Source organism: Peromyscus eremicus, chromosome 8a, assembly GCF_949786415.1.
Source record: "Peromyscus eremicus chromosome 8a, PerEre_H2_v1, whole genome shotgun sequence".
NCBI lineage: Eukaryota > Metazoa > Chordata > Mammalia > Rodentia > Cricetidae > Peromyscus > Peromyscus eremicus.
This window is the reverse complement of record NC_081423.1, coordinates 96,853,166-96,995,867: the sequence shown is the minus strand read 5'-3', so window position 1 is coordinate 96,995,867 and position 142,702 is coordinate 96,853,166. Positions and strand designations below refer to the sequence as shown.

Here is a 142,702-nt window from a genome sequence, read left to right as displayed (position 1 = left end):
GTGCTGGGACTAAAGGCGTGCACCACCATGGCCGACTAAGCAACGGTAAACACAAGTTTTGACCGACACTATTCAGTCTGTAGCGAGGGCTTGAGTAGGGCCTGGGAAGCCTGATTCAAACCTCTGGTTGTACAGTTCTTGCTGGGCTTCTAGACACAGTCTTTGAAGGAACCCAGAGTGAGGGTGCCTGACTGGAATCCAGAGTTTTGCAGGCTATAATGTGCTGAGGCTGCCCCTGCCACCCTGTGGCTGGGAGGCACAGGCCTGGGTGCATGTCTCCTGCTGTTCCAGGCCCGGCGGTGACAGTGATGGTGGTGATGGAGGTGACGGTGGTGACAGAGGTGGTGGTTTTTTAGAGCTCAGTGTGCTCCTCCCGGTCATCTCCGCAGTACTGCTGCTTCTCCTGCTGGCGGCCTCACTCTTTGCTTGGAGGATGGTGAGGAGGCAGAAGAAAGGTGAGTGTGTCTGGCCCGAGGCTGGGGCTGGTTGATGGCTAGCACTGCCATGGAGAGCTGGCCTCAGGGACTATCCAAGCAGTCTGGGAGAGGCTGTGGCGGAAAGGCCACCAGCAGCTGCCAGTCTGAAAGGCTGGAGGTGGTCTGTTGTTTGAACTCCACTGGGAAGATTGGGAGTCAGCTACCTGCTCTGTACATCCCTGCTCCTCTGATCTGCCTCCTTCCCTAGTTTGGGTCACGGTGGCAGAAATAGCAGTGACTTTAGGAGGACAGCCCCCTGTAGGGAAATGTGCTTATGTGCTTGTGAATGAGGTGTGGAGCTCACACGGGAACAGGAAGACACACACACACACACACACACACACACACACACACACACACGGAGTATAGGTGCATGTGTGCTCTGCACATACATACAGGTGAGTATGTGTTTCCAGGTACCAGGAGCGTCAATGTGACTCTAGCTTCTGCTTCTCCCCTTCCCATCAGCCCCTTCTCAGGCTGACCTACTTGTTCTAGGTGGCCCTGCTTTCTCAGAGAAGAGCCCCTTTTCTCAGGATCACAAGGTCTCTCAGATCACAAGGTCTGGCCTCAATCAAGCCCTTTCCTGTCTGGCTTCACTTCCACATTTTCAAGTAGTCGTAGAACATTTCTCAGAATGCCCAGTGACCTGAGGTGTTCCCACCCCCCGCCCCCACTCCTGCCCCACCCCGCCCCCACCCCCACGCCGAGCCTAGGGGACTTACATCCTCAGAGGACAGACTAGGCTCTTCCGTTTGTTTGAAGACAGAATGAGTGCCAGGACAGGACTACCCCGTGAAACCCTGTCTCAAAACACAAAACAACAAAACAAAGGCAGGGGCTCACTGTGTAGCTCAGGCTGTCCTGGAACTCACTCTGTAGACCAGGCTGGCCTTAAACTCATAGATTTCCACCTGCCTCTGCCTCCTGAGTACTGGGATTAAAGGCCTGTGCCACCGTGTCTAGCTAGACTGGGTTCTTTTTAAAAACTTAATAATAATAATTTTCAAGTGTGCGTGTGCGTGTGTGTGTGTGCGCGCGCGCGCGTGCATTCGTGTACCCACATGTGCACATCACAGCACGTGCGTGGAGATCAGAGGACAACTTGTGGGAGTTGGTTTTCTCCTTCTACTATATGGGTTCGGAGAATTAAACTTAGGCTGTCAGGTTCGATGGCAAGTCCCTTTACTCACCTAGCCATCTTGCTGACCCCAAGACCCTGGTTCTTATTCATTCCTCTGCTCCCAAATTCACTGACTGAGACCCAAGTTTAAACATTTTCTCTATTCCTAGGCCTCAGGTCATTTGATATTAAAAACCAGGGGTAACCCTTTGTTTCTCTTTCTGTCTCCAGAGCAAGGGGTGGGAGTGTAGATAGGGAGGAAGGTCAAGTGTAGAAAAAAAATGACAAAATCCAGCAATCTCTCTTTTCCCCACTTCCGCCCTAAAGCCTTGTCCACTCCATGCTGACCCAGCTCAGGCATCCTAGCTGGGCGCAGATTGCTTAGTAGTCAGGCACAGCCAAGCATCTGCAAGAGGCAGGCCCAGCCACCCTGTGGCTCAGAGCCCGGCTGAAGATGAGCTGGAATTCTGTATTAGATGAAGGTGGGGAATGGACAAATGCCATGGAAGGAAGGACCAGTGTAACCAGAGGTGGAGTTTCTCTGTCCTGGTCCGTCCCACAGCTGCTTCAAATAATCACTTCGAGGCTTATATTATTATAAATGCTTGGCTGGTAGCTCAGGCTTATTACTAACTAGCTCTTACAGTTAAATTAACCCATATTTCTTATCTATGCTTTGCCACGTGGTTTGTGGCTTGTTATATTATTTTCCTTGGCGGCTGGCTGGTGTCTCCTGACTCTGTCCCCTTCCTCTGAGACCTCAGTTTGATTGTTCTGAGAAACCTTATCCTGCCTCACCATTGGCCAAACAGCTTTATTATCAACCAGTAAGAGCAACACACATTCACAGCCTAGAGAAGGATCCTCCCATGACAGACCAGATGGTCCAGTTACTAGTAAGGATAAGCATGACCTTGAAGTGGCTTTGAAGGATGTGTGGGGTGGAGGAATGATGGTAATAATAAGCAAAGTTACAAAGGAAACCCAGGATCCTGCAGGGAGAATGTCAACTCTAGGAGAGCCGAGAGCTGGCAAGGCACAGTTGTGTGAAGTCAGGAACAAATAGGTTAAGGTCTCTTTCTGGTGGAGAAATGGAAACTCTCATCTCAGAGATGACCAGTGTCACGGAGTGTACCTCCTAAAGGGTCAGAATTCGAAACCAGATCTCGTGTCTCTGAGCTAGAGCCTTGTTTGTGCCCCACCCCACCCCACCCCATGTCTCTTCCTTGCATGTAAGGACCTCAAAAGTCTCAAGGATAGGTTTTCTAATTTCAGATTTTTTTTCCTTTTAGCTGCTGGGCCACACTCAGAGCAGGTAAGTGTCCCAGAGGCCAGACAAGAGGGACCAGAAGGCTTCTTTTCCTCCTTCCTTATTTTCCACCTCCTGGGAGCCTCTATGTCCAAATGCATCAGAGAAGCCACATACCAAAGTATTGACAGACTCCTGGCCCCTGCAGGACTGGGGGGATGAGGGTCCTAGAAACAGCTAGAGGTGAGGAGGATGAGGGACCTAGAAACAGCCAGCGGGGGGTCGGGTGGTGGTGGTGCACGCCTTTAATCCCAGCACTCGGGAGGCAGAGGTAGGTGGCTCTTTGTGAGTTTGAGGCCAGCCTGGGCTACAGAGCGAGATCCAGGAAAGGCGCAAAGCTACACAGAGAAACCCTGTCTTGAAAAACAAAACAAAACAAAACAAAACAAAACCCAAAAAAACAAAAAAACAGCCACCGGGGAGGAGGCCTGGGGAGATAGATAATGGGGTTGGGGATGGGGAGCATAAAGAGCTGGGAGGGGGTCACAGAAAGCAGATAGACATGTATCCCTCTGTAAAAGTAGAATCTGTTTCCACAGGCTGATTCCTTGACTTGCATATCCTCGTGTGTCCCCAACCCCAGGTATTGCAGCAGTCTCTGGAGGGTGACCTCTGTTACGCAAACCTGTCCCTTCAGCAGCCCAGACCCTCCCACGGCTCCTCTCGGAACAAGGGCTCCTTCATGTCTGCCTCTGGCAAGGCCCACGAAGAGGAAGTGGAATATGTCACTATGGTACGTCTTTCATGGGGCTGCGGAGATGGGAGCCTGTCACTGCCCCACCCCCCCACCCCTTGGAAGGTGAACTTTGTGCTCATGCAGACACAGCTGGTAAAGGCGGGGGCTGAGTAGATCCAGCAGGTTTCAGAAGTGTTTCCACACCACATCTCAACCCTGCAGACTTGGGCCTGTCTAATGTAATCCTAACACTGGGCGGGGAAGAGCCCTGCTGCCCAAGTGGCTCAGGATTCTGTAAGAAGTGCTTCTCCTGGGGCAGAGGTGGGACTCTCTTGTGTTGTGGCTGAAGGTTATTTGGGGTTCTGACAGAATGGTGGGAAGCCGGAGCCCTGACCTACCTCCTCTGAGGACTTCCTTGTCTCATCGGGTGGCCACGGCTCCCCTCCAGCCTTTCTGACCTTGTGCCCTGTGTATCCCAGGCTCCTTTTCCCAGGGAGGAGATTTCATATGCAGCTCTGTCTTTGGTGGCCTTGGGCCAGGAGCCCATTTACAACAACACTGGCTGCCGCATTCCCAGCACAAGTCTTGAGGAGTCCACGCAATACAGCAGCATCAGGAGGCCCTAGCCTATGGCCCTGCTTTGATCTTGGTCCCTGAAGAAGGCCTGGGAGCGTGTACCTACACATCTGCCTCTGTGCCTGCTTCCTTACCAGGCTTAGAGGGTGACTTGAGCTCAGTTCATTCAGCCCTCATGGCCTTTAGCTCTACCATGAGCTTGGAGTCCAGCCTCAAGGGGCTCCATTAAGTTGAGTGTCTTCCCACATCCCCTCTTACAGCCAATATACCTCGGAAGGTGCAAGGGAGGCTGCTTCAGGGAGGTTGTGTAAGTCGTAACAGCAATAACAACAGTAGTAATAGCAATTAACCTCTATTTATGGTTTATCATATGGCCCCCAAAGACGTTTTCATCCTAATGTCCATAATCTGTGAATTATCTTATACATCGAAAGACAGGTGCATGTGTGTTTAAGTTAGGATTTCCAGATGATTCTGTACTATCCAAGTAGGCTCAGAATAAGGTCACAAGGGTCCCTCTAAGGGGAAATAGAGCAAGTTAAAAAAAAAAAAAGAGAAAATGCATGGTGGGGACAGAAGTGATGCAGCAGGAACTGGGATGCTGCAATCTCCAGGAGCCAAAGAAGGCAAGTACCAGACTGTCGCCTGGGTGGGGCCTCCAAGAGGAATCGGGCCTGAGCTGAGTACAATTGACTGTGTACTTCTGGCTTTCAGAATTGTAGAAGAATAAAGCTTCATTGTTTGTATTTATTTATTTACCTTTGTTTGTTTGTTGGTTTGTTTGTTTGAAATGGGGTCTCTCTACTTCACCCTGACTGTTCTGAAACTATGTACTGTAGCTTGAGTTTTCCTGCCTGGCCCACAGTCAGGACAAATCTCTCTCACCTGCCAGTCCCACAGCCACTCAGACCCGACCAAGTAAGCGCAGAGACTTATATTGGTTACAAACTGTATGGCCGTGGCAGACTTCTTGCTAACTGTTCTTACAGCTTAAATTAATCCATTTCCATTAATCTATACCTTGCCACATGGCTCGTGGCTTACTGGCATCTTCACATGCTGTTTCTCATTGTGGCGGCTGGCAGTGTCTCTCTGACTCAGCTTTTCACTTCCCAGTTTTATTCTCCTCCTTGTCCTGCCTACACTTCCTGCCAAGCCAATGGCCAATCAGTGTTTTATTTATTGACCAATCAGAGCAACACATTTGCCATACAGAACATCCCACAGCAATGTACACTGTTTTAGTCACTATGTAGACCAGGCTGGCCTCCAACTCAGAGATCACCTGCTTCTGCTTCACAAGTGCAAGGATTCAAGGTGTGTGCCACCACGTCCAGCTATGTTGCATTGTTTTAAATTAAGCCCCTGGATGACTGTTACAAGGGCTACAGGAAGTCACAAGGCAGGTCCCCTTCTCTAAATGCTTCACGGTACAGTATTGAACTTTCTTAAGGGTACTCTGTCATCATCCCATCCTGCAAGTGAGGAACCCATTCTTTAGTGAGGCTAAGAGACTTTGTGCCAAGTTTTATAGCCAGTAAGCACATGAGGTGGATTTCAACCCGGAACGGGCTTCAGGGTCTGGGATCTTTGCCAGCACCCTACCCTGTTTGTATTGGAGGAAAGGGTTTGTATGCATGTGTGGGCACGTGCATATACATGCGTGTGTACATACAGCCATTTATGACTGAATAGAGTATTTATAGACATTTGGCTTAGTGCCTTGATTCTGGGGTCCTAGCAATCCCCTCCTCAGAATAGAGCCTTGGTTTCATGGTGCTCTTTCCCTTCTCTGCCCAAGTTAATTCTCCTCCTAGCAGCCAGAGTAGTCCATTCAAAGTTCAGAGCTGGTGGCTTCCATCTTATGACCTTCCATCTTATGACTTCCTCTGCCTTTGACACCCCCCACCCCATCCCACCCCTGGAACCCATAGCTCCCTAATTGTCTTGTGAATCCCATCTCTGTCTACACCTTCATTCTGCTCTCTCCCCCCCATACCAATCTCTACTCTTTCCTTACCAGATGCTATAGTTTGGATCTGAAATGTCTCCCAAGGGCCAAGTGCTAAAGGCTTGATCCTCAACCTGTGGTACTACTGGGAGTCAGTGTAACCTTTAGAGGGCGGGGCTTAGTGGGAGGAAGTGACGCCACCGGGAGCCTACCCTTGAAGGGGATGTCGGAACCCAGGCCTCTCCTCTCTTCCTGTTTCCTGGCCCCCGTGAAGTGAGTCGCTTTTCTCTTCCACATGCACCCCGTCAGGATGGTCTGTCTGGCCACAGGTGCAAGGAGTCGGGCAGCTGTGGGTTAAAACTGCGGGCAACTCTTTCTTCCTTAAAGTTACCATCTCAGATATTTTGTCAGTGCAATGGAAAGCTGGCTAACAAGTAAGCAATACTGTTCCCTTCTCAGGGCTTGGCACTTGCTACCCTCTCTCTGGAATGTTCCTCCTGCAGATTTTTAAATAGCTCCCTCTCATCAACACGTCTTGATCCTCTATGGGCAGCAGTCCCTGCTCTTCTCCTTCAATTCCTCTCTGTCTCGTTGTCCTGTTTTATTTCTCAGTGCTAGGGCCAAATACCCTACAAAGAGAAACTTTAGGAAAGAATGATTTGTTTGGGCTTACAGCTTGAGAGGAGATAGCCCCTTAGGACTGGGAAGGCATGACGTCATGGGGCAGTTGCTTGTATTGTATCTATGGTCAGAAAGCAGAGAGAAGGCAGGGGATGAGGCCAGGCTAAGAAACATCAGCACTCACCCCAGTGATCCGTTTCCTTTAGGTAGGCCCTACCTCAGTAATCCCTCCCTCTAGTAACTTACTTCCTCCAGCTAGACCTTAATGGATAAGTATTTTGAAATCCTCAGTAGTAGGTTTCTCCACTGATGTGATAAGCCAAATCAAGCCAAATTAAAAGTCCAGGTTTAATGAGAAAAGCATTCCCAGGTGATCTCAAGGGAAGGCAAAATCACGTGGCAGGTCTATGGCCTGGAACTTAAATACCCTATAGGCAGGGTCCTGAGGAGCTCTAGGGGAGGAGCCGCTGCTTGGCAGACTTTCTGAGGGGCAGGGTTTGGAGAGGGAAGAGGGAGCTGAGACAGAACTTCCCAGTTACATTAACTACCTACTTCCTGCCTCAAGTCCCACCCCTAGCTGAGAGCCAAGTATTCAAAGACATGAGCCTAAAAGACATTTCACATTCAAGTTATGCAGGGCTACTTTGAGTTATTGATTATTTATTGATATGTGGGTTTGTTTTCCCCGTCTCCATATGCTCCCTTACATGGTACTGTCTAATTTGTTCATTACCTTTTCCTGTTTAGTGGCTGGTGCATGATGGGTTCTTTGAGGTTTTTTTGATTGACTTAGTGAATAAAAGATAAACCTAGGTGGTTAATACTTGAGACCCCAGGGTAAACTAGAAGCAAGAACATTGATGCCCATCATTTTAGGAAGGAAGCTGGCCAAACACTCCAGGATTTCAAGACTGACTTCCCAGAATTGCTATGGAAAGACATCCTTCTCTTTTGAAGACTTGGGGAGGGGTAAGGAGCTATGGAGCCCTGTGATGGAGAAAAGGGCATATTGTTGTACTTTGCTCAGTTTTGGTGAGGACTAAGGGTGAAGTGTCATGGAGAGGCCCAACAGTGCAGAGGCCTTAGAAGTATTCTGTGGTCGTTACTGGCATGTCTTGAGGTTATCTGATGACTGACAGCTGCAGACACCAGAAGTGGACCTGAGTAAGTGACCTTGGTGACCTTGGTACAGAGATCCTTTATTCTGCTCTAAAAAGGGTTTCCTTAACTCTAAAGAGCTATTCTGATCCATCCTGGGGAAATTGTCCAATCCGAAGTGCTTGAGTATTCTTTTTATTTTTGTTTTATCTTTTAAGATTTATTTATGTATATTAGTGCTCTATCAGCATGTATACCTGCATGCCAGAAGAGGGCATCAGATCTCATTACAGATGGTTGTGAGCCACCACGTGGTTGCTGGGAATTGAACTCAGAACCTCTGGAAGAGCAACCAGTGCTCTTAACCACTGAGCCATCTCCCCAGCCCTATTTTGTTCTATTTTTAAAATTACATTTATTTATTTATTTATTTATTTATTTATTTATTTATTTATTTATTTATTTATTTGTATGGGTGGGTACACAGGTAGGGTGGTCAGAGGACAACATGCAGGAATCAGTTTTTTCTTTCCACCGTGTGGGTTTTGGAGATTGAACTTACATCTTCAAGCTTGAATAACAAATACTTTACCTACTAAAGCATCAAGATAACCCCAAGCTTGACTATTCTATTTTTTTTTGAGATTTTATTTACTTTTACTTTATGTGTATGAGTGTTTGCCTGAACGTATGTCTTTGAAACTTGTGTGTACAGTGATTGATATCAAATCCCCGTGGTTCTGAGCCTCCACGTGGGTGCTGGGAAATGAACCCTGGTCCTCTGGAAGAGCAGCCAGTGCTCTTAACCACTGAGCCATCTCTCTAGCTCCAGACTTGACTATTCTTGAGTTGATCATTTGGACTGTTTTGATCCAGGTTGTTTTGAGATCTGTGGAGCAGGAAGAGCCTACATGCAGACCTTTAAATGAGACGGTTCAGAGCCGAGCAAAACGAGAGAGAGTTGAAATTCTCTCTCCAAGCCCCAAGTCAGGACATTGGGGTGCCTCCTTAGCCATTGTGCACACAGTGCTTTTGTTTTTGGGTTTATTCTAAGCAGCCTGCCCTAAACAGAGCACATAGACACATGTCCATGCTGCTTAGCAAGGATTTCATCGTTTTTGCTGTTACACGATCACAGATCCTCATGAGCGATATTGCTATGAGACTTCTGATGAGGAACAAGGCCAGATGTGGTGGCCTGCTCCTTTAACCCCAGCACTCGGGGGCCCAGGCGGCTCAGTCTCTATGAGTTATAGGACAGCCTGAGCGACACAGTGAGACCTTGTCTCAGGGAATAAAAACAGCAAGACTCAAACGAGGAAGGCAGGGAAGGCTAGGATTTTGCTCAGTTTGGCTTGAGTGGAAGAACCTAACTAACAGCATCCCCTTCTATCTGGACAAGGGCTGTGGGCTGAAAATGAGAGTTTCTCATTGCCTGGCTTTCTTTTTGACATGACAGCACATCGTTAACATCTGCAAAGTTCATGCCTGAGAACTATGTGATCAAGTTACCCTCTCCCCAAAACCACACACACACATACACACAGAGAAATCTATAGTGATTTTAGTAATTTTATAGTTTGTTAGGACTGCTTTTCTTCCTTTCTTTTTTAAAATATAGTAGGTTGCTGGGGGCTGTAGAGTTGGCTCCATGGTTAAGAGCATGTCCCATTCTCTTAGAGGTCTCAAGTTCGGTCCCCAGGACCCTTGTCAAGCTGCTCTCAATCACCTGCAACTCTAGCTACACTTTCTGGTTCCCTTGGACGCTATGCTCATGTGCACAGATTCTCTCTCACACACATATTCAAATAGTTAAAAATAGTACAGTCTTTAAAAATGTAGTAGTTGTCCCTATTCTTTTGTGCATTATCGTATGGAGGGATCATACATGTGTCATGGCACCAGTGTGAATTCAGGTCAGAAGACAGTTTTGTGGAGTTAGATGTCTTTTCCCACCTCTCCAAGGGTTCCAGGGTTGGTACTCAAGTTGTCAGGTTTGGCAGAAAGCGCCTTTACCCACTGAGCCATCTGGCCAGCCTACACTCTGCTAACTTCTAATTGCCTTAGATAGGCTTTGAAAAAGGCATCTGTAAGAAAGACATATTGCTGGTTGTGATGTTCTGATCCTAAATTCCAGCTATCTGAATTGATGACTTTTATTTTAAAGTCCCTAAAGGTAGTTGACACACGTACTGGTTCAGCCGATTCCACAGCTGACAGAGCAGATTCCTGACTGTGGTACTGATGGAAGCATCTAGATTCTTTGCCAGTTGGGTTGTGATGGCTGGAGTCAGTGTCTGCCCATTTGATTTGTTCGGACTGAAGCGAGGGTTTGGAGGAGGCTGGGGAAGTAGGAGACGGGGGTGGGGGGTGAGGGAAGCGAGCATGCGCACAAGAGGCTGGAAAGGGAAATGCTCTTATAGGCGGCTCAGATTTGTATCGAGCTATTGTCTTAGGCACATCCTGCTGCTCAAGAGCTTTGCTCAGGAATGGGTGGGTGGGTGGCCAGCACCTTCACTGCAAGACAGTGAATTTGGGTGTGTGCCTCCGGGGTCTGAGTGAGGTTGGCATTTACCATCTTTGTATGGGTTCCAGGAAAACACATTGTGTTAGAATCGGCTCCAGGATGCTCTGGTGCTCAGTTCTGGCAGAGTACCTGCTTATTTATAGCCTTGTCCAAAGTTGCTGGGGTTCCCCTCCTTTGGCTTTTGAATTATTAATATTTAAAGATTCCACTTGATGTAAATTGGGAGGAGATGAAGAGATGGCCAGTGGTTATTAACATTTGCTGCTCTTGCAGAGGACCTGGGGTCAGTTCCCAGCACCCACAGGAAGGCTCAAAACATCCTGTAACTCCAGTTCCCAGGGATTTGATGCCTTCTTTTGACCTCCGTAGGCTCCTGCATAAGTGTACATACATACACTCAGGCACACACACATACACATAAAATAAACAAGAATTTTGAAACTTAGGAAGGGTTCGATTGTTTCCATTGGGGACTTGTGTGCTTCATGTTGACTTCAGAACTCTTCTTTTTCAGTCATCTGAGGGGGTTAAAAATGTGAAGTTCAGATAAATGTTGGCTTGAAGCCAAGCGTAGTGGTGTACACCCTTAATCCCAGACCTTGGGAGGCTGAGGCAAGTGTGTCTCTGTGAGCTTGAGGAGAACCTGGTCTACATAGTGAGTTCCAGGCCAGCCTGGTCTATAGAGTGAGTTCCAGGCCGGCCAGGGCTGCAGAGAGAGACCTTGTCTCAAATGAACGAGCAAAAAGATAAAGCTTGGGTTGGAGCTATGCTGAAGTCCACTTTGGTTGGACACTTTGTTTTGGGATTTTATTTTTATTTCATGTATGTACGTATGTATGTATGTATGTATGTATGTATGTATGTATGTATGTATGTGCTGGGGATTGAACTTGGGGCCTTGCGTATGGTAGGCAAGCATTCTACCACTAGGCTTTATTTCCAGTCCTTAGTTTGATACCTTGAAAAATATCATTTATTTGACACATGAGGCTTAGAAAGACCAGATGGCTGGAATCCATTAATTTCATGTACTATTAAGGTTTTAGAGGGGCAGATGGAGTGGTCAGCCTTTCATTTTTCCAGTATGTATGTACATTTTTGTCCAGTGAAGCACTGAAAGTTAATTAAATCAGGGAGTCATAAAACAGATACATGCTTCTTCAAATGTTTTATTCTCACTCAAAACATTTGGCTTGTCCTAATGTTATAATGAATTTTTAAAGATTTATTTTTTATTTATTTATGTGTATGTATGTGTCTGTGTATGCACATATGTGTGCACATACCTGCAGAGATGAGAAGAGGGTGTTGGATGCCCTGCAGCTGGAGTTGTAAGCAGTTGTGAGCCACTATGTGGGTGCTGGGAACTGATCTTGGGTCCTCTGAAAGAGCAGCCAGTGCCCCTAACTGCTGAGCCATCATTCCAGCCTCTCCTGATTTTTTTTTTTTGGAGACAGGATTGGAGACACTGTGTAGCAGCTCTGGCTGTCCTAGAACTCACTCTGTAGACCAGGCTGGCCTCAAACTCACAGAGATCTGCCTGCCTCTCTCTGCCACCCAAGTGCTGGGATTAAAGGCGTGCGCTACCACCTCCTGGCTTCTCTCCTGATATTTTTAATGTAGAGTTAAGGCCTTTTCTTTTTTCCCTCACTCCTCCGAGAGGCAGGCCTGATGTTTTTCCTGTGTGAACTGTGTGCACATTGTGTTGTCTTGTGTTCTAGTCTCTTTAACATGAAGCAGAACTCTAGCTACTTAGGAAGCAACCTGACCGAAGTTCTCCTTTACCCTTCTGTTTTCCCTCTGGTTCATATCCAGTCCCCTCCCTCCTGCTGGCTTGTCTCATGACCAGGGCCTGAGCAGAGCAGCTTGAGGGAGAGGCTCTTGGTCTTGAAGCTCGTGAAGGAGAGCAGATGGCATCATGGTGGCCAAGAAGCAGAGGAGACTGGTATCCAGGAAATCCAGGAAGGGGCTGGGGTGAGTTACAGCTCTAAGGCCCCCGCCCCAGTGACTTCTTCCTCCAGCTGGTCCCTCATCCCCTTCTTATCACCTCCCAATGGTGCCATTATAGTAGGACTCCATTAAAGGATGACTGGTTCTATTGATGAGCTCAGAGGCCCCAGGATCCAATCACTTCCCAAAGCCTGTTAGCTGGCAGCCATGGCCCCAGTTCATAAACCTGTGGGTACATTTCATATTTAAACCCTAATGAATTCTTCATTTGGTAGCACTTTTAAAATTTATTTAATGTATGAGTCCTGCATGTATATGTGTGCACCGTGTGCATGTCTGGTGCCCCTGCATGTATGTGTGTGCACCGTGTGCATGTCTGGTGCCCCTGCATGTATGTGTGTGCACCGTGTGCATGTCTGGTGCCCCTGCATGTATATGTGTGCACTGTGTGCATGTCTGGTGCCCCTGCATGTATGTGTGTGCACCATGTGCATGTCTGGTGCCCCTGCATGTGTGTGTGTGTACCGTGTGCATGTCTGGTGCCCCTGCATGTATGTGTGTGCACCATGTGCATGTCTGGTGCCCCTGCATGTATGTGTGTGCACCGTGTGCATGTCTGGTGCCCCTGCATGTGTGTGTGTGCACTGTGTGCATGTCTGGTGCCCGAGAAGGACAGAAGAGAGCATCAAATCCTTCAGAACTGGTGGTTCAGATGTTGTGAGCCGCCATGTGTTGCTGGGAATTGAACCTGGGTCTTCTGGACAAGCAGCCAGTGCTCTTAACCACTGAGCCATCTCTCCAGCCCTGGGATATTTTTTTTAAATACAGATTTTATGTAGATTCTTTTCAAATCATTCATTCACTTTCACTTTTGTGGAAATAACAGTCCTGTTCCATTCACATTCTTTTCCAGTGGTTAATATCTTTTCAAATACTAATTGTGTGTGTGTGTGTGTGTGTGTGTGTGTGTGTGTGTGTGTGTCTGTGTGTCTGTGTGTGTAAGTCCAGGGACAGCCTGTGAGAGTCTGCTCTCTCCTTTTACCATGCGGGCTCTGGGGATCATTTGAACCCAAGTCCTCAGGCTTGGTGGCAAATGTCTTCACCCGCTGAGCCGTCCTCTCAGCCTCTGTATCTTCTCTGTTTATACTTCCCATTGATTAGTATATGGAGGAATTCATTCAATGATATCATTATCATTCACATGTATGACTGCTGTAGATAAATGTGGGCCCCTGAACAGCAGACTTTGGCTAACCAAGTGCCTCTGTGGGGACAGCAAAAGCAAGGGACCTCCCAGAGAAGACCCTCCCCATAGTGAGCACATAGCATGCCACATGGATTCAGTCTTTCACCAAGAAACTGAAGGGCATTGGTTGATCTAATAAGTTGGGTAAGAGGGTGTTGGTTAAGAAAGTTGTTATTAAACTGTTATTGCTATGTTTTCATAAAAGAAAGGAAGTTTTAGCACTCCAAGTCTCAAAATAAAGGGGGCTATGGATGCTGCATAGTTAGCTAGGCGCTTGCCTTGTAACTATGAGGACCTGAGTTTGAACCCCAGAACCCACTCAGAAAGCCAAGTTCAGTGGCATGTGCTTACTATGTTTCTGCTGGGGAGGCAGAGTCAGGCAGACTGATCTCTGAAGCTCCCTGGCCAGCCAGCCTTAGCCTACTTGGCAAGTTCCAGGCTAGTGAGAGACCTTGTCTCAAAAGAAAAAGGTAGATGGGCTGGGGAGAGGGCCCAGTAGTTAAAGAGCTTGTCTGTGCATATGTAATGAGGACTAGAGTTTGGATCCCCAGAAACACACATTAATACTAGGTGGATGTGGCAGCTGGCTTCTGATTTCCATTCAGAGGGTGGAGACAGGGGCTCCCCAGAACAAGCTGACTAATAGACAAACCATATTGGTGAGCTCTGGGTTTGACTGAGAGACCCTGCCTTAATGAACAAGGTGAATAATGGTTGAGAATGATTCCTAATGCCAGACTCGGGCTTCCACCTACACATTAACCCACACCCATACACGTACACCCACACACACATGCAAAAACATGCACACAGCACACACACATTAAAGTTGGGAAACAAGGTAGATGGAGCCTGGAGAAATGGCATCCAAGGTCAACCTGCCCACAGGTTCCCAAGAAACAAGAGTAGTACTTTTACGTCAACATCTGTTTTTGCTGTATTTGCATAATTTCCCACACATTCATTGCTACTCTGTGAAGGACTGGTCCTTACACATGATTGAGGGATTGGCAGCCATTAATCTGGTTCTCACCAGTCCCTGGATGTGGCTTCTCTTCTCTGTGTCCCAGCTTGTGGTGTGTGGACTAACTTCCCCCTGAGAGCCTGAAACAGAGAGTATCCTTTTTGTCTGAATGCTAAGGATGTCACTCATGTAGACCCCATGATCCATCGGTTGTTAAAAGGGCCTTTCAATCTGTCAATCTCCTCTTGGTTCATCAATGTCCCTTCTCCAACACACAAATTTCCTTGTGACCTCATCCTCACATGTCCCTTTCTGATGTGATGGTTTGCCATTCTTGCTTCATGGAAGGGTGACTTGCTAGGGCCTTGGAGCTAAGGTCGGGGAGAGCAGGCTCTGGGACATCAGACATGTGGAAGAGACAACGGGAACCCCGTGGGGCAGAAACTGCAGAGCGGAGCCAATTTTCTTCAGTATGACAAGTCTTAGCATCAACAATCTGGCCTGTAGGAGGTTTGGTGTCTCCTTCTTCCCCCCTCCCTCTTCACCCACCTATGTTCTGTACCCCAAACCCAGATACCTGTAATCCCTTCATCAACATCATCATCATCATCATCATCATCTGCTAGCAGTGTGTGTGTGTGTGTGTGTGTGTGTGTGTGTGTGTGTGTGTGTATGCAGTGTGTGGATGGGTTCTCGTGTGGGTGTATGTGGAGGCCAGAGGTCACCCTTAGCTGCTCTTCCTCAGGCATATTCCACATTGTTTTGGAGAAGCCTTTCACTGGTCTAGAACTTGCCAATCAGGTGAGATTGTTTGGCTAGTGAGCCCCAGGGATCTGCTTGTTTCTGCTTTCTCGGTGCTGGGATTATGAGCATATGCCACCACACAAGGGATTTAATTCAGGCTTTACGTAAATTACAGAGTAAGACACCCACATGCCTGCATCCTGCTGGAGAATGGGACATTATCAGTTCCAATGTTGACACCCACTCACATGCTTATCTTCCACGCAGGAATGTGCTTGTGTAAGGAAACCTGAGGATCCCTGCACCAGCCGCCTTGCCTCATGTAAATTAGCACAGTCACCAGAGGACTCTGCATTAGGTGACCTATTGCGATGAATTGGTGGGTCTCGGTAGCGCTTCTCATTCTCTTAGTATTTGTTGTCAATGAATCCCTGAGCCAACGACTAGTCGTGCTTGAGCGTTATTTCAGGAACTGGTTATTGGCTAGCCCCTTGGCAAACAGTCACATCTTCTTTCATTGCTGGTGTTTCCCAAAAGAATGTTACCTTCTCTTTAGGAAGCTGAGGGTCTGCCCCCTCCCCTTCCCCACCGTGTGTGTGTGTGTGTGTGTGTGTGTGTGTGTGTGTGTGTGTGTATGTGTGTGTGTGTGTGTGTGCGCGCGCGCGCACGCAAGAGTGCTCAAGCTCTTTTGTGTGGAAGACCGAGGTCAATGTCTTCCTCAGTTGCACTCCATCTTATTTTTTAAGGCAGAGTCTCTCACTGAACCTGGATCTCACTGTTTCAGCAAGACTACCTGGACATCAAGCCCCAGGGATCCTCCTGTCTCCACTTCCCCAGTGCTAGGGTTACGGGTGCATGTCACCATGCTTGGCTGGCATAGGTGCTGGGGATCTGAACTCGGGTCCTCATGACCTGCAAGCACTACACCAGCCGGGCCATCTCTCCAACCCCCTATTCCGAAGGGTTTCTGAGACAAAGAGGCAGTAGGTGGCAGTGCTGGTGTGAGCCGGTGCCGACTGCCTCGCTGCTCATTGGAGGGAGCTGCAAAGTTCATACGATGCACTCATTCTGAGAGGCCACACAGCTCGGCTTACTAATAAGAAGTCACAAAAGCAGAAGGAGGGAGCTCCCAGAGCCCTGGTGTCCGTTCATAGAAATGCCCCACTGTCTGGACCGGGTCGCGTGAACCAGTGTCAAGGCAGAGAAGTATTTAATCATCAGCTGCCGTAAGACGTGAGCACAGGGGAAGGAAAGTGGAGGAGACTCCACCACGCCACAGAGGTGGTGTCTATGAAATCTGATGTCTGGCTTGATTTTCTGTAAAAGGGTGGGTAAGGAGTTCCCTTTTTTTCCTGGGCAATATCTTCCAAGACCCCGTAGATGCATGTAATGGTGGATAGCACAGAACCACAGCAAAAGGCGACTCAAAGAAATTCTGTCTTAAAAAAACCAAGAAAATAAAAGGTTTCAATTTTTGGCTATTTAATATCTAAGTACAATATCAACTAGGGAGATAAATAGAAAAATTAAAGAAAGACCTCCCCCCAAAACAAATAACCAAACAAAACAAGAAAATGGGAAAAAATGATTCCCCCAGAATTCAGGAGGCAGTGATTACACAGGAATGTGGATATACTAGATTCTGAGGCAGGACTCCCTTCTTCCAGTTTTCCGTGCTTAGACAATTTGGAAAGCATGAAATGATACTTATGCAAATTTAAGCCACCTTACTCTGACCACCCCTTCCCTAAGCAGCAAATACAAATTATAAGCCACATTATTAGTTCACTCTTTGTTGTAAAGAGCACTCCGCTCCCAGCCTCGTCTGTTCCCATCTTAGGAGAAACAACTAAGAACGTGAAACCACCCTTTAAACTGTAACCCTCTTGCTGGGAACCTTGGTTTGGCCTCAATAGCACGATGGTTTTCAGTGCGGTCAGGGTGAAGCTTAATTCTGAAGAGCCCTTCAGAGTCACCCCTGTCCATTTCGCTTTCCGGCGGATGTCCCCAGCAAGCACAAATGCCGTAATGCCGAGAGCCATACCTAGTCAGGCATAACTGCAGCTCCAGCTTCCGCTGCTTCAAAAATAAAAGAAGTACTTTATTTTTAATCGTATTTGTGTGTATGTGTGAGTGGGTATGTGTGTGCCAGTGCAAATGCCCATGGAGGCCCGAAGAGAGTGTTCTAGCTTCCGGAGCTGGACTCAGACAGTAGTGACCCACCTGACATGGGTGTTGAAAATCAAACCTGGATTCTCTGGAAGATCTTGATGTGCTCTTAACAGCTGAGTCATTTCTCCAACCCCATAGATTTATTTCCTGGGGACATAGTCTCACTGTGTAGTCCTGACTAACTTGTAACTTTCTTTGCAGAGACCAGGTTGGCCCCGAACTAGCAGGAGTAATTCTCCTGCGTCTGCCTCCCGAGTGCTGGGATTATACACAGTGCACGACTGTGCCTGGCCCTAAAATACTTAGTTTGAATCAACAGTGCCATGGGTGACTCTTCCTTTTCGTTTTCCAAATGGCATAGATTATATTAATGATAACGGCTCCTTCTATTCCAACAGCCCCCTGTATCCTCTATGAGCCAGTAACAAAGCGTGTTGCTAGCCTGTTGCCATGCTTGAATCAGATAGAGGCCTCGACTTCTTCCTCGGTCCTGTCATAGCCATTTACTCCATTTAACCTGTCCCCTTTTGCCACCTGCCTTCAATGTCACACTTGCCTGTGACCCTATTCTGCAGCTAGCCTGTCCCCTCACCAGGAAACACTCCTGTTGACACAGCTATACCAGGGAGAAGGAGAGCTGGCCACTCCTGTGCCATTTGACCCAAAGCAGAAGAGGACCACTTCCCCAGTTACTCGAAGTATGTCTTGAGTGGTGTGAGGCCAACAGAGTGAAATACGCCCTCAGAAGCAGCCCGGACTCACTGAAAAGGGGCAGCTGCAGACCTGTCGGGATTTTTTTTTTAAAAAATGTGGCTGCAGGAACAGCTACAGCATTTTCAGGTTCAAGTAGGAACACTCAATGAGTTCCTTGCATAAAAATTACCGAGGCTTTCAAGAGGGTCACTGCTGAACCTTAAAATGAGCCCAGGCCCTGTAAAATAGAGGCAGGTTCCTGTATGCTTGCACAGATGACACACCCATGAAGCCAGCCTTGTGGAGCAGGCCTTCGGTCTTACCTCCCACACGGTGGTAGGCTGCTCAGGCCCTAAGTCCTCTTTGGTCCCTTCATTGCTGCCTTGGCTATACTTCCTGAGTCCTAATCCTCTGCCTCAAACCAACCTCTTCCCTGGCAGCTGGACCATCTGTTTCCATCAGGGAAACGTCTATTCCGAGCCAGAGGGTAAGGTCCACCTTCACAGCCCCGTTGAGCTGCTCCATTTATGGGGTCAGACCGGCGCATTCCTAAGACCGCTCATTAATGACCCAAGCCCTGTTATTCAGTCCTAACTGTTACCACATGTGGGACACCAACAGCCCAGGCTGGGCTGAATGGTAAAGAGTCCATTTATCTTTCGGTTTCTGCTCATTACAGATTTAAAAACACTGAGACTCAGCCTCACCCAGGATTACCACAGGGGCATCTGTTGCTTTGAAATGGCTCACCCTTGGCTCCTAGCACTTCCCCAAATCTCCACTTTCTCCCTTTTCTTCTTCCTCTATTTGAGACAAGGTCTCACTATGTAGCCCTGATTGCCCTGGAGCTTGCTGTATAGACTAGTCTGGTATGGAACTCAGAGATCTTCCTGCTCTATCTACCAAGTGCTGGCATTAAAGCTTTATGACACCACACTCAGAAGCCCCTCTACCATTCTTTTTTTTATTTTTATTTTTTATTTTTTTGAGATAGGGTTTCTCTGTAGTTTGGGTGCCTGTCCTGGATCTTGCTCTGTGGACCAGGCTGGCCTTGAACTCACAGAGATCCGCCTGCCTCTTTCTCCCAAGTGCTGGGACTAAAGGCGTGTGCCACCACCACCTGTCCCCTCTCTCATTCTTCTTCTTCTTTTTTTTTTTTTTAGGTTTTCTGAGACAGGGTTTCTCTGTGTAGCTTTGCGCCTTTCCTGGACCTCTCTCTGTAGGCCAGGCTGGCCTCGAACTCACAAAGATCCGCCTGGCTCTGTCTCCCGAGTGCTGGGATTAAAGGCGTGCACCACCACCCCTCTCCCATTCTTGATCATTGGGGCTGGGTGAAGTGTGAAGGAGGCACAAAACTCAGGCTTAAGCCATGCTATCTATTGGCCACAGTAATTGGTTCAGTGATGGGCATGTGACTGTTTCAGCTTCTACAGTGATTGGCTCATGGGTAAGCAAGCATGTGACCATTTCAGTCTCCAATGAGGCTCAGGTCGCAGTTGAATCTAGTTGCTGTGAAGTTAAGATATAGGAGCTTTTGATAATCATATGACTTTATGAGAAACCACCCACCTGTGAATCAAAGCAAACCATAGCACAGCATCAGGAGAGGGGGAAGGGTCAGGCAGTGGCGGTGCACGCCTTGAGTTCGAGGCCAGCCTGGTCTACAGACTGAGTTTCAGGACAGCCAGGGCTACACAGAGAAACCCTGTCTCGAAAAACAAAACAAAACAAAACAAAAAAGAAAAGAAAAGGAAGGAGGGGGAGGAGAGAGGGAAGTGGAAGTGGAAGGGGGAGGTGAGAGGGAGAGGAGAAGGGAGGAGAGGAGAGAGGGAGGGAGAGAGGGAGAGCGAGAGAGCGGCAAGCTAGCATGAAGCTGATGGATTATTTTCTTGCGTAAGTCAGTCTGAGCTGGTTCCTCATGGGCAAGCAGAAGGAGTCCTGCCCTCAAGAGTTCCTCCTGGATAGCCAGTAATAATGGCTGTGCTGCTCCCACTCAGGGAGATGATGGATGTGGGTGTGCTCTGCAGATCGTTGTAAGGCTGTCTGAGTGGCGTGACCAAGAGCGGACAGTCAGCTAAGCCGAGGCAGAACAAAAGCCTGGGCTTACTCTCATCTTACATGTATTCTTTCTTTTTGCCAGTGAGCTGCAGGGGAGGGCGTGGTGATGGAGGATGGTGCTCTGGCCAGTGGTGGACCTGATGGGGTGGCTGAGCCAGGGAGTGGTCAGAGCAGGTGATGAGGAAGACAGGCAGGCAGCGCTGGAGACCTGGTGGATAAGGTGTGGTGCTCAGGGATTCCACCCTGTGGTTTCTTGTGAGTTTGTGGTGCTGGACCATGCTGTTTGAAAGAGACCCAATGCAGGGCCTAGAGGATGGGATCCTGGGGTTCACATGGGCTCAGCCTCCATTGTTCCCCAGCTTCTCTTCATGGGCTGAACTGTCATCTTGAAGATCCAGGGCCCTGGCATCTTTTAGTTTGGTTGGAACTTTTCAGCTCAGATGTTTGGGGATTCAGGGAGAGGTGCCTACTTCATTTTAGCATGCTGAATTCTAGCTTAGCAAGCTTGGGCCATAGATCTTCATTCCAGGAACATCTTGGATGCCTGCTGAGAACTTTTTCTTTCTTGATATATGAGCTTGAAGGGATCTTTGATTTGGGGAACCCAGAGTCATTCTGACCTTCAGGGGTGAGAGCTTATCCTGGATCTGTGGGGTTTCCCGTCTGTGTGCTGTGTGTGTGTGTGTGTGTGTGTGTGTGTGTGTGTGTGTGTGTGTATGTGTGCGCGTGCACGCGCGTGCGCACACGCATGCATATCACAGCGCACCTGCGGATGTACAAGTACAATTTTCAGGAATCAGTTCTCTCTTTCTGTCATGCATGTCCTAGAGCTGAATGCTGATCATCACACTTGGAGGCAAGTTCCTTTACCCAGTGGGCCATCTTGCCAGCCCAGGCCTACGGTTTTATAGCCTCTGGAATCAGTCATTTGGTCGGGCCCTAGAGCTAGGCAGCTTCAGAGAGCAGCACGCATTTGACCTTCCCCAAGAACTAATGTATGAGACTCCAGGCCTTGACCTTTAAGGAGTCTTCACAGGAACCCGGGTCCATGTATCACATGGGCTGAAGCCATGTGGCCCGAGTCACCTCTCTGAGCCATTTTATGTCCTGCAAACCTGCTGGCCTCAGCTTCCTGGGGGTGGAAGGTGGCTCTTGACCCTGCACATTTGTTTGTTGAATCAATTTTCAAAACCCCCAACCAGAAAAGACAAATACTCGGGGGCATCTGGAGCAAGGGTCATGGTGGGTATGAGGAAAGGGCCTCACCAGCTCTTCTTTTTCTCTTTTATGGTTCCCGAGCCCTGGGTCCCAAGACCTTGACACTGGCACTGGCTGAAATGGAGGCAGAAAAGTGAGGTGACAGGTCTGGGTATGGCTGACCGAGGTTTCTGAAAGGAAGTGTTTCTTCTTCCCATTTTCCCCCTCTGGCCACCAGGCCGTATCCAGGGCATTCTCTGGCTCTAAGGTAAATGGTTCCTGAGAGGATGATGGGAAATGTAGATGTGGGAAGACTGGACTGACTGTTTGATTTAAGTCACTCTCAGACACAGCGGATGGAAGAGGTCAGGTAGGGAGGAGGCCAAAGGGGTCACAGGGGCCATAGATTGAGGCCAGCGTCATATAGGGGACACAGTGGCTACACCTTATCATCCTGGCAGCTTTACACTCTGAATCCTGCATGCTCCTTTCCCTTAGCAAACAATCTCTTGATTATAATATGGCTTGGCATTGCAGGAATATACAGCTTGGTATTACAGGGCAATTCAGGAATCATGGTCTGGGTAACACAAACCTGCCCAGAGAGACAGAGCAAAGCTAACTCTACAGAGGTCATGGAGATGGCGCAGTGGGCAGAGAGCTTGCCTAACAAGTATCAAAACCTGAGTTCGAATCCCGAGACCTACTCATGTGAATCTGGACACAGTAGCACACCGCTGAATCTCAGTGCTCCTACAGGGGGAGTGGAGCACCCCCACTCCTGCTGTATTTAGACTTAGACATCTTAGTGTCTGTAAAATGACATCAAGTAGGGTGACTAGATTTTATGAGTTCACAGATATAAATGCTTGGGGCAGTCCCCCAAGCTGCAGAAGGGCTTGCCATGTAAGTGTCCGCCATAATTATTAGAGTTTCTACAATACCAGCTGTGGCCTTCAGTGTGTTACTCGATTTTCCCATCTGGTCTCCATCTTCCTAGCTATAATACGGCATTAATAATGACAGCTACTCAAAAGGTTTGCAGTAAGAAAGGGTCATAGTGTATATTTAAAAAAAAAATGTGATGGGGCTGGAGAGATGGCTCAGTGGTTATGAACACTGGCTGCTCTTCCAGAGGACCCAGGTTCAATTCCCAGTACCCACGTGGCAGCTCACAACTGTCTGTAACTCCAGTTCCAGGGGACTCTGACACATTCCCACCAAATGCACATGAAGTAAATTTAAATAAATTATTAAAAAATGTGAACTGTAAATTGCTTCACAGATGAGCCATGTGTTTTAAAAATCACTTTTATTCATAATTATGAGTTCTGCTAGGTTCCCCTAGACTATCATGTAGAGATGATGTGAACACTTCTCGGTTCAAAATTGAACAAACTAGTAAAGGGGAACTCCACCCCACGAGAAGGAGGAGGAACACATGTCCCAAGATATGCCCCTGCCTCAGGAGGAGAGGAGTTCAGTGGCTTTGCATCACTCATACTGATACCGATTTGCAGCCCAGCTTCATTCCCTTGCAGAGGTTTTGTGACTTCTCAGAGTGAGTGTGGGGATCCCTGGGAGAGGCAGGGCTCACTAGTCCTCACTGTCCCCTGGGCACTTCTCTGATCCAATAGATCTGCTTATCTAAAACCCCCTGAGTTGCTAGGGTGTGGCATGGGTGCAAAATTTAAACAGAGGGACAAAGAAGAAGAGGAAGTGAAAGGGTTTGCTTTTAAAAGGCCCTCGACAGTTGGGTGTGGTGGCAGGCACACACCTGTCCTCCCAGTTCTTGAGAAGCTGAGGCAGGAGGGTAGTGAAGCCCACCTAGGACTACCTAGGGAGACCCTGTCTCTGAAACAACAAAAATCCCCAGTCCCAAAACAGAACCAGAAAACTCTGAGAACACGCTCATTATCACTAGTCTATCGTTTATGAGAGAGGTGTGTATACATGTATGTATGCTTGCATATTTGTGTGTGTGTGTGTGTGTGTGTGTGTGTGTGTGTATGCGTGCAAATGGTGACCTGGTTTCAGACACCTAAAAACATACCAGTGGCATTTGGTAAAGCCCAAATTGTTAAATAATACCCTTATGATCCTACGTAAATCCATGTACCAATAACTAGACAATCACGTAAGAGAGGAGTGCATGGGGTTGGTTTCAGGAAGTAGGAAGTATTGACTGGGAGATTTCCGGCTCAACAGCTGGCTGATTTGACTTTACCTTGTGAGGCCTCACTGCCTCCAGGAGCCTGCTGAGGTCTGGGCAGGTGCTGATGGGTGAGGTCACTTAGAGGTCAAGATTCCAGGTCTGTTGTTTGCTGCACTTGAGCTAGAAGATTTTTCTGGTTGGTGGATGGGAGGATGACCTAGCACTGGTCTCTGCTGGGGAACAGCGTCCCTCAGCACTCCACAAATTAACAAAGGCGCTGTGATCTCTACAGTCACCTGCATCCCCAGGGACTTGTGTCTCTTACTTGAGAGGGTGAGGAAGGAAGCAAGCAGCATGTTGGGATAAATTTAGTGCCTCTGCAAGTATCTGGCGCAACACTTGCCCGGCCTGGCACGCACCTCTGCCTGTTTACATTCAGCTCAACCGGAATCCAGCATGGCAGCGATTTTCCAAATCTCCCTGACTCTCCTTCTCTGAGGAGCTTACCTTTAATTTGGACTCCCCGGGGCCTTTTATGGAAAAGTCTGAGATCTCCCAGGTTCTCGGAGTGCAAATCACCATGCACGCACATACACATGCATATATACCATGTAGACACAGATGCATGCCTAGAGACATGCACAAACACACAGGTATACATACATAAGCACAGTCTTGAAAATGGAGGAAGTCACAGCCTTTTCCTCAGACCAGCTCACAAGAGAAAACTTGTCCCAAGCTAGTGAGTCTCAGATGCTTCCTCACAAATACCCAGGGGACTTCAAATTAAAGGGGGTGAATTCTCAAAGGATGAATGTTGGGCATTGGGAAAGCCACTAATGCTGGACCAAATCACCATCATTTCCTGTTAAAATTATCCCAAGGAACAAGCCAGCGCCTCTCCCCAAGCCAGCTGCCTGCCCTGGGAACTGGGCAGGGCCAGTTCCTCAGCCCAGGGAGTCCCAGATGGCTCCAAATTGCCAGTGATGTAACCTGTGCTTCCTTTATTTATCCAGCGCCTGCAGAGCGCATGAGAGAGGAAATCAAATGGAAACATTATACAGCCAGCAGCTAGCTTTCCCTGGCTTTCTAGCTTATTCTTGAGTTGAGGTAAAAAATCTGGGAAGAGCTGGAGCTGTTCCCTCCAGTTAAAAGTGGTTTCTCTTCACCCACAGAGCATACATTTTCCTGTGGATTTGGGTCCTTTGACCACAGCATCATGTTCCATTTACAGTGTTTAGTTGACAAAAATGCCTTTGAGGGATGAAGGATTTGTCGAGGAAAACAGAACACTGGGTACCATCTTCCACTGGTTTATTTGTCTTTGCCTAATAATTTGGGGTGGGGGTGGTTGCAGGAAAGAACACCCCTACTTTATGCAGCTTTCCCTGCGACCTGTGGGTGAAGGCTCCGTGCAGGGGAAGGCTGGCTGGGATTCTGTCTGTCTTAGGTGCTGACTAACTTAGAGAGTCTCCTGCCTTGGCCTTCCAGGTGTTAGGTTTACAGATGCTTTGTTGGTGGGGAACCTGGAGCTCTCTGATTTGGCTAGACTCTGTGGCCGGTAGGTCCTAAGCATTCTCCTGGGGCTGCATTCCCAGAGATGAGATTACAGGCACGCACTGCTGTGTCTGGATTGTACACAGATGCTGGGACTCAAAGTCAGGTCCTCACCTTCATGGCAGAAGTCTCCCAGCCCTGTGGTCACGTCTTACAGGTCACAAGCTTATTGATGGGAGTGGGAGGGATGGGGGGCGGGGCTATTTTCTATGTGTCCTCTGTAGTGCCCCAAAGTGTAGATCCTTATACCTTGGAATGCTCAATATATGTTTGATGAATGAATAGATGAGATATGTGGGTTACTATGGGATGTAACTATCACAAAGCGAGAGCAGTGACAGATGGAAGTGCAAGAGAGGACAGGGTGTGGCTGAGAGTCCCTGGTCCCCTTTCCCATCCACCTGAGGAGGTGCCACAGCAGACGCAGACATGACACCCTTTGCCCTTGTTTCTCTGCTCATTTCATTCAATAAAGACCAAGCCTGGGACAGATGAATGAACAGCCATGTCTTTCCGCCCTCCTTGTTTTTCTGAGATGCTGGGAGGAGTCTAGCTTCCGCTTAGTAATTAATTGCTTGACCCTCTTGGGACAAGCCTAGCCTGAGTAAGCACTTGAGCTGAAGTCCCTGTGCCCTGCCTCACTGACATCTGGGCCCAAAGCTCCACCCTTCCCATGCCTGGCACTCAAGGTCAGGCCTGGAACCAAGGCTCCATCAATTCCAGAGCTGCTTCTGAGGCCCTCCCTGCCATCATTGCCCTGGATGGCTCTCGGCATCGACCTGGTTGCAAAGCAGGACCCAAAGTTCTTCGAGAAAAGTCCAACACCATTGTCCACATGCTTTAAATAATTTAGCTGCATCAAATATTCAGATTTGTGAGAACAATAGCAACTCTATTTAAAAACCCCAAGCGTTTGATGGGTGAACTGAGTGCCTCCCAGCAGTTCCCAGCACCAGGCTCACACTTTACATGTCTCTTAAGAGTGGCAAGTGCTCCTCTGGGCCAGGCTGCCACTCACAGCGCTGACTGAAGATCAAGTGGAAACTCCAGTCCCAGAAGTGAAATTTCGTGGGGTGCAGTATGTCTCACGCCCCACCTCTCTGAGAAAAGAGACATTCCCATGAGGAAGCTGGGACTGGATGCTGGTACGGAGGTCATATTTTCTGCATCGGTGGTTCATGTGAGCTATTCCTACGGGATTGTACTGTGGAGTGGTGTGTGTGTGTGTGTGTGTGTGTGTGTGTGTGTGTGTGTGTGTGCGCGCGTGCATTATGGAGGGCTTTCTGGGGAGCTGGTGAGGTTCTATTTCTTCATCTTGGAGCTGGTGCTCCTTGATAATCCATCTAGGAGCATACCTGAGATTCAGGATCTTTGCCATTTTCCTGTAAAAAGTTCATTTTTTAAAATCCTGACTAGTGCCAGGTGGTGGTGGTGCAGTACTTGGGAGTACTTTAATTCCAGCACTCAGGAGGCAGAGACAGGAGGATCTCTGTGAGTTTGAGGCCAACCTGGTCTACAGAGTGAGATCCAGGACAGGCACCAAAGCTACACAGAGAAATCCTGTCTTGAAAAACAAAACAAAAACAAAAACAAAAGTATCCTGACTAGGGGGTTGGAGAAATGGCTCATGGTGAAAAGCAGTGTTTGCTCTTCCAGAGGACCTGGGTTTGATTCAAAACCAAACCAAACCAACCAATCAAACTAACAGACAAAATCCCCTAAATGGGCAAATGGGCATGGTGTCACATGCCTAGAAAACCAGCACATGGATCATGAGTTCAAGGTCAGCCTCTGCTACTGTGAGGTTAGTGATAGAAGACACCACCCGCTGGTCTCCACACACATATGCTTAGGTACTTGAACATAATAGGGGCACATCACATACACATACATCAAATCCTAGTCACCAGTGTTGTATAGGAAATATGCCTCTTACGGCTAATGCATTCTAATGAACCAACAGGGATTTCTTGAACTCTAGAATAATGCAAGATTTAAAAGAACTCCACTGTGTCCATGCTCTGACGTTTTTGCAAAGGGTTTTGCAGGTGAATCCCTCCCCAAAAAGTCATGTGAAACAATAAAGTAGCTCTAAGAGGAGGTTGTCAGCACCATACAAGGAGAGACTTCCTTACACACACACACACACACACACACACACACACACACACACACACACACACACGTCACTGCATTGAGTACCACGGAGAATTCAAGGTTAACTCCTGTTGATGCGTTAGTGACTGCATTGAGAAGACCAGGCATTCACGGCTGTAAGGGGACACTTGTTTTCAGACAGAGTGAAACCTGTTAGAACAAAATCGCTCTTTCTCTGGTGATCAATAAAGCCCAAAGGAAGTGAAGGTTTTCGTGTGTAGATGAGAGAAGTGGGGAAGACCGCATCTGATCAATAATTTGAAAACCCTGACTTCTCAATCTTTTAAAGCTTTCAAAAACGAATATTTATATCTTTGTATCATGGTTTAAAATTAGAGCGACTCTTGGGCTAGAGAGACTGCTCAAGGGTTAGGAGCACTGGGGGCTCTTCCAGAGGACCCTGGTCCTGCTTCCAGTGCCCACGTGGTGGTTTGCGACTGTAATTCCAGTTCTGTGGGATCTGACGCCCTCTTCTGGTCTCTGCCAGCACTGCATGCACATGGCACATGGATTTGCATGTAGGCAAAACACCCATACCGGTAAAATAAAGATGAATAAGTCTTTTTTAAATTTTAGAGAGACCTATATATTTATTATGTTTAGTCACCAAGCTATTTTGTCATTGGTCTGTTGGTAAGGTCCCTTGTTTCCACGTGCTTTACAGTGGACTACATTCACAGCATCTGAGAACACAGTCCTTATTCTGGTTTACATCAGACTGAGGGTTCTAAAACTCCCAGACTTTTCTCTGGACCCTAAATGTTCAGAGATCTGGAGGGAAAAGGTTTCTCAAACCTGTATACCTGCGCCACTCACTAGTGGGTTTTCTATTATTTGGATCAGCCAGCAGGGCACAAAGGCATGCGTCTGAAACTTAGATGCCCATGTTTACTCCCCTAGGATCTTGTTAAAATGCAGAATCACTAAGCAGGTCTGAGATGCTACTTCTTAACTGGCTCCCAGGTAACACTCACATTGCTGGCCCCTGGGACCACACTTGTTGAGAGGTTCTACAGGGGTACAGCGAACAGGAGACTCAACTTGGACTCACAATCCTTGGCTTTTAGCCACTTTGCTTCTCTGTACTTATTTTAAAACAGAGAAGGACAAATCGGGTTATTTCAAGGCTTGCATTTATAGACCTCTTGGGGGGGGGCATCTGTTTTGAGTACAGCAATTTGTCTGCAATTTGAACACCAATCTCTCTGTCTCTGTCTCTCTCTGTCTCTCTCTGTCTCTGTCTCTCTGTCTCTCTCTGTTTCTGTCTCTCTCTCTCTCTCTCTCTCTCTCTCTCTCTCTCTCTCTCTCTCTCACACACACACACACACACACACACACACACACACACACACACATACAGGCTCACTACATAACCAAGACTGACCTGGAACTCCCCTATGTGGCCCAAGTTGGCCTTGAACTCATGATTCCCGTGCATCATCTGCCTTCTGCAAGTACTGAGATCACAGGCATGCACTTCCACACCCAGCTACAGATCACTGCTATGGATGTTTCAGCCAGGTGGATCACTGCTCCCGGGTTATACCGAGCTGGAGCTTGACAGACACAGCTGGAGAAATGCAGCCTCCCACAAGACTCAGGGAAAGCTCCGACACTTGTGCATAGGATTTCAAATGGCAGAAGAAAGAGAAAAGGAGGTGGGTGTATGGGGAGGAGAGGGTTAACTGAATGAATGAATGCAATACCCCGTAATTTGGGCCTCGGGAGGCGGCCCCTCCCCCAGCGTGCACTCTCTTTTCAACATCAAACAAGATCACACAGAAAGACTTTGCCCAGGATCACAGATACTCGCTAGTGTCTCCTTTAAGTCCCAAAGCAAAAGTCAGGGGAACAGAGAGAACTTCCGGCGTTGATGTGGGCACCCCGGGGGAGAGTTTTACCTTATGTAGGACATGCTCGCTGAAGTGAGGGCCAGCTCCGCCCTGGTAGGAGTCGGGTCTCTGCAGATCCATGTCCATCTCAGAGCCAACTGCTCCCAGCTCTCCCAGGGCTCTGCGTCAGCGCTCCCAGCAGCTCGGCCCGGGGCTCTGCGGGGCGCGGCAGGCTCAGTCCCTCCAAGCACCACAGGGGCACCGCCGCAGCAGCACTGGACAGCTCCTAAGGCGGCCTAGGCGGTACCGACTAGATATCGATTTCCTCCCCTAGATCCCAAAGGTTCAGAGTTCAGCAGGAGAATTGCCGTTGTGCACCGGGGACCAGAGTTCTGAGATACTCGCAGCCCGGGATAATCTGTCTTGTGACTCCAAGATGCTGAGAGCGACGCAAGATTTTGAGGCTAGCTGAGGTATATGTGCGCATTGCATTCGGGAGGATCAGCTGCACCGCTGCGTCCTCCCGGTGCTGCGGTCCAGAGTTCCGGGTTCCCCATCCTCAGTGACCCAGCATCTCCCTTAATGGCTCAACTCAGCTCTCCTCTGCTTTGGTGCTGGCGCCGCTTTTCTTTTGGTCCCTAGACAGTTCCCTTCAGGAGATAAATAATTGGTCCAAGTCTGAGGCTGGTAGAGGCTGATAGAAAGTGGGGGCTGAGGTCTTTGAAGAAGCTCAGCTGAGGAGAGGACACAGACCTACCCTCTCAATACATATGACTCCAAAGTTAAGAACAATTGGCCCAGGAGAGGCAGGATGGTAAGAGCACAGGATCCAGAATTCTGACCTCAACTTTGAAAGTTGTAGCATTGGGCCAGATACTTAATCTTTCCTAAAGGCGTGGGGAGCTTGCCGGAGTTCTAGCTCAGTGGTAGAGTGCTTGCTTAATGTGTGCAAGGCCCAGAGTTCTGATCCCCAGTATAGCAAAATAAATATAGAGAATGATTGTAATACCTACCTTACAGTGTTGTTATGAATATTTTTTAAAAAAGACTTATTTTGCTGGGTGTGGTGGCACATGCCTTTAATCTCAGCACTCAGAAGTCAGGGGTAGAGGTGGGCAGAGCTCTGTGAGTTCAAGGCCAGCCTGGTCTACATAGTGAGTTCCAGGCCAGTCAGGGCTACATGATGAGGTCATGTCTCAAAAACAAAATCCCTCTAAAATATTTATTTTAGTTTTACTTATGTGTATGTGTGTGCATCTGTGTAAGTATATGCACACATGGTGGAGGTGCCCACAGAAGTCAGAAGAGGGTGTATGATCCCCCAGACTTACAGGCAGTTGTGAGATGCTGGATGTGGGAATTGAACTCCAGTCCTCTGCAAGAGCAGCAAGCACTCTTAACTACTGAGCTCTCTCTCTCCAGCCTGGAGAGAAAGATTTAGTGAGTTAATTCACATGCCTGGAACAGTGCCCGGAATATACTCAGAGCTCAGTAAGTGCAGGTAACATACTCTCTGGATGAGGAGACAGAGCTCTCGTGGTGACTGTCTCTAAACACCTAGCAGATGTCCCTGCTAGGACATCTGATGGTTAGTGTTTCATTCCGTCTGATGATAAACCCTCAGGTGTTTGTCTGAGAAAATCTGAATAGATTCTAGGTTGACAAGCACCTGCATAAGCACTTAAAATACAGTGTTCTTCTCTCCTGCTTGCACACTTTCTGACGAGATGGTTGCCAGAACCATTTGTTCTAGTCCCTGGGTGAAGGGACTTTTTCCTTCCCTCAGCCTTTCAAGACCTTTTTGTCCTCGGGTGCCTTTTGAAAATGATACGAGTTGATGTAGGGTTTAAAAAATTATTCTGGGAGCATGGAGAGATGGCTCCGTGATTGAGAGTGTAAACCGCTCTTTTAGAGGGCTGGAGCTTGATGCCCAGCACCCATGTGGGGCAGCTCACAACTGCCTGTGACTGCTCCAGAGGGAAACTGATGCCCTCTTCTGGCTACCGTGGGCACTGCACTCATGTCCATACATACACATAATTAGAAATAACAAAAATATACCTTCTTTATATTTAAGAAAGAACATTTAAAACATATCCTATTCGATGTTTAAGATCCGTGGTTTGGTTTCTGTAATTACTTTTGGAACATTCTCAGCAACCAGGACTGCACAGATTTCTTCTGCCTTGTTTTTCTGTATTCTCCTGGCAGTCTAGCTACTACACGTATGCTACAGCTTTTGAAATTATCCAACAGTTCTTGATCTTCTATTGGTTTTCTTTTCTTCTGTGTTTTCACTGGGGGTGGGCAATGCCTTGCCCATTAGGCAACTGGGGCATCTGTGTTTTCATGTGGGAATTTTCAACTGATCTGTCTCCAAGTTCATCATTTCTTTCTTCAGGCATATCTAATCTACTGCCTAGCCCATTAAGGTCATTGCTGTGATACTTTTAGAAAATATTTATTTTAAGAATTTATGTATAGCTGGGTGGTGGTGGCGGCGGCGGCAAACGCCTTTAATCCCAGCACTCTGGAGGCAGAAGCAGGCAGATCTCTGAGAGTTCGAGGCCAGCCTGGTCTATAGAGCTAGTTCCAGGCAGCAAAGGCTATACAGAGAAACCTTGTCTTGAAAAATTAAAAAAAAAAAAAAGGAAAATAAAAAAGAAAAAAAAAGGCCTATGTGTCTATGTGTGTGCCTGCATTAAGTTATGTGAATTACATGCGTACAGGAGCCCATGAAGGCCTGAATGTATCAGATCTCACCTGGAAGTAAATTTACAGGTGGTTGTAAAGCCACCATGTGGGTGCTGGGAACCGAGCCAGGTCCTCTGCAAGAGCAGTCGGTGCTCTTAACCACTAAACCATCTCTCCAGCCCCTCTGTCGTACTTAACATTATTTCAGCTTACATCATCCACACGTTGTTGCATGTTGCTTACTTTATTAACAGTGACCCTGCATTCATTATCAAGTTATCTTAAATAGTCCAGAAACATTAAAACCCTCCCAGCATTTTTCCCTCCCACTTGACGCTGGGCTTCCTTAAGTCATTCGTGGAGAATGAGCCCGTGTCTCGCAACCCTTCCAGCTGCATCCACCGTTGCTTATTAGAGCCTTGCTAGTTCAGCGATGGTGGGCGAGTCCTCTGGTGCAGTCAGTGAGTGTGCATTGCTGGCGTGTGGCGGTCACACTCACGCCGGCCCACGTCTAGTCTCTGGGGCTTCCTCGACATCAGCAGTGAAGCTTCCCCACCAGCCTGTGGCTCTTGCTCCACGGGGGCAGATCTCAGCTGTGGCTTTTTGAGTTCACTGTCCTCTGCAGATTCCAGGGCAACAGTTTGCCCTGCAAACCCAGCTCCCTGATGGGCCAAGAAATGTTATTGATTTTCAGTTTGCCCGGCTTTTTCTCGATGCTCATCTAGGATTGACAATTTCCGGCGTTTTACCTGTCGGCGCTAAAACCCAAATTTAGAATTGAAGTATTATCTTTCTTGGGGGAAAAAACACCCTCAAATATTTGCAATCTTCAGTCTCTGCTTTTGGGTCTTTTTTGAAAAGTTTTAAAATGGAAACGCTAATTTTCAAAGACAAGCTATTCTTTAAATGGTTCTTTGGGTTGGCCTCCTTTTGGGGTTGAGGCAGCTCCTCCAGCAGCAAGCGCTGTTACCCACCCGAGGATTCATCATGCTGGCCCTACTTTGGTTCATTTTATTTGTGTTTTTGTTGTTTGATTTGGGTCTTTATTTTCCTTTTTAGACAAGGGTTTTCCGTGTAGCCTAGGCTGACCTCCCATTCATGATCCTCCTGCCTCAGCCTTTTGAGTGCTGAGACTGAGTGTGGTCTCACTGTTTTTGTTCATTTCATGTCACAGATCCACCTCCATTCTCTTTGCCCCTTTCTTCCTTGCTCCAAAATGCCCCGACCTGGGGAGGAAAGGGTTTGCTTTATCTTGCACTTCCATCACCAGGAGAAGTCGAGGCAGGAACCCTGAGGCAGGAACCCAAGCGGGGACCATGGAAGAGCAGTGTTTATTAGCCTGCTTCCCTTGGCTTGTTCCGTTACCTTTCTTATATATCTCAGGACCACCTGCCCAGGAGTGACAACACCCACAGTGGGTGGGGCCCTCTGACATCACTCAACAGTAAAGAAAATGCCCCAAGAGACTTGTCCTAGAGGCCAATTTGATGGAGACAGTTCCTCAGCTGAGACACCCTCTTCCCAGGTGTGGCTATCCGTCAGGATTCTCTAAAAGAACAGACCTGATAGAGTGAATATCTATTGGAAGGAGGTTTATTAGACTGGCTCACAGGCTGTTGTCCGGGTAGCCCAATGTTGACTGTCTCTCATCTAAGAGTTGAGAATCTATTGATTGCTCAGTCCAGGAGGCTGGATGTTGTTCTTTTTTAAAATTGTTGCTGCTTTTTAAGCCAAGGCTGCGAATCAGCAACTGCAACTCTTGACCTGAGGGAATTCTGTTCCCTCAGGCTCCGACTCTTTCAAAGCTACAAAGGGAACTTAACTAAATCTCTGTCCCTCTAAAGAACTCAAGACTCAAAGGTTAAGGTGGAATTCTCCTCAGAGAGGCTGAATGACAAGTAGCTCACCTCCTCTCCTTGTTTGAGTCCTCCCAAAAAGCCCTCATGCTTCTTCTCAATGCTCCTTAAAAACCCTTCTCCACTTGGCTCCTTCCTACCACTTCCTGTTAGCTAGTTGCTGACTCAGCCTCCTGACTGCAGGTGAATTTTATTTAATCAAACATCTTTGCATTATTAAACAAATGTTCCAGAGCATAAACAAAAGTAACACACCTTAAAATAATATTCTGCAACAGCTGAATGTCTCAGCAGTCCCAAGCCGGTGCTGAGGGCTCAGAGGATTTCTGGACAGCTGCTGGTCTTCAGTCTGCATTTGAATGCTGTTGGTTCTAACAGGAAAGGAACAAGGCAGTAATAGGATAGACAGATTTGCCCCCAAGAGTGAGGGCAAGCAGGTAAAAAGTGAAGCTTCCTTCTTCCACGTCCTTTTATCTGGCAGAAGTTGGCACCCTCATTTCGGGTGGGTGTTACTGCTTCAAATAAGCTGTTAAGAAAATTCCTCACAGGAGTGTCTCCCAAAGCTTGTGTTTTAGTTGATTCCAGATGCAGTCAAGCTAACAGCCAAGATCAAACATCACATAGGTTTGTGTCAAGTTGATGTAAACTATGACACAGGTTCTTCTCAAAGTTCCTTCCTCCAGTCCTTGACTTGGAAGTGAGTGCTGAGTCCTCTGTACTCAGTCCTTCTGAGTGTGTGTGTGTGTGTGTGTGTGTGTGTGTGTGTGTGTGTGTTTTCTGTACCTGTATCTGTTGCTGTGTGGGTTCACTATGGTGCACATATGGAGGCCAGAGGACAGATTTTTAGGAGCTGGTTCTCTTTCCACCATGTGGGTTTTGGGATCAAACGCAAGTTGTCGGGCTTGATGACACGCACCTTTACCCCATGAGCCACCTCGCTGTCTCCCCATTGTTGTTTTGTTAGTGATAGTTCACATTTCTGGAGCTTCCGAGGTGTAAGGTGAAACATTAGCACTCTAGCCTTTCTTGCATCTCACCCCTCCCATTTGCCCCCAACTTCTATCGATAGGCCTAATTATGGAAAGTCATTGGTTTTAGAATTATTTTATATTTGCAGAAGAATTGCAAAGATGTTACAGAGAGGTTTTAATGCTCCAAACCCTGTGTCCCTTATTATTAACACCTTAGGAGTGTTAATAATATTGTCACATTGTTGCTCATGTCATGACCTGGCACCATTACTGTCACATTGTCATTTGAATGTATTTAACTTTTACCCAATATCCTCATGCTATTCCAGCAGTCCACATTTATCCTTAAATTTTTCTAATTTATCTATTTTATGTGTATGAATGTTTTACTTCCATTTATGCATGTGTACCACTTGTGTGCCCAGTGCTCTCAGAGGTCAGAAGAGGGAGTTGGATCCCCTGGAACTAGAGTTATGAGTGATTATGTCGGTGCTGGGAACTGAACCCAGGACTTCTACAGGAGCAACAAGTCCTCTTAACCGCTGATCTATCTCTTCAGTCTCCCATATGTATTTTTTTAAAGTGATACAGTTAGGGTGTTAAAGAAGAGTAGAAAACACTCCTGAGGGTAGAAGTAGGCTGCTGAGTTGGAAAAAGACAGATGTTCACAAAGCCCATTGCGTTATTTACTTCAGGGGGTGCTTTTAAAATAGTGATTCCCTAGTTTTCTGAAAGCTCATATTAATTTATTGAATTCTGTGCTGTTTTATTTATATTATGCTGGGTAAACAATAGACTTTTTCAATCTGAAGATAAAGTATCTCCCATAGGCTCATATGTTTGAATATTTGGTTCCTAGGTAGATTCTGGAACTTTTAAAAAGTGGACCCTTTCTGGGTGAAGTGGGTCACTGGGAATGAACCGTAAAGTTTTATGGCCCAGCCTTGCTTCCTATCTGCTCTCTGCTTCCTATTCTGCCAGATTACAGGGAGTCCTAGCTGCACACATAGCCGCATGCCACCATGCCTTCCCTCCATTATAGACTATATCCCCCTGTTGTAGAATATTATTTTAAGATGTGTTACATTTGTTTGTGCTGTGGAACACTTGTTTAATGATGCAGAGATGTGTTGCATTCTTTTATGTTGCATTTGTTTAACTCTGTGAAGCTGTGTTACTTTGCCTGTCTAAAACACCTGATTGGTCTAATAAAGAGCTGAATGGCCAATAGTGAGGCAGGAGAAAGAATAGATAGGGCTGGCAGACACAGAAGATAAATAGAAGGAGAAATCTGGGAGGAGAGGAAGAAAGAGCAAGGAGAGGAGGATGCTAGGGGCCAGCCACCCAGCCACCCAGCCACCCAGCCACTCAGCTACACAACCAGCCATGGAGTAAAAGTGAAAGTAAGATATACAGAAGTAAGAAAAGGAAAAAGCCCAGAGGCAAAACGTAGACAGGATAATTTAAGAAAAGTTGGCAAGAAACAAGCCAAGCTAAGGCTGGGCATTTATAATTAAGAATAAGCTTCTGTGTGTGATTTATTTGAGAGCTGAGTAGTGGCCCCCTGAAAGAGCAAAAACAACCACAACATCCCCCTTAAACCATGAGCCCAACAAACTCTTTCTCCATGGAGTTGCTTCTTGACAGAAGAGGAACCAAGAGGTCCTTTTGTCTAGGAAACTCTCTTGAGTAAAAGTCATTTACCGCCTCTTAGTGATCGCTACTGTTTTCTGAGGTTCTTACATGTCGGATGGTGCATCTCCTGGGTCGCTCCCTTTCTTGTCTGTGTCGTTCACTTCCACAGTGCTGTGACAAAATGTCCACCACAGGCAACATAAGGAGGGCAGGTTTGTCTTGTCTCAGTGTTTCAGAGATCGTTGATCCTTAGCTTCATCGGTCCTGGAGCTGTGGTGAGGCAGAACATCATGGTAGTGGGAACCTGTGGACTACTCACCTTATGGTGTATGGGAAGCAAAGAAAAGGGAAGGAGCTTGGGACCAGGTGTGATCCAGAATCAGAGACACAGTGATCTACTTCCTGTAGTCAAGCTCTACCCTAGCCTCCACAGACACACAAACACACCAACATGCACACATGAATACACCACACGGACACACACACAAACACCAGACACACACACACAGATACACACACACACACAAACACACACAGCCACACAGCCACACACACACAGCCACACACACACACACAAACAGACACACATACACAGATACACACACACAGACACACAGACAGACAGAACAGACAGACAGACACACACCAGGCTTACAGAGACAGATGAAATCTGAACCCACCCATAACCAGAATACTATTTTGACCTTGAAACTTTAAACTGGATCTAATGTAGAGACTGAGCAGCAGATGCATTCTGGGTCATCTAAACCATACTAAGACTGAACCATGCTAATCAACATGAGGTTGGCAAATTGCTGAGTCCAATGTGCAAAGTTTATCGAAAACTCCCATAAGAAACTCCATGAGGCTTGAGATGCTGCAGGAAGCTGGGAGGTGGGAGGTGGGATGGCTTTCCACCCTCCAAGTTCCGGCGGTATCTCTTCCTGCAGGAAGGACTTGTACAGATCCCATGGCTAAGTTCCACAATAGTGAGGGCTGCACTGTGGGGGGCAGCCCCCCCCCACCTGTCCTCCCTGGGTGGGAATGGAGGTTATGGGTTGTGTTGACCCAGAGAAAACTATGGTGCCGACTCCTTCCTGGGAGCTTCCAGAGGACTGTTCTTCATCCATCCATTCGTTACTAGCCAGACCTGTGCCAGTGCTCAGGGTACACGGTCAAAAGAGCTGCGGTCCTGCCTCTGACAAGCTGGCAGTGTGCTCCGCGTGATGGACAGGTACAGTACTCATACCACGTGACAAGGGCCACATGGGCGCGTGAAGGGGATGGTATAGCGTAAGTGGTTACGACTTGAAGGTTGAACCCAGCAGACATGGGTCTCCATCTTGACCTGACATTTGTTGAGTGTGCGACTTGGTCTGCTCCTTCACCCTGCCTTCACGGGGCTCTTTTGTGAGGTTGTTGTGAGAGTTAAATGAAGGATGCACAGACACACTGTCTGGCCATTATGTGCGCTCCATCTGTGATTAGGAACAAGACGGGCAGCACGTGCCAGCAGACTGGGGGAGGGGCAAACACCTTGCTCTGCCTGGAGCAAGGAGGGAGCTGAGAACAGCTCACCCAGGACGTGGCCACTTAGCGTCTGTCTTCCTCCTTGAGAAAGGCCCCAAATGAGCCAGATGTAGCACACATCTGTAATCCTGGCACTTAGGAGGTTAAGGTGGAACGATGATGATTTTAAGGTCAGCCTGGGCTATATAGTGAGGGGTCCTGTCTCGAGGGGGAGGGGAGGGAGTGAGGAGAGAGGTGGGAGAGGCCACCCAGGTAACTTTCCCCGGACACAGGCTGCCACATGGCTGTCCTTTGTCCTCCTTCTTTAGCAAGAGAGAATCAAGGATGAATAATGAATGAGCCATGTATTGTGGCAATCAACGTGCCAGGCTCTTTTTGTTTACCTGATCTAATTTACTCTCACCCAGTAACCCCCTGGCGAAGGGTCCCATTCCCAGCCCAGAGCTGTCAAAGTGAGACTTGGAGATAGTGAGCACCCTCAAGTTCACGCAGATGGCAGACAGAGTGTAGGCTCTCCCCAGCCACGCTGGCCCGGGCTGAACGGCGCCCCGCCAGCCTGCCGCTGCTTTCTTCATAAAGAATCACGAATCATGCCCAGTTCAGACTACAAAAATCTATCCAGAGCCTCTAGCTCGGTGCTTGAAAAAATTCCCCCGCATAGTACTTTTTCAGCTTTGTTCCATCATTCCCTGCTGCTTGGTTGGGGTCAGGAGATTCAGGAGCTAAGAGGACTCACCCCTCCAGAGGGGCACAGGAGCATCTCATGACTCCATCACACGTCACATCTACTCCAGCACCCCGACTACGAAGGCAACTCCATGGCTGGAACTTCCTGTGGTCTTTCCACAAACATTGGCTCCTCAGCTCTCCCGTCTCCTGTGAAGCGCTCTGTGACTCACTGCTGCCTCCTTGTGGTCATCTGCCTTCAGCAGCGTCTCCGGGACCTGGTGACTTCAATATGGAGAATGGATAAACCCACTGTCCCTGAAAGATGGGAATTCCTCAGATATTCAGAGCACACCAGACAAACAGGCGAGGTCAAAGTTTACGTGCAGCCTTCAGCCACCCTTCCTGCTCCATCCCTTCACGGTGTGGTGAAGCCTTTCCTTGTACAATGGAAACAAACCCCTAGGAAAGAGCCCGGTACAAGGACACATTTACTGAGAACTCTTTACTGAGTACATTTTAGCAATCCATTCCATAGCATGGTGACTGAAGTTCCCAGTAACATTCCATTTCAGAATATCTAGGGCTGGAAAGGCGGCTCAGCAGTTAATAGCATGCACTGTTCTCACGAAGGACTTGAGCTCCATTTCCAGCTCACCAGCATCTGTAACTCCAGTTGCAGGCAGATCTGACGCCTATGGCACCTTCTGGCACCTGCACTCCTGTGGTCATACCCCTCCTCCACACATATACACATAATTAAAAATAAAATACATCTCGAAAAATTCTCTCTCTTTTTTTTGTTTGTTTGTTTTTGAGACAGGGTTTTTTTGTGTAGCTTTGCGCCTTTCCTGGAACTCATTCTATAGACCAGGCTGACCTTGAACTCACAGAGATCTGCCTGCCTCTGCCTTCAAAAAATTCTTGCCACCAAGAATTGCAGGTGGCAGAATTCATAATTCCACCATGTGTATGGCAAATACCATCACATCACGTTGCTCTCTATAAATGTATCAATTATTATTTGTCAAGTAAAAGTAAGTCAGGATCAGAAATACATCTCAGCAGGTAAAAGTGCTTGTCACCAACTCCTGGACTTTCACATGTGCATTGTGGCACGCCACCCCAACCCCCAAATTAGGCAAAATGTAATAAAAATTTAACAATAAAAATGTTTTTAGTAAGAGAAGTTGTCTATGACCACAGTCTGTGATTTCAAATATGCACGTTGCCTATTGGGGAGGAATTTCTTTTTTAAGCATCAACCTTGACTGTGGAAAACACAGACAGTTCCCTCCCATAGTCAGCAGCAGATGCCAGAGCACAAGACAGAGCATCTCTTCAAGGGAGGCACCACTTTTTTGAGGCCCTTTCTTTATTGAAATCACACCTCACTTGGCTGTGACCCCGTCCCAGCAGCCTCTCCCTCCCAGCCAGCCACCTGCTTACAGGGACCCATGGATTTAATTTCAGGCATTTTCCAAAGAGAGGCAGAAGGTGCTCCCAGGTCCTCTAGGTTATCTGTCCCCACCCCCAAGGTGTACAACTGTCCTCCAGGCTATCTGTCCCCACCCCCCAAGGTGTACAATTGTCCTCCAGGCTATCTGTCCCCACCCCCAAGGTGTACAATTGTCCTCCAGGCTATCTGTCCCCACCCCCAAGGTGTACAATTGTCCTCCAGGCTATCTGTCCCCACCCCCCCCCAAGGTGTACAACTGTCCTCCAGGCTATCTGTCCCCACCCTCAGGTATACAATTGTCCTCCAGGCTATCTGTCCTCACCCTGAGTTGTGCAGTTGAGCATGGAGACTGGGAGAGGATAATTAAATCCTTCTATCCAAGAGAGAGTCATTTATTCACTAATCAACTAGTTTTTCTTTAAGATGGAACTCAAGGGGTATCAAGTTGGACTGGACTACAGTTGGACTAATTGAATTCTGGCACATTTATCATTCACCCATAAATGGTATTTATTCATTCATTATTTCTTTCATTCACTAAGTCTTTCACTCCAATGCAGTAAGAGCATAGGAACCCTAAGGAGAAGCCAAGAGCTTGGTGGTGACCTGTTTTAACCATATGCTCTTCTCCATTCTTTGGTCTCCTGGAGTAATGGCCATTCTGCTTCCAGGTTCACAGCTCCCTTGTTTTTCTTACACAATTTTGCTGCATATAATTGGTTTCCTAAAATGCCTTTTTTTTTTTAAACTTTAGTTGCTTTTTTAAAAAATTGCTTTGTGATAGGGTCTCATTATAGAGAGAACCATTATTAGTTCTAATGGTCCTGGAATTTACTATATAGACCAGGCTGGCCTCAAACTCACAGAGATCCACCTGCCTCTGCCTCCTGAGTGCTGGGATTAAAGTTGTGCACCACCACTACCCAGCTAAAATGTCTTATTTTTATTTATGTATTTCTGTGGAGGGTGCATGCCTGGCACATGTGAGTACAGGTGCCCTCAGAGTCCAGAAGGGGGCATTTGATCTCCTGGAGCTGGAGTTACAGGCACTTTCGAACTGCCTGACTTGGATGCTGGAAACCAAACTGTTTTCTAGCGTAGTCCACATTCTTAATTGACACTTCCCCCCCTCTCTCTCCCTCCCCCTCCCTCTTTGGTTTTTTTTGAGACAGGGTTTCTCTGTGTAATTTTGGTGCCTTTCTTGGAACTTGCTCTATAGACCAGGCTGGCCTCCAACTCACAGAAATCCATCTACCTCTGCTTCTGGAGTGCTGGGATTAAAGGTGTGCGCCACCACTGCCCGGCCCCTTTTCTCTTTTAAAACAGGGTCTCACACTGTAGCCCAGGCTGGCTTCAAATCCATTGCAGTCCTCCCACCCCGGATGCCCAAGTGCTAGGATTACAGGCACCAGCTACCATGCTTGGCCTCGCTGTTTTTTGACTTAAGATCACTCTGTGGACTCTTGTGTTCTGGCACATTGCTGCGGTTTTCTGCTCTGAGAGCTGCTTGTTAGTGTTGTGTTGAGTGAATATGCCACAAGTGTTCATCTGTTCTCCCATCTGAGGATACATGGTGGCTCCTGGCTTTATTTGTTGCAACTGTGAACTTTCACACACATGCGTCCTGTTGTCCATGTATAGGAGACATCCTCTGTGTTTCTGCAGCTGAGAGTCCTTTTTTCAAAGCCAGCGGCTGCAAGTGCTGCCACAGTCTGGTAATAATGAGGAACAGCAGGCTGGGGAGATGGCTCAGCAGATAAGAGCACTTGCTACTCTTACAGAAGACCAGAGTTCAATTCTCAATGCTTGCATTGGGCAGCTCGAAACCACCTGTAACTCTAGGATCCTGAACTCACGTGCATATACCATTCCCTCACTACATACATGTATACATACACATACTTAAAAACACAATAACTTGGGCCTGGAGAAATGTTTGGTCAGTTATGAGTGCTTACAACTCGTGCAGAGGACCTGGGTTCAGTTCCCAGCATTTACATCAGGCAGCTCACAACTGCCTGTAGTCTCAGGAGATCTGACGCCATCTTCTGGCCTCGGCAGGCACCTGCGTGCCTGGACTGCACATAAACTTATGTATACACTTAAATAAAAATTGAAAAAAAAATAAATCTTTTTTAAAATTTGAAGAGTAGCAATAGCCCTCACCTTGTGGGACTGTGAAGAGTGAGTGGGAAGAAATATGGAGCACATGGTAAGTGCTCAGCTCAGCCACACTTTCATTTTTTCTTATCCCGTCCCCAGATGCCATCACTATTGTGCTAGGCCATACATTGCATATGCTACACTATAATGCTATATTGGTGCTCTTACTGAAACTTGTAATTTACAGGAATTTGGGGACCAAGAATAACATGTGACAGTCACAGATCAAAGCCTCACTGTGGCATATGCTTGCTGCTTGGAGTATCTCTGGCCAGTGCTGGGGAGGAATTGTACTGAGCCGTTAGAATTCCCATGTGGATTAAATGAGATGAACTGGGGACTGGTGGGATGGCTCAGTGGGTAAAGACACTTGCCTCTAAGACTGTCGAGTTGAATTCAATCCCTGAGACTTCCAGGGTGGAAGGAGAAAACTGACTCCCACAAGTTGTCCTCTGATGTACACATGCGTGCCTTGACATGCATGTTCTCACACGTGTACACACACACCACACACAGAGAAAGAAGCAAATTAATACATAAGTAAATGAATATTGTTTTTAAAAAAGTGAGATAGCCACAAATCTTTCCCGGATCCCGGCTCACAGCAGATACCCGAGAAGTAGACTGTATTATCAGATCCGGCACCATGTGAGTTCCTTATACAGGCTGAGTGTCCACTAGGTGAGGACAAAGAGGGGAGTTAGTTTACATAGCAAATTTGTCTGGGAAGGCATCTGTGCTGGCTAGTTTTATATCAGCCTGACACAGCGAGAGTCATTTGGGAAGAGAGAACCTTAATTTAAAAAAAAAAATGCCCCACCAGATTGGCCCTGTAGAGTATTTTTTTGATTAATGATTGATGTGGGTGAGCTCTGGGTGGCAGTGCTACCCCTGGGCCAGCAATCCTTGGTGGTATAAGGAAACTGGCTGAGCAAGCCATGAGGAGAAAGCCGGCAAGCAGCACTCCTCCATGGCCTCTGCATCAGTTCCTGCCTCCAGGTTCCTGCCCTGCTTGAGTTACCTGGATGATGGACTACAAGCTGTAAGATGAAATAAACCCTTTCCTCCCCAAGTTGCTTTAGACACAGTGTTTATTACAGCAATAGAAACCCTAACTAAGAAAGGGTTTAGACTTCCCTGTAGAGAGCTCACTTGGGTCTTTCTGGAAACACAGACTCCCCAGGCTCTCTGACTTAGAATCTCTTGGGATTTGGCTTGGGAATTTGCCTTGTCATCAGGCATGAGGAAAAGTTTAGGTGTCTGTTACTGTCTCTTTCAGTCAATGTGCACTGGAGAGCCGGTTTGAAAGGGCCTTTTTATGTTCCTAAACAGATGAAGGAGGACTTCCATTGAGCAGGAGCAGGGGCTGTGTGGAGTTCAGAACAGAATCTAGACTTCTTAGGAGAGGTGGAAGCGACTTCGTGGCCATAGCATACATGCTGTCATCCATACACATACTATGAGGCCTAGGTGACCTCACAGGGAAGAACATCTATTTACAGAAAAGGGGAGGTGCTGTGGAATGGTCTTTCTGTATGCTGTGAATGTGTGTTGCTACCATTGGTTAATAAAGAAGCTGCTATGGCCTACAGCAAGGCAGAATAGAGCCAGGTGGGGAATCTAAGCAGAGAGAAAAGGAGAAGAAGGCGGAGCCAGGGGAGACACTGAGTGCTGGCGGGGTGGGGGTGGGTGATGGGGCAGGAGCAAGATGCAATAAAACACAGGTAATGCCACGAAGCCAGGTGGCAAAACATAGATTAATAGAAATGGGTTGAACTAAGTTGTGAGAGCTAGTCAATGGTAAGCCTGAGCCATAGGCCAAACAGTTTGTAATTAATATAAGCCTCTGTGTGTTTACTTGGGACTGAGTGGCTGCGGGACACAGGAAAACTTCCGGCTACAGCACATCAGCTACTTTACTCACGGAGGCGACAAAATACCTGAGAAGGAGCAACTCTAAGAAGGAGGAGTTCATCGCAACTCACAGTTTGAGGGAATGCAGTCCCTCGTGGTGAGGGAGCCATGGCCACAGGAGCGTGAGGCAGCTGGAGAGGAAGCCATGGCCACAGGAGCGTGAGGCAGCTGGAAAGGAAGCCATGGCCACAGGAGCTTGAGGGAGCTGGAGAGAAAGCCATGGCCACAGGAGCGTGAGGCAGCTGGAGAGGGAGCCATGGCCACAGGAGCTTGAGGGAGCTGGAGAGGAAGCCATGGCCACAGGAGCGTGAGGCAGCTGGAGAGGGAGCCATGGCCACAGGAGCGTGAGGCAGCTGGAGAGGGAGCCATGGCCACAGGAGCTTGAGACAGCTACTCAGCTGCTGCTCCAGGCTATACACCTGCTATTTACTGTCACGTTGCCCTCAGTGATGAACTATTATCCCAAAACAAACCCTTCCTCCTGTTGGTTGCCTTGGTTAGAGTGTTTTATCACACCAATAGAAAAGTAACTAACACACTAAGTTTGGGTTTGAGTCCAGCCTTTTCTAGCTGTGAGACTTTGGCTGTATCCCTGACCTCTGTGTCTTAGTGACCTCATGTATAGAATAATCACACTGATAATGTATATCTTCCAGGGTTGTTGCAAGGGCAATGAGTGGTAATGTTATATGTCTGTCCTAGTTGGCAGTCATTGTCAACTAGACACAGCCTAGAGTCATCCGATAGTGAGTCTCGATTGAGGGATTGTCTAGATCGCACTGGCCTTTGGGACTTCCTTGATTGTTAATTGTTGCAGAAGAGCACAGCCCACTGTAGGCCACACATAGCCCACTGTAGGCTGCACATTTCCTGCTCAGGTAGTCCTAGGCTGTATAAGAAAGGTGAATAAGTGTACTAGTTGGTTTTATGTGTCAACTTGACACAAGCTGGAGTCATCAGAGAGGAAGGAGCCTCAGCTGAGGAAATGCAATTAGTGATCAATGGAAGAGAGCCCAGCCCATTGTGGGTGGTGCCATTCCTAGGCTGGTGGTCCTGGGTTCTATAAGAAAGCAGGTTGAGCAAATCACGGGGAGCAAGCCAGTGAGCAGCACTCCTCTGTGGCCTCTGTATCAGCTCCTGCCTCCAGGTGCCTACCCTGTTTGAGTTCCTGTCCTGACTTCCTTCAGTGATGAACAGTGATGCGGAAGTGTAAATCAAATAAACCCTTTCCTCCCCAGCTTGCTCTTTGGTCATGGTGTTTTTGCCAGAGCAATAGGAACCCTCACTAAGACAATAAGCATGAGCCTGTGAGTGAGCCAGGAAGCAGAATTCCTCCACGGTCCCTGCCTCAGACTTCTGCCTTGGGTTCTTGCTCTGACCTCACTCAGTGATGCACTGGGATGTGAACTTGTAAGCCAAATGAACTCTTTTCTAGCCTAAGTTTCATTTGATCATGACATTTGTCACAACAGCGGGCACGAAACTAGAACAATGGCTTAATGAAGAGGCTCAGAATAGTTTCCTGCACCAAGAAAGTGAAATGTAGGTGCTAACCATCACTTTGATTTTCTTTGTCATGGTCATCACTAACATCACCATTGTATTGCCGTCACCGACATCACCACCATACATCACCATCAGTCACCATCACCATTATCATCACATCATAAATGTTGCTCACAGGATTCCTTGAATGATTATTTAAAATACAATCAGTACTTTGAAATAAAAGTAGAGAAGAATGATAGCAACGGGCTTTTGCTCCCTCACTATTTTGAGGGAAAACTTAATATTCTGAGTAAAATGAATACAGGCAAACCACCGCCACTGAAATCTGTCATCACAGTAGTGCGAGCCGGGGATGTGGTTTGGAATGTAAAAGCCACATTTTTCAGCCTCCATTTCAATGAGGTGTGGTCACATAACTAAGTCTGGCCAATGGGAATTGTGTCAGAAGTCAAACCCTTAAAAAGAGGAGCAAGCCTTCTCTTTAACTTCTGCCTGGATGGAATACACGGGTGGCTATGGGAAGCTAGAACAGCCATCTTGCCTTGAGGTGGAAACCAAGCACTGGAAGGTCCAGTCATGGGCCAGAAGAACCCCGAGGAGATGCTGAACCATTCACCCTTGAATGTTGGAGGAAAGAAAAACAAATTTATTTTTCTTTTGTGCTTGGGATCAATCCCTCAACCTTGCACCTGGCTTCTCTTCTTGTCCAACCACACCACCACCGGGGGGGGGGGGGGGACCCCGCCTCACCACAGTTTGCTTTTCAATGCCACTGAATGAACCCAGGGCCTGAAATGCACTAGGCCAGCATGCTACCATTGACCCCCCCCCCCAGCTAAACTGATAATTCTTCTATCTTACGTATGGCATAGTTGAATGATCTTTTATTACTAAATAATGTAATTGTTCTGTGTTTAAAGAGTGAACATTCTCCTCAGTGGCCTAAAGAGCAAAGGAATGAGGAAGGATGGATGAAAAGCCTTGTGTTGATACAAAGAGAAAAACACAGGGAAGAGCCAGGTGTAGTGGTATAGGCCTGTAATCTCAGCCGTTGGGACATAGGGGCATAGAGGCAGGAGGATCAAGAGTTCAAGGCCAGTCTTGATACGTAGTGAGTCTGAGGCCGGCCTAGGCTATAAGAGAGAGAGACCCTGTCTCAAGCAAACAAACAATACATATCACATATATGGAATATATTATGTAAGTTCTTAGTTTTAATTATATGTATATGTGTGTGTGCTTATGCACCTTCATGCAGTACCCTGTGGAGGTCAGAAGAAGATGTCAGATTCCCTGAAGCACTCCCTGCTGGAGTGCTAGGCAGTTGTCAGCTGCCATGTGGGTGCTGGGACTTGAACTCAGTTCCTCTGCAAGATCAGTCTATGCTCTTAACCACTGAGCCATCCCTCTAGCCCAAGAACTCCCTATGTTTTTGTTCCAGGTGGCTCTGTTATCTTCATGCAATTCTGACCATGGAAGGAGGAGGGGCTGAGTCCCAGAAGGACAGAACTCTGGAAGAGAGATTGTTCCTGGGGTCTTACCTTGGCCTCCGCACTCCTGTGATCTCTGTGAAAGAATTCAGAGAAGACACATAGAGCATAGTCCAGAAGATACACAGCATATATTACAATATAAAGTGGAATGCTCCCTGGGGTGTGAGTAAGTGGAGTGCTCCCTGGAGTGTGAGTAAGTGGAGTGCTCCCTAGGGTGTGAGTAGACAAAGGACAAAGGGACCATCATGTCAACCTATATCTTTAGGTAGGCTTTATGCTATTTCTTAAGGACTCTTGCATAGACTGCTCTCTGAGGGGTGTTTTCCTGGTCAGGAGATGGACACGACCATTGTGATGGACTCTTCTGGGAGGGGACCGTGGTATGTCTTTACCAGAAAGCCTCAGCTGTGTAGTAATCTCACGGCCTCCCATGCAGTTCTAAACGACACATCCCCAGCTAGGACCAGAGACAGGATTCAGATCCTGACCTTTGGACCAGTAACCAGAAGAGAGGGTTTGATTTTCCTTCTGGCTTTACATGCTGAGGGAGGAGGTCCATCTTCAGTGACCGTCCAGTCTGCTAATATTTAACCAGTTATCTGACAGAATGGAAGGGGACAGAGGGATGATGGGAAGAGCAGAAGAGATAAGGGGAAAGCACATAGTTACCTTCAAGTTAATGCTTCAAAGTGGCAGGCTTTTAATTCACAGACAATGTTTCTTTACACCTGATATTTTGGAAGTGGGAACAAATGGAAAGTCTTATTTCATCTGCCCTAAAAATTAGGTATGGATGGGCAGGGAGGGAAAAAATAGTGTCCTATACAGGGAGAAGGTGATAAGGGACAGAGCCTGTGACAGTCAGGTGAGTCACATATTCACATCCAACTATATTGGAGGTGAGGCCATCAGGCAGGGGATGTGGCTGAACATAGCACAATTTAAAGACAAGCTCAATGGACAGGGCTTTGGTCCCATGTATTGCCCGTTTCCTGAGGCCACAGGGCAGGGTCATGACTATATTACAGTGGGGTTCTATCAGCGTGACATCGTAGGTTGCCAAGTAATGGGTGGCTGGCTGTGAGACACACTAAATAAAGCCGGCCCAGAATAGTCTTCCTGAGTCTCGCACTGTTTCTGTAAGGTACCCTGTCATTTCACGACCTTATTGCTACCCTGCACTTTCCATATTGTATGAGGCGACTCCACAGGGCAGGCCAGAGGCTAACAAACTGTACTTTGTGGTTGGGTGGAATTACTGTTTGCTTCAAAAACGAATGCTTGGGCCTGAAAACAGCTCGGTGAGCTCTACTTCTCTTGGACCTGGTGGGGTCGTGTAGAGTGGAGGTGGGTGGCTGTGTACAGGAGGAGACCCTCGGTCTGTGGGCATGAGTTCCCTTGTTGCTTTATCACTGCCCGATGGATTACTTATACACTTAGGGTCCCTCCACTCTGAGGACCACAGGGAGATCATAGGCACAGGAAAGAGACCCAGGGAGATGACCCAGTGCATAAAACGTTTGCCTTGCAAATGTGAGGGCTGCAGTTTGAATCCCTAGCACCCATGTAAAACCAGAGTGGGCGTGGCAGCCCTCTTGTAATCCCAGCACTAGAGAGGTGGAGGCAGGTGGATCCCCAGGGCAAGCTAGCTAGCTAGGCTGGCCAAATCAACAGGCTTCGAGTTTATGGAGGGACCGTCAATCTCCTTTCCTATCGTAGTGACAAAATACCTTGACCAAATTGACTTAGGGGGCGAAGGATTTATTGTAGCTCACAGCTCCAGGTCTGTCGTAGCAGCGAAGCCACAGCAGCCGCTACTTGAGGGAGTTGGCCATATCACATCCATCATCAGCAAGAGACCAGTGAATGCATGCATGCTTGTGCTCAGCTAGATTTCTCCACTTTCCCATAGCTTAGGATCACCTGCCTAGGGAATGGTACCACACACACACAGTGGACAAGTCTTCTCACCTCAATTAACATGATCAAGATAATCTCTAACAGATATGTCCACAGGCCAACCTGGTCTAGACAATCTCTTGAGACTCTTTTCCCAGGTGACTCTAGATTATGTCTAGTTGACAAAACTGACCATACAACTTGTCTCAGGAAATAAAGTGGAGAGTGACCAAGGGAGATATCTAGTGTTAACCTCTGGCCTCCTCATGTGTATACTAGAGGTATGCAAGTATAACATGTATAATACATGTGCAAATACCACATATGTATACACATACCAAAAAAAAAGGCGGATTGTAGGGAGTAGAGGAACCTTGAGTGAGTGAAATCCTCAGTGAATATGGACTGTTGACATGGACACGGCCATGCCAAAGACTTGAATGCACAGACCCATGGGAAAATGGCAAAGTTGGTCCCCGTATGGGCCAGGCTCACAGTTGACAAAGCCTTCCTCTGTCCAAGTATGAGTGTTTACAGATGATTGGTCAGTGTGTACTCACACTAGCAACTGCATCTTCCTGCTCCTCCCAGATGTTTACAGCTGGAGACTGCTCCCCCATAGAGATCTCCTGGAAGACTAGTTAGCCCCTTCCGGTGTTGTTCATAACAAACACGCTGAGGTTCTGGGTTCCACAGTAGTTGGTGCCACTCCACCAGAGTGACCACACCCCCACCTGACCTCAGTGTTCCTGAATGTGTGTCTGTGTCTGTCCGTTCTTCATTCCCTCACCCCTAGTCAGAGTTCCAGGACTCATGCCAAGAGTGTCGTGGAGTAGAGGAGAATGTGACCTTGAGTCAGATCAGTGTGAATCACGACGAGAAGAATTAGCTGTTTCTGGCCACTGTATGTTGGTACACATGAGCGTTTGCTGTGGGTTTGATTGACTCGTGGGTGGGCTGCGTGTGAAGGCCTTAGTGTCCTGGTAGTGCAGTGGAGGGAAATGTCCCCGTCCCTCCTTCCTGTGGTTGCATTTACCTGGCCTCCACGCCACCCCTCCACTAAGATGGCATTTGAATAGATCTTGATGGTTTCATACCACGGATCCCAGGCCTCCTTTGCATATCTCCCTGGGTCTCCTCCCTCAGGCTCTAGACTAGTTGGCTCCTGTGGTGTGGTTCTGGATGTCTGGTTCTCTTCTTGTTTTAATCACTTCCTCTTTCCTTACAGGGTGCCTCATTTTCATTCTTTATATTTTATTATTTCAATTCCCCCCAGAGTTTTACTCCCCCCCCCACTTTTCTTTCCATATGTTCACTGGTTTCAGCCACTTTCATAATTCCAACCCTCTCAATACCTCCCAGTACTTAGGATCAGCTACTGCTTTTAGTCTTGGGTAACCCCCAGCTTCAGGGCTCTCCTGGGACGATTGTCAAACCAATTTCAGTTCTTCCCAGAATTTCATTTTTCTTTGAGTTGAGACTAAGGGAGGACAGACTTTCTCAGAGATACAGAAATCTGGGCCATGCCAGTGGTTATAATTCATCCCTTGGAGGAGGCTGTGTGGAGGGAGGAGAAAACAGCCACAGGACACAGAAAGAGACACCCTGGTGGGGGGCAGTCTTTTGATTGGTTCCCATTGTCCCCAAGCTTCAGTATCTAAGGATGGTCTTTGATGAAGGATGTGTGATGACCGACCCAGCTTTCTAATGGTGTCCCCATTTCTTTTTGTGTGTTCTGAATGGATTTATGATACCTGCAAAGAAAACAGTCCTGGCCAGGACGGGCTCTAAGGGAACAGACATCCCACCCAGGCTTCTGTCGTAAGCCTCTGGACAAGGGTGCTAGGGACCAAGCTGGGATCCTTGTAGGACAGTGTACACTCTTAACCAATGAGCCATCTCTCCAGCTTCCACATGCACGTGAAGATTTTTTTCTCTTCTTTTTTCTTTTTTTGAGGGGAGGGATTCAAGACAAGGTCTTACTATATAGCCCTGGCTGTCCTGGAACTCACTCTGTAGACCAGGGTGGCCTTGAACTCACAGAGACCCACCTGCCTTCCCCTCCTGAGTGCTGGGATTAAAGGCATGCGCCACCACCTGGCCACATGTGAAGGTTTTTAACTGTGTGACTTATTTGAACCAGTTTTAGCAGGCTCCTCAACCTAAAGCCTCAACATCCACTGGAGGGAACGGACTTCCTGGGGAATAGTGGTCACAGCTGGCCACAGGCTGAAGCCAAGTTTGAGAGGCCAGACTCCTAGCGCTGCTCACGAAAGCCTCCCCCTCCTTCTTTCTCACTCTTCCCTCTCTTCCATTGTTTGTTTATTTTCTGCCCTTCTTCCTCCTCCCCCTGCCCCCTTTTCTGTTTCTGAGACAGGCCAAGCATAAGTACAGCTAACAACCAGGAAAGAATCTAGAAAAACCAAAGGGACAATATGTTAGTGTCCACCCAGCAGGAGGTGGCAGCGTATTGCTTAGGTAACACAGACAGCAATAGAATACAAAACAGACAGCGTGGCCCACCCAGGCCGACTTTGTCAGTTCCAGTGACTTATTCTGTTTCTACTAAGCAATGTTCAGAATGAGCCTCTGGCTCTTTCAGGAGGCTTTCCACCCAAGCATTCTTTTTTCTCTGAAATCCAGTTGCTATCTGTCACACAGTTGCCCCGCCCCCTTCTCATCATCATTTGATTCCAAATTCATTCATATTCTCTCTCTCTTTCCTTTCTTTTTCTCTCTAAATGGAGACTGTGTTTTCCAAGTAGAAGCAGAAGAGGGAATTGCTACTTCTACCTAAAATACACCAAATGAAGAGGCTGATAAAACGCACCCTGTTGTGTCTGGCAGGGCAGTATCCGGTGATTAAACGTGATTGATGGTGATGTCTCACAGGGCTGAAAGCAGGAAGCCTCTCTGGAGATAAGAGAGAAAGTGAAAAGCAAGCAATTTTGTGAACAAGAATGCTCTAGAAGGCTTGTGTATAGCCCAGCTGGTGGATTCTTAACACATGCTGAAGCTTGCCGTCTCTGCGTCTTTCTATTTTATCCAGAGGACGAGGCATGGTTCTCCCTGCTGTGGGGAAGGGTTGGGGGCACGCTCAGTGGATAAAGTTCTACTTTATGTCTAGTTTGCTTTCCCCTTGAAGTGATAAACACCATGACCGAAACCGATTTGATGAGGAAAGGCTTTATTTCCATTTACACTTCCAGGTCATGGGGCATCACCGAGGGCAGTCAGGCAGGAACTGAAGCAGAAACTAGGAAGAGCGCTGCTTAATGGCTCTGGCAGCTTCTTCTCTAGTTCCGGACCATCTGCCCAGGGGTGACCCTCCTACATCAATCACAATCATAGCAATCCCCCCAGATATGGCTGCAAGCCAGTCTGCTTTGGGCAGTCCCTCAGTGAGACTCTTCTTCCTTGGTGACTCTGAGTTGTGTCAAGTTGATGATAAAAACTAACCAGGAGCCAGGCGGTGGTGGCGCATGCCTTTAGTCCCAGCATTCAGGAGTCAGAGCCAGGCAGATCTCTGTAAGTTCGAGACCAGCCCGGTCTACAGAATAAGATCCAGGACAGACACAAAAAGTACACAGAGAAACCCTGTCTCAAAAAACCAAAAACTAAACCAAACCAAAACAACAACAACAAAAAACACCCCAAAAATAACCAGGAGGCAGAGGCAGGTGAATCTCTGTGAGTTCCAGGCTAGCCTGGTCTACATAGTGAGGTCCATGATATCCAAGGCTACATAGTGAGACCCTGCCTCAAAAACAAAACAAAAACCTAATTAGACACTGTGCAAGTATGAGGACCAGAGTTCGGATCCCTTGGAGCCACATAAATAAAGGGTGAGCCACCTGGTTAACCTGTGATCCCAGTGCTCAGGAGGTGAAACACAGGATTCCTGGGAAAAGCTGGCTAGACGGACTCTGAATCTTCAAGTTCCAGGTTCAGGGAGAGACTCTGCCTCAGTAAATAAAGTGGAGAGCTATGAGGAAGGCACTGGGCATCAGTCTCTTGCCTTCACACATATGTGCACACATGGGTATGTCTACCCATGGGCATTCATACTTATTCAAACACAGGGAGAGAGAGAGAGAGAGAGAGAGAGAGAGAGAGAGAGAGAGAGAGAGAGAGAGAGAGAGAGAGAGAGAAGAAGAAGAAGAAGAAGAAGAAGAAGAAGAAGAAGAAGAAGAGGAGGAGGAGGAGGAGGAGGAGGAGGAGGAGGAGGAGGAGGAGGAAGAAGAAGAAGAAAAAAGAAGAAAGAAGAAGGGGAGGAGGAGGAGGAGAAGAAGAGGAAGAGGAGGGAGAAGAAAAGGAAGAAGAAGCCTGGCTTAACAGTTTTTAACCAGGGAGAAAACTAGAATGGGGGTGGCCATATGCGTATTGTGAGAAATAGGTCAGTGGAGAAAAAGAAAGGAATAGACTCAGTTCAGCTGCAGAACAGTGAAAGCAAACCCTCACTGATCTAAGAGACCAGCGTGTTTCCTGCAGCCTGAGCCTGTTTTATCCATGATTTTTTTTTGTGTGTGTATGTGGAGCACAGTTTCTTTATGTATGGCCACGTCTTTCCCAAGGATTATGACATGCATGTTCAGGAAACCTCTTAAGTATCTATGTGCTTATTGTCTGTTCTTTTCATGTAAAATTTACATAGTATAAATTTACTATTTTACCCATTAGAAACTTCATTATTATTGTACATGTACATGATATGGAGGTGGGGTGCATCACTGGCATGCACGTAGAGGTCAGAGTCAGTTGTCTCCTATCTTTACGTGGGTTCCGGGACTTGAACTTAGGACTGTAGGCTTTGGAAGCACATGCCTTTCCATGCTGAGCTTTCTCACCAGCCTTCAGCACTATACTTCATTGATTTCACAACTATAGCCTAAGACAGCCTAAAATGATCTTCTTCTGCCTCCTCCATCTTCCAAGTGTTCGCATTTCACTTGTGTGCCATCGTGCCCAGCTCTCAGCTCTATTTGTTAAGGGAACTGTGTGTGTGTGTGTGTGTGTGTGTGTGTGTGTGTGTGTGTGTGTGTGTTGGGAGGGGTGTGTGTGTGTGTGCACACACTGGGGCCAGAGGACAACTGTGGATATGGTTTCTTGGGCACTACCCACCTTGGTTTTTGAGACAGAGTCTCTCACTGGGACTTGGGGCTCACTGACTGGGCTAGGCTTGCTGGCCAGGGAGCCCCAGGGCTCCTCCTGTCTCTGCCTACTTGGCACTGGGATCCAAGTGTGTACCACTGTGCCTGGCTTTTTATGTGCCTGTTGAGGATGAAATTCAGACCCACATGTCCACACAGCAAGCACTTTACCAATGGTACCATCTCTCCAGCCACAGAAATTATTGCTTCCCCGTCTAATTGCCTTGTTGTCTTGGTTGGCAATCAACTGAACATGTCTGAGTCTAATCCTGGGATTTTTAACACTTCCATTGATCATTATGTAACTTTGCTTATAGATTTGGTGGACATGAGATCATTAATACTCTGTACTCTCCTCTCTAGCGATTCCAAAAGGCCCCAAGTTGCTCTGCGGCTAGGGCTTATTGTTGGTTTATACCTTTCTGCTTGGCTGAATCCCTACGCCCCAGCCCTCTTCCTCGCCACATGAGGTCACACCGAAACTTCTGTGGGTGTGAAACTGCAGGCTGGGCCTGGAAGGAGTTGTGCAACAATGTGTTGGCCAGTTCCTGATAGTGATTACCGTGTGGGTCATTGAGATGCCCAAATATCAGGCTGTTTTCTGTTGTTCTGCTGACCGATACCTAGTGGACTGTGAGTGACACAGCCCTGAATTCAGAGCACTTACAGAGAGAGAGGTTGGGGTGTCTGCTCGTCAGCCTTCGTGGTCCTGGTTCAGCCACAGACTTTGTGAATAAACTGACCGAAGATGTGGGGTTCGGAAGGGGAGGGACCAGCACTGGACTCTGACTGGGCTGAATGTTGGCTCTCATTTCAGTGTGGATCATTTGTTCTCTCTACAATACAGTTTTCTCCTGTGCAAAATGGGGTAAGAATTGGTTCTTCTTTCAAGTGATTTTCGACATGGAATGAGATAATAGATACAGTAGCAGTCTCAGAAAACACAGGTCCTTATTATGATTATAGTGATCATCATTGTTACTGTTATTTGAAATTTGAGACAAGGTCTCACTATGACTGGCCTGGAACTTAATACATAGACTAGACTGGCCTCAATTCACAGAGATCCACCTGCCTCTGCTTCCTAAGTGATGGGATTAAAGGTGGGTATACCACCTCTCCCATCCTATCATCATCATCATCATCGTCATCATCATCATTGTCGTCGTCGTCGTCGTCGTCGTCGTCGTCGTCATCATCATCATCATCATCTCATCATCATTATCATCATCATTATTATTATTATTTTGGTTTTTTGAGACAGGGTTTCTCTGTGTAGCTTTGGAGCTTGTCCTGGAACTCGCTCTGTAGCCCAGGCTGGCCTTGAACTCACAGAGATCAGCCTGCCTCTGCCTCCTGAGTGCTGGGATTAAAGATGTGTGCCACCACTGCCCGACTCTATTATTATTTTTGAGACAGGGTCTGGTTGTGTAGCCCAGGCTGGCCTTAATACAAAATCTCCCTGCCTCGATCTCTCCAGTGCTGGAGTTACAGGCATACACCATCACACCTGGCTGTGTGTGTATTCGTATGTGTCTGTATCTGTTGTGCTCGTGTGTGCTGAATTCTCATTTGCTTTTTGTCTCTGTGTGTATGCTGTGTGCATCTGTGATTTAAATAAAAAACTTATTACTTTCGTTCATTCATGTAGCATGGAAAGTATATATGCCACACTGTGTGTAGGTCAGAGCACAATTTTTGAGATTCAGTTCTCTCCTTCCACCATGTGGGTCCTGGGGGTCTTGGTGACAGGCATCTTTACCCACCGAGTCATCTCAACAGCCCTGTGTGCTTTTTCTGTTTCTCTTATATATGTGTGTTGGGGTCCTGTGTGTCCTATGGTCTGTGTTAGTTATTTTTCTCATTGTTGTGGCAAAATATCTGATGGAAGCAACTTAAGAATGGAGGGAAGGTTTATTGTGGGCTCCTGTTTGGAGGATTTGGTCCGCTACGGCAGGAAGCATGGAGCAGAGCATGAGCAGCCATATTGTAGCCACAATTGGGAAGCAGCAGAGTGAGACCACGCTGGTGCTCAGCTCACTCCTCATTTATTTGGTCTGGGACATGAGCTCTTGGGGTGGTGCTGGCCACATTCAAGGTGGGTCTTCCCTCTTTAGTTAAATTGCTTGGAATACCCTCACAAACACACCTAAAGGTGTGTCTCCTAGGTGATTCTAAATCCCATTGACCATGAAGATGGCCAACCACACTGGATGGAAATATGACCGTGTCTTGGGTATCTGTTACATGCATTCATGTCATATCTGTCATGTTTTGAACCAGGATATCAGATGTGTGTGTGTGCCTGTTGGATGAATATGTTTTGGTTTTAGTTCTGTGTGTACTGGTATGTTGGATCTGTGTGTCTGTCCACTTTATGGGCATGTGTTACACATGACATTGAAGTGCACGTTTGAGTGTGCACGTTCATTGGTGCAGTGCAAGTTGGGTTGCAGAAAGGTGGGCTTGGGGACTGGAGAGCAGAGCCTTGGGTGGTCTGAAGACCGGGCCCCTCAGCCTCAGCTCACGAGGAAACCACAGGCTCAGGAGGTGTTACCTTCTCAGCTTTACCACTTTTGCTGGGCTCCTCTGGGGCGAGTCAGACAGTGGTGCCAGGGACGGGCTTATCCAACGATGGCTTGGTAGAGGTGAAGGCTGGGAAGGACCGGAGGCAGCACCATCTAGCAACCTTCTCCTGGTAGAGCAGGGTCCCAGTGCGTGTTACACTGGCATATCTTAGGCACCAGGCTGGGTGAGGTGCTTGCCCGGAGTCAAACCAGGCCCCTGACTGGGAACGTGCATGCTGTATGAGAAAGGGCTGTGGTCCCCAGGAGCTGATGAGCAGTGGTTTTTAACCCCCCCTTAAACATTAAAAACAAACAAATAAACATGCATGTGCATGCGCGCGCGCGCGCGCGCCCGTGTGTGTGTGTGTGTGTGTGTGTGTGTGTGTGTGTGTGTGTGTGCGCGCGTGCGCGTGTGTGCGTGCGTGCGTGCCTGTGTGCACACATAGGCAGTCAGAGGACAACCTGAAGGAGGAATTGGTTCTCTGTTCCCATTATGTGTGCCCTGGGGATCTAACTCAGATTGTCAGGTTTAGTGGTAACCTCCTTTACCCACGGATCCATCTTGCTGGCCCATCTCCCCTGTTTTTTTGTGAATGAGGTCTCACTATGGAGCCTAGGGTTGTCCTTGAACTCTCTCTGTGGCCCTGAGTGGTCTTGGGTTTCTTGGCCCTGAGTGGTCTTGAACCCTGAACCTTCCTCTCTTTGCCTCCCTAGTTCTGGGATTTCAAGCATGCTCCATCTACCCAGCTATGAGGTCCAGAGATGAGACAGTTTCTTCCATGTGTCCACTCTGGCTCTTAATTGCTCCTGACATGTAGTTCAGCACTGTCTCCTCTCAGCCTCCCCCATCCCTCCTCTGGTCTCTATTGCCCTTGTCACATGGTGCTATGGTTGGACGTGTGTGCCTCTGCCTGCTACATGCAAGTCCCACAGGGGCTGGGGGCTGCCTTGCCCACTTTGTAGCACCCCATACGTGGTACTGGGGGTCCCTTAATACATACTTCACAAACAACAATTCATCCGTGGCCGCATGGGGCACGTCTAAAGGCCTATGCGCTGTGTGTATCTGTGTCATCTCTTGCTACAGAGCTCTAAGTCCAGGCTTGAGATGCTTCATCGACAAGTGAGAGGGATATAAAAAGACATTCTAAATTGGCTCTGCTTTTGACATGCTCCACTCCATTGGCCTTCAGAGAGCCAGCCAATGAACTCTGGCATCAGAAGAAAGCTTTCTTGGCCAAAGTAAAGAACCCCAAAGAGACCTTTATTGGAGAAATTTACAGAAAACAACCCCAAAATAGATTTCAGATGGAAAAGCAGTTTTTAAAAAAAATTCCAGGAAAGCTATAAATGAAACAAATAAGAGCTTGGAAGTGATAGTTTTTGAAGTCATTCTAACCCCCGGGGCTTATTTGTGTCGAACAAATGGTCCATAGGGTTCCTGGGAAGAGAACGTCAGATGTCAGAGGCAGAAGGGCTGGGAGAAGTTTGACATGCTGTGGTCTGCAGTGTCCTCTGGAGACCTGGCGTGGACCAGGTGACTCTGTGGCCTGCCTTGGTACAGATGTCTTTGACATAGAGGTGTCTCTGGCTTGAGATCCGCTTTCAGCATCCCTCTCACTAGGGAGAGTCTCTTGATGGCTTTACTGGGGCCAGCCTTCCAGCTGGTGTTGCTTGGAGTGGAGACAGGGGTCACAGGGGGACTGAAGAAAGGAGAGCAAAGAGCAAGCCACCCTCCTGTCCTCATGCCGTGAGTCTGCCCTCCCTGTCCCTAGCATTTTTGAAGGTGCCCCTGCTCGGGCCTGCTCGGTTGTGACCCACCCCATTAGGCTAGAAGGCCTGCTTCAGCCCCTGCTGAGCTCTTGTTAGAGAGCCAAGGGCTTCCTGCTGCCAGTAGTCCTGTTTTCTTGTTTTTCTGTCTCTTGCTGATTTTCCTTACCTTTCTCCTTATTGCGCTTTCCTCCACTGTGCATCTGAGGGTGCTGTCTGACTGTTACCAGGATGCTCATTGACACCTACGTTTCTCTTCACCTTCAGGTCCACAGTGGCAACCTAACTAAACCAGTCACTGACAGGCTGTGCAGTTAACAATAATGTATGCTACACAGGCCGTGTCAGCAATATTTTGCCAACATTTGCTAGTGTGGAGAGATGGCTCAGTGGTTAAGAGCACATACTGCTGTTGCAGAGGACCTGAGTTCAGTCCCCAGTAGCCATGTCCTGACTGCAGATAATTCTGCTTGCCCATGCATTTGAGAACTCAATGATGCATGAAAGCGTGGCCTGTCTGTTTGGGGAAGCTGGGTGCCACCCGTTAGAAACTGGGAGCCCTATGTTAATTATTATTAGATTCAAAGCCACAATGTCCTCTGTTGTTTTCCTACTGGCAGTTCCTCTTTTTCTGGGAAGCCGTAGTTTCTACTCCTGAGATGAGGAAGAAACAAAACCCGAGTGTGGAGGAGAAAATCAGGGCGTCTCAATCCAGCTGGCAGGAGCCCCTGGCCCAGCCCCAGTTTTCACAGAGGAGGCAGAGTGACAGAGTGACAGGGTGATGCTTCTGGTTCTGGGTCAGTGGGGGAGGCCTGGCCTGGTGGGATGGGGCGAGAGTGTGTGGGGGTGGGGCTGCTTTAGGGAGTGAGAGGGTGAGATGGAAGAGAGTACAGAGTTTCGGGCTCCAGCCTTAGGTGGGCAGGGGATCTCTGCTCATCAAAGACGCAAGGAAAGCCACCCGGCCAGGCTGGTTGTCCAGAGGTCCAGGGACAATACAGGTGTGTGTGGGGAGAGCAAGACTGTGCTTTCAGTTCCAAACACACACAAGCCTGGTGGCACATAGCGGGGCCACTGATTGCACAGAGAGATCTCAGCTGCTCTGAACACCGGGGAATCTCAGTGGAGACAGGAAGGCAATGTTGACTGATTAACTCTTGTGGAAAGGGCAGGCAAAGGAGGCCACAGGAGGCTGACAACCAGCAGGACAGAGCGGGCTTGCCCCGTGGGAGATCTTCAGATGCCGTGTCTGGGCTTTTAGTATTATGGAAAGACATAGCCAAACTTCATTTACGTGAGAACGGGCTAAGCCCAGGGTAAACGGAATGCTACACCTGGTGTGCTCTCAGGGAGCTGTCGTGCAGCATGGGGAACACAGCAGATAGGCACTGAGGGCTGCTAGGGAGTTGTTGGAGACTTCGCAAGTCCGTTCTGGCAGATGGCCTTGGACTTCTGATTTACACTTTCTTGCTGGAAGACCCTGGAGCTGTGAACACTGTCCTAATTTGTTCTCTTTTCTTGGGATAAGCACAAGCAAAATCATCTCAGGGGAGGAAAGTGTTTGCTGTGGCTGACAGTTTGAGGATGCAGTTCACCCTGACGGGGAAGGAGTGATGACAGTGGACGCAGCTAGCCAGTGTGTCTACAGGTGGGAAGCAGAGAGACATGAGTGCTGGTGGTGGCTTAGCTTTCTCCTTTTTCCCTTAAATAAAAAGAAAATCATGGGTTGCTGATTGTGTGTGTGCCTGTGCGTGTGCGTGCACGCTGTGTGTGCGTGTGCGTGTACGCATGCATGCGTGTGTGTGTGTGTGTGTGTGTGTGTGTGTGTGTGTAGTATGGTGCATAAAGTGTGGTTCCTAGGGATTGAACTCAGGTCCTCAGGCTTGGCAGCAAGTGCCTTTATCTGATGAGCCATTCTCTTTCCATTTTTATTCAGTCTCGGAGTCCAGCCCAAGGGATGGTGCTACCTACACTCAGGGAGCATCTTTTCCCTTCAGTTGAACTTCTTTGGAAACACCTCTTAGACACACCCAAAGATGAGTCTTCTAGGTTATTGCAAATCCAGTCAGGACTTACAGCCATAGGTGGTAAAACATCTGATGTGCAACCATTTCCTGTTTCCCAGTGATGCTTCCTTATACTTCCCATTTGCCTGGGAAGCTAAAAGTTCCAGTTTCCTATAATCGGATATTTTCCTGTCTTAACCACTTGGTCCCAAATAAACATGCAGAGGCTTATATATGAATATACATGCTCGGCCAATAGCTCAGGCTTATCACTAACTAGCGTTTACATTTTAAGTTAACCCATATTTCTATTTATGCTTTGCCACATGGCAGCACCTTTATCAGCATGGCATGTTCATCTCCTGCTCCCTCTGCTTCTGGCTGGTGACTCCTGACTCTACCCTTCTCCTTCCCATCATCCTTAATTTGGTCGACCCATCTATACTTCTTGCCTGGCTACTGGCCAATCAGCGTTTTATTAAACCAGTTTGAATGAAAATTCTTTACAATGTTTCCACAGCATTTCCCCTTTTTGTCTAATTAAAATAAAAGGGAAAGTTTTAATTTTAACATAGTGAAATTATATACAACAAAAACAGTTATCAAGTAAGAATTAGAGTTACAATACCCAGTTTATTTGTATTTGACAAAATCAGAGAAAATACTCTATTATCTATCTTATCTTTGTGACTCTAAAGTTTTGTACCTAATTTATCTTTTATCATAACTAAAGAAAACTATAACTATAACTATCTAATATTCAACTCCATCAAAGAACCCAGAAGGGTGAAATGTTATCTATGGCAGGGACATCAGGCTATCTGGACAGTCAGCCAAAGTTCCTCTGCAATGTTGGGGCATCCATCTTTGGCCTACAGGCCTAGAAAATCTGACAGACTTTCCTGTGAAGCAGGGAATTCTGAAGAACTGTCCTACCTAGTCCTAGCAAAGTTTGGCAGTTGCAAGCCATAGTCCTGTCAAGAAGGGAGAACTGTGCCCTTCAGTGATGGGGCATATGCTATCAAGCCAGCCTTTGTCCTCTTCACCAGACTCTCTGTAAAAACAGAGAGAGAGAGAGAGAGAGAGAGAGAGAGAGAGAGAGAGAGAGAGAGGGAGAGAGAGATCTACAACCTCTCATGCTCGGGGCCCAAGTGCCTTTTTTTAGGAGACAGATTTTCTCTGTGTATCCCTGGCTGTCCTGGAACTTGCTCTGTAGATCAGGCTGGCCTTGCACTCACAGAGATCCACTTGCCTCTGCCTGCTGAGTGCTGGGATCCAAGTGCTTACTTTTACTGCTGTGAGCCATATTTGAGTGATGAGAACTGAACTCAGATCCTCTGGAAGAATAGCCAGTGCTCTTAACCACTGAACCATCTCTCCAGACCCTATGTGCATCTTTTTATCTCCCAGGTGACCTCTTTATTTCTATTTATTTATCTTGAGATGGGTTGTTACTGTGTAGTCTTGGCCATTCTATGACTTGTTATATTGACCAGGCTGACCTTGAACTGATAGATACCTGTCCACCTCAGCCTCCCGAGTCTGAGTTCTGGGATTAAAGACATGTGCCAACATACCTATCCTGAACACTTTCTTTATGAATTTCTCCCCTTTTTTGGTCCTCTATGGCTTTTCCATAATAAAAGAAAAAAATCTGAAAAGCTGGCAAGAGTGGCTGTGTGTGTGTGTGTGTGTGTGTATGTGTGTACATGTGCGCATGCAGAGGTCAAAGGTCAATGCAGGTGTCTTCCTCAACTGCTCTCCACCCTATTTTTTGAGACATGGTCTTTCAGTGAACCTGGAGCTCACTGATTCAGCTAAACTGGCTGGCCAGCAAGTCTCAGGGTTCCTCCTGCCTCTCTGCCTTCCCACTGTGTGGCAAACACAGCTATGTTCGGCTTTTTACCATGAGTGCTGGGAATTTGAACCCAGGTACTCATTCCTTCATGACAAGCACTTTACTGATGGAGCCATCTTCACAGCCCTGTAAGAACAACCTTTCAATTCCCACTCTCCCTTATCAAGGAAGGTATTTCCTTGGAACAGGCAAGAACTAAGGTCCTCAGGTTGAGCAACAGGCACCTTTACCCACTGAGGCGTCTCGCTGGCCCTAAGTGTCTGTTCTTCTGGGAGACTCTCTAGTGGCTCATGACTCTCTTAAGATACCTCAGTGCTACCACGGGCCCCCTCACTGGCTGTCTGTGGCTGCAGTGACCCTTCGAGGATCCCAGTTTGTAGCGGGGAACTCAGTTGTTAGTCCTCATCTGGCAGGGGCTTAAGCTGTTGGCATCTTTCCTGTCGTGCCTCATTAGCTTCCCCTTCCCGCCCTGCTACAGCCCAAGGCCATTTCCCCGTTGGCCCCCTGGCACCAGCTCTTGCTCACAGCCTGGCCTTTCCCTTTACAGTTTCAACCCCTGACTTTGACTCACTGCAGATGAAAACTTTGGGTCTGCAATTTGTAGAGACTTCCCATATTTGGAGCCTCTGGGGGAAGCTCTTATGTACCCAACCTACTGATGCCTATGGAATTTGGGGTACAGTGAGATGATGTCATATTAGACTTATTTTGTGGGCTTTAAATCATATTTGCCTTTGCTAACTCCCATTCTATTTATTGTTATTTATTTATTGATTTTTTTTTCTTTTTTGAGACAGGGTTTTGCTATGTATCTTAGGTTGGCCCCTAACTTACTTCTGTAGCCCAGGCTGACCCTGAAACTTATGGCAATCTTCTTGTCTTCACCTTAGGAATGCTGGGATTACAGGCATGTGCCACCACACCAAGCTTCCATTTTGGTTTTGGTTTTTTGCTTTAAAACTGCTTGGTTTTGTTTACAAAATTTTAATTTATTTTTGAGAATTTCAGACATTTATGTAATATGTTTTAGTTTAAATAAACAACTCTAGAAATCAGATTAGGTAAGGAAAACCATACAGCTACACAAACACATACACCTAGACACACACACACACATACACAGAGACACAGACACAGATGACACAGATGACACAGATGACACACACACACACACACACACACAGAGACACAGATGACACAGATGACACAGATCACACACACACACACACACACACACACACACACACACACACACAACCAAACAGCCAAATGGAAAGAGCTGGAGACTGGTTTGATCTGTTTGTGTGTGTATATATATATATATATATATATATATATATATATATATATATATATATATATATATATATGCACTGTATTCATGCCTGATACCCACAGAGGCAGAAGAAGGATTGAATCCCCTAGAACTGGCTTATAGACAATTGTGAGATTCCATATGGTGCTGAGAACTGAACCCTTGTCTTCTGGAAGAGCAACAGGTGGTCTTAACTGATGAGCTATCTCCCTGGTTAAACCTTCTTGGTGGGGAGACCTGAAATCTCCCCTTGTTAGCACATAAATAGTGGCTCACAACTGTCTGTAACTCTATCTCCAGAGGATCCTTTGCTCTCTTCCGACCCCTGCGGGCACCAAGCATACATGTAGTGTGTAGACATACATTCAGATAAACACACACACAACAAAATAAAAATGCATAAACTCTTAAAAAAGAATCATCACAATTTTGCTGGGAGAGGGAACTTGTCTGTGCTCCAGTAAACAGCCTCCCACCCCATGCTCATGCAGGCAACCGTGATTGAACTCAGTGAGTCACAGAACAAAACACAAACAAACAGACAAACCCACGGAAATAAGAGGGGGGCTTGTCAAGAAGGAGAAAAGGGTTTGGTGGGAGTGGAAGTTGAGAGTGAGTAAAGCAAGTGAAAATAAAATACACTATACACACATGAAATTGCTGAAGAATGATGAACAAGCAAAGGCAGCAACAAGAGAATTGTCACGATTATTCTGCTTCATAGATGAGGAGACTGGAGGGAAGAAGGATTCCACAACAGGCTCAGAGGCACACTGTTAGCCGATGATGGAAATGGGAGGCTGGCTCAGTGGGTGAAGGTGCTTGCTGCCAAGCTTGATGACCTGAGTTGGATCCCCAATCCCCATGTGGTAGGAAGTGTACTAATCAGGAAATGGAGTGGGAAGAACAGGGATCTCCTGGACCGGAGTGTCCACACATAGCAACTGGCTTTCCTGAAGGTTCGGCTGTGAAAACCGTGCTTTCTTTAGTGCAGGCTTACATGTGGTGGATCAGCTCATTCTCTGAAGTGGCTCTTGCTCATCTTCCTCTTTTTTTAAACTGGGAAGTAGCTTAGAGTGGGAAGGAAGTAGACGAGAGAAAAATACAGAGGAAAGTGGAACAAGAAGGTGGGTGCCAGGGCTCTGTTACGCACATCTGGATTCCAGCGGCCACCTGGATTTTCCTAGAGGCAGCACCCAGCAAGGCAGGAGCATGTGGCTGTGCCCAGGTCTGCTCCTTTTCTGCCTTCAAGGTGAGTGGGGCTACGGGTCTGTGAACCTAATTTTTCCGAGGGTGGAAGAGGAGGAGTTCTGAGTTCAAGCCAGAAACGAGGAGTCAGCAGAAGAGGGGCAGGGGACACATCCATGCACCCATCTCTTTATCTGTATAATCTGACATTCATCCATGGACTCTACAAACCTTTATTAAGTAGCAACTGCAAGCCTGCATTGTTCTGAATATTGCAACTGTAAGTAAGGCCCTCAGTTGAGGAAATCCTATTTAAATGAGGCAGTCAAGTAATTTTACTATAGTGTTGGACCTGCTACAACATGGAGCTTTCATGTAGAAGTAGACTACACCAGGGATCCCCCAGCTTTTCTCTCAGAGGAATGGAAGCTTCATTGAGGCTTCATAGAAGTCAGTCTTGAAGGATGAACAGCTGCCAAACAGAAAAGCAATAATTTATATTTAGTGCAGATAGAGATCTTAAAGATTATGGAAAGTACAGAAGTAGCAATGGCTTTGTCTTACTGGAGTCTAGTTTAAAGAGGTTGGAAAGGTTTGTAAGAAATAATGCATAGACAGGTCTGATAGCGTGTACCTGTAATTACAGCACACAGGAGGCTGAGGCAGGAGGTTTGCAAGTTGTAGGCCTGCCTTGGCTACATAGTGAGATCTTGCCTTAAAAAAATACTTGCCTTTAAAAGATACTTAGGCCAAGCACGGTGGTGTATGCCTTTAATCCCAGTACTTGGGAGATAAGGGCAGGGTGGATCTCTATGAGCGAAAGACTACTCTGGTCTGCATAGTGAGACCCCTGTCTTAAAAAACACAAAAAATGAGGGAAACACATTTTTCTATGGGAAATATTTGAGGATAAAAATTAGAGAATATTTCTCTTCCTTACAGATAAGTTTTTATGTTTTTTTTTGTTATTGTTTTTCAAGACAAGGTTTCTCTGTTTAGTCCTTGTTGTCTTGGAACTCACGCTGTAGACTAGGCTGACCTCGAACTCAGAGATCTGCCTGCCTCTGCCTCCCAAGTGCTGGGATTAAACATATGTGCCACCACTGCCTGGCTGTTGTTTTTTTTTATAATGTACCCTCACAGAACATAGAATTTAAAGTCCAGGATTTAAAGGATGAGACCAGTTGGATGACTCTGCTCACACAGTTTGCTTTTCTTTTCCTTTTTTTTTTTTTTATTACATGTGTGCATGTGTGTGTGGTTGTGGGTGGAAATGTGAGGTCAGAGGCCAGTTCTGTGGTCAGTTCTCTCCTTCCACCTTTGTGGGGATTCTAGGGACCTAACTATGGCAGCTAGGTTTACAGCAAGCCACCCAGACGTCTTGATGGCCCCCAAACAGCTTTCTCACGAGTAAGGTGAGAGGAGACTGGGTGACCGCCAAGATCCCTCAACACCTTCAGGATCTAGATCTTTCACTAGGAGTTGCTTCACACCCATGTAGTCTCAGCACTTGGGAGACAGACAGGAGGATCAGGATCTTAAGGACATCCTTAACTACATAGCCAGTTCGAGGCCAGCTTTGGCTACATGAGAGTCTTGTTTAAAACAACAAAACGACAAACAAACAACAAAACAAAATCTAGATCTTTAGGCTAAGTAAGACAATTAGACGCATAGTGTTATACTTAGGAGGGGCTTGAATTGCCCTGATTGAAGGTGATAATGATGATGGTGGTGGTGGTGGTGGTGGTGGTGGTGGTGGTGATGATGATGAAGGTGTTGGTGGTTGTAGTAGTGTTGTTGTTATTGTTGTTGTTGTTGGTGATAATAATAATAATAATTATAGTAGTAAGGATGGTGAATATGATAATGGTGATGATGATTGTGATGGTGATGATATATTCTTCATACAATTTGGAATGTGTGGTGGAGATTTTGTAATTACTGGAGTGGATTGCAGAAATAATGATATTTGGAGCTACCTTGTCCCAGATTACAGGAGATGACTATGGGCTGTTGTCAGAAGTTTTCCTGTGTCCCGCCTGCCCCACAGCCTCTCAGACAAGTAAACACACAGAGGTTTATATCACTTACAAACTGTATGGCCTGTGGTAGGCTTCTCACTAGCTAGCTCCTATAACTTAACCCATTCTATTAATCTATAAGTTACCACGTGGCCATTGCTTACCGGTAATTTACATCTTGCTTCTCCTGGAGGTGGCTGGTGTCTCCTCTCTGCCTGTGCCTCTCCTTTTCCTGTCCCTGTCCTGGATTTTCTGCCTGCCTATAAGCTGTCTTGCCATAGGCCAAAACAGTCCATTTATTAACCAATGGGAAAGACACATATTCACAGCATACAGAAAGACATCCCCCGGCACTTCCCCTTTTCTATTTAATCAAAAAGGAAGGTTTTAGCTTTAACATAGTAAAATTATATGTAACAAACAATTATCAAGTAAAAATTACAATTACAATATCTAGTCTATTTGTATTTGTCAAAATTAAAGAAAATATTCTATCATCTATCCTGTTTTTGTGAGTCTAAAGTTTCATATCTAATTTATCTTTTATTATAACTAAGGAAAATTACAATTATAACTATCTAGTCTTCAACAACATCAAAGACCCCAGAAGGATATATTACCTAAGTAAACAGGAAGAGCATTGTAAGCAACTTCCAAAAATCTGGAATGACAGAGACAGCTAGCTGCTTTGAGTCACCCAAAGTTCCTCTGTAATGTTGGGGCATCCATCTTTAGCCTATAGGTCTAGAGTCTCAGTCACTTTTCCCTGTGTCCTGTAGAATGTCTGGCAGTCTCCTCTGCAAAGCAGGAATCTGAAGGACCATTTCACCTTGTTTTGGTAAATTCAGTGGTCATTTTCCTATGGTTCCTGTATGTCCAGTTTATACAACATATTATCAACAGTCCAGGCAAGAGCAATTTCTTGCCCAAATGGCTATTTTTGCCAAGAAGAAGATAAACCCCATATGGAGTGTCTTTGATGCCCATCCTCCTCTTGGAAGTAATTGGTGCTGCCAGGAGCAGACGTGTCTCACTGTCCAGAAAGTCTAAGTTTTTAAAACATTTCAAATGCCTTATTCTATAGGTCTTTGAAGACTTTGAAGATTATTTACCTAATCAAAATATATCTATGTATGCCTAGAAAACTTAACTAACATGACTATAAGTTTGACTATCATAGATGACTATCTTTACATGGCTTACTTTTTATATTATTCTTATTGTCTCTTTGAAGACTTTATTTTTTAAAACTATCTATTTCTCTTTCTTTCTTTCTTTCTTTCTTTCTTTCTTTCTTTCTTTCTTTCTTTCTTTCTTTCTTTCTTTCTTTTCAAGACAGGGTTTCTCTGTGTAGTTTTGGTACCTGTCCTGGATCTTGCTCTGTAGACCGACCAGGCTGGCCTAGAACTCACAGAGATCCACCTGGCTCTGCCTCTTGAGTGCTAGGATTAAAGGCATGCACTGCCACTGACCAGTTCTATTTCTTTATATAACTGTCTATCCTCCTTTTCCTCTCTCTTCCAAGCCTATGTATATTTTTACACATACTGTAAACAGTTTATTCCATCTGAATCTGTCTCATTGTGAATCTATAATCTTTCTCTGACCAGGAGAGATTTTAAACTGCTAAGCTACATGGCTAGGACCAGCAGCCTTGGCTACTGACTCTGCCCACATCAGCTTTTCAACATGGTGGGGGTACCCAGGAGGGTCACGCTTATCCTGCTAACTCTGAGGTCCATGCTGCCATCAGGGAGCATAAGCTGGCCCATAAATCCTTTTTGTCTATATGAGTAAAAGCTAAATCCACCACACAGTGTACTGCATAGCTTGGAGACACCTCTGTGTACTGGGGCGGGAATCCACCATGCTGCTAAGCTTTTGGCAGCCAGCAGCCAACTCTGTCTCACAGGCAGTTGTTGGGAGACAAGTCTCTGTGCTGCTACTGACATGAGACTGTGTGACTAGGAAGCCTAGTGTGGCTCTGTTACTGTGTGTTCAGAATCTTAAACACCGTGAAGCAGGACCACTCCTGCTTCTTTGAGTAAGCTTGCTTACATTTGACAAAATTACCCAAGTGCAGTAGTTCAGTACAGTTAACTGAAAACAGGAACCCCTTTTCACTCATCCTCAGGAGCTAGCTGGCCTCACCACCCGACTCATTTACCTTTTCACCAAGGGTATATTTGCACCTGGGCAGGCAAGTGCTCATGCCTAGATTTCAACTTTGAAGCAATTTGTACTGACAAAGTGCACTCTCCTGCATCTCAGCCCTGGCATCCCACCCACTTTCTACTTTCATAACCCCTCCTCCACCCGCTGCACCCACCCAAGGCTGTAAAGACAGTTTGGGGAAAGGCAGGTATTTTATATTTATGGAGGAGACCCACCAGGGTTTATATCATGAGCCTGAGAATGAGGAACGAGAAAAGGATAGAAAGAAAGACAGAAGGGACAATTCCAGAGCAAGCGGGGAGAGGCAAAGAGAAAGGAAGTGGTTTCTGGTAGAAAACCAATAGAAATAGCCAAGCAGGGTGGTGCACACCTGTAGGCACACGCACAGAGGATTGTGAATTTGAGGCCAGCTTTGGCTTACCAGAGAGACTGTGTCTGAAGAAAAACGAGGAGGAAAGAAAGAGAAAGAGAAAGCAAAAACAAAACAAAACAAAACAAAACAAAAACAAAAACAAAAACAACCCCCCCCCAAAAAAAAAAACCAACAAAAATCAAAATAAAACGAACAAAGTTAGGGCCAGTGAGACGGCTCACGGGAGAAACTGCTTGCCACACGAGCCTCGAGTCTGGTCCTTGGAGCCCACAAAACAGAAGGAGAGAACTGACTCCCTGAAGTTGTCCTCTGACCTCTATGAATACTGTGCCCCCCACCAATAAATAAACAAAAAGTTAATGAGAAACTAGAACTTCTTTTTTAAATGTATTTATGTATTTTACTTCTGGACAGCAGTTTCCTCTCCCGTCTCTCCTCCCAGACCCTCCCATATCTCCCCTCTGGACCCCGAATCCACTCCTCCTCTGTTTCTATTGAGAAAAGGGCAGGCCTCCCATGGACATCAACAAAATATGGCATATCAAGTTGCATTAAGACTAAGCACCTCCCCTTGTATTAAAGCTGGGCAAGGAGACCTAGTATGAGGAGTAGGATCTCAAAAGCCAGCCAAAGAATCAAAGACAGCCCCTGCGTCCACTGTTAGGAGTCCCACAAGAAGACCAAGCTACACAACTGTTACATATATTCAGAGGGCCTCGGTCAATCCCATGCAGGCTCCCTGGTTGTTGGTTCAGTCTCTGTGAACCCTGTAAGTTCAGGTTAGTTGATTCTGTGGGTTTTCTTGTGATGCCCATGACCCCTCGGGCTCCTACAATCCTTCCTCCTTCTCTTTAGCAGGATTCCCCAGCTCAGCCTAATGTTTGATTGAGGGTCTTTGCATCTGTTTCTATCACTTGCTGGATAAAGGCCCTCTGATGACTGTTGGGGCTAGGCATCAATCTGTGAGTATTAGCAGAATATCATTAGGAATCATTACATTGACATTTTCTTTTTTCTTTTTTCTTTTTTTGGTTTTTGGAGACAGGGTTTCTCTGTGTAGCTTTGCGCCTGTCCTGGAACTCACTCTGTAGACCAGGCTGGCCTTGAACTCACAGAGATCTGCCTGGCTCTGCCTCCCAAGTGCTGAGATTAAAGGTGTGCACCACCACCGCCCGGCGACATTTCATTTTTCTCCAGTCATGTTTGGTTCTATCCTAGGTCTCTGGGCCATCTAGCCTCTGGGTCCTGGCCCTCCAGGGAGAAACTATAACTTCTATTCATTGTATATTTTATAGTTCACACTTTCAAGTTTGTAATGTTATTAGAATTTTATTTGATTGACATGATGATTGCACACACTATGGGGTACAATGTTATTTTGATGTGTGCACACATTTTGCAGTGCTCAAATCAGTACTGACATTTATCAAAACATGAATGAACCTGAGGACATCATATTAAATAAAATAATGCTCTGGGTCTGATACCGCATGCCTGTGATTTCAGCACTCAGGAAGCAGAGGGAAGAGGATCTTGAGTTTAGGGTTGGTTTGGCTAAAATAGTGAAACGCTATCTCAAAAACAAAAACACAAAAGGCATTTCTGTCCTGGCCCTGTTGCTATGTAGTGGAGAGGCAGGTTCCCTCCTGCAAGTTCTGGAAGGTTCTTAGGTTTGATTAGATCAGTAGCTACCAGAGTCCTGGCCTGTGGCTTGAGATGCCCCCCCTGGCTGCATGGAGGTGCTGAGAGCACCACCAGGACCCGTTGCCTGGTGCCGAGGAGCCTGGAGAGAGAAGGCAATCCCCATTCGGAGCCATGAACATTGTACAAATGCTCAGATTGGAATCTGGGTGAAATTGCCGAACGGTCTGGCTCCCCAGACTCCTGTAGCCGGTGCTGCCATGTTCTCAGTTGACTCAGGCTCTCACTCCACACAAAAGATGTTGCTCAACGTTCACCTTCACTCTGTCATTCACTGTCTTCCAGTCGAGATGACACCAAGTCCATCCTAAAATGCTCAGTTCAGCAAATGTGGCTTTGAACAGCACGCCAACTTCCAAAGATGACTCACACAGAGCCTTCTCTTCGAGAAAACATAATTTGAGTAAAATAATTTTGTCTTTAGGGTTTTTTTTTTTTGCTTGCTTGTTTGGTTTTTTGTTTATTTGTTTGTAGACCAGGCTGGCCTCAAATTCACAGAGATCTACGTGCCCCTGCCTCCTGAGTGCTGGGATTAAAGGCATGCATCACTATGCCCAGTGAATAAAATAATTTTTAATGGAAAAACTAATAAAAGAAGCAATAATTGAAGTGCAGAATGTTGAGTACTGTGTGCTCTCAGCAGCCCATGGAGCCCACAGTAGATGATCTCATCGGGACTGTTAATACTATTTAAGTCTACGAGCCATTTGTGAACGAGGCAGAGAAGGCAGCAAAGTCCCCATTTTACAGATACACAGTAAGAGGCACCTAAAGGAGACCCCCACGCTCAGCGGGTGCTCCCTCCTGAACCCAGGATTAGGCACAAACACCTGTTTTCATAGAAAGATCCTTCATTAAGCAGGAAAGAAAAATTAAAGTGGCTGCTTTCTGACTCAGGCAGAAAACAGCAGCAAATGACCTTGAAGGTGTCATTTTTAGGAGGAGAAGAAGGGGAGGAGGTCTGTGTTAGAATGGGCTGGGATGTGGTGGTAAAGGAGATGGGTGATGAGGGAGAAGGGGAAGGAGATGATGGAAAGAGGGGAGGGATATTTGTCCTGGGGGGACAAAGGACTGCCTCTGGATAGAGGGGAGACAGATGTGGTACAGAGGCCAAAGGCGACTTATAAAGGTAAAGGGGGAAACCCTGTGTGAGGATGAGGTATTTAATTTTAATTGGGTTGTTAATTAGGTGAACTAAAGGGAGCTTTGATTGCTGGACCTTGGTAGTCAGCCTCAGGAGCTCTGGTGAGTGATGACTGGCTATGGAAGTGTCTAGAATCAAGAAAAGCTTGTATGTTCAAGAAACAGCTCAGGATGCTTCCTGCTGGCTGCGCTGCTACAATGTATTAGTTTTCTTGATGCTGTAACAACTGGCAAGAAGCAACTTTAGGGAGGAAGGGCTTAGCTGGGCTTGGAGTTCAAGGGAATAAGGTTTAGCAAAACTATTAGTAGACCTAAAGCTACCTTTGTTTTTTGTTTGTTTGTTTTTGGGTTTTCAAGGCAGGGTTTCTCTAAGATACCACTTTCTTGGGCATGAGGAAAGGAATTAAACCTCACCCAAGGTCAAGTTCAAGCCTTAAGCCTGGGCCATTCCTACTTTAACACTAAATATCTAAATATGAAAGGAACACCAACTCTATGACAGCAGCCTTTACAGCAAATACTGATTGTGCTGGAATGTTTTCATTTGCTGGTGAGAGGCTCCAATCAGACTCCAGGACAAGGAGGCTCCACCACCTTCTCATGTACCCATAATTTCCCTTTCTCTCTGTACTGCCCATGTACCCCTAAGGTCTCAGTTTACCCCCAATAAATCTATAGGGTGCCCCCTTTCTACTTCCAGAAATATGTCAGGTATCAGCCTGAGCCATGTGGATGGTGCTGGATGCTGGTGTTTGTGTCCATTCCGGTGTGTGCGATTTTCCTCCATCCTCAAAATGGAGTCAAAAGCTACTTGCAAAGGGCAGTCTTGGGACTGACCAGGACTCCGTGGTTAAGAGCACTTGTTGCTCTCACAGGGGACCCAGATTTGGTTCCTAGAACCTACATGGATGCTCACAACCATCTGTAACTGTAGTTCCAGGGATCCTCTTCTGACCTCTGTGGGCGTGCATGCCTCACATAAAATAAAATGTAAAAATCTTTAAAAAAAATAGACTCTTACTGGGTGGTGGTGGCACATGCCTTTACTTCCAGCACTTGAGCAGCAGAGGCAGGGGAGCTCTGTGAGTTCAAGGCCAACCTGGTCTACAAAGTGAGTTCCAGGACAGACAGAGCTGTTACACAGAAAAACCCTGTCTTCAAAAAAACTTATATATATATATATATATATATATATATATATATATATATATATATATATATATATATAGTCTCTCATGGCAAGACACATCTGGAAAAATATTTTAAACAATATGAAGTAACTTATGTCAGAGCACACACACAGCCTGGTCGCAATAGTGAAATAAATCAGGTTTTTTTTTGTTTGTTTTGAGATGGTCTGCTACATAGCTCAGGTTGGCTTGAAATTCACTATGTAGATGAGGCTGACCTCAAACTCAAAATCCTCCTGTCTCAGCCCCCTGAGTGCTAGGAAGGCTCTACCACGTGCAATTTAGAAGTTAAATTTTTAAAGAACAAGTTTGGCATGCAGAATTATCCAGAATGCAGAGGTATGAGTCCAAAGGAAGTGAGTTGCATATAACCTAACTTTATGCCAGCCTTGACTTCACTTAACCAGTCCCTAAAGGCAGGTTCCCTGTGTGGTCACTTGGTACCTAGTGTCCACTGGGGACAAGTTTTTATTTGTCTCTCTGCCACAGCCTCCAGTCCTTTTGGTTCGGGTCCCAAGTCCAAATGTCCCTCCTGGTCCTCTTCCTGGATCTCCCCATGCTTCAGGAAAACTTACTTCCAGGCCCATCAGGAAGGAGGTCTTGACTCAGGCTTATGTTTTCCAGGCTGTCTATCTCTGACGGGCCCTGGCTCTGTGTCTGGCTACGTGGGAGGTTCTCTTCACGTGCAGTGTCAATATGGAAAATCATACAAGAACCATCTTAAATACTGGTGTCGAGGACAGTACGACACAAAATGTAAAACTATTGTGGAAACCAAAGGAAACGGGGAAGAAAAGAAGAATGGCCGAGTGTCCATCAGAGACCACACCGAGAACTTCACCATGACAGTGACCATGGAGAACCTCAGCGAAGATGATGCTGGATCTTACTGGTGTAAGATTCAAACTTTCTTTATCTGGGATTCATGGTCACGTGACCCAGCCGTCCTTGTAAAGGTACATGTTTTCCCAGGTAAGACTATCCTGGCTCCAGCCACAGAGCTTTTAGGAAGGGTCTGTGCTTTGGACATGGGTGGGCATTGTCTTGAAGCGTGCCTATGAATATTACCCTCATCTCAGTTGGGCTGGGGAGAGAGTGTGGTATAGACATGGAGAGAGAGATGGCTGACCTTTCAGCTATAGGAGGGGCAGTTGAGATATAGGCCACACAAATGACCCAACTCCTGATGTCTCTAGGACGAGCCGAGAGACAATTTAATTCCTCCTTGGTGTTGCGTTAAAGTGATCTTTAATTGTTCCCATATGAAAGATGAGTGAGAACCTTCCACGGTCTCTGGGAGGATCCTTGGGCCACAAGCTGAGCTGTGTTCCTTCACTCTCTCTCCTGGGCTTCTCACCAAGCGGGGGGAACCCTGGAAGACCTCTCTGCCCTCCCTCGGGCAGAGTTAGGGATGGGAGGAAAGTCCGAGATGATACATAGGGCCAGTCTTTTGGTAGGAAGGCCCTTTCAGCCCTTGAGAGCCCCACCCAGGATATGGTTTAAAGCACTTCTCAAAACCGTCTGTGAATGTATGGTTCTGTGTGATGTCAGATCCACACAGACACTCATTTAGTGCAGGCTTGGGATCAAGCAGTGACCTGATATGTATCTTTATCTCCAACAGCCACAACTCCCATGGAGACCACACTCCCAGCAACAACTCCCACCCTCCCACTAGTGAATACTGGACAGCTGAGGATTAGCACCACTGAGCTGTTCTTCCTCCAACTATGGTAAGGGTCCAAGGCCTGGAGAGAGTCAGGAGCTGTAGGATTCCGGGGGGTCGGTAGTGTCACCCACATTGAAGAAACCTTACTATTGAGTGATGTTTCCTCCCCCTCTGATCTCAGCTTCCACGTTCTCCAAGCCTGCATGTGGATGCCAAGTGTGGAGGAGGCTTCGAGGGACACAGGCTTGAGGCAGAGTCTGTGTTTGGTAGATTCACAGACCTTTCCCATTCATCCCTCTCTTTTCTATCCATCCCCACCGGACTCTAGACTTGGAGTCCTAGCTCTGTGTAGACTCTTCAAAGGTCATCGTTGGAGGCCAGGGAGGTGACTCAGTGAGTAAAGGCGCTTGTCACCTTCGTTCAGTCTCCGAACCCCACAATAAACAAATAGATGTAAAGTTCTTTGTTCGGCTGGGGTTCTTGCTCCCAGGAGCTGTTCACGAGGAGCAGGCCCAGCTCCAGGCTGAAGTTTTCAGTTGTTCTTCCTCCTCTCCCAGAGGTACTCAGAAAGGGCTATGAAGCGTGTGCTGGCTCATCCTATATCAGCTTGACACACAAACTAGAGTTAACTGAAAGGAGGGAACCTCAACTGAGAAATCCCTCCATAAGATATGGCTATAGGACATTTCTTAATTAGTAATGGACAGGGGAGGGCCCAGCACGTTGTGGGTGGTGCCACCCTTGGGATGGTGGTCCTGTGTTCTATAAGAAAGCAGACTGAGCAAGCCATGGGGAGCAAGCCAGTAAGCAGCACTCCTTCATGGCCTCTGAATTGGCTCCCGCCTCCAGGTTCCTGCTGTGCTTGAGGTCTTGTCCTGACTTCCTGTGGTGATAAACAGCAATGTGGAAGTGTAAACTGAATAAACCCTTTCCTCCCCAACTTGCTTTTTGGTCATGGTGTTTTGTTGAAGCAATTGAAACCCTGACTAAGACAGTGCCTTTAGGCCCTGAGGGAGGGAAATTCAGAAGAACTAGTTTCAAGAAGTCACCTGGAGACTGGGAATGTAGCTTAGTTGCTACAATGCTTGTCTAACATGCACAGATCCCAAGGTGCGACCCCCAGAGCTGCATAGATTGGGTGCTGTAGTGCACATCTGTAATGTGCGTTAGGGAATTGACCTCAGAAGACACAGCAGTTCAAAGTTGTAACTATGTCAGGAAGCTGGCCTGCACTGTATGAGATCTGCCTCACCACTAATAACGTCAATTAATAACTGGAAGACAGTAGGTAGCTCTGGGCCTTGCTTCTAGTAAACTGTGTCTACCTAGAACCCTTTCCTCTCTGCACTAGTCACCTCTCAACAAGAGACGTGGGGAGGAAGTGTGGTGGGACCACAAGGGCAGACTTCCTTGAGTAATTTCCTAGTTTGATTCTGGGTCATTTGGGCTTTTGAGGAAATGTGGGATGAGACAGATGGGTCCTGAAACCTCCCCTTGAACTCATTTTCCATCCCCACATGCCCACAGGTCCCTGCTCAGCAGCATTCACTTCCAGGTCCTGGTCTTCCTGAAGCTACCCCTGTTTCTGAGCATGCTCTGTGCTGTCTTCTGGGTGAACAGGCTTCAGAAGATCCCTGGGGGAAATTTAGAGTGAACTGCCCAAGAGCTATGAAGTGAAGCATCCCAGGAATGTTCTGGGAGGGACTCAGCCCTGCAGACTGGATGAGAGACACACTGGACTCTGGATTGATTCTGCATGGAGGCAGCAGTGCCTGGATTCTGGACTTCACTATTCCCATGTCTTAAGGGAGGGTCTGGTTATCTGAGAGTCTTAGAAATCAGACTCCTGTGGAGTCCTCAGCATGAAGAGGGAACAAGGTTGGGACATACTTTTAATCCCAGTGTTGGAGAGGCAGAGGCTGGTGGCTCTCTGTGAGTTCAGGGCTAGCCTAGTATACATAGTGAGTTCCAGGACAGCCAGGGCTATATAACAAGACTCAGTCTCAAACATCCTCCATTGACCCAAAAAAGGAAACAAGACTCCCCTGAGCCCTGTCTTGGAGGTCTTCCTTTCCTTTCTCCAGACTTCTTGGTTTCTGCTATCATGTCAGCTCCAAAGGGTAAGAATCCTCTAGAAGGTTCTTGAGCACCTCTAGCCCCCTTGATCTCTGTGACATAAAAGCATCTCAGGTCATTGTCTCTGATGGCAACAATCACCTCCTTCCTACAAAGAAGAGTTTCCCGAGGAACACATCCCTCATAGATTTGGATCACAGGCCATGTCCCCTCTTCTAGAACAATCCCAGAGGATTTGGCTTCTGACAGAGCATCTTCATGGCCCACTTTCTCAACAACACAGCTTTTTTTTAAACCTCATCTGATTTTTATAGCTCACATGATCTTGAAGCCTCCTTATGTCCCATGACCAGAGAGCATGCGTCAGAGTTCAGCACATGCTTGGCTGGGCTGAAAATAGCCAATCAGCTTGAAAGTGAAGTTCTATGGTTACTCAGATCAGCAGTAGAGAAAGGTGGTGAGTGCTCCGGATGTCACTCTGTATTTCCTAACCCAGGGGTCTCCTGTGCATAGTTCCAACTTAGGGTTCATCTTTGTTCACTTTAGAAACTGGCTGAGACCACCTTAAGGATAAAGATAGGTATTCAAAGACAGATGCAGGGCCAGTGGTGAGGAGATATCATATCATCTGGGCATCCACTGGACATCCTCAGCTCAGAAAAAGGCTGATTTGTTGAATGCTTGTCAATTTTCTTCCTTGATGTTCTTTGCAGGGGGGCCTCACAGGGTTAGCTACAAGTGTCACCATCTCCATTCACTCAGGCATTCATGTCAGACAGACCTCCTTCTCCACCCTCAGGCTCAGGCTTGCCTTGAACTAGTGATGCCCATTTCCACAGAGAGGACATATTTATAGGAACATTGTAAGTGAATGTAAAGACCCAAGGGGTAACTCTCATGATGATAGTTCTTCATGGAAGCTCTGCCCACTGACAGAGCACACCACGGACATAGTTTCTTAGAGTGAGGGCTGTCTGTCAGTCCAGCATAGTGAAGACTTCCTTCTAACAGTTCAGATGGAGTGTACGGATTCAGCATCAACCCTTGCTTACATTTTCCTTCTGAACATTGGATACACTTGAGCATACCAAGATCCTGGATGAAATATAGGAGAGTTTACCTGGCCAGTGGTGCATCATCTTCAAGGAAGAGTCAGAGAGTGGCGGGTCTAAGTGTAAGATAGGAGTAACTGCTGGACGTGGGAAAGGGAGAGGTGGGCTTGGATGATGTAGAGCCTAGTTTTTCTGTGCATGACTGCATTACCAGACAGAGGGTGTCAACTAGGAGTCTAGAGGCGTGGGCTAGCAGAATGTTGAGGGCTGGAGAGGAAGGAACAGGGAGAGATTAGCTGGTGCCCAGAGGTAGGTGAAATCACTAGGTGAGCTTCAGGACCAAGAACAGAGCTCTGGAGGGGGGAGGTGAAGCCGCTGAGGTAGGCGTTCAGGACCAAGGACAGAGACCAGGGAGGCTCTTAAACCACGCCAACCATAACTGTTTCAAGGCAGAAGGTAGTGTAAAAAGGCAGAAGTGAGCTAGGATGAAGGGCCACTGAAGTTGACATGCACAGTTACTGGACCCTCTAGAGACCTCGTGCCTATAATGCACAAGTCCTGTGACCCTTTCTTCCAGCTTCCCCTAGCAGGGGCGTACTGTATGTGTGTAGTGAGAGGTGTCGGCACATTGTGAGCTGCATTGCAGCTTACTCAGTTCTCAACGGTTTTCACATGTGTTCATTTACATGTGTGTTTAACTATACACTGTTGTCCCATGTGTACATCCATGTAATGACCATCATGGTCAAAACAGAGAATTGCTTCATCATCACAAAATCTACTTCATGTCAGTCTACCCCACGACTGTCCACTAGAGACCACTAATGTGTTCTCCAACTCCGGTTTTGTCACTTTGAGAATGTTCTGGAAATGGAAGCATTTCAATGTCATATTTTGAGATCAGCTTTCCTCCCTGCTTGGTAAGTTACAATGGTTCTGGGATCCATACAAGCAGATGTACTTAGAAATAATTCATTCCTCTTTATTACTGGGTGTGATTCTATCGTAAAATGGAATAAATTCACAATAGTTTAACTACTTGTTCACAGGAGTATTTGGGTCCTTTCCATTACAAATAAAACTGTTATCCATATTCATAAGTATTTTCCTTTATATGATCATGCATTTATTTCTCCAGTGTGTATGCTTGCACAACTACTAAGATATATAGTGAGTTTATGTTTAGTTTTCTAGTAAATAACCCAACTATTTGTAAAAACAAAACAATCAAACACATTTGAATGGAAGATGTTTGACATTATCTAGAGCCCAGGGAGAGATGGAGCCACCAAAAGATGAGTTCTGGTCCAAGGACAGAGCACCCACAGTGGAACTTACACAGACAACTAATTTCCCTTAAATTATTGTGGGCAAACCAGAACGTGTCTGTTAGTCTATGCAGAACCTCAGATGCTAGTCTGTGACCTCTGACCAGAGGATGGAGACTTCAGAGCTGTGGATGTATGCCTGGGGCCATATGGTGCTCCCAGCAGGCATGGGGACTGACCTAAGGTGCACAGATGGGCCTTCAGGAATGAGATGAGGACCAGTCAGCAGGATAGATTCAGCTCTTCTGCTTGCCTTGTGACTGGGGCCCTTGGTGTCACACCTTCAGGTCTTGTTGTTCTTTTATTAATTTTTTTATAAATGACAATTTTAATTTTTTATATATAAAAGTTGATGAAAACCCATTGCTAGTTCTATTACAACTAAACATTTCAATTAAAAAGCATAGTAAATATACTCATTGAATACCATTTTCTAAAATACAGCATTAAAACATCTAACATGCTTGTTTAATTTCAGTACAAAGGATTCAAGACCAAGTATGCATGTTACATGCATCACAGTTAGATTACAAATGATCATAGTCATCATCGTCGTCGTCATCATCATCGTCATCATCATCTTCAAGTTTTCTTTTTAGCGCATTTGCCGACACATTGGCTGCATTTTGTGATACCATATTAGTAACAATAACAATGTTTTTGGATCCATTTAATGATGCGTTAATAGAACGTTCTGAACTGCGGATATTGCAGGAATTAAAGCTTTTAAAGCAGAAGACTGAGGAGCAGGCATCTGTACTGTAAACCTTTGCCCTGTGAGGGACACTGGCATGCCTACTTTAGTTGAGACAGTTGAGTTGGAATGGAGTGCCTAGTGTGGGATTACTTGGTCTGCTAGAAACTGAGCCAACACTTCACAGTGGAACTGTTACTCCTCTTGCCTTTTTTTTTTTTAATAAAGACTGTAGTTTGGGGCAATTAAGCAATATCTATTAGGTGGCAATTGAGGACCTGAGTATGACTTGCTCAATAGCAAAGGGATTTGATTTCTTTATCTTGCAACATCTAATAAAAAAAAACCTCTCACAGGAAAAGTGAAAGACTGGTTTTCAAGGGAGAAGTGAAAGACTGGTCTGCACGGGACTGGAGTGCCAACCTCACATCATTTGCATCAACAGTATCTTTCTTAGCATGGCTTGAATAAATTTTAGCATCATCTAGAATTGTGGTCACATATCTATTGGAAGGCAAACTCCAACATCTGATTTATAACTCTTGGCTCATGTTCTGCAATCCCCATGTCCTTCAGGATTTGTGCCATCATCTCAGCATCTTTCGGCATGCTCTTGGGAGAAGCCATCTTGCCAGACTCCATGATATCGGGTGATCAGACTTGTTGAGCTAAATGACCCACATTAATGCACTCAGTCCTGATCTTGATGCAAATTATTTGCCTATTGTGGCTTTTCCAACCCCTGGTGTACCAGTGAGCAGGAAGTTTCATAGTCCTTCTTTGTATGCAGCTGGTGCCTTGGCTCACACTCCCAACTCACTTGCCAGGGAGGAGCCAGAAACTTGTTGTTCTTTTTTTTTTTTTTTTGGTTTTTTGAGACAGGGTTTCTCTGTGTAGCTTTGTGCCTTTCCTGGGACTCACTTGGTAGCCCAGGCTGGCCTTGAACTCACAGAGATCCGCCTGGCTCTGCCTCTCGAGTGCTGGGATTAAAGGCGTGCGCCACCACCGCCCGGCAACTTGTTGTTCTTATAATAAGCAATGAGATGGTCCTAGATTAAGACCCTTTTCTGTAGCAGTTTAATGTCCTGGTTGCAAATTCTTTTAAACTTCCATTACTCATCGGGATCAATTTTCCTTTGCCTTGAACTGGGTGGTCTGGGACAGCTTCAGCCAGTAGATGGCAGTGTGGCTCTTAATCTCTTCTTCAATCAGCATCTTGTGGGCCTCAGCCTAGAGTTTTTAGAACTGCCTGCATTCAGGGTTGGTTGTTCCTCTTCATTCAAATTTCTCTGTACACACCCTCACAGACACACCTACAGGGTAGACTCCTGGGTGATTTCAAAGCCAGTCAAGCTGAAAATGAAGATTAACCACCATAAACACCCCCCCTCTGTGTGTGTGTGTGTTTAAAATTTCCTTCCATGAATTTGATACCAGACATACACTATACCTATGTCTATTGACCATTACAACTTGTCCTCTGGATTTAAACCAACTGCAGATTCCCACCACTTGAGAGGCTCACACTGGAGAGAGTTTGAAGACAACTTGGGGTACACAGCAAAACTCTGTCTTATAAAAGCAAAATAAGAAGTTGTGGATTCAGCTCAGTGGGTAGAGCGCTTGCTGGCATTCATGAAACCTTGGGTTCAGTCTTCAGCCCCTCCTAACACTGAACATGGTGGTGAATGCTTGGAATCCCGGGACTTTGGTGCTGGAGGAAGGAGGATCAAGGCAGACTGAGCAACATGAGACCTTGCCTCAAACCCAAACTCCCCCTTTCTTTGCAAACACCTGTGGCCCCAGTAGCCATTGTGACAGATGTCCCTGACCAAAGAAATCTCTGCTCTGAATTCATAGCAGTGCTGCCCCAGGCTGAGCCTTTAGCAGTGCCCCTCACCACTGGGCTAGCCTGGGCTGCCTTGTGCTCTCTTGTTACTGCAGACAACCTGCCTTTGGTTGCTCTCCTCTCCCATGATTCCCTGCACTCACATATGTACTGGGTGAGCAGAGAGGTTTGCTGTGTTCTGTAGTTTGCATCTGTCTCTATTGTCCTGTCTATCTGCCTCTCACTTTAAGAGTCCCACCCATCTTTTAAGTTCAGATACGGCCTTGAATCTATGCAGCAGAGGAAGTTCCCTGTTCATCCAGCTGCACCACACATACGATGACTTGGTCTTCTCAAAGACTGACATTCTCTTTCTCGAAACATGCAAAAGTGAGAAGTTGTCAAGGAAGTAAACGACAGAGACCTAGAGGAAATTCAGGCTGAGCTTCGAGTTCTTGCAGGGTGTTGGCATCTGTCACCACCACGGCCAGGAGAGGAGACAGGACCATGTGGCTGTTCCCTGCTCTGCTCCTCTTCCTCCCAGGTAAGTAGCTGGGGCTTTAAGACATCACAGAGTCAGTGGTGGCACAGGGCAAAGAGTCTGCCCTGGGTTAGGAAAAACAGGAAAGGCTAATTCATTCACCAGCTGCTTACTCCCTAAATAAAAGGAAAGTCTTTGGCATCTGGTGGATCCTATGGGTGCTGCAGGAAAACAAAACCAAAACCAAAATTTAAAAAACCTTCCAGAGTGTGTTTCCCAATCCCAATGCTCGACAAAAGTGGTTGAGTCCATGGACAAACTAACTCTTTTAAAAATACATTAGTAGTTTTATATTTGGCACTTTGAGATAAGATCTTATGCAGCCTAGGATGACCCAGAACTTGTGATTCTCTGGCTTCCACCTTCCGAGTGTTGGGATTTCTAGCATACACCTCTATTTCCAGTTACATTCTGATTTTTAATTGACACAGTAATTAAACATTTATAGGAGTGTAGTAGTGCATGCTCTAATGCCAGCACTGAGAAGACAGAGGTAGGTGGACCTCTGTGAGTTCAAGGCCAGTCTGGTCTACACAGGGAGACCTGTCTCAAAAAGGAAAAAGAAACTGATAGACTTACTGTCATATTTGCATGTGTGTATATAGGATGTGATGGTCAGATCCGGGTAGCTGACCATCCACCACAGGAGTCTGTCATTTCTTTGTACTAGAGGCATTTGAAATCTTCTCTATGAAGTAATTTGAAATATTGAATTGTCAACCATACTTCTCAGCTGTGTTGTACAACTAGACGTTGTCACTCTCACCAAACAACACCCTACATCCTAAGCTCTCTCTCTGTCCACTTTCTTCCCTTACACCCTTCCCAGGCTGATAACTGCTATTCTGTTTACTACTTTTTTGAAGTGAACTTTTGTTCTTTATGAAAAAAAATCTGTCTGTGAGGTGTATGCATATGTAAATGTTTAGTGTGTGTATGTGTGTGCTCAAGTACATATGTGTGGGTGCACACACATATGTGGAAGCCAGAGATTAACACTGGGTACCTTGTTTGTTGAGACAGGGCCTCAAATTGAACACAGAGCTCACTGATTCACCCGATCAGTCTATGTGTCCAGTGAGCCCCAGGGATCCTCCTGGTTCTGACTCCCCAGCTCTGAGGGCTACAGACTCACCTCACCTCACTTGGCTTTTCTCATGTGTTCTGGGAATCTGAACTCAAGTCCTCCTGCTTCAGCAGCAAACATTTCACCAATCTGTCCATCTCCCCATCCCCTAGACCCAGAGAATAACTTTTTAGCTTTCGCTTATAAATAGAAATGTGTGGTAGTGTCTTTCTGTGTCTGGTTTATTTCACTTCCTCCAATTCCATCCCTGGCTGCAAATGATGGAATTCAATCCTTCTACAATGCTGTTCCACTGCATTTATGTATCACACTTTATTATCCATGCATCCACATCGAGGCTAATCCTGTGCCATGGCTGTTGTGAATCTGCTGCAGGAAACACAGGGGAAGGATCACTGCAGTAACTCACTAATTCTCTGGGCTCTGGGCTTGCTTTCTATCACTGTGATACAGACCATGGCCAAGAACAGCTGGGGGAGGAGAAGGCTTGTTTACTTACATGTCCAGATCACAGTCCATCATGGAGAGAATCCAGAGCTGGAGCTCAAGATGGGCAGGAATCTGGAGGCAGGAACTGAGGCAGAGATCCTGGAGGAGTGCTGCTTACTGTCTTGCTCCCCAAGGCTTGTTCAGCCTGCTCTCTTTCACTACCCAGGGGTGATACCACCCACAGAGGACTAGACCTCCCCACATCAAGAAAATGTCCCTCAGACTTGCCTACAGGCCCACCTGATGGAGGCATCTTCTCACTTGATGTCTTTCTTTCTGCATGCCCCAAGATGGAGTCAGGTTGACAAGAAGTATCCGACACAGGCCTTATCCCCAAGTGTGGCTGAAGAATTATGTGGCAGTTCTGTGCTTTTTTGAGGAACTTCCATACTGTTTCCCATAGATGTCTAATTTACATTCCAACCCACAGCGTGTGAGACTTCTACTGTCCCACATGCACATCTACAGTTGTTATATTTTGTCTTTTTGGTAATATCCGTTCTGACTGGGGGATGATGATGGCTCTCTGTGATTCTGATTTGCATCAATATCCCTGACAATTAGTGAAATGGAGCATTTCTCCATATATTTATTGGCCATTTGTATCTCCTTTGAGAACTGTGTGCTCAGTTCATCTGCTCTCGTGGGTATGGGTGTGAACAAGTGTGCATGCATACTTTATTTTATTTTATTTTTGGCACATGGTCTCACTATGTAGCTCCAGATGGCCTGAAACTCTTTATGTAAACCAGGCTGGCCTTGAACTCACAGAGATCTGCCTGCCTCTGCCTCCTGAGTGCTGGCATTAAAGCATGCACCACCACGCCCTACTCCCACCTTTATTTTTTGAGATAGGGTTCCTCTCTGAAACTGAAGCTGGCTTGGATGGCCAAGGCTTCCAGGATTCCCTGTCTCTGCTGTCCACCCCTGTGCTGGGCTCCAGGGACAGACCAGCACTCCTGACATTTACATGGTTGCTGGGAACACACACTCAGGTTCTTCTTGCTTAGACTAACACAGCAGGTGTCTCGCTGACTAAACCTTCACCACAGCGCCTCAGTAGATCCTTTTCTATTGGATTATGATTGCTGGTGGACTCTTTGAGTTGAATTCTTGCTCATATAGTCTAGAAATTGACCTCATGTCAGATGCATAGTCTGAAAAGATGCTCTCCCACACTGCAAGCAGTCTCTCCACTCTGTTGGCTGAGTCCTCTTAGTTTGAAATAATTACATTTAGTAATTTATGTTTTCTTACCTGTGCCATTAGGAACATACTTTGTTATTGTTGTTGCTGAATCGAAAACCCTGAAGCTCTTTTTTATCATTTCTAAGCAGATATTTGGTATTCTTTGTTTTTTTCCATGCTATGTAAGCACCCCACTCACTGAGCTGCATCCTCAGCCCTCACTGGGAGCTTTGGATCAGATTTACAAGGATCTGAAGGACAGCACAGGATCTGTGTGCTGTGGACTCTGTACCACAGGAGAACAGATTGATGGCGTCATTTTGGTCAGCTTCCAGGTCATTCATCCAGGGTGGTTCCCTAAAGACCCCCTAGAGACTGCTGGAACTGCCTGAAGTGGCCTCTGCATGGCCATAGGCTGTGGCTTCTTCAGATGGATTCCTGAGGGTCATGGGTACAGGAATGAAGGCAGGACCATGTTGTGTGGACAAGATCTTCTGACACGTCCTCTGCTCCAGGGTAACGCAAAGATGGTTGCAAAGGGATTCTTTGAAATGTGCTTTTATTGGCCATTGTGGTATGAAGAGGGGTAGATGATGGGAAGTCATGATTGCTCAGTGTCACCATTTTAACTTATGAGACCTATAACTGGGCCCTTCAGCCATTTTCTGAGTCTTTAACCAAAGAATGATGATTAGCTGTCTTGAGAAAGGGGTAGCTCTGCATTGATTGTTACTCAGTGGTGAACTCTTTTTGGCACAGGGCAGTGGGTCCTGATCTTAGAGTGAGAGATCAGTGGTCCACGGGTTTGTATTTTCCAGGCTTCTCCACTGCTCAGGATCCAATCACAGGTCCAAACATGGTGAGAGGTCAGGAGCAGGGCTCCTTGACTGTGCGGTGTCCTTATGACTCATCCTGGAAGGATTACAAGAAGTACTGGTGCCAAGGAGCTGATTGGAGTTCATGTGAGATCTTCATTCAAACCGATGCATCAGAGCAGTTGGTGAAGAAGGACCGTGTGTCCATCAGGGACAACCAGACAGACTTCATCATCACAGTGACCATGGAGGACCTGAGGTTAAGCGATGCTGGCATTTACTGGTGTGCGATTGAGAGAACTGGACGTGATCCCCATTTTGAAGTTAATGTGAATATTCACCCAGGTAAGAAAAATTCCGGAAGATCCTGGCTGGGGTGAGCAATCAGGGACCCTGAACTCATTACTGTAATAGTCTTACTGGAAAATGAAGCCAGAGTGGACTCTGCTGTTTTCTACTGAGATAAAGGTGAGGTGGGGAGGCTTTGTCTTCCCGCCCCCACATGTGAGTCTTGCATATTCTCACTTGTACAGATCTGGGGACTGAACTCAGAACCTCAGGTGTGCTAGTCAAGTACTCTACCACTGAACTAAACTCCCATCCTGACACCCCCCAACACCACCCCTTTAACGTAAAATAAAGGAAGCCACAGAAGCTCTATTTCTGGGCAAGATAGAGTAATAAGGATCAGATTTGTGTCTGTTGAAACTACAATAAAGACAGTAGACAAAATTGGGACTGGAGAGATGGCTCAGTGATTAAGAGCACTGACTGCTTTTCCTGAGGACTGGGTTTGGATCCCAGTCCACACAGCAGCATACAACCATCTTCAACTCCAGTTCCAGGGGATCTAACCTCTCCTGGCCTCCCCAATCCCCACATACACATGGTGCCCATAGATATGTGCAAGCAAATACTCGTAGACATATAAATATTTTTTAAAATAGAGAGAAATTGCAAAACTGAAGTTTTTCTGCATATTGCACACCAGGCAGTAATGAGTGAGCCACGAAAGAAGCGGGTTTTAAAGGGGGGCTGCTTTGCTCCCACATCATCTTTCTTTAGAAAAAAATTAATGCAAAGGTTTGGATGGTGACTGGAGAGCAAATTCCTTAATTTCTACTGGGAAAAGATTAGGCCATACCCAGAGCTGGACTGTCCACAGGAGTGAACCGTGTGCTGTTTGTGTCTTTAGGCCCAGAAACTTCAACTATAACAATGACAACCATGGCTCCAATTCTGACATCCACACCATCAACCACCATGGCTCCAGTTCTGACATCCGCACCATCAACCACCATGGCCCCAGTTCTGACAACCACACCATCAACCACCATGGCCCCAGTTCTGACATCCACACCATCAACCACCATGGCCCCAGTTCTGACATCCACACCACCAACCATGGAGAACTTTGGCAACTATGGAGAGGCCCATACCAGCACCCTCACCTGGTAAGCAGAACTGGATCCTGGCAGCTCTTCTCACTGGGCTGACTCTGTGACCTCTCCCCTGGGGTGGCTTCCAGATAAAACACAAGATGCCCAGGACTCCTACGATTCTTGAAAACAGTTCATTTCTAGCCTAAGTATATCCTAAGCATTACATGGCTATATTTATAATTTTGAAAAAGTCACTTATCTGAATACCAAATTGGCCTGGCCATCTTGTAATTTTATTTGCTAAACTCAGTGACTATCTTAGAGGGACACTGGGGCTGCTACATTCTCATGTCAAAGTTTGAGGTGAGCTCCCCAACCCTTTTACCTTTTAGTATACCAAGACTTCCCTTCTAAGCTTCAGCTACAGGAAGGCAGTATCTTCTGAATGGCAGAAGAGACTGAGCCTGGTCTTTCGTGTCTCCCCTATGTGTCCCCCAGAGGGCAAGAGAGTGGGCCACGGTTGGGTCTCCTCTGAGTTAGAAGAGATTCTTCTCCCATGAGCTTCTGACTGCAGCCCATAAATAAATTTCATTGTTCCAAAGCAACTCTGCCAAGAGCCAGTGTGGGGTCTACAAGTGCAGAGGAGGACGTGGGAAACTGAGGGCTGTGCTGTGCTAGCCCTCACTCTTGATGTGACGCTTCTCACTCTTGAAGGTGTCCAGCCGAATTCCCAGCACTGTGTAGCTACCTTGGCATAATTCCATCATAGTCAAGGACACAGCTAAACCACAAGCCTCCTTGTCCCCCTACCTTGAAGGCAGAGGCCACCTCGCTAGCCCTCCCTGAGAATTGTCCCTCAGGTCCTATCTAGTCCCTACCCCTTCTATCATGTTCTTTATGCCCACTAAATCTTTTTTTTTTTTTTTTTTTTTTGGTTTTTCGAGACAGGGTTTCTCTGTGTAGCTTTGCGCCTTTCCTGGGACTCACTTGGTAGCCCAGGCTGGCCTCCAACTCACAGAGATCCGCCTGGCTCTGCCTCCCGAGTGCTGGGATTAAAGGTGTGCACCACCACCACCCGGCTTATGCCCACTAAATCTTAAGCTAGACAAACATGTCTCAAAGTGTTCTGTAGGCAGAGTTTTTCCTAGGGACCACTGATCAGCTCTGTCCTGCCACTCACTCTGAAATAACCACACAGTGATTTATTATTAATTATAAATGCTCAGCTGATAGCCTAGGCTTGTTTGTAGCCAGCTCTCATAACTTAAATTAACCCATTTCTACTAATCTATGTGCTGCCCCAAGGCTCATTTACCTTATCTATGCACTTTCCATGTTTCTCCTTTCACATCTGGCTGGTGACTACCCTTCTTCTTTCCAGCATTCTCTCTGCCCTGAAAATCCTGCCTAGCTGCTGGATGTTTAGCTTTTTTATTAAACCAGTCACAGTGACATATATTCACACAGTGTAAAGGAATATTCCACATTTCTACCTTTTTGTGTAAATAAAAAAAGAAAGGTTTTAACTCTAACATAATAAAACCATAGACAATAAGAACAAATGTAATAAGAATTACATTTATAATGTCCAGTCCATTTGTATTTGGCATGTTTGGAGAAAACTCTCCATTATTTATCTTATCTTTGTGAGTTCAAAGTTTTATACCTAATTTACTTTTGATCATAACTAAGGAAAACTTTAAGTTTAATTATTTAGTCTTTAATTCCATCAAAGACCCTAGAAGAATATAATGTTACTTAATGACAGCGACATCTGGCTGCCTGGACAGTCACCCAAAGTTCTTCTGTAATGTTGGGGCATCCATCTTTGGCCTACAGGCCTAGTATATCTCACAGACCTTTCTGAGAAGCAGGGAATTTTGAAGGATTGTCCTACTTTGTCTTGGCAAAATTTGGCAGTCACTTTTTTGCATTCTTCTGGTCCAGTTCGGACAGTATACCATCAGCAATTGAGATAAAGGCAGTTTCTTTGCCCAAAGGGCTAGATTTTGCCATAAAGAAAGCAAACTCTATAAGAAAGTTCTTTGATGCCCATCATCTTCTTTTGAAGTAAATATGGGTGCTGTCAGAAGCAGACGTGTCTCAGTGTCATGAAAAGCCTTAGGTTATTAACCACCTTAAATGCCATATTCTGTAGATCTTTGAAGTGTTTAAAGACCACCATCTACCTAAATCTGTTTGTCTAACCCTGAAAACATACCTAACATGACTATAAGTTTGAGTATTATAGATGACGATTAACCTGTATTTTTTAATTATATTATATTTTTAAATGAGTTGCATAAACACAATACCCCAAACAAGAGTAGAAATACACATATAGTATAGCAAATATAACTTTAAATTTGTATCAATACACCAAAATCCATACCAATGTAAAATATTTTGAGAGTAATAGTTGTTTTCTGGATTAAAGTAGATTCAATAATCTACCTGTTTTTCCTATCATTCCTATATCATATCCCCATTTTTTCCTTTCGAAGGAGATCTTTGAATTTAACTCTTTTGTTTAGCTTTTTTCCTTACTATGACCAATAACAACTTGCAACCAACCCCCCTTAAATGATAACAAACATCCATAACCCATCTTTTGGAAATGTGGGCAGTTGTATTTTCTAGACTGCTTCTTATTGTCTGGGGGCACTGGCATTATGCAAGAAAATTCAGGATTATGGTCAAGTCCTGACTGGAGTATTCTTTTAGGTTAGACCGTCTAAGCCAGCAGTCTTGAAGCTGTTCTGGATCCAGAACTCTCAGGAAACTGCAACAGAGGCACTCCGAGATGTTGGATCATTTGGGCCATAGGTTTTTTTTTTATTGGTGTCTGGTCTCCTAGTTCTGAAAATACATAATCTTTTAAAGGTAACATACATATCTGTACCAATACAAGTATAGACTGTGTGTTATACACAAGTTAGTCAAAGATGATTTTTTTTTATTTTATGTTTTACCAGAAAAAATACACCTTACATGTTTTGTAGTTTTTTTTTAAGGTTTATTTCTTTATGTCTGTAGCCAGGATTTTCAGGGGTCTTTCCTGATCAAACCTGAGCCATATCAACCTGGAATTAATCCACAGCCTCTCATTTCCTATGGAAATGAAAATGTAACCTCTCTCCCAAAGCAACATACCTTTTGACTTCCATTTTGAAGTCAAGATATTTTTGAAATATATAGGTTGGTTTGATCTAGCAGTTTTCATAATTCAATGTCTCTTAGCAGCTATTGCTCCTTCATCAGCAATCAGAAAATTAAGGACAACACAGTAACACATAGGATCCAGACTCCTGTGTACCTTTCATCTTTACATGTTTTTTTTTTTTTTTTTACTTTATTTCTTTTTTAAGGACTTTATTTTCTTTAAACTTTTTTTTATGGATGTCTAATAGTCTGTCTCTTTTCTCTCCCAAGCCTATGTTATGGGAGCCCACAGAAGTTTCCTAGTGAGATCTGAGCTTGCTTTACCCAGCAGGGCTGCATTAAGGGATGGCTTGACCGTGCATGGTTACCAGGTGGTTGGAAGGGTCTGCACTTGGCTGTGCTAGGGGGAGATCTTTTACACCATCCTTTGGCATTCCTATAAAAAGTCCTTTTGAAGAGACAGAAGGAGTAGGTGGATATTGATCCAGGCCCTCCCAAAGTTATCCTGTGTTTCTGTCTGTCTCTTCTCCACACTCTCCTTCTATCTAATATTTCTTAATCTCTCTCTCCTCTAGAGTACCCTGAGAAAAAGTGGAAGCTGACCTTCCACACTATGTATATTTTTAAACACACTGTAATCAGTTTAGAGTTTTTTTTTTCTGTCTGGATCTGCCTTTACTGTGTGTCAGTGATCTTTTCTGTCTGTATGAGCAAAACTTACACCCTTGCAGCTTAGTTCACTCACTCTGGGGGCTCAAGTCGGCAGGCAGTGGCTGAGAGAAACCTCTTTGTACTATAGCTTGGGTGAGGACTGAGGGACTAGAAAACTGAGTTTGACACTGTTTTTGTGTGTTTGGAAGGCTTTCTTAAGCTTTTTTTTAGGTTTTATGTGGATAAGAGTGGCCTTGCCCCACCTTGGGCACCATTTGCAGGCAGAGTTTTTCGACAGACCACCTTGTCCCACCAGCCACTCCCAAATAACCACACAGAGACTTAGTATTAATTATAAATCCTCAGCTAATAGGCTTGCTTTTAGCTAGTGCTTATAACTGAAATTAACCCATTTCTATTAATCTATGTGCTGCCCTGAGGCTTGCTTACCTCATCAATGTACTTTTCATGTTGCTTCTTTCCCATCTAGCTGGTGACTCCCAAACTCCACCCTTTTTCCCAGCATTCTCTCTGCCCTCAAAATCTTGCCTACCTAATGGCTGTTTAACTTTTTTATTAAACCAATCACAGTGACATATTCATGCAGTGTAAAGGAATATCCCACAGCGTAACCACATTGTAGGCTACTTTGAGGATTACTTTTTAAATTTTCTTTCTCTCGTAGTGCTTTGGAAGTGTTTTGGTTAATTTGTTTTGCAGTGGATGGAGTGTTAGTCATGGAGAGAGAGAGGATAAGAGGCTCCAGAAATGTATAGAGTCCAAGAGTGTGGAGCATGAACAGAGCTCAGTCCTGGGAAAGGAGTCAGGACATCTGATGAATGGTCTGCCAAATGGCAGCTCTTCCAACATCCAGGAACACGTTCATGTTAACCTGTGACTAACAGAGTATCTGAAGTTGTAGATCTTTTCCATGAGCTGATGGCCTTGTGTTGGGCCAAAGGAGAAACCAAGGATGGTCAAGGAGGGAGATGGAGTCCTGGGAAGGGGATGAGGATGACAGAGAGGTGGGGAAGAGAGGATCAATACTGTTCAGGGCCTCATAGTTCCACAGGGAATAATAATAATAAAGGAACACAAAGAACTACAGTCTCAGTGTCAAATTCAATGTGACCGAGCAGAAGCAACACCTACCATTTCTCGATGTAGTGTGCCCAAGCCTCCTAAGATGTATGTCAGCTCCCACACAGGCAGTGATGAGGTTGGGCAGGGACATCTGGGTGAAGAATGTAGCAGAAGCCAAGGTTAGACATTCAGGGATCAGGGAAGCCTTCAGCCTGACTGGAATGCAGACTAGATGAGGAGGACTTCTAAGAGACCAATCAAACAGAACAGATAGTGGTCAAAGGGGAATTGAGGAAAATCAGACAAAACTCCCTGGGCAGGAGCTTAGCCTGCAGGCAGCATGACCAGCCATGCACTTGCAGGGAGGCCATCCTGCTTGCATCCAGGTTTGCCCTTATCTGGCCATTGAAGGCTAGGACATGGACACAAGGAAGGCTGAGACCTCTATGCTAGGTGACAGCTTACTTTCTGTCTCCTTCATTTCCTGCAGGTCCCTGCTGAGCAGCGTCTACTTCCAGCTCCTGGTCTTTCTGGAGGTGCCCCTGCTCCTGAGCATGCTTATTGCTGTCCTCTGGGTGAACAGGCCTCAGAGGTGCTCTGGGGGAGGTGAAGTTGGCCTGGTGAAAGTCCACAGTTCTGATGCCTGGTACAGAGAGAAATACCTCCATGTAGATAGAAAATAATCTCTATCTATCTATCTATCTATCTATCTATCTATCTATCTATCTATCTATATTTAGTGTGTGTGTGTGTGTGTGTGTGTGTTTACATTGTGGGTGCATATGTGTATGTAGAGGACAAAATAAAATCGGGTGTCATTCCACTAATGTCTGAGACAGGATTTCTCATTGGACTGGACCTTTGCCATGTAGGCCAGGCTAGCCGGTGGGGAACTCCAGGGACCTACCTGCCTCAGTTCCTATCTTGCCAATATGAGCACACACAACTGCCCTAGCTTTAACACACACACACACACACACACACACACACACACACACACACACACAAAACAAAACAAAAACATAGGTTGTAGTGATTAAACTCATGTCTTTGTACTTACAAGGAAGGCAAGCTCTTTACCAACTGAACTGTCTCTCTAGCCTAGAAAAGAATATTTCTATGAGGAAATGACTGTGGTCAGCAGTACCATGACTCTGGGTTCTGTGGGCTCAGCCACAGACTACTCCCCCCTGCTATAGCAGGGACAGCTGAGGTTCTGGAACCCACTCAGGTTCTCCCTCTCAGAACATACTACAGTGCCTTCTGAGGCCTTTCTTCCTCTGATGGCCTCCAGTGGAGTAGAAAATACAAAAAAAGTCATGTTTCTTTTTAGGGCCCCAGTTCCTTGGAGGACACATGTCATTACAAGTCTGTGGGCCACCAGCCAGGTGTTTGATCAAATATCTGGGAAATGTGGCTTCACCAAGTGGCATAAAAGATTGCCACGGACATATGGATGTCTGTAGCTTACACAGAGAACACACTGCATTCTCTTTTGTCAACACAACCCAGTGTTGTGCATTCTAAACACAGATGGAGTAGTTGGCTGAGTCTCTGTGCACCTGTTCCCACGGGGTAGCTCAGGCTTGGTCCCTGAAGTCTAGACTCTCTGCCCAGTGAGACCAAATGGGGAGTGAACTGGGTGAAGGCTGCTGTCCCCTCAGGAGTCACGAGCTCATCTCACCCCGTGGACCCCTCTAGGGCCGGTCTCCACACCAGGTCATTCAGCTGTCCTCCTGTTCCTTCAGAAGCATCTATTTAATGTCTAAGCACTACACACTATCCAAATACAAGCTTCAAAACGAGAAAGACCTGGTTAAATTCCAGAGGAAGCTGAAAGGTTCAAAGGCAAAGGCTCAGCCTGAAAATAGCTGTTCCCAGCTCTCCATGCTGAGTTATGCACCCCACAACACGCAGTCTTCTTATCAAGCTGGGCTCTGACACCCACAGACCAAACTCACACCTAACACGGACATGCTCCCCACTTTGTGTGAGAGGAGACCCCATGTGAGCATCTCCTCCTGGATGACATGTTTGGACCTCTATCGAGTCTGCCTTAGTTGAGAGAAGGCTTTTCATTGCTTCAGTGGTGTAGGTGCTGGTCAGCTGCCCATGTCCAGTAAATAATCCCCACCCACACTCGATCCTAATTAAACCCAGTGGAACACACACACACACACACACACACACAGATGGTATGTAATCAAAAGAAGTGCTCATTACACGAAGGTAGTGGCGCATGCCTTTAATCCCAACAGAACTCTAAGTTCAAGGCCAGCCTGGTCTACAGAGTGAGTTTCATGACTACATGGAGAAATCCTGTCTCAAAAAAAAAAAGTTTAAAAAAAGTAAAAAGAAAACAAGGAAAGAAGTGGGAACAGGAAGGAAGTTGAGGAAGGATAATAGCAGTGAAAATGACTAAAATTTATTGTATATATTTGTGAAGCTGTAAAAGAATTTTAAAATAATGAAATAAAAATTTAAAGAGGGAAGAGTTTCCCATCAGAGTGTCCCCACCTTCTTTCCACAGCAGATTTTGTCAGCACAGCGTGTTTTATGCATGTGATACTTATGCCCCCTTCTGCAAACAGCCCTCGTGGGTCCGTTCCCCGCCCTTCCTATTTATGCAGATTCTTTGCCCTCACTGCTTCTCCTTTTCTTATTGCTCAACTTGCTGCCTTGTTGGCAAACTTTCACCATGACATGTTTCGCTAGAGGCCCGTGGGCACTGCATTTCTTCCTCCTCTCGTGCTGTGATTGTCTGTGGCTGGAGGCCTAGAAAATCTGCCCTGGTGGTGAAACGCCAGACCTCTCTGTCATTTGCTCATGATTTGAAGGTAGATCTTTCCTCAAGTCTTCTGGGACAGATGTCCCTGAGCAGAAATGTGAGACAGACACACTCCTGTCTCCCTCAAACACCCCTGGTCTGGCACAAACAGATCATGAAGAAACCACGCAGCCCACTAATCCATCTCCTTTGCCCCCCATATCAGGGAAAACTAGAAGCAACGTCCCCATGTTACACAGAAAACTGTAGCTGAGGTCTGTTATGGGGAGAGATCTTGTGAGACAGGTCCTGGTCATTTTCCCCGGCATGTTTCTTCTACCTGGAGTCTAGAACAGACTTTCTCTGACTCCCATAAGCCCTGGGTTCCAGGTCTCCAAGGCCACAGAACAATGAAACGGGGGGCTGAAAAGGAGTCTGGTGGCAGCCACAGTGTCCTGCCTCCCGTCTCACGGCTTCCTTCATCTACAAACAGCTGTATCTCCAGACCTCAGAAAAGATCATCCACATCCTATCTGATTCTCCTTGGAGTTTTGTCCTTAAAAAATAATTAAATGTGTGTGTGTGTGTGTGTGTGTGTGTGTGTGTGTGTGTGTGTGAATGTGTATGTGTGTGTGTGTGTGTGTGTGTGTGTGTGTGTGTGTGTGTGTGTAATGGTATGCCTTTCCTTGGGTTCCAGGGACAGAACTAGGGGTACTGGCATTTGCTTACTCAACAGTAATTTCACTCAGTTATCCTTTTTTTTTTTAATTCCTCCCTCTGCCTTTTGTTAATTCTTCAATTTCTTTCCAATTTCAAGCCTTAAGATACAGTGGCTCAGGGTTCAGAAACGTGACAAGGAATAGTTGGTGCCAAGTGTAGGGGAAGGGAAGGAAGGCATATTCTGGAGCCACCTCAAGGTCAGAGCATCACTGGAGTCCTGAGATCGCAGTCACCATACTGCCAGGTACCCTGGTATGAGTTTCTTTTTGTAATTAAAATTTTTATTTTATGTGCATGGGCATTCAGCCTGCATATTTTTCTGTGTACTACATGTGATCCTGGTGCCCACAGAGGCCAGAAGAAGCCAGAGGATCCCCTGGAACTAGAGTTACAGATGGTTGTGAGCTGCTCTATAAATGCTGGAATCAATCCTGGCTGGTGGAACAGTGGCAGGTACCCTTAACCGCTGAGCCATCTCTCCAGTTCCTGCCATGAGTTTTTTATTTATTACTATTATCATTTTAAATTATGTGTATCTGTATGTGGCTATGTGCATGTGAGTGCAGGTGTCCAGGGAATCCAGAAAAGGATGCAGATTCCCTAGCTGGAGCTCAGGTGGTGGTAAGCCACCTGGGGGCAGGATGCTGGGAACTGAACTCAGGTCCTCTGCAAGAGCAGCACCCATTCTTTTTTTAATTTTTATTTATTCATTCATTTTACATGTATGGGTCTTTTGATTGCACACATGTCTGTGCACCGTATGCATGTCTAGTGCCACACAGAGGCAAGAGAAGGGCGTGAGCTTTCCTGGAACTAGAGTTAAGGATGGTTGTAAGCCTCTATGTAGGTGCTGGGTATTGAACCGAGGTCCTCTGGAACAACAACAACTTAACCACTGAGCCATCCCTCCAGCCCCTGGCATGGTTTCTGACAAGGACAGACACTGTCCATCATGTATCCAAACTAGCCACACCAATTAATAATGAAAGGGGCATGATGAACAAATTAACGATTCTCCCCTAGCCCCACTGAGAATTATGTGAAGTCTCTCAAGGTAATTCCTTTGTTATTATTCAAGAAATATTTATTAAGAGCCTACTAAGTGCCAAGCCCTGGTATAAGCAAAAAGGTAGAATGGCAGCCCTCATGGAGCTTGCATTCTGTCCCAAGCACATAAAAGACTTGCAAGTTGTAATAAGCTCAGTGGAGGAACCAAACCAGGTGAAGAGATGCAGGGTGGTCGTGCAAGTCCTCTCTGGGGACATGGCTTTTCATCTGGGACCCATGGGGGAATGCTGTAGAATGGCAGCCAAATAATCTGCTTTAAAACCACGATATGAACCAGGGGGTGGAAATGCATGCCCTTAATCCCAGCACTCGGGGGGTAAGGGAGACAGATCTCTGTGAGTTCAAGTCCTACCTGGTCTACAGAGTGAGTCCCAAGACAGTCAGGACCATATAGAGAAATATTGTCTCAAAAAAAAAAAAAAAAGGATGATGAGAGAAGGTCACCAAGATAGAGGCAGAAATTGGATCATGAGGTAACAGTGTCAATCACAAATAGGAAAAAGCCAACCTCTGTGTCAGTCAAGGATAAGCTGATCCATCTGTTTGTCTGATCTATCCATCTATCCATCTATCTGTTCTAGTTTGTTGTTGTTGTTGTTGCTGTGATAAAACACTGACCAAAACCGACTTGGTGGGAGGACAGGATTTATCTGGCTTCAATTTCACGGTCCTGCATTCTGAAGGACGCGTATGGGAACTCGCCAGGAACCTGGAGGCAGGAACTGAAAAAGAGGCCACGGGAACACTGCTTACTGGCCTGCTCTACATGGCTTACTCAGCCTGCTTTCTTGTAGAACCCAGGACCACCTGCCCAGGGGTGGCATCACATATGGTGGCTGAGCCCTTCCATATCAATTAGTAATCAAGAAAATATTTGGTCACAATAGTAAGAAAAATAACTAATACAGGGCCTTTGATAAAAGAAGGAAAGAAGAAAAAGAAGAGAAATATAATGACAGACAGACAGACAGACAGGTGATAGTGTTTAGTAAGTTTTTGTCAACTTGATACAAACTAGAGACTCCTGATTGAAAGAACCTCTATTGAGTAATGGCCTCCGTTAGACTGGACCAATGAGCAAGTCTGTAGGGATATTTTCCTATAGCAATATAATATGAATGATATCTTGGTTGCATATTCTGTCTCTCTCTGTGTCGGTGTCTGTCTGTTTCTCTCTCTCTCTCTCTCTCTCTCTCTCTCTCTCTCTCTCTCTCTCTCTGTCTCTGTCTCACACACACACACACACACACACACACACACGGACAAAGACACACACCCCACCCAAACACACATGTGCCAAAAAGTAAACACAATCACATATACAGAACTTAGTCCCTCTGTTTCCATGGATACCTTCTCTCCCTGTCCCCTTACTTCCTAGCCCCTCAGTCTCAAGTCCAGGGTCTGACAAAGACAGTGTCCCTCCTCAGCCTCCTCTAAAACAGAGGTCACTTTAGGACCAAATCCCAGGGAGCCTCAAGCCTGGCCCACATGAGAAGCCAGAACTCATACTCATGTTTCCCAGGATCCTTCATCCTGCTCTGGCCCAGCACTGTACAAGTCCCCATGGGGGGAATTTCTGAGAAGAGGAATACAGGACACGACAATGTGTTTACCATCCACATTTACCACCCAGGAGGATTAACAAGATCCAAGATACAAAGAGGAGACTGGACAAGCATCCATCAGAATTGTCCCATGAAGCTCCCATTCACAATGAACTCAAGAGGGTTTCACTGGAGCGACACAGGCACATATGGTGTGGGATTCACAAAAGTGAAGGAGATGGTTCCTCTCCTCATGGAGATGGAGCAAGATAAGATAGACTGATCTCAAGTCAGCTCAGGAAGTGGCTTATCACAGAGGATGGATAGCATCAGCAAAAAAGGAAATGCTCTCCGGGGCTGACCATGAGTGGCAAGGTTTGAAGCCCTTAGCTGAAGGCTAGGGGACAGGTGACATCCTCAATCCATGACTGGGGATGTGTCCCTCAATGGGTGTGATAGGAACCTGTGCCCCTGAGTCCTGGAGCATCTTCAGAGCACTTCCTGTACCAGTTCATCTGGAGCCTCTCAGGGGACCAGGAAGCACTTCCTGTACCAGTTCATCTGGAGCCTCTCAGGGGACCAGGAAGCAGAGGACAGAAAGGAGAACTCGGCATGTGAACACTGGACTTTCTAGAAGGGCACTGTGCCTCCTCCTCTTGGGCTTGGTGTGGGCAGGAGACGTCAGAGCTGAAGAAATGACCCCAAGAGTGATGGGAGTGTGGCTGTCTTCAGCTCTGCTCCTCTTGCAGGTTGCAGGTGAGCAGGGGGACAGGGGTGAAGGGTTACAAATTGAAAGGGGAAATCCTGGAGTAAGTGAGAGGGCAGGACAGGGGGGATAGGAGGTGGGAGAGAGCAGCCAGCAGAGGAAGATGGGCCAGAGTGAAGACAAGAGAGTGGGGGTGGGCAGGAGTGGCCAGTGTCACCTCACAGGTGCTGTCAGGATTCAGTGCACAGTACAGTCATGACTACCACACCTGAGACAGTCAGGACCTGCTGAGAGGGTTAGCTGTGACAGTCATTACCATAATACCACACAATCTCTATTGTGTACACACATGCATTTGCATACATGTGTGTGTGCATACCAAACATACACAAGCACTGATTCTCACAGAGACATACACTCATATATGTACATAGGTAAAATCAATCTCTCTCTCTCTCTCTCTCTCTCTCTCTCTCTCTCTCTCTCTCTCTCTCTCTCTCTCTCTCTCACACACACACACACACACACACACACACACACAGTGTTGTTTCCTACTGGGCCCTTCCTTTCTCAAGGGACAAGCCTTGTCCCTGCCCCCTCTTCCGGACAAGAGGCGCTCACTTCAGTACTGACTCCTGGGTCTAACACAGCCTGTCTCCTTTCTCGATGCTTTCTTCAGACCAGACAGCTCTCTAAGAGCTGACCAAGAAAGGCCTGACCCCCATCTAGCTGTGAGGGTGCAGAATTGGGGCTTGTGTTTTCCAGGCTGTGTCCCTCTGCGTGGCCCCAGCAAGGTGACAGGCACAGTGGGGGAATCCCTGAGTGTGCGGTGTCAGTACGAGGAGGAATACAAGAATAATAACAAATACTGGTGCAGAGTGACTATGCTACCATGTAAAGGTCTTGTCAAGACCAGAGCCTCAAAAGAAGCTGGGAAAGGCCGAGTGTCCATCAGGGATCATCCAGCCAACCTCACCTTCACAGTGACCTTGGAGAACCTCACCCTGGAGGATGCAGGCACCTACAAGTGTGGGGTGGACATGCCACTTATTGATGACTCCTTAGGGATCTATCCCTTCTTGGGGATTGATGATGATTCCCTCAAGGTTGTGGTGTCTGTGGTCCCAGGTACGCTCCCTTCATGTCAGGGCACCCTGAGTCCAGACCTGTCATTCCCTCATGAAGGAAGGAAGCCAGATACAATAGCATGGTGAGCTTGGTGAATCAGTGACTCAGGTCACAGTGGGTGTGAGTCCACATGTGTCATTGTGAGAGCATGTGTGGTATATGTGATAGCGTATGTACACCAATATCTGTGTGTGCGTGTACACACAAGCACAATGGGGAACCTGAGTTCTTAGAAACTCTCTTTTTATTACATTTATGTATTTATTTATTTATTTACTTACTTACTTACTTATGACTTACTTTGGGGACTTGCCGTGGTGTGTGTCAGTCAGAGGAGAACTGGCACTTAGTTCTCTTTACACATGTGGTCCTGGGGCTCGAACTCAGGTCATCAGGCTTGGAAAGCAGAGCCTTTACCACAGAACTGTCTCATCAGCACCTGTTAGAGATTCTCTGTGTGTTCATGCGACAGTGTCAGGCCTGAACCTTTCTAGAGAAAAGCCCTGAACCACTGGCACTTTGTGACTTCCTGTCCTGATAGGAGACAAGTCTTCTCTCCAATTGATGATTTGCTCCTAACCAATCTCCGTATGGGAACAGTAACCAGCGCATCTGCTTCCCTCTCTCAAAGGATGCTCTGGCCTGAGATCGAGTGAACACTTCCCTTCCATGGAGGTCCCGAGGTGCCAGCCTCATCACAGTGGTTCTGGGGCTTCTGATAGGAACCAGAGACACAAGAAGGAGCCTAGATCAGATACGAGGGTTCTTGATCCCTGAGGAATCCATTGAACCCCTTCAAGTTCCCTGCATCCCCCTTTCTCAGGAACCATTTACTACAGAAAGAAACTCAGAGAATCCCCCAAAAGTTCCCCTTCCCAGGCAGAGGGTGAAGCTGGATGGAAGAGTCTCTCAGCTCCTTTGGTCCCTATGTTCTCCATGTCTGCAGTCATTCTCCCCTAAGGAGCCTCCCTTGTTTATAGAACCATAATTAGTGCATCTCTTTAAGGGCCGGGTGGTGGCAGGGGCTGAAGGGGATGAACTGCTCTGTTGTTCCTAGTTTTTTTTCTTTTCTGAGAGAGGGTCTTGTGTAGCTCAATTGACCACAAACTGACTGTGTAGTTGGGGTTCATCTTGAATGACTGATCTTCCTGACTCTGCGTCTCTGGCACTGGGATTACAGGCTCCCATCACCACACCCAGCTTCCTGTTCTGGTTCTCAGTTTTGTTTCCCCTCATAAAATCTTCCCTCCAACACTCTCTGTGAGTTCATAGTGAGGAGTGTGGAACCAAATCCTATTGGTGTCTCTAGTTCCCCTCAGTAGAGGCCACTCTCCACAGGGTCCTTCAAGCATCTGTCTTTCCATCTGTCCATTCCTCAGAGAAGACTGCCCAGTGGCCTGTCTGGGTGGCAGTGTGGGAATGACTGGGCCAGACAGACAGAGTCCCACCACTCTGTGTCCGTCCCCAGAAGGATGGAAGACAAGGAGGCAAAAGGTGTCACTGAGGCCGGAAGGGACCTGGCACCAAGTGTCTTGTCTCTGACACTTAAACTCTCCTCTACAGGAAGACTGGCCTCAAGTTTGAAAGTGCCAACCAGCCCCAATGCACCATGGGAAGGGCTGGGGAGGGAAGCCCTGACCAGGACTTGGTGGGGCCATGGGGCATGTAGGCTGTCACACAGCTGTCCACCGTGTCCCTAGGGACCTGTGTGCAGCAGAGCTGCAGAGGTTTCCGTGGGGAGGAGATGGAGTGGAGGTCACTGGGACAGTCTGTGTTTCCATCCTTGCTCCTGTCACAGGCTCTAGCCCCGAGAACAGAGCAAATACCCTGGGGTCCCCCACATCCTCACCAGTGTACACTCAGCCCAGCGTGACCACAGAGGACACAACTCCTGGTCCCAGCCTACAACCCCGGTGAGGAACCCTGAGGGCTCTGGATTGGGGTGGGGGAAATGCTGGGAGGGTGGAGGTAGAAGGGTTTGGGTCCCCCTCCTTGGGCATCTCCTGCATCTTCCAACCCCACACTGACCTGGGGAGTGTCTTGTGAACAACAGCTGCTCATCTACAGACTGGGACACAGCAATGACACCCAGACCCAGACCTGCTGAGATGGAGTTAGTTTCCTGCCTACTACACAAACATACCCAGAGTCTGAAGAGATGGCTTATGCTGGTAAAGGATCTGAGTTCGAGCCTCAGCACCCACATGTCAGGCATGGTGGCATACACTTGAAATATCTGAGCTGTGGAGGTAGAGACAGGAGGATCCCTGAGACTCACTGGCCAGCCAGCCTAGACTACTTGGCAAGCTCTAGGCCAACGTGAGATCCTGTCAGATAACAAGATAGATGGGTCAGGTGTGGTGACTCATGCCTTTAATCCAGCACTTGGGAGGCAAAGGCAGGCCAGTATCTGTGAGTTTAAGACCAGCCTAGAATACACAGCAAATTCCATTCTAGCTAGACCTGCAAAGTGGGACCTGTCTCAAAACAAACATAAGAAGGTGATGATTCTTGAGGAATGACATCCAAGATTATCCTCTGGGTTGCACATTCATGCACACATATGTGCACCTAGATACACACACTTGAACACATACACACACACACACACACACACACACACACACACACACACACACCAGTAAATTAATTAATTAACTAATGAAAATAAATACAGTCACTGGATTGTAGTGGCACAAGCCTTTAACACCAGTACTTGAGAGATAAAGGCAGGTGGGTTTCTGTGAGTTGAAGGCCATCCTGGTCTAGAAGTGAGTTCCAGGACAGCCTGGGCTACATAAAAGAGAGACCCTGTCCGCCCCCTCTCTCCCCCCTCCCCCGCAAAAAAAAAAACCCCAACTACCAACCAACCAAACAAATAAATCAATAACAAATAAGAGCCACCAGGAGGAAATAAGGGAACTCAGTTTAGAAGAGAGTTGGGGTCTGGGTGCAGGAGGCAGCGCCTGCCTGGATAGAGGCCTTAGGAGTGCAGGTCCATGGAGAGACTGAGCCAGACCCACAGTTCCAGGCTAATTCTTGGGCTCAGTGGCACTGTTCAATCAGGCAGGGTTCCTTGTCCTTGTCCCTGGAAAGAGCACCTTGGACACACACCTGGGTAAAGAGTCCGGCACACAGTGCAGGACACCATCACCACCTTCTGGGAAGGGAGCTTATTGTTGTCGTGTCCCCACAGGCCCCTGCTGAGCAGCATCTACTTCCAGGTCCTGGTCTTTCTGGAGGTGCCCCTGCTCCTGAGCATGCTCAGTGCCGTCCTCTGGGTGAACAGGCCTCAGCGGTGCTCTGGGGAGAAGCAGCATTGTCCCGATTATGAGAATCAGTGAGGTCTGTTGACATCAAAGCTCTGTCCATGTCCTGGGACACAGCTCTTCTGGTAGCAGAGGACAACAAATAAATCTGTGTTTCTGAGAATACTCTCAAATTTTTACAAGACTCTTTTTGCTGTGTCAAATGCATAAAAGAATGTGCCCAATAAATACATATACATACATATTGTAATAGAATATCGTTACTTATTCTTAGATAATTTCACACATGTACAACAGAACTCTATCACATCTACCTCCACCCTCCCCCTCCCCCTCCCTCATGTGTTCCCTCCTCCCCTTCATGGTCTATTCCCTTCCTTCCACTCTTCTCTTTCTTTTCCTAACCCACTGAGTCCATAGTGCCACCTGCCGGAATGCTAACCGATCCTGCTGTCTTGGTCTTGGACAGGTGACCACAGCCACAATGTCATGAGTGCAGTGACCATGCCTCAGCCAGATCCCAGCTTCTCACAGCCCTCTCCTCCTCACCTCTGGCTGTCGAATTCTTTCCTCTCCTTCTTCCTTCCATAATGTTCCTGAGCCTTGGGATAGGATAGGGTTACTTGGGGTATGACGAAGGCGCCTTCTAGTAGTGCGGAGGTGCCTTGGGGTGGCATAGGCTAGGGTTTGATATAGATGTCCAGTTTATGGCTGAGCACTCAATTGTCACATTTTCTCAGCACTGAGACCACAGCAGAGGGAAGCTTCTCCAACCCAGGCTGAGGACCATGCTAATCAGAGTTTATGGACATAAATATTTAGAGGGCAGTTTGACAACATGTCCAATAAATAGATAGAGCTCACATGGAAGTACTTTTGGCACTGTGCCCTCCTCCAGATGCAGTAATAGAATGTGGTCCATACTGACGATCCTTCTCTCTGATGTCACATTCCTGCTTTCTACCCTTCTCGGTGACGACCTCAACCTGGTATTTTTTTCTGCTGGCCTTAAGGTTTTGTCACATACATGCACATGGGTTTGCCCAGGGTGTATTGTTTAGTGTCTCTGGGGTTTTTATATAGACAGAGTTATACTTTCTTTTCTAGAGACAGGGTCTCATTATGGAGTCCTGGTCTAAAACTCACTATGTAGACCAAGCTGGCCTTTAACTCACAGAGATTCACCAGCACCAGCTGCCTGTACCAGTGTTACCCTCTTTTCCCTCAGTGTTCAGGAGTAAATCCAAAGCCTGACATGCAGAACAAGCACTTTGTCACAGAGATGCACCCCAGCCCTCTTCCTCTGTCTAACTATTTATCTATCTGTGTGTCTGTCTGACTGTGTGTCTGTCTGTATATCTCTCTCCCTTTCTCCTTCTTTCTTTCCTTCTTTCTTCCATTTCTTTCATTAGCAGGGTCTCACTGTGTAGCCCAGGCTCGTTTCCAACTTCCCATTCTCCTGCCTCAGCCTCCCTAGTTCTGAGATTATGGGCATGGGCTACCATGCCCAGTTTGCATGCCTCATTTCTAAGTCTTTGGTTTTATCATTCGACATTGTTGTGTCTTTGAGGTCCATGCACACTGATGTGTTGACACCGTAACGTGCATCTTGTTTGTGTTGCTCTGGCTGGCTGTGTTAGCACACTATTACATCGTTTTCCTCTGCGGTTAAACACTTTGGAGCATCCTTTTCCTTTTCTTCTGCCTCCTTTCCTCCTCCTCCTCTTCCCTCTTCCCCCATCCTGTGTTTGTGATGAAACAGAACACAGATGGATGACTCTGGTCATAAGCATGTGTCCTGAAGGCCTGCTTTCTATGTGGGTTCCGCAGATCCAATTCAAGTCCTTATGCTCATACAGCAAACATTTCATTGACTGACCTACCTCCCCAGTCACCTTTTTTTATATCTTTTGATAAATGACTTTTAATTATAATGTACCAAATTAGTCTACTGATTATACTTTTTGCCTCTCATTTAAGAAATTATTAATACCAAGCCAAGCACATGTCTGTAATCCCAGCACTTGGGAGGTAGAGGCCTGAGTTCTGGAGTTTAGTCATCCTCAGCTACATCGTAAGTTCCAGTTCAGCCTGGGCTCCATAGGACTCTGTCTCCAAAAACAAGCAGGGCCTGGAGAGATGGCTCAGCAGTTAGGAGCACTGGCTGTTCTTCCAGAGGACCCAGGTTTGATATCCAGCACCCATATGGCAGCTCACAACTGTCTATAACTCCAGATGATCCAATGCCCTTTTCTGGCCCCTGTGAGCACTGTCATGGTGTAAAGACATGCACAGAGGCACAGACATCCATGCACATAATAATAAATAAGGGCATTTTAAAACAAACAAACAAAAGCCTCAGAGAGGATGAAGAAGAGGAGGAGGAGTAAGAGGGGGGATAGTAACAGCAACAGAAATAAATGGAGGTGATATCCTAAAAATTGTTTTTCTGTTTCTTGTAAACATTTTTATTTTTATATCTTACATTTTTATTTATTACTATTTAGTATGTTTGTGGTATGTGTGCACACATGTGCATGTCACAGCACACATTTGGCAGTCAGTGAACATCTTTGTGGAATGAGGTCTCTCCTTCCACTTCCACATGATTCTGAGAACTGGATTTAGGTCCCTAGGCTCACACAGCATCTTCAACCACTGAACCATCCTCCTAGTCCTTGTGAAGTATTTAAAATTTTTTCCTTTTATGAGTAAGTATGTCCTTGACCAATTTTTAACTGATATTTTTCAGACAAGGCCTTGCTCTGTAACTCTGGATGGCCTGGAACTCTCTATGTAGACCAGGCTAGCCCAGAACTCACAGAGACCCATCTGTCTGCACCTCCTGAGTGCTGGGATTGAAGGTGTGAATCACCATGTCTGCTCTTTACTGATTTTTCTATCAAGGCTGAACTAATAATCAATTAGTTTCCTCTCAATTAATTTAACACTTATTACATCTTCCCAGTGCCCTGCAATGCCGGCCACTTTGAGGAAGATACTAATTCTGAATATGTTTGGATTTTTTTCCTGGCTTCTCTGGTTTGTGTGGTTTGTCTAATATCTCAGCTCTGAACAGGTCCACTGCTGTTTCATTGCTAGAGCTTTAGTCTCAAGTCTTGATGTCATGTCACTCTTGTGGATGTCAGGAAGTCTGTAAACAATGATCAGGTCCTCTTCTACGCACACCTTTGGACTAGCCAATCAGTTCCTAAAAAGAAAACAAAATCTGAGCTAGAGAGATGGTTCAATGGTTAGGAGAAGTGGCCGCTCTTGCAGAGGAGCTAAGTTCAGTTCTTAGTACCCACACTTGTCTCAGAACTTGGCTCAGGGAATCCAGTGCCTCCTTCTGGCCTCTGTGGGCACTGCACTTACACATACATATGGGCAGGCAGAACACTCATACATGTAAAATAAAGAAAGTAAAACTTTAAAAAAGAAAGAAATGTTGCTGAAAAGTCCGTGTTGGGAGTCCCCTGGCTCTGTTTCCCCCACTTTCAATGCTGAAGTTACTGATATGTGCCACTGTACCCAGGTTTTACGTTGGTGCTGGGGACCTGAACTCAGGCCCTCATGATTACATGACAAGCACTTTACCCATCTCCCTGGACTACACATTTAAAGCTTTGATGACACACAATTCTTCAAATTTCTTTTAAAGGTTATGTTTGGTATTGTCTATAAAAAATCAATAGCAGCCTTGTATTTGTTGCAACTTTTATAAAGTTTTAAAGTATCTATCTACTATATTTATTTACTCGTCCCCACCTCATGTATGTGTGTGTGTGTGTGTGTGTGTGTGCGCACACACACACACTCACATGACCATGCAGAGGTCATAGGAGGGTGTGAGTTGCCTTGCTATATCACTCTCCACCTTATTCCTTGAGGCAGGGTCTCTCCCTGAAATGGAGCTCACTGCTTTTTGGCTAGGCTGGTAGCCAAAAGGCCTGAGTTTTGTAGCTTTTTGTCAACCTTTGAGCTCATGAATCATGATTTAATTGGGATTTCTTGTTCTGAATTGAGGGGGGGCAGTTCTAGGCATTTAGTTTTCTAGGGTGTGGATATCCAAATGTTTCAACAGTGTGTGTTGAACTCTCCATCTTTCCACACTGCTTTTGTTTTTGTCAAAAACCAGTCAGACGCATTTGAGTGGAAGACGTGTGACATTACCTAGAGCCCAGGGAAAGATGAGGCCACTAAGATATGGATTCTGAACCAAGGACAGAGCACCCACAGTGGAACTTACACAGACAAATTTCCCTTGAATTATTGTGAGCAAACCAGAACGTGTCTGTTAGTCCATGCAGAACCTCAGATGCCAGTCTGTGACCACTGACTAGAGGATGGAGACTTCAGAGCTGTGGGTATATGCCTGGGGCCATATGGTGCTCCCAGCAGGCATGGGGACTGACCTAAGGTGCACAGATGGGCCTGTGGGGATGAGGTGGGGACCAGTCAGCAGGGCAGGATGAGCTTTTCTGCCTGCCTTATGACTGGGCATGTGTAGTGTCACACCTTCAGATCTTGTTGTCCTTCTAATAAGCAACGAGATTGTCCTTGATTAAGACCCTTTTCTGTAGCAGTTTAATGTCCTGGCTGCAGATTCTTTAAAACTCCTATTACCTACCTATCAGGCTCAATCTTTCTTCCCCTTGTGGCGGCTGTTCTGAGGTGGCTTAGGCCGGTAGATGGCAGTGTCTTCTTAATCTTTCCTTCAATCAGCATTGTTTATTAAATTAACTTTATTTGTTTATTTTACATCCTGACCACAGTTCCCCCTCCCTCCACTCTTCCCATTTTTCTCCCCACCTCACTTCTATCCACCCTACCCACTCCTCCTCTGTTTGGCAGGCTTCCCATGGATCTCAACAAAGCATGGCATATCGAGCTCAGGTAGGACTAAGCTCTTCTTGTATTAAGATTGGGCAAGGCAACCAAGTATGAGGAAGAGTTTCCCAAAAGACATCCAAAGCACTAGGCACAGCCCCTGATCCCACTTCTATGAGTTCCACAAGTAGACAAAGCTAAAACTGTCACACATATATAAATGGCCTAGGTCGGTCCCGTGCAGGCTCGGTCCCATGCAGGCTCCCTGGCTGTTGGTCCAGACTCTGTGAGCTCCTATGAGCCCAGGTTAGCTGTTTGTGGGGATTCCCTTGTGATGTCCTCGCCCCCCTGGCTGGTACAATCCTTCCTCCCTCTCTTCAGCAGGATTCCCCAAGTTAGGACCAATGCTTGGCTGTGGGTCTCTGCATCTGTTTCCACCAGTTACTGGATAACGGCTCTCTAATGACAATTGGGGTAGTGCCAGTCTATGAGTATGATGGAATATAGACCTCAGGCTAGAGTTTTTAGAACTGCCAACATCCTCATTCAAATGTCCCTGTACACACCCTCAGAGATGCACCTACAGGGTATTCTCTTTGGTGATTTCAAAGCCCAGGCAAGTGGGCAATGAAGATTAAGTGTGTGTGTGTGTGTGTGTGTGTGTGTGTGTATGCTTAAATTTTCCTTCCAAAAGTTTGATACCAGGCTTACTCTGTACCTGTATCTATGGACACTTACAGCTTGTCCTCTGGATTTAAACCAACTGCAGATTCCCACCACTTGAGAGGCTCACACTGGAGAGTGAGGGTTTGAAGCCAACTACACAGTAAAACTCTGTCTTATAAAAACAAAACAAGGGGTTGTGGATTCGGCTCAGTGGGTAGAGCGCTTGCTGGCATTCATGAAACCTTGGGTTCAGTCCTCAGCCCCTCCTAACACTGAGCATGGTGGTGAATGCCTGGAATCCCGGGACTTTGGTGCTGAAGGAAGGAGGATCAAAGCAGATTGAGCAACATGAGACCTTGCCACAAACCCAAACTCTCCCTTTCTCTGCAAACACCTGTGGCCCCAGTAGCCGTTGTGACAGGTGTCCCTGGCCAGAGAAATCGCTGCTCTGAGTTCATAGCAGTGCTGCCCCAGGCTGAGCCTTCAGCAGTGCCCCTCACCACTGGGTTAGCCTGGGCTGCCTTATGCTTTCTTGCTATTGCAGTCACCCTCCTGAGAAAGCTAAAAAGAAGTTTCAAAACCACAGTCTCCCTGGCAGGCTTGTGGGTGCTTGTTGAATACAATCACCCCTTCCTGTCCAGTCTGTCATGACAGGGGCCCTTTAAGGCTTAGCTCACACTGTCAGAGAAATGCTGCAGGCAAGCAGAAAGTCAAGGCCAGACTGAGAAAATCTCTGAACAGGTACAAGATGTTTGAAAATGTTCTTAGGTGCTGAAGAAGGAAAATTAAATGGGTGTAGACAGCCATAGGGGAAAAAATTAAATACTTAGAGAGAGTAAAGTAATGTAAACAGAATAAGCCATGTAAGGATGGGAAATGCCATACACAGGGCATTTAGACATTATGTAGTGCTTTATTTACTTCAAATACTTTAAATGTTAATAAACAAAAGACAGCAACTGTGGAGAAACAATGGACAGTAAAAAAAACTGCTGAATTAAACCATCATATACATTTTAAGGATGTCTTAACTTCAGAATGAAATTCAGGAAATGTGTTACATTGGGGGAGAGGTTATACCTTTGTTTCCACAGGAAAGAAAAAGCTATGGACTCCTTCAAAATTAATAAAGATCGTATTTGATCAGGGGAGACCTCCTGAAATCTTGGCTGCAGACATGAGGAAGAAACCAAGAAAACTATAAGACAGGTAACATTATATGCTGGTCCCTCTACCTGGGAACAGCTCTGAAACTGGATGAGCCATGATAAATCTTGTTGCCTACAGAGTTCTCATGACAGTTTGGTTATGCAGTCCAAACAGACTTATAAAGTTGACAGATGCCTTTTACCTGCTCAAATATAGAACAGAGAGTCATCTTTAGCTGATTTGTGCACACCACACATTCCATACTTGTGTTAATGTAGATATGTATGTTACTTTTAAAAGTTTGTATGTTTTCAGAACAGAAGGACCAGACATTAATGAAGACAAGTAGCCCAGGTGATCCAGACTCACAGAACGTCTGTGTTGCTGTTTCCTCAGAAATCTGCATACAGGACAACTTCAAAGCTGCTAGCTAAGATGATCCATCCTCACAGACTGCTAGCCAGGGCTTCAGTTAAGCCCTGCACTTTTCCATCACAGAGAAACTGGACAACCAATGATACAACTAGCTCTCCCAAGACATGACCATTGTCCCAATTTTCTCTGGGTCACCTGAAGATGCCATCACCCCCAGACAACAAGAAGCAATTTTAAGAACATGACACCTACATTTCCGAGAGGTCTAGAAGGTTGTTTTTTGTCATTTGGTGGGTTACAGATGTTTGTTGTCATTTAGGGCAGTTGAGTACAAGTTGTTATTATTCATGATCAGAGAAGAAACTAAACAAAGAGTTAAATTAAGGGATTTCTTTCTTTTTCTTTCCTCTATCCTCCTTCCCCTTTTATCTACTGTTGGGGAAAGAAAGGGGCATATGGGATGAAAAAATGGGGGATATAGGAATGATAGGATAAAAGGGTAGATTTTTGAATCTACTTTGAAACTAAAAAGCAACTACTAGTCTCAATATTTTACACTGCATGGATTTTTGTGTATTGATATGAATTTAAGTTTATTTTGGTTACAGCATATTGTATAGATGTTTCTGCTCCTGTTTAAGGTATTGTACCTATGCAACTCATTTAAAAATGTAATATAGTGTTCTAGCCCTGAAAGCTACTGTTATAAACTGTTTAGGATAATTAAGAAATGCAGGTTAATAGTCATCTATTACAATCAAGCTTGTCATCATATTAGGTATGTTTTCAAAGTTAAACAGAGATATATTTTGGATAGATAGGTGGTCTTTAAACACTTCAGAGATTTATAGAATATGACATTTAAGATGTTTTAATACCATAAAGCTTTCATGACAGTGACATTGTCTGCTCAGCACCAATCTACTTTGAAGCCGATGATGGGCACTGAAGAACCTCCATATGAAGTTTGCTTCAAATGTGGCAAAGCTACCATTGAGCAAGAAACTATTCTTGCCTTGACTGCTGGCAGTATGCTGTTCAAATTGGACAAGTAGGAGACAAAAGAAGTTGACTGTTAAACTTTGAAAAAACAAGGTAGGCCAGTCCTTCAAAATTTCAGCTTCAGGAAAAGTCTGTTAGATGTTCTGGGCCTGAAGGCTGAAGATGGATGCTCCAACATTGCAGAGGAATCTTGAGTGACTGTCCAGGTAGCCAGCTGTCTCTGTCTTAGTTTTGGAAGTTGCTTGCTCTGTACTTTCTGTTTACTCAGGTAATATTTTATCCTTCTCAGGTCTCTGATGGCATTAAAGATTAGATAGTTATGGTTTTATAGTTTTCATTGCTACCAAATTTAAAAAAAAAACTCAGAAAGAGATTTAAAGTTTATAAAGGTTGAGAAACATATAAGCTTAAGTTGTTTATCTAAAATTGTTTTAATATCTAAAAGGATGTCTTTGCCTAGTAATACAAGTTATGATAGAAAGTGATTTGGGTACAAAACAACAGACTCATCAAGTAGGATAGATGATAGAGTACTTTCTCCACGGTTGGAAATCACAAATGGACTGGACATTGGGAATGTAATTCTTGCCTGATAATTGTTTTTATTGTATATAGTTTATTGATGTTAGAGAAAGAGCATTTTATTGGATTTTTAAAAGGGGGAAATGTTGGGATAATCTTTTTGTACAAAGTATAAAGATGTATCTTTCTCCTCCCTTACTGATTGGTTTAATAAAGAGCTGAACAGCAAATAGCTAGAAAGGAGAGGACAGGCAGGACTTCCGGGCAGAGGTAGGAACTCAGGGAAAGATTTTGAGGAGTAGGATATTCCCCAGTCAGGAGGAAATTGGACTTAGGGTACTGAGGAGAGGTAATGAGCTATGTGGCAGAATTTAGATTAATATAAACAAGTTAATTTAAGTATTAAGAGCTAGTTGGGAGGGGTGAAGAGATGGCGCAGAGGTTATGAGTATTGGCTGCTCTTCTGAGTTCAATTCCCAGCAACCACATAGTGGCTCACAACCATCTATTACAGGATTTGATGTCCTCTTCTGGCATACAGGTATATATGCAGAGCACTCATACATAAAATAAAAAGAAGTAAAAATTAAAGAAAAAAAGAGCTATTTGGGAACAGGCTAAGGCCAAGCTTTCATAATTAATAAAAGGTTTCTGTGTCATTATTCAGGTGCCGGCAGACTACAGAAAAGCTCGTTACATGCTCTCCTCTCCCATGATCCCCTGAAGCTCACTCATGTCCCGGGTGAGCAGAGGGATTTGCTGTATTGCATCTGTTTCTACTGTCCTGTCTGTCTGTGTCTCTCCTTGGGAGTCCCACCCATCTTTCAAGTTCAGATCTAGCATTGCATCTATCACCTGTACCACACATGCTATGACTTGGTCTTCTCAAAGACTGACTTCCTCTTTCGGGAAATATGCAAAAGTGAGAAGTTGTCAAGGAAGTGAATGAGAGAGACATAAAGGAAATTCAGGCTGAGCTTCGAGTCCTTGCAGGGTGTTGGCTTCTGTCACCACCACGGCCAGGAGAGGAGACATGACCATGTGGCTGTTCCCTGCTCTGCTCCTCTTCCTCCCAGGTAAGTAGCTGGGGCTTTAAGACATCACAGAGTCAGTGGTGGCACAGGGCACAGAGTCTGTCCAGGGTTAGGGAAAACGGGAAGGGCTAATTCATTCACCAGCTGCTTACTCCCTAAATAAAAGGCAAGTCTTTGGCATCTGATGGATCCTATGGATGCTTCAGAAAAGCCAAAATAAAAAACAAATTTTCAAAAATCTTCCAGAGTGTGTTTCTCAACCCTGTTGCTCCACAAAAGCAGTTGAGTGAATGGATAAATGAATTATTTTAAAAATATGTTTATACTTTATATTTGGCACTCTGAGATAAGATCTTATGCAGCCTAGGATGACCCAGAACTTGTGATTCTCTGGATTCCATCCTGAGTGTTGGGATTTCTAGCATGTATCTCAATTTCCAGTTGCACTCTGATTTTTAATTGACACAGTATTTAAACATACTTATAGGGGCTGCGTGTGGTAGTGTATGCCTTTAACGTCAGCACTCAGAAGGCAAAGGTAGGTGGACCTCTGTGAGTTCAAGGCCCATCTGGTCCACATAGGGAGACTTGTCTCAAAAAGAAAAAAGGAACTGATAGATACAATGTCATATTTGCATGTGTGTATATAGGATGTGACACTCAAATCTAGGTAGCTGATATTCCACCACAGGCATTTGCCATTTCTTTGTACTAGAAGCATCTGAAATTTTCTCTATGAGCTATTTTAAATTATTGAATTGTCAACCATATTTCTCAGCTGTGTTGTACAACACTAGAAGTTGTCAACTCACCAAACGACACCCTACATCCTAAGCACGCTCTCTGTCCACCTTTCTTCCCTTACACCCTTCCCAGGCTGATAACTACTATTCTGTTCACTACTTCTTTGATATTAACTTTCATGCTTTTTGAAAAAAAATCTGTCTGCGAGGTATATGCATATGTAAATGTTTAGTATGTGTATGTGTGTGCTTAGGTACATATGTGTGTGCACACATATATGTGGAAGCCAGAAATTACCATTGGATACCTTTATCACTCTCCACCTTGTTTGTTGAGACAGGCTCTCCCACTGAACCTGGAGCTCACTGACTCAGTCTAGGTGGCCAGTGATGGATCCCCAGGGATCCTCCTGTCCCTGACTCCCCAGCTCTTAGGGCTACAGACACACCCCACCTCATCTGAATTTTTCTATGTGTTCTGAGGATCCAAACTCAGGTTCTCCTGCTTCTGCAGCAAACACTTTACTGACCTGTCCATCTCCCCATCCCCTAGACCCAGAGAATAACTTTTTAGCTTCCACATATAAATAGAAACGTGTGGTAGTGTCTTTCTGTGTCTGGTTCATTTCACTTCCTCCAATCCCATCCCTGGCTGCAAATGATGGAATTCAATCTTTTTTTTTTTTTTTTTGGTTTTTCGAGACAGGGTTTCTCTGTGTAGCTTTGCGCCTTTCCTGGAACTCACTTGGTAGCCCAGGCTGGCCTCGAACTCACAGAGATCCGCCTGGCTCTGCCTCCCAAGTGCTGGGATTAAAGGCGTGCGCCACCACCGCCCGGCAGAATTCAATCTTTCTACAATGCTGTTCTACTACATTTATGTATCACACTTTATTATCCATGCATCCACATCGAGGCTGATCCTGTGCCATGGCTGTTGTGAATCTGTTGCAGGAAACACAGGGAAAGGATCACCGCAGTAACTCACTAATTCTCTGGGCTCTGGGCTTGCTTTCTATCACTGTGATACAGGCCATGGCCAAGAACAGTTGGGGGAGGAGAAGGCTTGTTTACTTACATGTCCGGATCACAGTCCATCATGGAGAGAATCCAGAGCTGGAGCTCAAGATGGACAGGAATCTGGAGGCAGGAACTGAGGCAGATATCCTGGAGGAGTGTGGTTTACTGGCTTGCTCCCTATGGTTTCTTCAGCCTGCTCTCTTTCACTACCCAGGGGTGTTGTCACCCACAGTGGACTAGACCTCCCCACATCCCCTTGTCTACAGGCCCACCTAATGGAGGCATCTTCTCAGCTGATGTTCTTTCTTTGCATACCCCCAGGTGGTGTCAAGTTGACAAAAAGCTCACTAACACAGGCTTTATCACTGAATGTAACTGCTGAATTATGTGGCAGTTCTATGCTTTTCTGAGGAAATTCCATACTGTTTCCCACAATGTCTAATTTACATTCCAACCCACAGCGTGTGAGACTTCCACTGTCCCACATGCACATCTACAGTTGTTATATTTTGTCTTTTTGGTAATATCCATTCTGACTGGGGGATGATGATGGCTCTCTGTAATTCTGATTTGCGTCAATCTCCCTGACAATTAGTGAAATGGAGCATTTCTCCATATATTTATTGACCATTTGTACGTCCTTTGAGAACTGTTTGCTGTTCATCTGCTCATGTGTGTGTGGGTGTGAGCAAGTGTGCATGCACACCTTTATCTTTTCATTTTATTTTATTTTTGACACAGAGTCTCACTATGTAGTTCCAGATGGCCTGCAACTATTTTTGTAAACCAGGTTGGCCTTGAACTCACAGAGATCTGCCTGCCTCCTGAGTGCTGGCATTAAAGCATGCACCACCATGCTCTACTCCCACCTTTATTTTTTGAGATAGGGTTCCACACTGACACTGAGGCTGGCTTGGATGGCCAAGGCTTCCAGGATCCCCTCTCTCTACTGTCCACCCCTGTGCTGGGCTCCAGGGACACACCAGCACTCCTGACATTTACATGGTTGCTGGGAACACACACTCAGGTTCTTCTTGCTTAGACTAACACAGCAGGTGTCTCGCTGACTAAGCCTTCTCCACAGTGCCTCAGTAGATCATTTTCTACTGGATTATGACTGCTGGTGGACTCTTGAGTTGAATTCTTGCTCATATAGTCTAGAAATTAACCTCTTGTCAGATGCATAGTCTGAAAAGATGCTCTCCCAGACTGGAATCTGTGTCTCCACTCTGTTGTTTGAATTATTGTAGTTTGAAATAATTACATTTAGTGATTTTTTTGTTTTCTTACCTGTGCCATTAGGAACATATTTTGGTGTTATTGTTTGCTGTGGGATAGTCTTATGTTAAATTGCTCTGATTGGCCAATAAATAAAACACTGATTGGCCAGTGGCTAGGCAGGAAGTATAGGCGGGACTAACAGAGAGGAGAAAAGAAAGAACAGGAAGGCGGAAGGAGTCACTGCCAGCTGCCGCCGCCGCCATGACAAGCAGCATGTGAAGATGCCGGTAAGCCACGAGCCACATGGCAAGGTACAGATTTATGGAAATGGATTAATTTAAGCTGTAAGAACAGTTAGCAAGAAGCCTGCCACGGCCATACAGTTTGTAAGCAATATAAGTCTCTGTGTTTACTTGGTTGGGTCTGAGCGGCTGTGGGACTGGCGGGTGACAAAGATTTATCTTGACTGTGGGCCACACAGGAAAACTCTAGCTACAATTGTTGTTTTTATTGTTGAATCTAAGAACCCTGAAGGCTTCCTTTACTGGTTTTAAAGCAGGTATTTATTATTGTTTATTTTGTGCTTCCTATGTAAGTACCCCCCCCACACATACACACACTCAACCACTAGAGACTGCTGGACTCCCTGAAGTGGCCTCTGCATGGCCACAGAATGTGATGTCTTCAGATGGACCTTCTGAGGGTCACAGGTACTGAAATGCACACAGGATCGCGTCCTGTGCACAATCCCTTCTGACACGTCCTCTGCTCCAGGGTAACACAAAGATGGCTGCAAAAGGTTCCTTAGAAATGTACTTTTATTGTCCACTGTGGAGTGAAGAGGTGTGGATGACAGAAGTCATGATTGCTCAGTGTCACCACTTTCCTTCTGAGACCTGTAACTGGGCCCTTCAGCATTTTTTTCTTGAGTCTTTGACCAATAGAATGACGATGATCTGTCTTGAGAAAGTGTTTGCTCTTAATGGATGATAAGTTGTGAACTCTTTTCAGCACAGAATATTGTGTCCCATTCTTGGAGTGGGAGATCAGTTGTCCATGGGTTTGTAATTTCCAGGCTTCTCCACTGCTCAGGATCCAATCACAGGGCCAGATACAGTGAGAGGTCAGGAGCAGGGCTCCTTGACTGTGCAGTTCCGTTATGACTCATCCTGGAAGAATAAGAGAAAGTTCTGGTGCCGAGGAGCTGATTGGACAACATGTAAGACCCTCATTCAAACCGATGCATCAGAGCAGTTGGTGAAGAAGGACCGTGTGTCCATCAGGGACGACCAGACAGACTTCATCGTCACAGTGACCATGGAGGACCTGAGGATAAGCGATGCTGGCATTTACTGGTGTGCGATTGAGAGAATTGGACATGATCCCCATTTTAAAGTTAATGTGAACATTGACCCAGGTAAGAAAAAATTCCAGAAGATTCTGGCTGGGGTGAGGAATCGGGGACCCTGAACTCATTACTATAAAAGTCTTACTGGGAAATATAAACACAGCCAACTCTGCTGGTCCTGGTTTCTACTGGGATAAAGGTGAGGTGGGGACGCCTTGTTTTTCTGCCCCCTCATGTGAGTCTTGCATATTCTCACTTGTACAGATCTGGGGACGGAACTCAGAACTTCGGGTGTGCTAGCCAAGCACTCTACCACTGAACTAAACTCCCATCCTGACACCCAAACACCACCCCTTTAACACAAAATAGATGAAGCCACAGAAGCTCTGTTTCTGCATAAGATAGAGTAATAAGGATCAGATTTATGTCTGTTTAAACAACTACAATAAAGAAAATAGACAAAATTGGGACTGGAGAGGTGGCTCAGTGATTAAGAGCACGGGCTGCTTTTCCAGAGGGCTGGGTTTGGATCGCAGCACCCATATAGCAGCTCACAACCATCTTCAACTCCAGTTCCAGGGGATCTGATGGCCTTTTCTGGCCTCCATGGAACCACAGGCACATGGTGCTCATACATGTGGTGCACATAGATATGGGCAAGCAAACACTCATAGACATATAAATAAATATTTTTAAAAATAGACAAAACTTGCGAAACTGAAGTTTTTCTGTGTATTGCACACCAGGCAGTAACAAGTGAGCCATGAAGGAAGCAGGTTTTAAAGGGGGGCTGCTTTGCTCCCACATCATCTTTCTTTAGAAAAGAATAAATGTGAAGATTTGGATGGTGACTGGAAAGCAAATTCCTTAATTACTAGTGGGAAAAGATTAGGCCATATCTAGAGCTGGACTGTCCACAGGAGGAGTGAACTATGTTCTGTTTGTGTCTTTAGCCCCAGAAACTTCAACTAAAATAATGTCAGTCATGGCCCCAGTCCTGACAACCACACTGTCAACCATGGAGAACACTGGCAACTATGGAGGGACTCAAACCAACACCCACACCTGGTAAGCAGAGCTGGACCCCAGCAGCTCTTTTATCACTGAGCTGTCCCTGTGGCCTCTCCCCTGGATAAACACAAAATGCCCAGGACTCCCAAGATACATGAAAATCTTTCATTCTAGTTTATGTATATCCCAAGCATTACATGGCTATATTTATAATTTTGAAAAAGTCACTTATCTGAATACCAAATTGGCCTGGCCATCTTGTAATTTTATTTGCTAAACTTAGTAACTATCTTAGAGGGACACTGGGGCTGCTACATTCTCATGTCAAAGTTTGAGGCGGGCTTCCCAACACTTTTACCTTGTAGTATACCAAGACTTCCCTTCTAAGCCTCAGCTACAGGAAGGCAACATCTTTATCTGAGTGGCAAAAGAGATTGAGCTTGGACTTTGTTGTCTCCCCTTGTGTCCCCCAGAGGGCAGGACAGAGGGCCATGGTTGGGTCTCCTCTGAGATAGAAGATTCTTCTCCCATCATCTCCTGCTCCAGCTTCATAAACAAATCTTGTTCCAATGCAACTCTGCCAGGAGCCAGTGTGGGGTCTACACAGTGCAGAGGAGGACGTGGAAACTGAGGGATGTGCTGGAACAGTATTATGTTCCTCACTCTTGAAGGTGTCCAGAGGAGTTCCCAGCACCTTATAGCTATTTTGGCATAATTCCATCTCAACCTGTTGGGGTCAAGTCTCCAGGTCAAGGACACAGCTAAAACACTAGCCCTCACACCCCCCTATAGCCAAAGCAGAGGTCACCTCACTAACCCTCGCTGAGAATTGTCCCTCAGGTCTTATCTAGTCCCACCCACTCTCCCACCTCTATTGTGTTCTTTCTGCTAACCAAATCTTAAGGTATACAAACATGTCTCAAAATATTTCAACCTTGTAAGTTATCTTGAGGATTACTTTTTAAATTTTCTCTGTCTCCTAGTGCTTTGGAAGTGTTTTGTTAATTTGTTTTGCAAGTGGATGGAGTGTTAGTTATGGAGAGACAGAGCATATGAGGCTCCCGAAATGTATAGAGTTCAAGAGAATGTAGAGCATGGACAAAGCTCAGTCCTGGGAAACATGTCAGGACATCTGATGCATGGTCTGACAAGTGGCAGCTCTTCCACATTCCAGGGACATGTTCATGCCAACCTGTGACTCACAGAGTATCTGCAGTTGTATATCCTTTCCATGAGCTGAGGATGGCCTTGTGTTGGGCCAAAGGAGAAACCAAGGATGATCAAGAAAGGAAATGGAGTCCTGGGAAAGGGATGACAGAGAGGTGGGAATAGGGGATCAATACTGTTCAGGGCCTCATGGTCCCACAATGTATAATAAGGATCACAAAAAAAACTACAACATGAGTATCAATTCATGTGACAGAGCAGAAGCAGCCACCAACCATTTCTTGATGTAGTGTGCCCAAGCCTCCTAGGATGTATATCAGCTCCCACACAGGCAGTGATGAGGTTGGGCAGGGCAATCTGGGTGAAGAATGTAGCAGAAGCCAAGGTCAAAAGGTCAGGGATCAGAGAAACCTGCAGCCTGACTGGAATGCAGACTAGATGAGGAGGACTTCTGGGAGACCAGCTGTCAGGGGACCAGGGTTGGGGTTCCACCCTGATCTATCAAAGGGTCCCTTGAAGGAGGGAGTGAGGAATTTGAGAAATGCTAGACAGGAAATATAGCAGTAGAGGAAGAAAAAAGAAACACAGGATAGGTTTAGGAAGGCTCTGGGTCAATACCCAGCAGCCTCTAGTTTGTTTCTAATGGGTTTTTTATACACTAGCAAGGGGAGGGGCAAAAGACCTCCCCCTTTCAAGATCAAAGCACAAGGTAGAGCCAAGTGTAGACCCTTCCAAACACCTGGTATCCCATGCCCCATGGTAAAGCATCTTGTGATTAGGCCTTGAAGTATAAGACACTGGTGACCATGCCTTTGCACCCTATCATGCAGCCTTGGAGAGCAATATCAACTCTGATCCTCTGACCTTGAGTCAAACCACGAGTTGAAATCTTTGTTGGCTCGCACGACCAGCCAAACAGAGAAGGGAGTGGTTCAAGAAGAGAGGTGGGAATTAGGCAAAGCTTCCCCAGCTGGAGCTTAGCCTGCAGGCAGCATGACCAGCCATGCACTCGCAGGGAGGCCATCCTGATTACATCCATGTTTGTCCTTATCGGCTCATTGAAGGCTAGGACATGGATATGAGGAAGACTGAGACCTCTATGTCCGGTGACAGCTTACTTTCTGTCTCCTTCATTTCCTGCAGGTCCCTGCTGAGCAGCATCTACTTCAAGCTCCTGGTCTTTCTGGAGGTGCCTCTGCTCCTGGGCATGCTCAGTGCAGTCCTCTGGGTGAACAGGCCTCAGAGGTGCTCTGGGAGAGGTGAAGTTGGCCTGGTGAAGGCCCAGAGTTCTGATGCCCAGGAAAGAGAGAAACACCTTCCAAATGATAGAAAATAATACCTCTCCCCCGGGTGTGTGTGTGTGTGTGTGTGTGTTTATACATTGTGGGTGCATATGTGTATGTAGAGGACAAATTCAGGTGTCATTGTACTGTTGTCTGAGAAAGGATTTCTCATTGCCCTGGACTTTTGCTAAGTAGACCAGGCAGCTGGTGGGGAACTCTAGGGACCTACCTGACTCTACCTCCTAGCTGGGCATTACAAGCACACAAAACTGCCCCAGCTTTACAACACACACACACACACACACACACACACACACACACACACACACACGACAAAACAAAATAAAAAACCCATAGGCTGTGGTGATAACACTCATGTGCTTGTACTTACAAGAAAGGCAAGCTCTTTACCAGCTGAGCCATCTCCCCAGCCTAGAAAAGAATATTTCCATGAGCAAATGACTGTGGTCAGCAGTACCATGACTCTGGGGTACTGTGGGGTCAGACACCTCTTATAGCAGGGACAGCTGAGGTTCTGGAACCCACTCAGGTTCTCCCTCTCAGAATATCCTACAGTGCCTCCCTAGGCCTTTCTTCTTCTGATGGCCTCCAGTGAATGAGAAAATACAAGATAAGTCATGTTTCTTTTTAGGGCCCCAGTTCCCTGGAGGACAAAGTGTCTGAGACACCATACAGGTGTTTAACCAAATATCTGGGAAATGCGGCTTCACCAAGAGGCATAAAAGTTTGTATAAAAGTCATTTTGGATGTCTATAGCTTACAGAGAGAAAACACCCTGCCTTTTTGTCAGCATAACTCGGTGACTAAACCTGTTCCAAACACAGATGGAGCAGTTGACTGAGTCTCTGTGCCACCTGTCCAGGTTCCCAAGGTGTAGCTCAGTCTTGGTCCCTGAAGTCCAGATATTCGGCTCAGTGAGACCAAATGAGGAGTGTTGTGGAATATTATTGTAACTTTGTAAAAATGTGTTACATTTGTTTATGTTGCAGAATATTACTTTAACTGTGTAAAAATGTGTTACATTGTTTATGGTGGATGTGTTTAATTATGTAAAGATGTGTGGCTGTTTCTCCTTACCTGCCTAAATAAAGCACCTGGTAGATCTAATTAAAAGCTGAATGGTCAATAGCTAAGCAGGAGAGGGATATGGGCACTGGCAGGCAGGGAGAATAAGAAGGAGGAGAAATCCAGGTTCAAGAGAAGAGTGGAACAAGAGGATGAGGGAGAAAGAGAGGGACACACCAGAAGCCAGGCGGCCAGCCCCTAGCCACACAGAGACAGCAGGAAAGTAAGACATACAGAAAGAAAGGAGGGTAAAACGCCCCGAGGCAAAATGTAGATGATGAGAAATAGGATAATTTATAAGAGCTAGCCATACAAGTAAAGTGGTGTGAATAGGGCCTTCCTGAACCCATGTAAACTACCTCCTCAGAAACAACCCTAAGCTAAGGTTGACCATTCATATATCTAATAATAAATCTCCATGTCATGATTTCAGAGCTGGTTGGTGGTCAAAAAGGAAAATCATGCCACAGGGGAGTTAATTGGTGAAGGCTGCTTTCCTCTCAGGAATCATGAGTCCACATCAGCCCCTTGTGTTGTAGAATAATCTTTTTGTACAATTTGAAGATGTGTCACACATATTGCTTTAATAAAGAGCTGAATGACCAATAGCTAGGCAGGATTTTCAGGGCAGAGAGAATTCTGAGAAGAAGGGGAGTTGCCAGCCAGATGCAGAGGAAAGAGGACATACAGGAAGAGAAGTAACAGCTTTAAGCCACGTGGTGGGATGTAGGTTAATCAAAATGGGTTAATCTAAGTTATAAGAACTAATTAGAAACAAGCCTAAGCTATAGGCCAAGCATTCATAATTAAAAGAAGTCTCTGTGTCATTATTCGGGAGCTGGCTGGTGGGACAGAGAAAAACTAGCTACACTGTTGATTCTCCTAGGGCTGGTCTCCACACCAGGTCACTCAGCTGTCCTTCTGTTCCTTCAGAAGCATCTGTTCAATGTTTAAGCACTACACACCATCCAAATACAAGCTTCAAAATGAGAAAGACCTGGTTAAATTCCAGAGGAAGCTGAAAGGTTCAAAGGCAAAGGCTCAGCCTTAAAATAGTTGTTCCCAGCTCTCCAGCCTCAGCCATGCTGAGTTATGCACCCCACAACACACAGTCTTCTTATCAGGCTGGGCTCTGACACCCACAGCCCAAACTCACACCTAACATGGATGTTCTCCCCACTTTGTGTGGGAAGAGACCCCATGTGAGCATCTTCTCCTGGATGACATGTTTGGACCTCTAGTAAGTCTGCCTTGGTTGAGAGAAGGCTTTTCATTGCTTCAATGGAGTAGTAGATGGTAAGTTGTCTGTGTTCTACCCATGCTCAGACAATCAATCCTAATTAAACTCAGTGGTATGTACACACACACACACACACACACACACACACACACACACACAGAGATATCATGTAAGTAGGAGAAGGGTGCATTAGAAAAAAGTGGGCTGGGTGGTGGTGGTGCATTCCTTTAATCCCAGAACTTGGGGGCAGAGGCAGGTGGATCTCTGAGCTTGAGGCCAGCCTGATCTACAGACTGTTTCAGGAAATACAGGGCTATACAGAATCATTGTCTCAAAAAAAGAAAAAAAGGAAGGAAGGAAGGAATTAAGGAAGGAAGGAAGGAAGGAAGGAAGAAAGGGAGGAAGGAAGGAAGCAAGTGAAGGAGGGAAGGAGGGAGGGGAGGAGGGAAGGAGGGAGGAAGGAAGGAAGAAGCCAGGCTGTGGTTGACCACTTCTTTAATCCCAGCAGTCAGGAAGCAGAGTCAGAATGATCTCTGTGAGTCCGAGGCCAGCCTGGTCTACAGGATGAGTTCCATGACATCCAGGGCTTCACAAACAAACCTTGTCACAAATAAATAGATAGATAGATAGATAGATAGATAGATAGATAGATAGATAGATAGATAGATGGATAGATAGATAGATAAATAGATAGATAAATAGATAGATAAATAAATAAATAAAAATAAGGAAAGAAACAAAATCTTCCATGGAGAATGCCAGAACTATCTGTCATTTGCTCATTATATGAAGATAGATTTTTTTTCTTATTTCTTCTGGGATAGATTCCCTGAGCAGAAATGTCAGGCAAACACACTTCCATCTGCCTCAAACACCCCTGATCTGGCACAAACAGATCATGAAGAAACCACACCACCCACTAATTCATCTCCTTTGCCTCTCACATCATGGGCAACTAGAACTTGCCCCATGCTACATAGATAATAGTAGCTGAGGCTTGTGATCCCAAGTATAGCTGTGTCCTCTGTCCCACAGGCTGTACAAGTTGATTCTATCCACTAAATATTGTATTTTGACCAGTTATTGCCCATTCTATAAGGACACCATCCAAAGCTCCAAAATAACAAATGTTGCACAGACCCCACACTATGTAAAAATTTCTTTAGCACTGTCTGCACTCATAGAATCTTGTTAAGGACCCAAAAGAGTCAGCCCCACCATCATTCTGGACACTTGGGGACGTATTTTGTGAGATATGAGTTGGTCATTTTTCCTGGCATGTTTGTTCTCCCTGGAATCTAGTACAAACTTTCTCTGATTCCCAGGTAAGCCCTATGGTTCCAAGGCCATAGAACAACTAACCCAGAGGGGGGAGTTGAACAGGAAAAGAATTGATGGAAGCCACAGAGTCCTGCTTCCCATCTCACATCTACAAAGAGCAGTATCTCCAGACCTCAGCAAAGATCATCCATGTCCTATCCAATTCTCGTTGGAGGCTTGTCCTTAAAAAAAATCATTAAGTGTGCATGAGTATGTATTTGCGTGTATGTGTGTAATGGTGTGCACACACATGTAGGTGGACTTTTCTGTCCCATCAGCCCACTCCCCAATAACTACAATGAGGATTAACATTAATCATAAATGCTCAGCCAATAGCTAAGGCTTGTTACTAGCTAACTTTTACAACTTAAATTAACCCATTTGTGTTCATCTACATTCTGCTACTGGCTTTGGTGCAGTATTTCCTCACTATGCTCCCTTCACTACGTTTTGGAATGGTAATGTATATTCTATGTTATTATACATTGGAAGTATGTGACCTGCTTTTTTGCTTTGGCTTTACAGGGGATTATAGTTAAGAGATTACATGAATCTCAGAAGAGACTTTGGACTTTTAAACATTGTTGAGATTTTGATAGACTATGGGACTTTTGAAATTGGACTAAATGCATTTTGCATTATTGTATTGTTAAAGGTGTATGGGGGCCAGGGAGTGGAACGGAGTAGTTTGAATATATTTTGCCACTATAAGCTCATAGGGAGTAGTACTATTAGGAAGTACTATTAGTGTGGCATTATTGGAGGAAGCATGGTCTTGTTGGGGAAGGCTGGATGGCACAACTTTAATCTGGGCCACACCTGTTGCTACTTGACCGAACATGTACTCTTCAGTAGTCAAGCATGGGGCCTTACATCCTACATAATCCATGTGCTGTGTGGTCACATAATTTGCACGCAATGCAACCATGAAATCTATGCCCATGTGTGGCCTAGCTATGTGAGCCCTAAGTGCATGTGCAGAGGAATCCATAAAAAGCAGGTCACAGACTCCTCCCCCTTCTTCTTCCTCCTTCTCCTTCTTCCTTTCTCTCTGCACATGTCTCTCAAACAGGCCTGAGCACACCCTTTCCTGTCCCTCCCTTGTAATAAACTCTCAAAGTGGTTTTGTTGTGCCTCGTGGCTTTTCTCTCATGGTAAACAGCGCTGCATAATAATAAAACCAACAACATCTTCTGTTGGAGTGTGTGTCACTGTGGGGCAGGCAGACTTGGAGGTCCTTTTCTCAAGCTTCACTAAGTGTGACAGTCAGTCGACTTCCTCTTGCCTCTGAGTCAAGATGTAAGGACTCTTTTTTTTTTTTTTTTTTTTTTTGGTTTTTCGAGACAGGGTTTCTCTGTGTAGCTTTGCGCCTTTCCTGGAACTCACTTGGTAGCCCAGGCTGGCCTCGAACTCACAGAGATCCGCCTGCCTCTGCCTCCCGAGTGCTGGGATTAAAGGCGTGCGCCACCACCGCCCGGCGATGTAAGGACTCTTAGCTCCAGCACCACATCTCCCTGCACACCACCATGCTCCCTGCCATGATGATCATTGACTGAAGCTCTGAAACTAAGCAAGACACCTCAATTAAATGTTGTCTTTTTAGGAGTTGCTGTGATCATGGTGTCTCCTCACAGCAGTAGAAACACAAGACAAATTCCATCCAAGAACACAGAAGAATGAAATGTTACCTAGCAACAGTGACATTTGACTATCTGGACAGTCAACTTCTGTAACGTTGGAGCATCTAACTTTGGCCTACAGGCCTAGCACATCTGACAGACATTTTTAAGAAGCAGAGAATTTTCTCTTGGCAAAGTTTGGCAGTTGCTTTTTTGTGTGTGTCCTGCTGATCCAGTTTGGACAGTATACTGTTAGCAATTGAGGCAAGGGGATTTTCTTTACCCAGTGGTTAGCTTTTGACACGAAGAATGCGAACTCCTTATGGAGTTTCTTCAATGCCCATCATCTTCTCTGAAGTAGATTAGTGCTGCCAGGAACAGAAATGTCTCAGTGTTATGAAAAGTTTTAGTCTATTAAACACATTAAATGCCATATTCTGTAGGTCTTTGAAGTATTCAAGGACCATCTGTCTATCTAAATATATCTGTGTATGACCTTGAAAACATACCTAACATGACCTATAAGACTGATTGTAATAGGTAGCTAACTATTAATCTGTATTTCACAGTTACACATTACATTTTTAAATGAGCTGTATAAACACAATTCCCCACAAAAGAGTAGAAACATAAATACAGTATAACAAAATTAACTTTAAATTTGTGTCCATAAACAAAAATCCATGCCAATGTAAGATATTTTGAGATTAATGGTTACTTTTTTGGATATATACCTGTGTTTGTGTGTGTGTGTGTGTGTGTGTGTGTGTGTGTGTGTGTGACTGTCTATATCCCTTTTCTTTTCTCTCCCAAGCCTTTGTACATTTTTAAACACACTGTAACCTGTTTAGAGGATTTTCTCCATCTGGATCTGCCTTTTTTGAGGCTGAATATAGTGACCAATAAAGAGGATCTTGAGCACCCAGTGGTGGTGGTCCATGCCTTTAATCTCCACACTTGGGAGTCAGGGTCAGGTGGCTATCAGTAGTGAATTTGAGGCCAGTCTGGTCTACAGAGCGAGTTACAGGACAGCCACGGCTACACAGAGATACCCTGTCCTGGGAAAATAAATACATATAAAAGAGGATGATTGAGAAAATGGGATAAAGATAGAGGCAGAAGCTGGATCATGAGGGAAAGAGTCCATGTCACTAACAAATAGGAAAAAGCCACCCTGTGTGTCAGTCAAGTGGTGAGGTAAACAGATCTGTCTGTCTCTCTGATCTATCCATCCATCTACCTAGCTGTTCTAGTCTGATCTTTGTTGCTGTGATAAAGCACTGACCAAGACCAACATGCTGGGAGGAAAGGCTTTATTTGTCTTCCATGTCAAGTACATTTTGAAGGAAGCATGCAAGAACTCAGCAGGAACCTGGAGGCAGGAACTGAAGCAGAGGCCACAGGGAATGCTGCTTACTGGCTTGCTCTACATGGCTTGCCCAGCCTGCTTTCTTATAGAACTCAGGACCATCTGCCCAGGGGTGGCATCACACATGGTGTGCTGTGAAAGACCCCCACCAAAGACCCAGACACAGTTCCCCCAGAAACTCAAAAGAGCTGAGGGAAGAGATATCTTAAAAACAAACAGAACTGAGTCAGTTCCCCCTTCCTGGAGAGGATGAAGTCAGGTGTTTTCAAAAGAACAAAGTCGGGCCGGGCGGTGGTGGCGCACGCCTTTAATCCCAGCACTCGGGAGGCAGAGCCAGGCGGATCTCTGTGAGTTCGAGGCCAGCCTGGGCTACCTAGTGAGTTCCAGGAAAGGCGCAAAGCTACACAGAGAAACCCTGTCTCGAAAAAACCAAAAAAAAAAAAAAAAAAAAAAAGAACAAAGTCAGGATGTCTGGTGGTGACCAATTAACCACGAGATGCCCCTCTCTGGAGATAACATGACCAAACCCCGGAGATGGGTTGTAAAACTCCTAACAGGGCAAACAGATAAGCTGAAATAAGACAAAGTCCAGGCCTGGGAAAAACTGGACCAATCAAGGATGGACCCGTACTAACCCCCTTCCCTCTAAGAAATTTTGTGGGTTTTGCTTATAAAAACTATCTTCCCCAAGAAAGAGTAGCTCCTTCCTGCCTCACTGCGCTGCGGCCAGTGAGTGCTTGAGATGAGTTCCCTGTTGTGGCGACTTGTAATGGAAATAAACCTTGCTTTTGCATTCTGGTATGCTCGTCCTTGGTGGTCTCTCTGGGGGTCACAATCTGGGCACAACATGCTGAACCTTTCCATATCAATTAGCAATCAAGAAAACATCCCTATAGACGAGCTCACTGGTCCAGTCTGATGCTCAACAGAGGTTCTTTCTTCCAGGAGTCTCTAGTGTGTATCAAGTTGACAAAAACTTACTAGACACTGTCATCAATCTCTCTGTCTGTTGTTATCTTTCTCTTCTTCCCTTCCTTCTCAAAGGCCTTGTGTTAGCTGTTTTTCTCTTTACTGTGACTACTGTGACCAAATAATGAGCCAAAAGCAGCTTGAGAAGGGAAGCGTTATTTGAGCTCATGGTTTGGGGGAATTTAGCTGCCATGATGGAAAATGCACAGTGGTGGGTGTGAGGTGGCTGACGACGCTGCATCTATGAGTAGAAAGCAGAGACATGATGTTGGTGCTCCACTTCCTTCTTCCCTTTGCTGTTTATTCAGTCTGTCAAGCAGCACACAGTAGGCATTTGCTTGCAGCACCTGCCTCCACTCCCTGAGAGGAACCTGCCTCCATCCTGCTCCTTGGAGAGGATCACAATGGAAGACCCTGAAGAGACACAGGGAGGGTGCCACAGGTCCAGAGATGGCCTGCTAGGTGCATTGCATGTGTCTGTGGCTGTGGAGTTGCAGTGATGCACACATGATGTGTCTACACACACACTTCCTTTTCACTATCTGTAGGTTGTTCCTCTTCTCAGTGAGATTTCTTGCTTCTCACTGTAGGGTGGAGTTTGGCAAGAGACAAGAGAGCCCATCCTTTGTCTTCTCCATTTCCTCTTTTCTCCATAGCAACTCTATGTGCTTCTGTGGCTCTGTTGTTCAGACAGGTGTGGGCAAGTGTGAATCTGCCCCACCCCTGGGGAAAGTTCTCACCATCAGCTTTCTACCCTTGCACTAACGTGACTCTTGCACTAATGACTATCTTCAATGTGCAGATAAAGTCAACTCTTGAGAATTCACAGAACAGGATGACAGCAGAAGCCTGGAACCCTGGCCATGTGGACTCTGTACCTCACCAGACTTTTGAGGGACACAAAAGTAAGTCACTAGTTTCTCTAGTCTCTGAAGGTTGCTGTCAAATGTATAGTTTTATTTACTACAGCTACCATGGGCAAGGCACTAAGAAAACAACAAGTGTGAGCCCTGATTTTAAGAGATCATGGGTTGGTGGACACGAATGCTCTGCTTCCAGCTCTGTTTTCTGCTCACTCTGGGAAGAGGGGAACAGTTGCACCAAGCCACCAGATTCCTCAAATCTCTTTCCCAGAGTGTCAGTCACCACCTGCTTTACCCTGTTCCAAGATCCTGATTTCTGGGGTCTCCTTCCAGGCAGCAGTGTCTGAATGTGAAGGTGGTCCAATCTGAGTGTTTGGCTTCATGCCTCATCAGATTCCAAACTGAGCAGCAGCCTGCAGCAGCCAGCAGCAGCCAGCAGCAGCCAGCAGCTAGAGGTCATTTGTTAGCCTAGCCTTGACCTTCATGACCTCCTTCTTTGTTTTCAAATTCCTCCTAGACGTTCTGACCAGGTCAACACCCTCTTTCTTAAAATTTAAGAATGCAGAAGAACCTCGCAGGGTGATCCTGACCTTGGGCCAAGTTTGAGACTAGACAAACTACAGCTGATTTCAGGTCAGCCGAGGATACATAGCTAGACCCTGTCTCTGGAAGACTAGGAAGATGACACTGAGGAGGGTTGGGGAGGAGGAAAAGAGGAGGAGGAGGAAGGGGAGGAAGCAAAACTAGTTTTCCTTCTGCCATTCTCCTTCTTTGTTTTGCCAAATCTCCATGGCTCTATCTTTCCTGTCAAAACCAGCTCTTTCACACAAATTTGCCGATTTACTCCTTTCTGAAGGCTAACTTCCTTGTTTCTGATGTCTATACCAAAGATCCCTCCTCTGACCAGTTCTTTTGACTCAGTAACATTTATAAATCCTTCAAGGCGATGTCCTTGAGTAAATGCTGTAGTAGTGGTGAAGGAGGGTCTAGAAAGCAGAAATGTTGTGTGCTAGTATGTGTTCATATGGGTTGGGGGCATATGCACATCATATGTGAATGCACATGTGGTTGTGTGTGGGTGTGTGTGAGTGTGCACGAGTGCACCTGAGTGTGGAGAGCCTGGGTGTTGTTCCTTGGGTACTGTCCACTTTGGGATTTTTTTTTTTGAGACTTAGTGTCTCTCATGGCTGATTGGCCAGGGCCTCACATACTTTTGAGCACTTTACCTGTCTTCCCAGCCCCAGAAATTAATTCTTGTGAAGTAAACAAACTAGCCAAACATGGTAGCACATGTATCTAATCCCACACTCAGGAGATTGAAACAGGAGGATGGCCATGAGTACAAGGCCAGCTTGACCTACATAGAGTGTTTCAGTCTATCTGAGTTACATAGTAAGAACTTGTCTGAGAGAACCAAAGATAAAAATGATAGCCATATGTAGCAGCATATACCTATAACTGAAAGGGTATATGGCGCTGGTTTGGTCGGCGGCGGAAGATTCACGAGCCATAGTTACCAGAGTTAGAATGGGCTTTATTAGAGAGAAGAGGGGGTAGGACAGAGAGAGAGAGAGATGCAGAGAAAGAGAGAGACCAAGAGCAGAGGGAGACGCACAGAGAGATGCACAGAAAGACTGAGAGAGAGAGAGAGAGAGAGAGAGAGAGAGAGAGAGAGAGAGAGAAGAGAGTGCAAAGAGAGAGCGTGGGGGGTGCACGTCCGGCTTTTAGGCTGGGATGCAGTCACCCGCTGATGACATAATAAGGAGCCAGAGAAGCTGCTAGTATACAGAATCCTTACAATAACCCCAGCACTTTGAAGCCTGAGACAGAGGGATCAAGGGTTGGAAACCAGCCTGGGATACAGAGAAACTGTATCAAAACTTTAATTAATTTAATTAAAAACAACAATCAAGTACCCGTTACAGTTAAAATCAAAGCTATCTCTTTGGAAAGATGTCAGAATGTCCAAAGAAATAAGAGAAAGATCCATGATGTTGATGACTGTGTGCCCCCACCTCTACCTGGGTACTCTTGAGGAGTGAGGGATAAGAGATTTAGATACAAATATAGATGGGAGAGAGAAAGACAGAAACACAGGATAGCCTTGGGAGGGCCTGGATCCTTATCTACTAGCCCAGAACTTTATTCAAAAGGCCTTTTTATAACAATGCCAAGGGGAGGGGCAAAAGACCATCCCCTTGCTCAATACAACCAACTATAGACCCTTCCAAACACCTGGTACCCAGGCTTGTGGTCCATTCATCCTCTTAAGCAGTCCTGCTGGGTAAAGCAAGCTCAGATCTCACTAGGAAACCTCTATGGCCCCCAAGAGCTGTGACTGAGTTAACTTGGACAGCATCCCCTCAACCTCATGTAGAATCTGTCACCCCCACTAGCCAGGGTCCATCCTACTCCTGTGGTCCAATGCTCCAGGATCTGTCTGGTACACATGCTTTCTCCAGGAGCCAGCTTGATGGCCATGCTGCTAACCTCCCACAGCAAATGACCTGCAGACCTTTTCCATAAATACACTTGAGTTCAGCCTAACCTCCCTGCTGTTACTGGGGTCCCCAAGGTCACTTGGGCTCACTGAGTCACCAGGACTCACAGAGCAGAGCTGTCTCCCCAACAGCTGTGATTTCCTGCAGAGAAGCATGTCATTTCCCTGTCCCCATGATGATGTGAGTTTATGTGACACGGGGACCTCAGAGCTGTGGGTGTAAGGGCTACCATGTGGTTTCCTGCAGAGAAGCATGTCATTTCCCTGTCCCCATGATGTTGTGAGTTTATGTGACACAGGGACCCTCAGAGCTGAGACTATAAGGGCCACCATGTGGTTTCCTGCCACCTACAGTGGACTGGAGGCATCTTCAGTCTGGGTGGGAGGGAAGGGTGAGCTGACTCATTTTTCCTAAGACAAGAAATAAACTTGTGTGGTTGTGGCAGTCTAGAGTTGACGGTTTTGTTTTGGCAACAACTGTGGTAGAAGCCAGTGAATCCAAGCTGTGTCCACAGGCAGCTCAGAATGGGGATGGTGAGAATCCATTTCTGGGAGCAGCCAAAGCTGTGACTCCTCCTTCCAACTCTTCTCTGCCTTCCAATAGAAGCAGGTGGAGCAACCCTCACTCCTGCACTCTGTGAGGAGAGCAAGGCTTCCAGAGACAGGGCCAGCTCCTGAGCCACACTCTCACAGCTCATGGAAGTAGCCTGGCCAATCACTGGACTGTAGCTACCCAGGAAAGGCCTGGCTCCCCAAGGCACATCTATCAATGCAACTGTAATCTGTGCAGGATCAAGAGGGGACATGGCTTATCACACACATGCATGCATTGCCATGTGTATATCATACCATAGACATGTGAACCTTCCTGACATTGCTATACATGCCACACACATGTATGCAACACAGTGTACTTGTGACACATACCTGCAGGGCATAGTGCACACACTACACATGATACATATATATTGCAAATATTATATGTGTATATTCCATATCTCACACAGCTATGCACCATACACATGCTACACATGCTACACACATGATGTATATATACCACACACATCAGATATATATATATGTACACCACTCTTTACACAGCAGAATATACCACACCCATACCTTGCCAATGGTCCTGTTTCTCACACAGAGTCAGGGTGCATTAATAGGGATGACTGTGATGGCCAAGGTTGTAACAATACAATATGAACAATGGCTTTGTTGCATACACAGACACACACGTACACATACATACTTTCTCACACATAGCCATACACCGCACCCAAAAACACATATGTACCAGTGCTGTGGGATAATGCTTTTGTAAACTGGTTTAATAAAACATTGATTGGCCAGTAGCTAGGCAGGAAGTATAGGTGGGATATGCAGATAAGGAGAATTCTGGGAAGAGAAAGACTGAGTCAGGAGATGCCAGCCCTCTGTCCAGGGAGCAGCATGTAATGGGACACAGGTAAATCCATGGAAAATGTGGCTACATATAGATGAACAGAAATGGGCTGAGTTTAAGTGTAAGAGATACTCAGTAGAGAGCCTGAGCTAATGACTGAGCAGTTTTAATTAATATAAGTCTCTGTGTGTTAACTTGGGTCTGAGCAGCTGCGGACTGGTGGGACACAGGAAAACTTCAGCTACATCGGAGCCCTGAGAGTCCAGGTGTGTGTTACAGTGACCCCTGAGAGTACAGGTGCACACGTGTTACAGTGACCCCTGAGAGTACAGGTGCGTGTTAAAGCATCCAGCTTGACATGGCTCCTGGGGATTGTGGAAGCCCGTTTTCAGGTTCCTCATGGCTTTACCCAGCATGTCCACATAGAGGATGATTAGGACCACGGGCCTGAGTGCAGGTGTCTGAGATGGTCTGCACTTGGCTGTGCTGGTGGAGGAGGTCTTTTGCTCCACCCCTTGGCGTCTCTATAAATACCCTGGGGCAGAGACAGTCGGGGCCCGTTGGAAAAGGTTCCAGGCCCTCTCGAGGCTATCCTTTATTTTCTATCTGTTTATCTCCGCAAGATTCTCTGCAATAAATCCTTCTATCTAATATTTCCTGCTACTCACACTCAAGAAAACTCTGAGGAGCTGTGGGGTTGGTGGGTAAATGTCCCACAGGGGATCTGAACTCTAATCATCAGCTCTGCAGAGTGAGCACTTTACCTCCTGAGCCATCTCTCCAGCCCGTGGAGGTCCCTGAGACACCAGGCTCCTTGAAGTGGTCTTGGGGCTTCTAACTGGCCACAAGAGGGCCACAGGAAGGAATCCAGATCCTACATAGAACTCCTGTTACAACATTGTGTTTACAAATTTCTATACAACTCTTAAGATTTTCTTTGTGTGTGCAAGTTCCTCGTCTGTCCAAGCTTATCTAACTAACGCAGCTCTTGCAGAGTGACTCAACATCAACATGAGGTATGGCTGGTGGCTCAGCCGTGCCCGTCACCGATACTTCTGAGCCCCTAGTCCTCACTCAAGTCTTCAGCACAAAGGGAATGTGGCTTTGTGTTGTGTTGGGTACACTGATTTGCCACAGAGTAGGTTCTGTGACTCCACCTTGAATGTGACTCCCTGTTACCACACTCCTCAAGTCTGGGCCAGAGTGTAAGAACTGATGTGCTCACTAAACTCAGTTATAAGTCGTTTGCTGTGCTATGAATCAAGTCCTGTGCTGAGGAGGTACCACAGGTCAGAGGCCTGCTATAGGACAGACCTGAATCAGAACACATTCCCTGATCTCCATTACGCACTGCTCAGCAGGGCTCGCTCTCTCTCTCTCTCTCTCTCTCTCTCTCTCTCTCTCTCTCTCTCTCTGAAAATGAGGATGTAGCTCTCAGTTATGTCTCCACAACCTTGTCTCCCATGCCTGCCACCATGCTCCCCGCCATGATAATAATGGACTAAGCCCTCTGAAACTGTAAGCAAGCCTCCAATGACAAGCTTTCTCTAATATGAGTTGTAGTCATGGTGTCTCTTCACAGCAGTAGAGTAGTGACTAAGACAGATACCACACAGAGACTATGGCATTGGAGTCCCCAAGTGAATACACAAAGCAGATTATTTGCTCTTGTTGAGCTGATATTGAGTTGAGCATAAAGAAACAAAGGACACAGACAAAATTCAGACAGACACCCTGATGTATATGTGAGAGGCAAGAACTGGAGATAATGATACAATGAGAAAATGTCTGAATTATCTGTTAATAGGAATTAAAAACAAGTGGAATAAGTATGATTGCCCAGAGGAGAGCCCCAGGCCAATGAAGAGCAAGTACCAGTGTCCCCCGTAAATGTCACCACAGCCTCTAGATACCGACATATATCCGAGAAGTGCAGATGCCTCTAAGGTTAGGTGCATCACTGGGCTCTAAGAAACATTCTCTTGCCTTCTTCCCCAACATGAGAGGGAAATGGACCTCCAGCATTAGGAACTGGATTATCAGAAAGGAGAGACCTGAGGTTATTCTTCATTCTCCCTCCCAACACCCAACACCCACCCAAAATAATGATAACAGGCCCATGTCTAGATACAGGGCCAGGAGACATACAAAGAGAGAGTCATCAGGTAGAGTGGCTGATGCCCATACTTTCAGCACTCAAGAAATGGAGGATTTTTGTGAGTTCAAGTTCAGCTTGAAACAGTGCATTCCAGCCCATCCTGGGTTGCAATGTGAGATATTGTCTCAAATAAACAAGGTCTGACACATATCTCAGTTGGTAGAGTGCTTGTCTAGCATGCATGAAGCCCTGGGTTCAATCCTGAGCACAGCATAAATGGCATGTGGTAGATCACACCTATAAAAACATAGATTCAGGAAATAGAAGCAGGAGGATCAATTCTAGGTCATCCTTAGTTGTATAGAGCCAGATTGAGCTAGAGATCTGCCACAAACAAACAAACCAACAAACAAAAAGAATAAAATGGAAGAGAGGAGAGAGCTGTGACCTACAGGTCTGTACCTTTGTGGGGACTCAGCATCAACATAAACTCTGATTAAGGTATCAGGATCACAGTGTTTGCTGGACCCGCTGTGTGAACCCAGAAATAGTGCCAGAGACCCCATGGACTAAGAGCACTCTATGGAAGGGTAAGTGAATTTTGGAAGAAGATGGTTTCTCTGCTCACAGGGAAGGAGAAGGAGAAGATTGACAGCCTTCACATCCACTCAGGAAATGATGTGTCACAGAGGGTGGAGCAGCCTGAACAAAAAAGCAAATACTTTCCAGGGCTCTGCCAGGAGTGGGAAGGTTGTGAAGCCCTTAGCTGAAGGCTAGTGGACAGGTAGCACCCACAATCCATGGTCGTGGATGTGTCCCCTCACTGGGAGTGATGGGAACCAGTGCCCCTGAGGCCTGGAGCATCTTCAGAGCACTTCCTGTACCAGTTTATCTGGAGCCTCCCAGGGGACCAGGAAGCAGAGGACAGAAAGGAGAACTCGGCATGTGAACACTGGACTTTCTAGAAGGACACAGCCCCTCCTCCTCTTGGGCTTGGTGTGGGCAGGAGACGTCAGAGCTGAAGAAATGACCCCAAGAGTGATGGGAGTGTGGCTGCCTTCAGCTCTGCTCCTCTTGCAGGTCCCAGGTGAGTGTGGGGATGGGGGTGTGTGTGGGGTTACAGCTCTGAAAGGGGAACTCCTGGAGTACGTGAGAGGGCATGATGGGGGATAGGAGGTGGGAGAGAGCAGCCAGCAGGGGAAGATGGGGCCAGAGTGAAGACAAGGAGTGGGGGTGGGCAGGAGTGGCCAGTGTCACCTCACAGGTGCTGTCAGGATTCAGTGCACAGTACAGTCATGACTACCACACCTGAGACAGTCAGGACCTGCTGAGAGGGTTAGCTGTGACAGTCATTGCCCTGAAAGCACACGATCTCTACTGTGTACACACATGTATTTGCATACCAAATGCACATAAGCACTGATTCCTGCATAGATACATGTCACACCCACAGAAACATACGCACGTATATATACATAGGTAAAGACTCCCTCCCACCAGCTGTCTCTATCTCTCTCTGTCTCTCTCTCTTTCACACACACACACATACACACACACACACACACACACACACACACACACACACACAGTGTTGTTTCCTACTGGGCCCTTCCTTTCTCAAGGGACAAGCCTCCTCCCCACCCCCTCTTCCGGACCACACAGGTGCTCACCTCAGTCCTGATTCCTGGGTCTAACAAAGCCTGTCTCCTTTCTCGATGATTCCTCCAGAACAAACAGCTCTCTAAGACCTGACTAAGGGAGGCCTGACCCCCATCCAACTGTGAGGGTGCAGAATTGGGGCTTGTGTTTTCTAGGCTGTGTCCCTCTGCGTGGCCCCAGCAAGGTGACAGGCACTGTGGGGGAATCCCTGAGTGTGCGGTGTCAGTACGAGGAGGAATACAAGAATAATGAGAAATACTGGTGCAGAGTGTCACTGCTACCACCATGTAAAGAGATTGTCAAGACCAGAGCCTCAAAAGAAGCTGGGAAAGGCCGAGTGTCCATCAGGGACCATCCAGCCAACCTCACCTTCACAGTGACCTTGGAGAACCTCACCCTGGAGGATGCAGGCACCTACAAATGTGGGGTGGACATTCCACTTTTTGATGACAGATCCTCTATGGGAATCAATTCCTTCTTGGAGATCGATGCATCCTTCAAGGTTGTGGTATCCGTGGTCCCAGGTAAGCTCCCTTCATGTCAGGGCATCCTGAGTCCAGGCCTGTCATTCCCTCACGAAGGAAGGAAGCCAGATACAATAGCATGGTGAGCTTGGTGAATCAGTGACTCAGGCCACAGGGAGTGTGAGTCCACGTGTACCTTTGTGAGAGCATGTGTGGTATGTGTGATAGTGTATTATACCAATACATGTGTGTGCGTGTACACACAGGCACAATGGGGAACCTGAGTTCTTAGAAACTCTCTTTTTATTACATTTATTTATTTATTTATTTATTTATTTATTTATTTATTTAGTTAGTTAGTTAGTTAGTTAGTTGGATAGCCCCGGTGTGTGTCAGTCAGAGAACTCGCACTCAGTTCTCCCTCCACAGTGTATTCCTGGGGCTCAAACTCTGGTCATCAGGTTTGACAAGCAAGGTCTTTACCAACCAAGCTGGCTCATCAGCCACTGTTTGAGATTCTCTGTGTGTCCCATATGACAGTCTGAGGCCCAGAGACATGCCATAGATCAGTGGCTCTTTGTGACTTCCTGTCCTCATAGGAGACAAGTCCTCTCTCCCAGGTCTCACCTGGTCCTGTCCCCATCTCATGTGGGAACAGTACCCAGTGTATCTGCTCCCCTCTTCAAAGCCTGCCCTGGCCTGAAACTGAGTGGACACTTTACTTCCATGGAGGTCCCGAGGGAGCAGCCTCATCACAGTGTTTGTGGGTCTTCTGACAGGAACCAGAGACACAAAAAAGGAGGGTAGAATGCATATCGGGATTCTTGATCCCTGAGGAATCCATTCAACTACTCCAAGTTCCCTTGCATCCCCTTCCCCAGGAATCATTTACTGCAGGAAAAAACTCAGAGAATCCCCCAAAAGTGCCCCTTCCCAGGCAGAGGGTGAAGCTGGATGGAAGAGTCTCTCAGCTCCTTTGGTCCCAATGTTCTCCATGTCTGCAGTCATTCTCCCCTAATGGAGCCTCCCTTGTTTACAGAACCCTAATTAGTGCTGCATCTCTTTAAGGGCAGGGTGGTGGCAGGGGCTGAAGGGGATGAACTGCTCTGTTGTTCCTAGTTTTTTCTTTTCTGAGAGAGGGTCTTGTGTAGCCCAAGCTGGCCACAAACTCGCTGTGTACTTGGGGTTCATCTTGAATGACTGATCTTCCTGACTCTGCCTCTCTGGCACTGGGATTACAGGCTCCCATCACCACACCCAGCTTCCTGTTCTGGTTCTCAGTTTTGTTTCCCCTCATAAAATCTTCCCTCCAACACTCTCTGTGAGTTCATAGTGAGGAGTGTGGAACCAAATCCTATTGGTGTCTCTAGTTCCCCTCAGTAGAGACCACTCTCGACAGGGTCCTTCAAGCATCTGTCTTTCTAAAACATTCCATCTGTCCATTCCTTAGAAAAGACTGCCCAGTGGCCTGTCTGGGTGGCAGTATGGAAATGACTGGGCCAGGCAGACAGAGTCCCACCACTCTGTGTCTGTCCCCAGAAGGATGGAAGACAAGGAGGCAAAAGGTGTCACTGAGGCCGGAAGGGACCTGGCACCAAGTGTCTTGTCTCTGACACTTAAACTCTCTTCTATAGGAAGACTGGCCTCAAGTTTGAAAGTGCCAACCAGCCCCAATGCACCATGGGAAGGGCTGGGGAGGGAAGCCCTGACCAGGACTTGGTGGGGCCATGGGGCATGTAGGCTGTCACACAGCTGTCCACAGTGTCCCTAGGGACCTGTGTGCAGCAGAGCTGCAGAGGTTTCAGTGGGGAGGAGATGGAGTGGAGGTCACTGGGCCAGTCTGTGTTTCCATCCTTGCTCCTGTCACAGGCTCTAGCCCCGAGAACAGAGCAAATACCCTGGGGTCCCCCACATCCTCACCAGTGCACACTCAGCCCAGCGTGACCACAGAGGACACAACTCCTGGTCCCAGCCTACAACCCCGGTGAGGAACCCTGAGGGCTCTGGATTGGGGTGGGGGTAATGCTGGGAGGGTGGACGTAGAAGGGTTTGGGTCTCCCTCCTTGGGCATCTCCTGCATCTTCCAACCCCACACTGACCTGGGGAGTGTCTTGTGAACAACAGCTGCTCATCTACAGATTGGGACACAGCAATGACACCCAGACCCAGACCTGCTGAGATGGAGTTAGTTTCCTGCCTACTACACAAACATACCCAGAGTCTGAAGAGATGGCTTATGCTGGTAAAGGATCTGAGTTCGAGCCTCAGCACCCACATGTCAGGCATGGTGGCATATACTTGAAATACCTGAGCTGTGGAGGTAGAGACAGGAGGATCCCTGAGACTCACTGGCCGGCCAGCCTAGACTACTTGGCAAGCTCCAGGCCAACGTGAGATCCTGTCAGATGACGAGATAGATAGGTCAGGTGTGGTGACTCATGTCTTTAATCCAGCACTTGGGAGGCAAAGGCAGGCCAGTATCTATGAGTTTAAGACCAGCCTAGAATACACAGCAAATTCCATTCTAGCCAGACCTGCAAAGTGGGACCTGTCTCAAAACAAACATAGCAAGGTGATGATTCTTGAGGAATGACATCCAAGATTATCCTCTGGGTTGCACATTCATGCACACACATGTGCACCTGGATACACACACTTGAACACACACACACACACACACACCAGTAAATTAATTAATTAACTAATGAAAATAAATACAGTCACTGGTTTGTGGTGGCGCAAGCCTTTAACACCAGTACATGGAAGATAGAGGTAGGTGGATTTCTGTGAGTTCAAGGCCACCTGGTCTACATAGTGAGTTCCAGGACAGCCTGGGCTACATAAAAGAGAGACCCTGCCCCCCCAAAAAAACAACAACCAACCAACCAAATAAATAAATAAATAACAAATAAGAGCCACCAGGAGGAAACAGGAGAACTCAGTTTAGAAGAGAGTTGGGGTCTGGGTGCAGGAGGCAGCGCCTGCCTGGATAGAGGCCTTAGGAGTGCAGGTCCATGGAGAGATTGAGCCAGACCCACAGTTCCAGGCTAATTCTTGGGCTATCAGTCACACTGTTCAATCAGGCAGGGTTCCTTGTCCTTGTCCCTGGAAAGAGCACCTTGGACACACACCTGGGTAAAGAGTCCGGCACACAGTGCAGGACACCATCACCACCTTCTGGGAAGGGAGCTTATTGTTGTCGTGTCCCCACAGGCCCCTGCTGAGCAGCATCTACTTCCAGGTCCTGGTCTTTCTGGAGGTGCCCCTGCTCCTGAGCATGCTCAGTGCCGTCCTCTGGGTGAACAGGCCTCAGCGGTGCTCTGGGGAGAAGCAGCATTGTCCCGATTATGAGAATCAGTGAGGTCTGTTGACATCAAAGCTCTGTTCATGTCCCTGTACACAGCTCTTCTTGTGGCAGAGGACAACAAATAAATCTGTGTTTCTGAGAATACTCTGAGATTTTTTTTCTAGAAAACTCTTTGTGTTGTGTCAAACACATAAATGAATGTGCCCAATAAATACATATACATACATTTAATAGAATATCTTTACTTAGGCTTTGATAATTTCACACATGTACAACATCACTCTATCATGTCCTCTTCCAACCCCCTCTTCCCCTCCCTCAGGCATGTGTTCCCTCCTCCCCTTGGTGGTCTATTCTCTTCCTTCCATTTTTCCTTTTTCTTTCTTTTTTTTCATAGAATTACAACCACAAGTATGGACATCCACACACAGACATTATATATATAAAGATTCTATATAAGAATAAAAACAAACGGGGGGCGGGAAGGGGAAGAACAAGGGAATCCGTGGCTGATATGTAGAACTGAATTGTATTGCAAAATAAAAATTAAAAAAAAAAAGAATAAAAACAAACAAGCAAAAAGAGTATGTGTTCCGTTGGAAGCTCTGCCTCAGTTCCCTCCTCCCTCTCCAAACCCTGACCCTCAGAAAGCCTCCCAAGGGATAGCTCCTTCCCTGGAACTACTCAAGTCCGAGCCTACAGGGTTTTTAAGCTCTGGTCCATAGATCTGCCATGTGATCGCTCCTTTTCCCCGAGATCACAGGGCAATGCTTTGCTCAGATTAAACCTGGCCTTATTAATTTGGCTTGATTTGGTTTACTGTATCAGTGGAGAATACCAGGAATTCAAAATACTTATCATCTGGTGCTGAGACAGGGTAGAGTTGAGTCTTTCCTGCAACCACATGGCCGTGGGAATCCACTGCCTCTTACCTGCCCCGACCTCCACCGCACCGGACCAGCTTTGGCTTGCTAAGTCACCCATTTCCAAACCAAAAGTCTATAAGGGATCCAGGATCTCTTCTGAGTCTTTGACCCCTTCTGGGCCAAAGACTTCTGGATTACCTGCCAGGTATCTACAGTGCCAGGTAACTCCGGCTCACTTCTGGAGCAGGGACCTGGGGTTCTCTTGTGCGGGAGATGCTCTGCACAGAGGCAATGCCACATACCACTCCCAGCTGTAAATTTATAGAACCCGACTCATTTCTGTAGCCTCCGGTCTCTAGATAAAAGCTTATGAATGAGTGCTTGTGGGTCCAAGTTTGATCCTCAGACACCCTTAGGGTGTTTCCTATGAAATTTATCCAAATTGGGGATGTCTCACACCATATATTGGTTTGAACTCCCCTCATGCAGGATAACGTGCTTTGCATTCTTGCCCTTTCCCTGTTTGTCTGGTCTCTGCCCCCTTCCCCTGTTCCCTGCTTGTCTGCCTGCTGGCTTCTCATGCTTTTGCTGCAAGATGACCTTTCACTCAGTCACTCTCCCAGTTTCCCTGATGTACTAACTGCTGTTCCTGCTGTTTTCTCTTAGTGGCACACTCGGGCAGCGCCCACCGAAGGGTGCCGACTTTGGCTTTGCCCACCGGATTTCCCTGGCGTTTGGTCTGGCCACACTGGGATTCCTCCCACAATAGATCTGTTCTCTGTGCTCCTGCCTGCTCTCCCACCCTGAACTGCATAAATGTCTCCTTCTTCTGTTTGTTACAATGTGTAAGTGAAAGCCAGAGACACCGGCTGCTTCATGCCCAGCACATGGCTGTTGGCTCCCCTCCCCCAACAGCTTGGGAGACCCACAGTTTTAGCTGCAGCCAGCTGTATTCTCTGGCTCTTACGACCTGCAGATGACCTCATTT

General features: G+C 46.3%; 6 protein-coding genes and 1 pseudogene across 8 annotated transcripts in view; 5 read left to right on the top strand and 2 right to left on the bottom strand.

Annotated features, from left to right (window-relative positions):
- Positions 1-4,847, top strand: part of LOC131917919 (CMRF35-like molecule 1) — a 14,948-nt gene extending 10,101 nt beyond the window's left edge. For all 3 annotated transcript variants that reach the window (XM_059272075.1, XM_059272074.1, XM_059272076.1), the window contains 4 exons: positions 292-455; positions 2,892-2,920; positions 3,504-3,641; positions 4,064-4,847. In XM_059272075.1, coding sequence (XP_059128058.1) covers positions 292-455; positions 2,892-2,920; positions 3,504-3,641; positions 4,064-4,210 — 478 coding nt within the window. In that variant the 3' untranslated portion in view covers positions 4,211-4,847. The remainder of the gene's footprint in view (positions 1-291; positions 456-2,891; positions 2,921-3,503; positions 3,642-4,063) is intronic.
- Rab37 (RAB37, member RAS oncogene family) overlaps positions 1-29,223 on the bottom strand; it is a 59,391-nt gene extending 30,168 nt beyond the window's left edge. The window contains exon 1 of the mRNA XM_059272078.1: positions 29,152-29,223. Within this exon, the coding sequence (XP_059128061.1) occupies positions 29,152-29,223 (72 nt within the window). The remainder of the gene's footprint in view (positions 1-29,151) is intronic.
- Positions 29,224-64,679: 35,456 nt separating this feature from the next.
- Positions 64,680-79,142, top strand: LOC131917921 (CMRF35-like molecule 2). The gene is made up of 4 exons (XM_059272080.1): positions 64,680-64,786; positions 73,953-74,300; positions 74,953-75,061; positions 76,525-79,142. Exons 1-4 carry the CDS (start codon positions 64,747-64,749, stop codon positions 76,649-76,651), a joined length of 624 nt encoding a protein of 207 aa, XP_059128063.1. The 5' UTR covers positions 64,680-64,746; the 3' UTR covers positions 76,652-79,142.
- Positions 79,143-79,980: 838 nt separating this feature from the next.
- LOC131916461 (transcription initiation factor TFIID subunit 9-like) lies at positions 79,981-80,789 on the bottom strand (annotated as a pseudogene).
- A 1,536-nt stretch (positions 80,790-82,325) lies between these two features.
- LOC131917117 (uncharacterized) lies at positions 82,326-103,733 on the top strand. Its single transcript, XM_059270750.1, has 8 exons — positions 82,326-82,519; positions 86,099-86,440; positions 87,291-87,549; positions 92,864-92,979; positions 99,151-99,231; positions 99,947-100,309; positions 102,108-102,222; positions 103,506-103,733. The coding sequence occupies exons 1-8, from the start codon at positions 82,483-82,485 to the stop codon at positions 103,651-103,653; spliced, it is 1,461 nt and encodes a 486-aa protein (XP_059126733.1). The 5' UTR covers positions 82,326-82,482; the 3' UTR covers positions 103,654-103,733.
- A 9,428-nt stretch (positions 103,734-113,161) lies between these two features.
- On the top strand, positions 113,162-121,061 carry LOC131916460 (CMRF35-like molecule 3). The gene is made up of 5 exons (XM_059269813.1): positions 113,162-113,198; positions 117,213-117,554; positions 118,445-118,496; positions 119,324-119,372; positions 120,751-121,061. The coding sequence occupies exons 1-5, from the start codon at positions 113,162-113,164 to the stop codon at positions 120,997-120,999; spliced, it is 729 nt and encodes a 242-aa protein (XP_059125796.1). The 3' UTR covers positions 121,000-121,061.
- Positions 121,062-136,257: 15,196 nt separating this feature from the next.
- Positions 136,258-141,095, top strand: Cd300c (CD300c molecule). Its single transcript, XM_059269812.1, has 4 exons — positions 136,258-136,505; positions 137,233-137,601; positions 139,411-139,525; positions 140,755-141,095. Exons 1-4 carry the CDS (start codon positions 136,445-136,447, stop codon positions 140,900-140,902), a joined length of 693 nt encoding a protein of 230 aa, XP_059125795.1. The 5' UTR covers positions 136,258-136,444; the 3' UTR covers positions 140,903-141,095.
- Positions 141,096-142,702: the final 1,607 nt, after the last annotated feature.

Bases quoted from the DNA above. Each gene is read 5' to 3' on its own strand.
- LOC131917117 (XM_059270750.1), top strand. From the start codon at position 82,483: ATGTGGCTGTTCCCTGCTCTGCTCCTCTTCCTCCCAG. The intron at 92,980-99,150 runs GTGAAGTTGGCC...TGGTGTGGGCAG, and splicing joins TCAGAGGTGCTCTGGGGGAG to GAGACGTCAGAGCTGAAGAA. The intron at 99,232-99,946 runs GTGAGCAGGGGG...TGTGTTTTCCAG, and splicing joins GCTCCTCTTGCAGGTTGCAG to GCTGTGTCCCTCTGCGTGGC.
- LOC131916460 (XM_059269813.1), top strand. From the start codon at position 113,162: ATGTGGCTGTTCCCTGCTCTGCTCCTCTTCCTCCCAG. The intron at 117,555-118,444 runs GTAAGAAAAAAT...CTTTAGCCCCAG, and splicing joins TAATGTGAACATTGACCCAG to AAACTTCAACTAAAATAATG. The intron at 118,497-119,323 runs GTCAACCATGGA...ACCCTCGCTGAG, and splicing joins CCAGTCCTGACAACCACACT to AATTGTCCCTCAGGTCTTAT.
- Cd300c (XM_059269812.1), top strand. From the start codon at position 136,445: ATGACCCCAAGAGTGATGGGAGTGTGGCTGCCTTCAGCTCTGCTCCTC. The intron at 136,506-137,232 runs GTGAGTGTGGGG...TGTGTTTTCTAG, and splicing joins GCTCCTCTTGCAGGTCCCAG to GCTGTGTCCCTCTGCGTGGC. The intron at 139,526-140,754 runs GTGAGGAACCCT...GTGTCCCCACAG, and splicing joins GGTCCCAGCCTACAACCCCG to GCCCCTGCTGAGCAGCATCT.
- LOC131917921 (XM_059272080.1), top strand. From the start codon at position 64,747: ATGTGGCTGTGCCCAGGTCTGCTCCTTTTCTGCCTTCAAG. The intron at 64,787-73,952 runs GTGAGTGGGGCT...TATGTTTTCCAG, and splicing joins GCTCCTTTTCTGCCTTCAAG to GCTGTCTATCTCTGACGGGC. The intron at 75,062-76,524 runs GTAAGGGTCCAA...ACATGCCCACAG, and splicing joins CTGTTCTTCCTCCAACTATG to GTCCCTGCTCAGCAGCATTC.